Source organism: Prorops nasuta, unplaced genomic scaffold (assembly GCF_024137725.1).
Source record: "Prorops nasuta isolate Cenicafe-Biocafe unplaced genomic scaffold, Cenicafe_Pnas_1.2 PNAS00001, whole genome shotgun sequence".
Classification (NCBI taxonomy): Eukaryota; Metazoa; Arthropoda; class Insecta; order Hymenoptera; family Bethylidae; genus Prorops; species Prorops nasuta.
Window position 1 is genome coordinate 3,737,509 of NW_027116798.1, and position 144,179 is coordinate 3,881,687.

The following is a 144,179-nucleotide window of genomic DNA, read 5'->3' on the forward strand; positions in this document are numbered from 1 at the left end:
AAAAAAACAAAAAAAAAATATCGTTCATTTCACAACCTCAAAATTCTATTTCTCCTTCTCCTTCTCTTTGACTGCGTTCCACTTCTCGGATAGGAGGCTAATACGTTTTGATAAAGAGTAGACTAATATGTATGTATTGATAAAGAAGAAAGAAAGGTATCAGATTAACTACAAAATACGTGTCTAATCAGTAAGTTCATATTTCATTGGAAGATCGTTTTGCATCTGAGCGACTAGTGACGAAAAATCTTGAGATCATTTTAACGCTAGCAACGACAGTGACAATGTTCTGTGATACACCTAAAAAACGAGACATTTTTTAGAATAATCCTGATTTTGATGCCTTGATTGAAGACCTTGTGGGGATAATAAGTGAAATAGAGGAACAAATAGAGGAAGAGGACGAAGATTTGTTGAGGAATCCGGAGGATAATCCTGAATTTAGCGCCTTGGTTAAAGAACTTGTGGAAATAATGGGTAAAATGGAGGAAGAAGTGCAAGAGGACGAAGATTTGTTGGGTGACGATCCTGATTTGATAGTACTAGTTGAAAAACTAGTGGAGCTCAGAAATCGAATACAAGAAGGGCTACAGCAAGCGGAGCAAGAGCAGGTGGAATAAGAGGAAGAAGAAGAAGAAGAAGAGCATGAGGAGGAGGAGGAGGAGGAGGAGGAGGAAAACGAAGGAGAAGCAGCGAAAGCCTAAAAATCTTTTTGTGATTTTTGTAAGTATATTTGCTTTGTTAAAATAGTTATTACAATATCAAAAAAAAAAAAAAAAAAAAAAAAAAAAAATAACAAAATGTTTTTCAAATATGTCCCAGGTGAAAAATATGGCCACACAAACGGAGTCCATTGCTACAAGAACTGAGGCTACGCAAATGGAGCCTCAGATAGATCTCACACCACATTACTGGTGTACAAATTGTACAAAATATGGTCACCTACGCATCAATTGTTCACTACCAGAGTGGTGTAGCATTTGTCATAAATATATACATCATGCAATTGAATGTAAAAAAAATTGCTAAAAAAAGCATTGTAAATAAAACCTTTTTAATACTTCAATAAATTATAATTAAAAAAAAAAAAAAAAAGATTCCCTTTTTTCTAACTTACGAAAAAAAAAAAAAAAAAAAAAAAAAATATGGGGGAGCGATCACTGGATCGCTCTCTACGAGTATTCTCTCTCTCTCTCTCTCTTTCTCCAAAGCGTCTACACTATTCGCCTTAAAAGAAGTCGGTCGCGCGGGCACCCAGGAGCGTAAAGACTCGGTTGGGCACCCCCCAACTCTCATCCCAGGAGCGTCAAGATTCGCTTGGGCACCGCTCTTTAAGGAATTTAAGGTAAAAGGGGGAGGCCACATTTGTACCCCCCCACCAAAGGAGTCAGAGGGGGGATACACGCGACAACTATCGGTAGTTAGCGATACCGACAATCATCGATGGAATCTCTCTCTCTCTCTCTCTCTCTTTCTCTCTTTCTCTGCGTCCACTGCTTAACGTAAGAGGGGGGGGGGGGGAGCCCACGTGTGTACCCTACGAGTTTAACGTCGGGGGAGGAGGATGCGCATGCGCACAATCGCTCGAGGAGAGGGGGCAATTCCCCTACTTCCCTTGCCCCCGCGGGACCCCGACCCCCTCGTCACCCGGTCATAGAATCCCCTTAGCTACTCTACTCACCCACACACACAGGTGGTGGTGAGGAGTGCGGGAACATGCGGTATCAATTGCCAGAGCATAGCGTTTTGCCAGGAGCGGACCACCACGGAGGCAATGTTCACGGCCCGTCCAGCCATAGCGCAAGCCTATGGGATTACGGAGGGCACCGGGACACATTCCAACGGGCTAACTACGCCCCTGCACAACCCACTATGCATTGGCCGGTATCCAGTCGTGACGTACGTGCAGGCTGGCCTATAGCACACGCCTCACGTACGCGAACCGACCCATGGATGGCTGAGTGCCGCGTCACGCGCTCACCAGTACGCACGGACACATCAGCACAGTCCCATGGTCGCGTTCCGACTCCTGCTATGGCAGTCTGCGCACGACATTCGCGCAGCCTGCTTGACGCGCGTAACCAGCGTTCAAGCCAGACTCGATGTTCTATTTCCCCTCCTCGTGGGGACTTATAGACACTGTCATTGTTTTAGGACTCCCCGAGGCCGGTTCTCCTTATCTCAGGTTGCCTGGGTTGTTTGGCCTGGCCCTGCCTTACTTCTCAGGATAACCTGGACATCGTTTACTGGAGCGCCGGTCTTTTCATCCGGGCCTCTGCCTGTCAACGGGGTCTATCCTTGACGTTAGCTATAATCCACTCGTGAGCCTATCTCACGAGTCGGTAACGTAGGGATTAATAATATCCACTGTTCGGTAGCTTTTATGTTCTTTATTCGGTATCTCGTATACGTAACGGGGAACTTCGTTACACAACAAATGCTTAAAAAATTCATATCTCGCGAACGGAGTATCGTAAAGAGCTCTGCGAAGGCTTATTTTTCTTGTCTCGGCGTATCGCATCCGATTATGTGATAAAATTGCATGACCATATTTTTTGGTGCAGGATGAAAATATGCACCAAGACGAGCCCAACGAGACTAATCTTGTCCCAATCCGACTTCTAGAAGCTGAGAAATCCATTAGTTAAGCTATCAATTGTTTAACCAACAAATACTTTAAAAATTCATATCTCGCGAACGGAGTATTGTAAAGAGCTCTGCGAAGCCTTATTTTTCTTGTCTCGGCGCATTGCATCCGAATATGCGATAAAATTGCATGACCATATTTTTTGGTTGCAGGATGAAAATATGCACCAAGACGAGCCCAACGAGACTAATCTTGTCCCAATCCGACTTCTAGAAGCTGAGAAATCCATTAGTTAAGCTATCAATTGTTTAACCAACAAATACTTTAAAAATTCATATCTCGCGAACGGAGCATCGTATAGAGTTCTGCGAGGGTTTATTTTTCTTGTCTCGACGTATCGCATCCGATTATGCGATAAAATTGCATGACCATATTTTTTGGTGCAGGATGATAATATGCACCAAGATGAGTCCAACGAGACCACTCTCGTCTTTATCGGATTTCTAGAAGGCGAGGAACTTGTTAATTAAGCTACAATTGCTTAACTAAAAAGTATTTAAAAAACTTATATCTGGTCCATTTTGGAGAGGTCTGGGGTGTCTCTTTTCAGCCTAACTTGCATAAGAAAATGTATATGCTTCTGGATTCTTTGGTTTCTGAGATCCTTAGAAATTTACAAACATATTAGAAATCCTGTATTTAGTAGACCTAAACTGTGTATTACGTATATTACATTTAGTGAGATGTAAACACGAAAGAATGCTCTCTATGTATAAAATGTTTAGCTTGAACCTAAACATTGCAAATTCGTTAAAGTGTCTTATCCATATACACGTTTTTTGGCCCTAATTCATCTTCCCTATAGTTGTATGAATATATTTAAGTTTAAAGTTGTACACAATAGTAGTTATGAGTACGTCCTATTATCTACCTATACTGACTAATAGTGTTTATTATTTACGCGTATATATGCGTATTTGCGTATATATGGATATATAAATGTAGAAGTTTTTACTAAATGACAGTTATGGGTACGTCCTCATACACAGTGGGAAATTGAATCGTGTGTGCTTTTAACTATAGTGTAGTATATCATTTTCCATGTTAAATTACAGAGTGAATCTAGCCGGACCACACACGATTCAATTTCCCACTGTGTATCTACCCATATTTATGTATAGTATATAGTATATACGAGTATATATATATATATACATATAAGGTGGAAAGAAGAAAGAAGACGATTTCAGAAGGAAACCTAAATCCAGAAATACCGTTTCCCGCCAAACCACTCCAACCCTGTCCCTCCCCTTCCTCAATAATCTGATTCCCATAGGAGCGGACGCAAGGGAACCAATTAATACACAAAGACACAAGAATCTCTTTTGATTTGCTATATATTGTTACAGGTTTTTCTCTTTACACACATATTTCTTAATTCCTAAACTTAACCTACGCCAGCCCGTGCCGCTCCCACACCTTTTAGAACCTACACCGTCTCTACCTGTCACGACACGCTCCAAGCAAATCTAGACGCAGAACGTTGTTCCCTACTAAATTCCCCCCCCCCCTACCTCCTCCAACGGGAACCTCATAGGATTGGATGGAATAGGATAACTCAATTACGCCAAATTAACTTTAACCTCTATATATATTGTTACATTAGTTTTAGATCCTTAACCTATCACTACAATTATAATTTTCCTTAAATCCTAAAATCCGTGAATGCCGAGGACCTCCTCGTCCGTCAGCTCCGGTTCGTCATTGGACCACCTGTCCTCCACCTGAGGATTCGGCCGCAACCAGCGAGAGTCCTGCAGCCACCGAACCCCCAGGAAATCGAAGTCCTCACGCAGGGACCACTCCTCCCCCAGCCGGTCCAGGAACCAATCGTTGGCAGCCCGGGAGGACCGCCTCTCCTCCCTTATCCACTGGATCTCCTCCAGATCGAGGACCACCACTAAAGGAAAAAGGGGGGATAAATAATAACTCCCTCAATAACACCCATCCCACCTAATAGTCACGTTACTTACCGGAACGGGTATGCACCGATACCCCTCCTGCAAACCTTCTTCCTCCAAAGCTCAGTAGACTGGGGAATCTTCCTCGGGCCATTGCTCTCTTATTCTTTTTCCTTTTCTTTCTCCTGTCCTCTTATCTTCCCCGACTTCGGCCAACACTATTTCTTTCGTGACGGTTAATCAGAGTGCAATATCGTTCCCTACCAAAAACCTCGCTTTTATACCAAATTTCCCACTCCGCTCGCGATTGCAACATCAACTTGTGACGCACGAGATTCACTGCACTACACAACCGATATCACCATGACTACCATTATAAATATATTATTTATAATGATGCTAAGCCTTACGCAGATCTCCTGGACCCACGCATACAACATCACTCACCTGAAACACAACCCCGGCATCTTCTTTGAAAAAATCGCAACCCTACAGTACTATCCTGTGCTATGAAAGGTAGCCACAACCATTGACGTCGCCAATTTGACCAGTCAAGCCCCTAATCTCGGAAAATTCTATGACACGCTCTTCTATGTGTGCAAGGGCAACATCTCTTGCATCAACGATAGTAAACTTGAAGAGATCGGACGAAAAATTGTTGACACCGAACGTTTTGCTTCAATCCTTCGCCGAGGCGTACATCCTACGGACCTTAATCGGAACCGTAGAAGCGCTCCCCTGGGATTCGTAGGAGGACTCTCTAAAACCCTTTTTGGTACCTTGACCGAAGAAGATGGCGAATACTACACCAGCGAAATATTAAAGCTACAAGAGAAAGGAGCACACACCGCTCATCTATTGGAAAAACAGACACATGTGGTAGTAGACATGCTAGGCCGGTTCTGGCCCCCCCCACTCCTGTCCACTCGGCTGAGCCTGGTTGCGAGGTAGTGGGGGGAGCCAAGAAGTGCTAAGCGGTGGTGGTGGGGGAAATCGGAGGCTCCACGTGAGCTCGCAGCAAGTATGGGCGAGAGGGTTGCGAGGGTGCGGGAGGATACTTGCAGCATTTTGACATCACACCCCCACTCCTCTGACGTCAGGTCTCAGTTAGTAAAAGCAATTTCCTAGATGGTAAAACAGATTCTCCCTGCGTTTTTTTTTTGCTCGCGTAACCTTGAATCTTTGCAGCATGCTACTACCCCGTTGAACCCCCTTTACCCTAAATGTAGCTGAGTATGTTACTTTTTTCCATAGCTCAGCAATTTTTGAACTAATATATAATAGCATGCACAAACACACAATTGATTCAAAGCATACTTGGTGCAATGTACTGTTCCGTTTTCTCGGTTAAATAAATCCGAGGATAGGGGCCAGGGGACGCGTCAGTTTAACACAAATTTTTCGAAAGATCGTAATCAAAACGATGGTTCCTACATTCGTGGACTTTCAAGGGTTTCGATTGAAAGATAATTCTTTTATAGTGAAAGAGTTTGCAGTTTTGCGCGATAAAAAAGTGTTTCACATTTTATTTTCACCACCATTTCCATATTCTTGGTTAAATGAGGCAGAGATAAAACAAGCAAAGTAAGTGAAATTGTTTAATTAAAACAGAAGCTTTTTACTGTAATATTTTTATTTTTACTTCTAGCTGGTTATATTATAACCATCACGGCTTAAATTGGACAGATGGCTATTCACCGTATTATAGGTATAAAGATGTTATAAGGAAATATGTGATAAATGAAGAAGAACAACAAGAGATATTCGTGAAAGGACTAGAAAAAAGGAATTGGCTTAGTGGTATCTCTGATTATACAATAAGTAATGCAGATGAATGCGAGTGGGGAGATTTCAAATTGAAAGACAGCAAAGACAAGTTGGATCTTTCTATGTGCATGAATCATGAAGGTTTATGTGCATTGAAAAATGTTTATTTTATGAAATGTATGTATGAAAGAGAAATTTACAATAAATAAGAAACAAAATAAAATTACGTTTCAGTTATTTAAGCAGATTCCTACAACAGTCTTTTTGAAACGATTTTTAACACGTGTTTAAATTGAAGAATAAGCATATCGAGTTTCTACAGTAATTCTATTTTAAAACTAATTTTTACATACACACACATACACGCACACACACACACATACTAATTGATGACTAAGTATATTAAATTTCATCTCAATATGTGAATTATAAAAAGATGTATCATGGATGAAATGTTTCACTCATTCCACTATAATCGGACTCGAATCAATCTTCCTCTTCTCCCATTTTTCGCATCAATTTTACATTCTCAAAATGTATACCGAACTTCGAAAAAAGTTTAGCTTAATTAAAACTGAGCACGAGTACTCTACATGGGTACGTGAATGTCGTGACCGTATCCAGGAGCTGAGGAACGATAATCGGAATGCATCAGTGGGTACACGACAGAAACATTTTGCTGAAATCGCGAACATCAAGTGCCTTCTGCTTCGTGCATCAAAGGATAAAAGCTCCATTAAATTTGGTTCTGGTTCTCATAATGCGGGAGAACTTATCTGGGAGGAGCTCGAATCAGCGTTTAATAGCCGAATATGTAGTGGTATGGTGATAAATAGTAGTTACATAGAACCACGCAGCTTTCTATTAGATGCAGAAGAAATTGTGTACACCCGTGTAAACCAAGTATTTGATAGTGTAAATAGTGTTAAGATAAACTGTGTATTTAATGGACAATTTGTTTCTAAGGACATTAGTGATGATAAGCATGTATGTACAAAGAATAGCGTATTGTATAAAACTGATAATTTTAAGGAATGGTATAGGCTAAATATTGTAGAGATTTTACTAAAAGAGTTGAGTGAGTTTCAAGAACGTGATAGTGGTTGGGCTCTGGAGAAAATTCTGAGTTTAATAGTTAATATTAATCATTACAATCCACTACATGCTGGATGCAGAATTGAGCTTCCAGCCGCTATTTTACATAAAAAAGCTGTGATAAACATAGACAATGAAGATAGCGCATGTTTCGCATGGGCTGTGACAGTGGCACTATTTCCAGCAATTCCACCTGCCAAATCCTACCGAATATCCTCCTATCCACATTATCGGTCTGTTTTAGATGTAGGAAGTATAACGTTTCCGACCACTCTAAAACAAATTCCGAAATTTGAGGTGGATAATGACATTTCAGTTAATGTCTTTACCATGGAGGAGGTAGAGGAGGAACATGATTGTAAAGCCAAAGTGAACATTGTACCGCTTCAGATAACAAAGATGAAACGTTCTAGGCATGTTAACCTCCTCCTCATCACGGATGACCAGGGAACTCCACACTTTCTTTGTATAAGAAATCTTCCAAGGTTGATAAGCAGCCAAATAAGTAAAAGAGAACACAGTGCTCATATTTGTGATCGGTAAGTAAGAATTATACTAGAGATATTAATATTTTATAAAAAAATACTAATAATATCAATAATTCATTTCAGCTGTTTAGACTATTTCCGTACTGCAGATAAGCTACAGTCGCATGAGAGGGATTGTGTGCAGCTTAATGACAACCTGCACGTAATTCTACCAAGGAAAGCTGAAGACTGCTGGGTATCTTTTAAAAACCAGAAGAACAGTGAAAGAGTGCCGTTTGTCGTCTATGCAGACTTTGAATGTTTACTAGAGAAAATTAACAATAGTAGTAATAGTAGTAAAAATAGTTACGATTATCAGAAACATGTACCTTTTAGTGTAGGGTATTATTTAAAAAGTGCTCGCAATGCGTCACTCTCATGTTATAATTCACATCGAGGTGCTAATTGCATCGAATGGTTCGTATGCGAGCTCGAGAGCATTGCACGCATCGTCAGCGAAAAATTGAAGACTGTAATACCGATGAATACTCTTAGTGATGTTGAAATTTCGCGGCACTACAGTGAACCTAATTGTCACATTTGTGAAAAACCGTTTCTTCCAAATCAAGTGCGTATTCGCGATCATGATCACCTAACTGGTAGATATAGAGGACCGGCTCATAATAATTGCAACTTAAACTTTAAAGACTCGCATGTTATTCCCGTAATATTCCATAATTTATCCGGCTATGATTCACATTTTATTTTTGAGGCGATCGTGAATACGCTTGAGGGATCGGTAAATTTGCTGCCTGTAAATAAGGAAAAATACACTTCATTTAGTAAATATCTGCGAAAGTATAATATACAGCTAAGATTCATCGATTCGTTCAAATTTATGGCATCCAGTTTGGATAAATTGAGTTCATATCTGAATAGATCTCAGCTGAAAAATTTAGAGTCACAATTTTCGGAATTAAGTATTGAACAGTTCAGCCTGCTTACGAGAAAAGGTATTTTTCCTTACGATTATGTGGATAACATTACTCGCTTGGAAGAAACGGTTTTACCTGCACGAGAGTTGTTCTACAATAGACTGTCCGATAGCGATATCACGGAAGAAGCATATAATCATGCCAAAGAGGTATGGGCCAAATTCTCTGTGACAACACTCGGGGAGTACAGCGATCTTTATTTAAAGACCGATGTCCTATTGTTGGCCGATGTTTTCGAGAGTTTTCGCGATAGCTGCATGAAAAATTATAGTTTAGATCCTGCTCACTATTATACGCTTCCAGGCTTCACTTGGGACGCGATGCTCAAGCATACGGGAATCCGTCTGGAACTCTTCACCGATGTGGACATGTTGCTTTTTATTGAACGCGGTATACGCGGTGGTTTGAGCCAGTGCTCCCACCGCTATGAGAGGGCCAACAATCAGTACATGCGAAACTACGATCCGGCGGAACCGTCGAAATACTTGATGTATTACGACGTTAATAATCTATATGGATGGGCAATGTGTCAACCGTTGCCAACCCACGGTTTCCAATGGATCGATGACGCTGCCAATCTCGACATCCTTAATGTGTCCGAGGATTCGTCCGAAGGCTATATTTTGGAGGTGAACTTGGAATATCCACGCGAGCTTCACGACAAACACTCCGATCTACCATTCTGCCCGGTGCGTGAGAAGCCGCCAGGTTCACACCAGGAGAAACTGCTCGCAACCGTCGACGATAAGACGCGTTATGTGATACACTACCGTGCTCTACAGCAGTGTATACGTAACGGTATCGTCTTAAAACGCATTTATCGCGGTTTAAAGTTCCGGCAGTCCACCTGGCTGAAGGCGTATATCGAATTAAATACACGCTTGCGGACAGCCTCGAAAAACGATTTCGAGAAGAATCTCTTCAAGCTAATGAACAATGCAGTATTTGGTAAGACTATGGAAAATGTTAGGAATAGAGTTGACGTGAGGCTCGTAACCAAGTGGGAGGGAAGATACGGGGCGGAAGCGTTGATTTCCAAACCGAATTTTCACAGTCGTGCGATATTTAAAGAGAATTTGGTCGCTATTCAATTGTCGAAATTATCCGCGAAGTTTGATAAGCCCGTGTACGTAGGCATGAGCATTTTAGATATTTCAAAGACCTGTCTGTATGAATTCCATTACGATTATATGCTTCCTACATTCGGCAGTAAATGTAAAGCGATGTATACCGACACGGACAGTCTAGTGTACAGTATCGAGTGTGACGATGTTTACTCGGTCATGAAACGTGATCTGGTCAAATTCGACACCAGCGATTACCCTCCTGATAATCGGTACGGCTTACCTCGAGTCAATAAAAAAGTGCCTGGGTTAATGAAGGATGAGAACAATGGAAAGATCATGACCGAGTTCGTTGGACTGAGAGCGAAAATGTATACCTTTAAGGTGCAGGACTGTACGAAAATTACCAAAAAGGCTAAGGGGGTCAAAGGTTATGTTATCGATAGAAACATAACTTTTGACGACTACAAGGATTGTTTGGATAATTTCACCGTACAGTCCCGTAACCAAAATTTAATTCGTTCGAAATTGCACAAGGTGTTTTCCACTACTCAGCGAAAAATTGCTCTCAGTCCGTATGACGATAAACGTCACATAACACCCGGTTCTGTAGCGACTCTACCTTGGGGACATTATAGGTTAAAAGAGTAGATTTTAATAGCTGTATTTATTGTATTATATTATATTACATAAATTATTATTATTATTATTACAAAACATTATTCTTATTTATCCACGAATTATGCGTTTTATCCATTCCTAACCATTTTACAAATACCTTATTCCCTTTCTTACGCAATATCTTCTCTACCAAGTATACATCAGGATTAGCTGTTTTTAAAAGTTCATATTCATAAAATCCACCATGTATGTCTGTACCACGAGAATCTCTAAGTAGATACGTGGCAGGATTTGTCCTTTGCACTTTTGTAATTTGAAATATTTCAGTAGTCCAGTTCGGTGTGTAACCTTTAGCAAACGCATTTTTGTATTTACTGATTCGCACGAAATCACCAGCCTTGAACTTGGTACGTCCAACGATCTTAATGTTGCTATATACAGTAGCAAGCAGATGCTCAGCATGCTCAGGTTTCACGTCAACGGGTCGCATTCGTATAGTACGATGTCTTCGCGCGTTATAATCATCTACCAGCTGTTGCAGTATATTTCGCCATTTGTCACTACCGTCCAGTGTAAAACGTTTCCACATTTCGGTTTTTAAGGTTCGATTCCAACGCTCGACTATTGACGCTTTTAACGTGCTGTACGTGGAGTAATGATTTATTCCACGTTTTTTCATGAGCAGTTGAAACTCGTTGTTGTAAAATTCTTTACCATTATCAGTTTGCAAATTTTTGGGACATCTTCCACTCTTTAAAATTTTTCCCATAGCTGTGGTCACTTCCTTACCACTTTTTGTCTTAAGCGCTACTGCCCAACCATACTTCGATAAGGTATCAATCACTGTCAGAATATAGTGATGACCAGTATCAACATAATAACGCATATCAACAAGGTCAGCCTGCCAGAGATCATCGAAACCACGTATTATGACTTTTCGTCGTGGAAAATTTCTTCTCGCAGGGACATGTAACTCTTGCACCAGTTGTTTCTTTTCTTCACTCACGATTTTCCCTGATTCGCTTTTTACAACCTTTCCCCCATGCACATATAATTTCTGTTTCTTTTTTTCACTCATGATTCTTTTTCTTTCGAAAGCAATCGATTATCATGAGTATAAAATGTATGATGCATCCTAAACATTCACTTTTTGGATCCATCATTAATCTTGCTGTTTATTTGCAAAAGTTTTGCCTCAATCTCCTGTATTTTTTTATTTATTCTTTCTTCAATTTTCTCCTCCAATTTAGCTAAACTGTGTTGCAAGAACTTTATATTCACAGCACATGTATTATTATCAGAATCAATAGTTAAATTTACTATTTTTTTATTATTCAAATCCAGTGCTCTTTTAGTCACATTTATTGTACCAATATTAAATTCTTTCCTTACGTTAAAACCACTACCAAATTTGTTAATTGACATATTGACGTGTAGTACGCAACTGAAGAAAATGTTTATAAACTGTACCCTTTTATAGAATAAGATCCTCTTCACGCAACTCTTCTATTATTGACTGTATTTCATTATGGTGGTTTGTATGACCTGCGGTGGTTGATGCAATTAAAAGTCGCAATCGATCAACTAATTCATTAGGATCGTTCCAATGTATATAGTTTACAGACTCATCAGTAACACGCATAAATCCACTACCAGCTATCACTCGTTGTGATGGTACTTTATTGTAAATTAGTGGTTGAATAATTTTCTTATACTTTGGACCCTTATTCCCTTGAACCTGTTGGTAACTATCATTTGCTCTTTTATATGATTTAGTTTGTTCAAGGATTTGCTTATATATGATCTTGTCATCAATGGTGTAGAGCTTTCTATCAGGCTCTTTCATGAAGATTAATTCAAAAAGCCCTCTCGTACCAATATAGCGCTTTTTATCAATTAAAATATCACCTTCATGACTAATATCAAATGTACATCTTCCCATCACATATTGGTTCCTTTCATCTAATGTAACTCCAAAACCGTGATCGATTTCATCTTTATTACCGAAAAGGAGCAAATGCATATAATGACGTGCAATAGGTGGAAATGATCTCCAATCTATGGAATGATTTATTTGTTTTTTGAGCAATCCTAAGGTTTCCTGTCTTGATGTTGAATGTGATGATGATGTAGACTCTTGTCCTGGCTCTGAATGTAATGATGCAGATTCTTGTCCAGGCTCTGAATGTAATGATGTAGATTCTGGCATTGATTTCATTGGTAATATTGATTTATCAAAAGTAGATTTTTCATCATTATCATCATAGATCATCAATGATTTATTTGTAAGAGTACCGTCATTGTTATGCAATTTCTTTTTTTTCTTGATAATATACTCATTGGGGGTTGAAGTATGATAACGTTTCCGCTTCTTGTCATGATTTAGATCAATGTTTAAGTCATAAGATTCTTCATTGCTATTATCTGTTTGCATAACTAGTTTTTTCAGTGGATCAACTATTGGTTTAAAAGTTTCATTCAATCTACTTTCCACCATTGATCTTTCCGATTTCAGTGCGCGATGTTTTTCACGAATCACCTCACTCGTTTCAGCAATCTTCTTAAGTAGTGACTTTTCATCCATTTTTTTATAAACTTTTAATTGTTTAAGCAGTCAATGTGCTAGTTCAATCGATCTTTAAAGCTGTTCAATCAACTAGTTTAGCAGTTCGACCGACAGGTTCAGCGATTCAACCGACCGGTTTAGCTGTTCGACCGACCGGTTCAACGGTCCACCTGACCGGTTTAGCGGTTCAACCGATCTGTTTAGCGGTTCAACTGACCTGTTTAGCGGTTCAACCGACCTGTTTAGCGGTCCAATCGAGCTGTTCAGCGGTTCGATTGACCGGTTTAGCGGTTCGACCGACCGGTTCAGCGGTTCAATCGAGCTGTTTAGCGGTTCAACCGACCTGTTTAGCGGTTCAATTGAGCTGTTCAGCGGTTCAACCGACCTGTTTAGCGGTTCAATCGAGCTGTTCAGCGGTTCGACCGACCGGTTCAGCGGTTCAATCGAGCTGTTTAGCGGTTCAACCGACCTGTTTAGCGGTTTAACCGACCGGTTCAGCGGTTCAACCGACCTGTTCAGCGGTTCAACCGACCTGTTCAGCTGTTCGACCGACCGGTTCAGCGGTTCAAATGACCGGTTCAAATGACCGGTTCAGCGGTTCACCTGACCGGTTCAGCGGTTCGACCGACCGGTTCAGCGGTTCAACCGACCTGTTCAGCTGTTCGATCGACCGGTTCAGCGGTTCAAATGACCGGTTCAGCGGTTCACCTGACCGGTTCAGCGGTTCGACCGACCGGTTCAGCGGTTCGTCTGACCGGTTCAGCGGTTCGACCGACCGGTTCAGCGGTTCAAATGACCGGTTCAGCGGTTCGACCAACCGGTTCAGCTGTTCAATCGACCAGTTCAGCGGTTTAATCGATCGGTTTAGCGGTTCGACCAACCTGTTTAGCGATTCAATTAACCCGTTTATCTCTATAACTGATTTGCTTAATAATGTATTTACACTGTTCAATGCTCTACGTTAGACTAACACTTTTCAGCACTGATATGATGCTTTATGCTATTCGATGGTTGCATATTCATCGAAACCCTTCCGATATCGACCATTTTGCATACCACTGTCCTTATCAATTACTAAAAATCCATAATCTTCCTGCCAACACTTTGAACACAATTCGCAAAATTTTTCAAATGTCATATCAGTGTTTACATGATCTTTGTAAACATGCTTCAAGTTAGTCCCATCCTGCTTAAAAATGATTATCATATTTGCATTGTCACGAATCAGATGTTTTGGGATCTTGGCATAGGTCTGACAAAGATAGAAGCAATCGATGCTCGAGTGCCGACCCATTGAAAAGTAGTCTCTTATATTGTCCTGCTTATCGCTTGCCACATCATCAAATATAAAGATTGAATTTGGTAATGCATCTGTCACACTTATAACCTCACTATTATTTGAAAATTGATGATAACCAATTTCCTCCATATCTGTCAATAGCTGTTCCAAGTAACGGTACTTCGGTTGCTGTAACGATTTCGAGTAAACGTACAGGTTGTCAAATCTTACACCGTGAGGACTCTCAATAAGACTTAGCAATACGTTTGTTTTCCCACAATTTGAGGGTCCGCAAACTATACAGCGTATAGTTGACGGTAGCAAAGTTCCATGACGTTTCATATCACTAACGGTGGCAGTGTGATAATCGGTATTAGAGATATTGATACTTAATGGCTGCTTTACGAAATGCATTCTCGAACGACTGTGAGGTTAAATCTTAATTGCACGAGCTATTTATAGGCATGAAATCAGAGAATTGAATCAGTTTTCATTATGCCTGCATTTGTGTTGGATGTTACAAGTTTGGAGGAGTTAAGCAGTGATGAATTGGAATACGTACCGAAAATTGTACTTTTAAAGTACTTTTCACACAGTATTGACAGATATTGGAATAAATTACCCAAGCATATTCGTGCAGATCCTGAGGTTCAAAAATATCGCTATTGTTTACAACATTTCAATCTACCTAATACTACTCATGCGGATGGACTACCACCGTTGATAAAAGATTGTTATACATGTCGTGCGTTGGATGTGGATCATTTCTCAATAAAACAATAAACAAACTACCGATTGAGCTTCATTTACCGGGATACAATTACTGTGGACCAGGAACTCGACTTCAAGAACGATTAGCACGCGGTGATCGAGGTGTGAACCAGCTGGACGAAGCCTGTCTGGAACACGATATCGCATATTCGCAATACAAAGACCTATCGCAGCGTCATCAAGCTGATAAAGTGCTCGCAAAACGTGCACGTAGACGTATCACAGCTGGTGACGCAACCTTGGGTGAGCGTGCTGCAGCAACAGCTGTCTGGGCGTCTATGAACGCAAAGCGTAAACTTGGTTTAGGATTACAAACAGATATGGTGAGGAAAGCAGCAGTGAGAAAAACTGGAAATAGTGCTGTAAAAAAACGTAAAATTCGAGTGCCTAAAAAACGGGGCGGCTTGTTGCCTCTGCTCCCACTGCTAGGTGCGGTTGGAGCACTAGCAGGTGGAGCATCAGGTATAGCGAAAGCTGTAAACGATGCCAAAGCTGCGAAAAAACAGTTGGAAGAAATGCAGCGTCACAATCGTATGATAGAAGCAACTGCAAGAGACGGACGGGGGCTGTATCTCGCACCGTACAAACGAAGCGGAGGAGGCGTAGCAAAAAAATCAATGTCAAAGAAGCGAACAAAAAAGTAACTGTACACGGTCTACCAAGATCTGGTGCTACAAGTAATATTCAATTATCTCACGTATGTCATGATATGCCAAATTTCCGTGGAGTCTTTATGCGTACAAGTCTACCACGAAACGGTCCATGGTCTAATGAATGTGCAATCGTTAACCTTGACGATTCTAATGGTCCAGGCACTCACTGGGTTGCCTACGTTAAATGCAATAATCTTGTAAAATATTTCGATTCTTTCGGTAATCTGAAACCACCGACTGAACTTGTTCGGTACTTCGGTCCGCTTAGTACAATTTATTACAATCATGACCAATATCAGTCGTATGATACGAGCATTTGTGGTCAGTTGTGTGTTAAATTTCTAAGAGAACAGACAAAATGTCTTTAACATTTACGCTATCAGGACACGGTCATGTGTTGGAATCAAATTTTTTCCCTCCGATTAATCTAGACGACGGTCACTATGAACTGGGGCTCGTAGATTTTCAAAGTTTCTACTCGATCGCCAATGTAGATGAGACGAATAATAATTTTTACTTTGGTAAAAATAAACTAATAACCATACCTACAGGCTGTTATGAGTTGAGTGCGATAAATGAATACTTGCGTATGCGGATGGAGTTACCTTATGATGATAATGTTATTATTCTGCGCGCCAACAATAACACACTGAAAAGTGAAATAATGTGTAAATATTCTATTGATTTTACAAAAATTAATAATATTGGTTCTCTGCTAGGATTTTCGTCAGACCGCGTAATCCTACCAAACACTTGGGCTGAATCAGACGAGCCTGTGAACATTTTAAAAGTAAATATTCTACGTATCGAATGTAACATTACCGCTGGTGCATATACGAACGGTAGACCACGACATGTCATCCACGAATTTTTCCCAAGCGTTCCACCAGGCTATAAAATCTCGGAAACACCGAAGAACGTCATTTACTTGCCAGTCATTGCAAGGGTAATCGATCGTCTCACATTACGTATTCTCGATCAAGACAATCGTCCTGTAAATTTTGGAAAGGAGGAAATCACCATACGATTACACATTAGAAGATGTTGATTTATAAGAATACCGACGATTATAAACCAACATTACTCGATGAACCAATCAGTCAATTAGCTGCATCAGAGCTGAATACATCAGTTCAGAGTGAAATAGGGAAAAACGTGATCGGTGACAAAAAAGTTTTGACAAGAAAAAATATAAATTTTTTACACTCATTGGGTCTGACTGTGAAGAAAAGAAATAATGGATCCATTGAACGTTACCGCACAGCCTGCGTACGACAACCGCATCACTAAATTGGAAATACATGCTTACAATCCGTATGCGAATGCATCATTGGGAAATAGCGATGAAATTCGTATCCCAATACAACAGCAAGATTTGATTCTTTTGCCCAGTGGTAGTTACCTCTACATAGAGGGGAAGCTGATTGAAGGTACTCGTGCTGCTACTACACCTTTGACGGATAAAGTTATGCTCGACGCTAATTCCATGGCATTTCTGTTTGATGAAATTCGTTATGAATTGAACGGTATTGAGATTGATCGGTGCAAAAACGTTGGTATCACCACCAGTATGAAGAATCTCGTATCTTTAAGCAGTGAAGAGAGTATGAGTCTACGTCATTCTGGCTGGTTCGTTGCCACTCAAGAGCGTGAAAATGTTGCTGAAACATTCAGCTTTTGCGTACCCCTGCATATGCTGTTGGGATTCTGCGAAGATTACAAACGTGTCGTTATCAATGCACGCCATGAGCTCGTTCTGATACGAGCGCGTAATGATATAAATTCAATATTTTCTTCGAATCAGTTTACCGATTCTGGGATTGAACTGCATCGAGTGCAATGGAGAATGCCTCACGTAACTTTAAATGAATTTACCAAACTACAATTTCTACGCATTATCGAGCAGAATAAAAATCTCACCATGGCTTTTCGTTCCTGGGAGCTCTACGAATATCCCCTTTTACCACAAACACAGCGACATACATGGGCTGTTAAAGCAGCTACACAATTGGAGAAGCCTCGATACGTGATACTGGCGTTTAGAAAGAATAAGAAGAACGATCAATATTCGAATGTACTTAAATTTAGCGATTGCGATGTACGTGATGTTAAAGTCTATTTAAATTCTGAATTTTATCCGTACGATCGTCTCGATACTGATTTCACGAAATCTCGCTACTCCGTACTCTATGATATGTATGTAAAATTTTTCCACTCATATTATGCTGGTGAAAAACTGTCGAAACCAATGCTCGATTACCTAAACTTCTTGCAATACGGTCCGCTCTTTGTAATTGATTGTTCACATCAGAACGAGTCAGTGAAAACCGGCACGGTCGATGTTAAGATTGAAATCGAGTGTTGGAAAAATATTCCGAGTAATACTACAGCCTATTGTTTAATTATACATGATAAAATTATAGACTATAATCCGCTTACGAATATTGTTAGAAATGTAAGTTAGATATGTAAGGTTAGAAAAAAAAAATAAAGCACTTTTTAATAAATATATATAAAGCATTTTATTCACTCATTTATTATGCAAAACACTTATTGTTTAATCTTAAATTCTAAATTATTATAATTCCCGCCTAAGTATTTCATGATTAAAATATTTTGTGATGCTGCATTTATCAGCTCCGTAAACTGATCCTGCGATTCGAGTAAGGCAACCATCCGGGCAGGGAGATAAAACCAATCCTCCGTTGATAGTTTCGCTATTATCCTCATTCCATATTTAGTCTTTATTTTCATCATTTCAATTATTTCATATTCTTTATTTTCCTCGAGACTGTTTAATTTAACAAATGTCTTCTCAGGGATGAAAGCGAATGCATTAACTCCAGTTAAAAATGCCATTTTATGTAGACCCTATATTAGAGAAAACTATTATTATTATTATTATTGAAAAATTAAAACAATATTTGAATAATATATTCCTACCTTTCTTTAGCAATTGAGACTGAGGTATAAACTGATCTGAGTTTTCTTACTGGTTGTGGTTGATGCACTAACTAAAGTACTGATCGGAAGATTCTTGCTGGTTGTGCGGTCGATGCACTAGCTAAAGTTTGAACAGATTGAAGCTGGTTCAGTATTATTCGAATCCATTTATATAGAAAAAATTGTTGATGGAGGGGGTAAAATTCATTGATGGAAGGGGTAAATAATTTTTTGTTGAAAACGTGTGCAGATTTTTAACATGTCATTAACACTGATTAGTAAGATGATATACTGCTGATTAATCAAATTATGATTCTATTAAAAGAATATGCATGAATCATTCAAGCATATTTTGATGATCTTCAATGTGTTAGCGATCAACATATTTGTAAAGATCTATCATCTGGATAAAATATATATTAAAATTTCGTAAAAAAATATGATCTCGCTGAAGATCTCAATTTCACCCCCCACACGTATGACATATCGTTTTACGGTAAGGTCCAGCGTGGAGCGTCTAAGAGGTACTTAATTTTCATCACGTGCTGATATTTAATACGACAAAGATATTTGTATATCTGAAGCACGCTTCTCTCTCGCTGAAATTTGATGCATCAAAAGTATTTGTACATCCAAAACATACATCGTTCATACAAATCTTTCTAATATGTATTATATTTAAGAATTAAACGACCTAGGCTTATTAATAAAATCATTCTTCTATTAAAAGCATGCGTATGATTGTATATCTGAAGCATCAAAAGTATTTGCACATCCGAAACATACATCGTTCATACAAATCTTTCTAATATATATCATATTTAAGAATTAAACGACATAGGCTTATTAATAAAATTATTCTTCTTCTTTTATTAAAAGCATGTGTATGTGTTATACCTTAAACGTTTCTGCCTTGAAACTCTATTACGTTGATTCTCACGATGATTTTGGTTTCATCGCTTAGCAAGATGATGATATGTGTTTGCTTATCTAAAGTAGGGTGTAATTCCATCAAACGAAATAAAATATGAATGATAAGTACACACACCTCCAACGTTTCTGTTGAAAGGGTGTCTTTTATTAAGGTAGTTGGTGGTGGAAATGTTTTAAATACTTGAGTAGCTCTAAACAGTTCATTAGATTTTTGTTTCATCCTCTGTTTTAACAGTTTAAAGTAAAGGAGACATTTTGAAGAAAAACTATTTCAATGGTTAATATTAAAGTTATATACAATTGTAGTGACAATATATTAAATGAAATTGAAAGGGATATGAACTTATTATTTGAATTACTATTTCAAATTAATACAAATATGCAACGTTGTGAGGAAATTATAAGTGATGATTGTAGCGAGGAATATATTGATGTTATTGAAATAATCGACGGTGAGAACGAGACAATGATTGAAGATGAAGTAACTGAAGTATTGACCGCAGATGATTCTGATGATGTTAATACTGTAATTCAAATAATTGACAGTGATAATAGTGATGATATTGAGCACAATTTTTCGATTTTTGCAAATAATAAAGTTACTGGAATAATCAACAGAGAGAATGACATGATAATTGAAGATGAAGTAAACGAAGTATTCAATGTAGATGATTCTAATGATGCTAATACTGTAATTGAAATAATTGACAGTGATAATAGTGATAATAGTGATGATTGTAGCGAGGAATGTATTGATGTTATTGAAATGATCAACGGTGAGAACGAGACAATGGTTGAAGATAAAGTAACTGAAGTATTGACCGCAGATGATTTTGATGATGCTAATACTGTAATTCAAATAATTAACAGTGATAATAGTGATGATATTGAGGACAATTTTTCGATTTATGAAAATAATAAAGTTACTGGAATAATCGACAGCGAGAATGACATGATAATTGAAGATGAAGTAAACGAAGTATTCAATGTAGATGATTCTGATGATGCTGATACTGTAATTGAAATAATTGACAGTGATAATAGTGATGATATTGAGGACAATTTCTCGATTTTTGAAAATAATAAAGTTACTGGAATAATCGACAGCGAGAATGTCATGATAACTGAAGATGAAGTAAACGAATAGGTGTATATTTATAGCATTCTAGCCTTTACGTAGTAATATTGAATGCATATGATGATTGTATGTACTTTTCAGTTAACACTGACATCTGTCAAGAACGCTTTAAAAAGGTCTTATAGCAGGAATTACTATCTCATAGTTACGAAGTTTCGAATTAAAAATATCATTTTAAAATAGAGTAGTCTTTTTAAAAAAAGCATGTTATATGTGTGAACCAGCAGCTTTATTACCGTGGCTTCAAGCACTGAAAGGAGAAGATTGGGTCAAGAAAAACGAGATGTAATTGTTGAACTATTATCTTCTGAAAATATATAACTTAAAAAAATGTAACATTGTACATTTATATTATCAACATTTTAATCAATGTATATTTCAATAATACCATTTTATAATTAACTGTTATTACAATAAAAACATATATAATAAGGTTTATTTTTGTTTTGTTGATTTATAAAATTGTGTTTGTGCATGCTATTATATATTAGTTCAAAAATTGCTGAGCTATGGAAAAAAGTAACATACTCAGCTACATTTAGGGTAAAGGGGGTTCAACGGGGTAGTAGCATGCTGCAAAGATTCAAGGTTACGCGAGCAAAAAAAAAACGCAGGGAGAATCTGTTTTACCATCTAGGAAATTGCTTTTACTAACTGAGACCTGACGTCAGAGGAGTGGGGGTGTGATGTCAAAATGCTGCAAGTATCCTCCCGCACCCCCGCAACCCTCTCGCCCATACTTGCTGCGAGCTCACGTGGAGCCTCCGATTTCCCCCACCACCACCGCTTAGCACTTCTTGGCTCCCCCCACTACCTCGCAACCAGGCTCAGCCGAGTGGACAGGAGTGGGGGGGGCCAGAACCGGCCTAGCATGTCTACTTGTGGTACAATCGGAATTCTCCGCCCTGCACCTTTCTATCACTAACTTAAACAACCATACCCAAGAGCTTCAAGAACAAACCAAGGCTTTGGCCGACGCTATCGCTCTCACCGATGATGCCCTTGAACAGGAAAAACACGCAAGGGTACATCGAGATTACATCCGACAAATGGAAATGTATGCCGATCAAACAGGACCAGTATTCTATTCCTTGTGGATGCTGTTCTTTTCGCTCGTCGTGGAATTTTGCACCCCATGATACTCACGCCTACACGGCTACAACAGGCCTTGCAGGAAGCCACCTTTAGGACCGGATTTTCCTGGCCTTTCGACGAAGAGGAAGTACTCATGGAAGACATTCAAGAACTCTCTCACTTACACGTTAATTATTACAAGGGACAATTGGTGGTCGTGATCGAAATCCCTTTACTCAACCACGAAAAATACCATCTGTATAAAACTTATCCTTACCCAACCCACCATAATCGTCCCGATAACCAAACTATCACCACCTTTATTCAACCCGCCCATCCCTATCTAGCAGTCTCCTCTTCCCAACGCTTCTACACCCCCATCCCTTCCGAGTCCCTATCCCATTGCCTTCATCACCTGAAAACATACTACTGCGCTCCTGGCGCAACTCTTCATAAGATCGCGTATAATCAAGAATGCGAGTTATCCATCCTCCAGCACCATGACACTACCCAATGGACTGGTTGCGACATCAGGGTTGCCTCTTTCACCGGTCCCTTCTGGACCCCTTTGGTTCAACCCCGAACCTGGCTATACTCTCTCCCAAAACCGGAACAAATCACCCTCATCTGCCAAGGAAACGTACGGGGAACTGAAACCATCCTTGGAGATGGAATTATCCAATTAGAAGCAGGATGCTTCGCGGACACTACATCTTTTTTTTTTTTTTTTTTTTTTCCGACGCTTTGCGTGGTAGGGGGAAACTTCTTAAAGCCTTACGGCTTGTTAAGTACCTCTGGCGGCCGATGTTTTGGCCAGAGGTTATGTGGGATTCTAACCCACCAAAACCCCCTACCTGCCCCCCTACCCGGTACCAAGCATAGCTTATAACATCAGGTAGGAGGGTATACGCTCTACTCTACGACCGTATGCGGTCATCCCCAGACAAACAAAAACCCCAGACTCTACCCCACCCCAGAGGAGAGAGCAGCAGACTCCTCAGCTCGGACTCTACTGTCCTTGGAGGTGAGGACCCTAACCGAGAAGCTGGAAAATGCATTCCAAGCTCTCGGCGTACTCGTAACATGGGACACAAGGGTCTCCACCTCCAACGAGGGCACACCTAAAGCATCACAGAGTTCTGCTCTTTCGCATTCCCACAGGGGACACCACAACAGCGTGTGCTCCGCCGTATCCGCGACCGGATTCGGGGAGCACCAGCAGTCGGGAGTCGCCCTGCGGCCCACCCTCGCGCGATGACTCATGAAACTACCATGCCCCAGGAGCATCTGGGAAACATGGTAGTTCAAGCTTCTACAATTAGCAGCCAGCCAGGACCGGATGTCCGGGATGAGGTGGTGGGTCCACCTACCCCGACCATCCGAGTCCCATGCTGCCTGCCATCTCTCTACTAAATTAGCCCTCGCCAATCTCCGCGCTTCGGCCACGCCAGCCGAGGAGCCACCCGCACGCGACGCACCGTACACCTCCCTGCGCTCCAAAGCTAAAAGATGGGCCGGTGGTATGCCCGAGATTACTAATAGCGCACAGGACGAAGCCGTACGACACGCGCGGGAAACCCTCAGCGCCATGACCCTCTGCGCGGAGATTAGGGACCTCGCAATGGTTGGGCGAGAGGCAGCCTCAGCCCAGCAAGGCGCCCCGTAAAGAAGAATGCTGTGCACTAAGTTCGTGTACAACATCCTTCCCGAGACCCCCGACCCACCCACGTTCGGCAATAAGCTACTCAACGCCCACCCAGCCTTTTTGGCTTTTCCCACCATGCAATCAATGTGAAACTTGAAGGAAAGACGACGATCCAACCACACACCGAGGTATTTCGCCCGCGGGGAGACGGAAACCGTCTCGCCCCCGACCGAAAACCGCGGAGCCCGATCAGACCGCCTCCTAGAGAAGAAAACAGCCTCCGATTTGGAGACGTTCACCTCCAGGTTCCTCCCCTCAAGCCACAGAACGATACGCGACAAAGCCCTGTTAGCCTTCAACTGCAAGGACCCGACGCTTCCCGCAGACACACACAATGCCGTATCGTCCGCGTAACAAGTCAACGTGCAGCCCTCCGGGAGACTCAACCGCAGCAGACCGTCGAAACAAATGTTCCACAGGAGAGGTCCTAAGACCGATCCCTGCGGAACACCCGCCCCAACGCGCCACTGCCGTCCAGCGCACTCAATGACCCGGTCCCCCAGGTAACTGCGGACTATATCCACAATCACCCCCGGGACCGCGCCATTGGCGACCAGGGCCTCCAAGATGGCCGCATGCGACACAGAATTGAACGCGTTCTTAATGTCGAGAAGGATTACGGCCACGCGTTTGCTCCGGTACACAGACCCCCGAAGGGTGATCCGAATAAAATTCTGGACAGCCGATACGGCATCCATGGTACTTCTACCAGGACGGAACCCGTATTGACCGTCCGCGAGAGGTGCGACCCCCTCATAAACCTCCGTAAGACGAGCGACAACTACCCTCTCGAACAACTTCCCCACCACCGGTAGGAGAGATATGGGTCTGAAGCCCCCGATCCCTTTCGGGATTAGGACAACCCTCGCCCTCCTCCAGATAGCGGGAAAGTCGCCGCGTTCCAGGCAGCGGTTGAACAACCGGGCAAAATCAGCGGGGCAGCTCATTGCTGCAACCTTAACCACTTCCGGGAGAATGCCATCGACACCAGGGGCCCCCTTTGCAGGGGACCTCCCGGCAGCCATGACAATCTCTGCTTCCGTGATGAGATCAGACTCCAAGATCGGCCTGGTGTTACCGCGAACCACGAATGGAACGCCCCCAGGCCTCACTTGCGACGTCGAGAAAAGACTCTCAATCGCAACCACCGTCTCAGACTCCGTCAGACTAGCAGATGTCTGTCTCTTCAATCTCTTGTAGGCCACCCAGAAGGGGCGACCCCAAGGATCTGCGGACACTACATCTACTCAGCTACGATCACTGCAAACCCTGATGGTGTCCGATGTTACTCACTTCGAAGCCCTAGAGCCGATGCCTCTCCCTGAACTTCTACCCGAAGGTCACATACCAGCTTTACAAAAATTAATAAAAATACAGCCTATTAAGAGTAAACCATTGGAGGACTGGAATCTATCCAAAAACAACGTAGCCCTCAAGGACATAGCCCGAGAAGCAAAGGAACTACAGAAACAAGATTCCACTACCCTTAGAGCATCCATCATCTCATATGCTTCATCCGGATCTCTTTTTATCTTCATTATATTAATCGCTGCGGCCCTGTGGTTTAAACGAAATCCGACACCTGCGCATACCAGCCCGACGTCAACCACCTCTATAAGAGTTCAAAGCACTCCAACGATAGCAGCCGAAAGCATGCCAATGCTTCCGGTACGCACCGTCAGCATGCCATTTCAACAACCTATTCGACATGTGCAGAGTATGCCGTAACTGGAACCAATAGCGATGCCACGGGACTCGCTACCCTTTAGTTAATAAGTACCGAATTCCTTTAGAAACTGTCAGCAGTTGGCCTGACCCATACTTCTCATCCTGGAAACATTGACCTCCACAGGACAATGTTTCATCTAAGGGGGGAGGTGTAACGTAGGGGTCAGCCACCTCGCCGAACCAAAGTAGATCGCACGCGTTCGTGTGCAATACCGGTAGTATTGCACATTGCTGACACCCGGAATTTTTTTCCGGAAATGCGTCAAACCTTGGGCGTCGGCCGTGGATGTGGAGACTTTTTGGTCGTCATGTGTCGAAAGATCATGGCGCTACTGACGACACATGACCTATTAAGCCTCCTACATATATGCGAGTTCCGCGACCCCCAAGTCGAGTCTTATTCTGTGCAAGCTTAGCCGCTGCCGCATCATCCGCGTTCCAAGGTCGTAACTCTAGTGTTCGTTCCACGGGAGCAGAGTACTCCACCGTATTTTAACCAAATCTCTTGCCCAGTCGCCGTGTACTGGTTGTTAAGTCTAGTATAATTCAATCCGAAACAAGTCGTGTAGAAATTGTCGCGAGTGTTCATCTTTCAGTCGTGCCTAACACGTACCGTTCTGAAAGATACCAACAACTACTACGAACTGATCATAATTAATTAAGTGCGAGTAATCCACAACCATAGGAGAGTCTAGTCTCTCCAATAGTTGTGACGACTAGTAAATAATCCTGCGAATGCTGATACAGCATATTTAGTGTTTACTGTAAGTACGTTTGTAATATCCGAAAATACATAGCATTGTGTCAAATCTACTGTTCCAACGTGTGTTTATACACGCTATCATTCACCCCGAATCCTGCCAATTCATTACATTCTTACCGCTCGGAGTGTAATACTTTAGTTCATTGTACTGTGTGTCGCTAAGCCCAATCGGCGTTTCTACTGACCCAGACTGTAGTGTCGAGTCAGCGCGAAACACGACCGATAGGCGGCCACGACTACCCAGTACGTAACAGACGGATAAAGTTATGCTCGACGCTAATTCCATGGCATTTCTGTTCGATGAAATTCGTTATGAATTGAACGATATTGAGATTGATCGGTGCAAAAACGTTGATATCACTACCAGTATGAAGAATCTCATATCTTTCAGCAGTGAAGAGAGTATGAGTCTACGTCATTCTGGCTGGTTCGTTGCCACTCAAGAGCATGAAAATGTTGCTGACACATTCAGCTTTTGCGTTCCCCTGCATATGCTGTTGGGATTCTGCGAAGATTACAAACGTGTCGTTATCAATGCACGCCATGAGCTCGTTCTGATACGAGCGCGTAATGATATAAATTCAATATTTTCTTCGAATCAGTTTACCGATTCTGGGATTGAACTGCACCGAGTGCAATGGAGAATGCCTCACGTAACTTTAAATGAATTTACCAAACTACAATTTCTACGCATTATCGAGCAGAATAAAAATCTCACCATGGCTTTTCGTTCCTGGGAGCTCTACGAATATCCCCTTTTACCTCAAACACAGCGACATACATGGGCTGTGAAAGCGACTACACAATTAGAGAAGCCTCGATACGTGATACTGGCGTTTAGAAAAAATAAGAAGAACGATCAATACTCGAATGTACTTAAATTTAGCGATTGCGATGTACGTGATGTTAAAGTCTATTTAAATTCTGAATTTTATCCGTACGATCGTCTCGACACTGATTTCACGAAATCTCGCTACTCCGTACTCTATGATATGTATGTAAAGTTTTTCCATTCATATTATGCTGGAGAAAAACTGTGGAAACCAATGCTCGATTACCTAAACTTCTTGCAATACGGTCCGCTCTTTGTAATTGATTGTTCACATCAGAACGAGTCAGTGAAAACCGGCACGGTTGATGTTAAGATTGAAATCGAGTGTTGGAAAAATATTCCGAGTAATACTACAGCCTATTGTTTAATTATACATGATAAAATTGTAGACTATAATCCGCTTACGAATATTGTTAGAAATGTAAGTTAGATATGTAAGGTTAGAAAAAAATAAAGTACTTTTTAATAAATATATATAAAGCATTTTATTCACTCATTTATTATACGAAACACTTATTGTTTAATCTTAAATTCTAAATTATTATAATTCTCGCCTAAGTATTACATGATTAAAATATTTTGTGATGCCGCATTTATCAGCTACGTAAACTGATCCTGCGATTCGAGTAAGGCAATCATCCGGACAGGGAGATAAAACCAATCCTTCGTTGATAGTTTCGCTATTATCCTCATTCCATATTTAGTCTTTATTTTCATAATTTCAATTATGTCATATTCTTTATTTTCCTCGAGACTGTTTAATTTAACAAATGTCTTCTCAGGAATGAAAGCGAATGCATTAACTCCAGTTAAAAATGCCATTTTATCTAGACACTGTATTACACAAAACTATTATTATTATTATTATTATTATTGAAAAAATTAAAACAATATTTGAATAATATATTCCTACCTTTCTTTAGCAGTTTTTTCAAAGTAATCAGTTGAAACTGAGGTATAAACTGATCTGAGTATTCTTACTGATCTGAAGATTCTTGCTGGTTGTGTGGTCGATGCACTAACTAAAGTTTGAACAGATTGAAGCTGGTTCACTATTGTTCGAATCTATTTATATAGGAAAAATTGTTGATGGAGGGGGTAAAATTCATTGATGGAAGGGGTAAAAATTTTTCTGTTGAAAACGTGTGCAGATTTTTTAACATGTCATTAATACTGATTAGCAAGATGATATACTGCTGATTAATCGATTTATGACTCTATTAAAAGAATATGCATGAATCATTCAAGCACATTTTCATTTTTAAGATTATTTTGGATAATGAAGATGACAATGAAGATGAAGTATTACCTAATTGTTAGTTTAATTACAGACCATAGTGGGAGGAACTTATTAAAAATATGGAGCTTCATATTTAATTTCTGTTTCATTATCATATATGTTTCAAAACTATTGTGGCTGAGCTACGCATACTTTATTTTAGGTGCTAGGTATTATACCTCTTCGATATCCCTTGGACATTAGTTTCTTGAAATTTGGTACGTACAAACTATTTACACTTTTATCAGTAAAAAAGATATCCTTCATATTGCTAATGAAATGCTGGTTATTGTAATATACATTGTTGCATAGTTCGCTACAAATATGGTGAAATTGTTCTCAAAATAGAGCGTAGTACAGGATTTGCTTGGCAGCTACATATATTGAAAATATTATTGCAATAATTTTTTATAAAGGGCATAAAAAGTAAAGGGGGTTCAGCGGGGTAGTAGCATGCTGCAAAGATTCAAGATGAAGTATTAATTTTGGATGAGTGATTGAAATGACTAGCTTTTATCTTATTAGTGTGCTTAGAATTTTTAATTGGTGAGTATAATTAAAAATTTGCTTAACGCTTTTTGCATCAAGAGATACGGTAGTGTATTGACGGCAAGGCTACATTTGGGGTAAAGCGGGTTCAGCGGGGTCAGTAACATGTTGCAGAGATTCAAGGTTATGCGAGCGAAAAAATCACCCCAAAGAGAATCTGTTTTACCATCTAGGAAACTGCTCTTACCGACTGGGACCTGACGTCAGACGAGTGGGGGTGTGACGTCAAAAGGCTGCAAGTATCCTCCCGCACCCCCGAAACCCTCTCGCCTCTACCTGCTGCGAGCTCACGTGGAGCCTCCGATTTCCCCCACCACCACCGCTTAGCACTTCTTGGCTCCCCCCACTACCTCGCAACCAGACTCATCCGAGTGGACAGGAGTGGGGGGGGGGGGGCTAGAATCGGCATAGTATGTCTACTCACCACTTCTTGATTTTGTCTGCAAACGGACGGAGTGGGTGCCAAGGATCCGTCCCATCGGGGTCTGGCTCTTCACTCTCGATGTGCACCTCTCGGTCACTGCTGACGTTGGAGCATCGATCTACTTCCTCGATGTCGTCTTCCTCAGTCAAGTCCACGAATTCTACGTCGGGGTTCGGATTCTTCTTTTGAGGTTCCTCAGTGGCCTCTGCCTCGCTCGTACAGCGGGGTTTCGTATGTGGTCGCCTCAATGGAATCTCTGGGTCGTCATCTGGCAGCCCAAATTCCCCTCCCCTGAACATGTTGGTTACCAACAATGCTTAGGTATCCTGTCTTATCTATCGGCTAATTATCGCCCAAGTTGGGGATGTTCGCCCACCAATAACGGGAAAAGCGGGGAGTTTGTATAGACTTTTAGGACGCCCGTTGTTCCGTCTCCGGGGAGTGGTCAGCTGGAATATAGGATTTTATATAAGACAAGTGGGCTCTGGATTTCTTACCAGTGGCGATATCCTCCAATTCGTATACTAACGGGGAAACGACTCTAATCACCCGTAGAGGTCCCGAGAATTTGGGCGTTAGTTTCGCAGAGAAATTGCTCGACGCGGACGACAAAACATGTGTTCGCGATAAAACTAAGTCCCCCAACTGGAACTGATCATCGCGGCGCTTATGATTATAGTGTTTGGATTGGCGAGTAAAAGTTTGATCTAATTTCTGCAGAACCCATTCACGAATCGCCTGCAACTTTCGCATACGTTCGCTCCACGAAGTCTCTCCCTCAATCCGAGAAAACTCAATTCCCTCGATCGGAGACCCACTCCCTCCCGCGGAAGGGTCTCCTCCATCCTGCTGCCCAACGTCCAAATTGGGGAAAAAGGTCCCATCACGCCAAATACCTTCGGTTGGGGACAGTTCTCTCCCAAAATTAAGAAAAGCAGGGCTAAGTCCCAAAGTTTAGTGTCGAGCAGTATTAAAAGCAAAGCGGAAATCTGCTAGGTGGTTATCCCACTCCTTATGATTTTCTTTAAGGAAAGCGACGATCATGGTTTTAATAACTCGATTTACCATCTCGACTGGATTAGCTTGTGGGTGGTATGGCGGTGTGGTGGCATGGTAGATCCTGAAGTCCCTACACAATTCGTTTATGACCCTATTCACAAACTCCGTACCGTTGTCAGTGAGCAACACTTTTGGGGTACCCCACCGGGAAACAATTAGTTCGTGGAAGGCATCTCGTATCTTCGGCCCTGTGGCTCGGCGTAGCGCACATATTTCTATCCATTTAGTGAAATAATCTTGCATGACCAAGACGTAAACGTGACCTTGTTTACTAGGAGGGAATGGTCCCATTATATCGGCGGCCACGAGTTCCCAGGGGCGCTCCACGACTCGCCTTCCCATTACTCCGGCCTGGGCAGTTGTTTCCACCTTCGTTCTTTGACAAATCTCACACCTTGACACGTAATGGTGGACATCCCTATACATCAGGGGCCAATAATAGCGTAAGCCGACACGACGGTAGGTCTTCTCAATCCCAAGATGTCCCGCTTGAGTCGTCTTATGGCACTCGTCCAAGGTCCGAGTCTGCCATTTCTTGGGTATTACTAATTTCCATGCATCCAGATCAGGGAGTTCTGGCTCGCAGTCTCGGGATGGCCGGTTCACATATAGTCTCCCTTGTACATAACGCCAGTCCTTAAATTTCTTAGGTTCCTTCTTTACAGCAGTGCCTTTGTTGGTGTACCAGTCATCGGTAAGGTCAACAAAATCATATTTCGCATCTTCGACCGACCCCTCCTCGGGTTCCACTGCGTAAATCGTCCCAAAATCTAGGGGAGACGGATTTGGATCTTCCTCGCCATTCCCTTCGTACATTCTTGATAAGGCGTCAGGGACATGGTGTAGCGCGCCCTTACGGTGGAGAATCTTATAGTCATATTCGAGTAATTCCAGTCCCCAACGGGCCAAACGACCAGTGGGGTTCTTGACATTATGGAGTCACAATAAACTGCTGTGGTCTGTAATGATGGTAAATTTAGCTCCTTCCAAATATGCTCGGAACTTTCGGATCGCCCACACAACCGCGAGACATTCGAGTTCGGTAGTGGTGTAATTTCTTTCTGCACTTGTCAATGTACGACTCGCATATGCTATCACCCGATCGTTATTTTCGATATCTTGCGTAAGGACAGCACCCAGTCCCACTGTACTCGCATCAGTTTGCAGGACGAAAGGAGCTTCAAAGTCCGGACAAGCTAGAGTTGGTGCTGTCACCAGGTGACCACATAACACTCGGAACACCTCGTCCTGCTCTTCGCCCCACTGCCACACTTGGTTCTTTCTAAGTAATCTATCGATTGGTTCACTTTTCGTTGCAAAATTCGAGATAAATTTTCGGTACCAAGACACCATACCCATAAAACGCCTTGTTTAATGTTCTTCGGGGAAGGGTATTCTAGAATTGGCGACACTTTATCTGGGTCCATTCGGAATCCATACTTGTCAACTAGAAACCCTAAATATTTTACCTCCGATTTACAAAATTCACTTTTGTCGGGATTGATGCGCAGCCCCGCTTCCACCACTCGGTCAAACACTCGCCTCAGCCATACTAGGTGCTCAGGAAAAGACTCGGTGACCACTATTATGTCATCCAGATATGCAAATGCGTGGGGTTCCATTTTTGGTCCGATTAGCTTGTCCAATAACTTCTGGAAAGTCGCCGGTGCTCCCGTCAACCCGAAGGGCATCCGTTTAAAATGAAACAATCCTCGGCCTGGCACTGTAAAGGCGGTTATCTCACGACTTGTTTCCTCCATGGGTATTTGAAAATAAGCTTGGCTTAGATCAATTGCCGAGATATACTTGGCTGCCCTTAGTTTTTCCAAAATACTATGCATATAGGGTAGTGGATATGCATCCTTTTTTGAGACTGCATTCACCCGACGATAGTCAAGGCAAAATCTATACGGTCCGTCTGATTTTCGTACCATCACAATCGGAGATGACCATTCACTGTGAGAGGGTTCTATTATACCTTCCTTCAATAATCTATCCACTTCCTCGTAAATAGCTTTTTGGACGATATGGGAGACTGGGTAATAACGCTGTTTGATCGCGGATGCATCGCCTACGTTTATCTTATGGGAGGTTAAGATAGTCACCCCAGGAGTTAATAGTAGCCTTGGTCGCTCCCTGGCCAAAAACTGGCATAATTCCACCTGTTCCGGAGAGGATAGTTCGCTAAGGCCAAGACATGCGGAGTATTTCTCCCGACCATTGGGGACGGCTTCCACACCCGCGAATTCGGGGATTCTGCAGTCGCCCATTTATGGGGAAATACCTCTCCCCTTCCTGGCTTCTCGCCCCAATCGGGGACTTCTTCCCTGAGTGTCATTCCAGCCTCAACTACTTTACCTTCCTTCCGGATCCTCGGGGACGTCGAACTAGAATTGTCTTGTCCGTCTCCCTCGAAACAGAAGACACGAATGGGTTGCGATTCGAACCACCAAACTTTCTTGGAAAAGTTGATCACTATTCCAAAAGCGTGCAACGTGTCCAGTCCCAATATACAAGGGACTCTTAGTAAGGGGAAGAGTCGCGCTCTCACTTCAAGAGTTACATAACCGATCGTCAGGGGCATCCTGACCTCTCCCTCCACAGCACTCACAAAACCATCCGCAGTAACCACCGTGCTCGGCTGCCCAGTCAAAATGGGCAATTCTAATCCGAGGAGCAACTCCCATCCAGACGCTCCCAAAAATGTCCGCGTTGCCCCACTATCCACTAATACGGGCAGTGGAACCTCGTGGACGAATGGAGCCAGATACAACAAAGGACTCCCATGTTTAACCACTAAAATTGATTCAGGTACAGTAGGGTTTTTTAAGATAAATCCGTCTAGTTGGTCGGCCGTTGCAAGAGTCAACGGCCCATCTTTACGTTTCCCTGGGCGCATTCGCATTTCACGCTTGTGATCCCGTCTCTACCGCACCTATAGCAAAAGATCTTTCGAACAGTAGATGGGCAATCCCGCCATGGGTGTCCAGTCTGCCTACTATTCCAGCATATATATTGTGGACGCTTCCCCCCTGAATTGGCTAGTGTCGCATCGTCCACCGCTAGTTGTACAGCTGTTGGGGCCTCTCCCAGATGAACCTTCCCGGGATCTTCCTCATGAGGTGACTCGAATATCTCACTCATCATGGCGGTGGCTCGCCGGGGGGCACGGGTACACCTCGCGCCGACTGGGCAAGCCAATTCGGGATACATTGCTCGCTCAGGTGGGGGTGGAGCGCAATAAGTCTGGACTGCCCTCACGGCTTCCTCCACTCGATACGCTCTATTTTCTAATGCGTCGAACGACTGAATTGAGTCAATATCAATGGCCAGTTGGAGACACGGTAACATATTCTTGTATGCTATCCACACCCACTCCTTCTCTGGCCATGGAGGAGACAGTCGGCCCAGCATACTGCGTATGCACACTAAGTAATCCGCGACTAGTTCTCCCTCACCCTGAGTCGCTTAGAAATTTCTTGCCTGAGGTTAAATTGAATGTTCGGACCTCCAAAACGTAACCGGAAGGCTTGCTCAAATATCGGCCAACTTTCCCAACGCGATCTTAATCCACGATACTACTGCAGAGCTATCCCGTTTAAGGCGTAACGCACGTAATCCAGCATCATGGAATCGGTCACGTTTAGGGGGACTCGGACATCGACCAAGCGGAGGAGAAAGGCCTCTGGATCCTCGCCAACCCGCCCCGAGAAACTGATCTTTAGTCGGCTGAACATTGAACAGATAGAGGAGACCTGGTTGGCTAGGTTCTCCCTAGGGTAACTCGCAACACCGTAATGTACGGGTGGTGGCAATGCGTGAGTAGAGTACGCCAAGTATGGGTCTTAGAGCCTCCGCACACAGTTTCCGTAACAACGTTACGTTACAGTAAGTTAAGCTTAAACTTAAACTTAAGGTTGGCGCACACAAAACGTTATTACGTTAAGTTGACAGTTAGTTATGGAAGAAGCAGGAGTATAAGGTAAGGTATACTATGTTCTTCTATATGATTTAGATTATATTTTAAATGATGTTATTGCACTACATCATTAATTTCTTATTATTTTTATTTAATAAATGTACGTATCAATATTTAAAATGAATATAATAGTAAAAAATCAAATAATACATAACCTAATAATTACAATAAAGAAAATAGGCAAAAATGTATGAAAATTATATATATTTATGGTTTCAATTATTTTTATAGGGGAATTGAAATATCTATATTCGTAATGCTTATTTTAATTAACTAAGCTTTTTCTCCATTTTTTGTTATAGTTTTGACAGTGGAATATATAAATACTCTCTCTCAACCAACATCTGTACCTGAAAGCTACAATATTTTTCGTCCATTTTCATTAACACTTGAAAAGGTAAAATTAAATCATTGTTCGGGAGTCCAATGTCATCAACAACGCTCAATCTACAAATCATCTATTCCGTTTTCGATTGTCTCCGATAGATGGTACGCGGGCTTCTTCCCTTCAACCAATCTGCCAATAGCCAGTGATGCACTGTCATGTGACATGGCTGAGGGAGCGGGGAGGGGGATTGAGAGGAGGGATGGGGAGGAACGACTGGGACCGGGCACACTCTCTCTCCTGGTTTCCATCAGGGTAAAACTGATAACGCCACTATTATCAACATTATTCTAAGGTGTTAGATCAGCATCAAAACAACCATTGTATAAAATAAAATAGCGTGAAACATATATATATCGTGAATAATTGTAGTGAATATCAGTTCTTTGTAAGTCAAATTGTTATTTAACCACCAAGTTCGTAGATTAATCAACACAAACGTTGGATTGTTAAGGGTTTCCCACCACGTTCGTGGGTTTTCTTCCCTCATTTCAAGGCCAGTAAAACAGGGTTTTTCCTTCGACCCAGTTCGTTGAAGGCTTTCCCTAGAAACAAGTAGCAATTACAATAAATAACGATTTCGAGGCAATAAAATTCGATATGATAATTTAATTCCTTTCACATCCAATTCATCTGATTTCCGGAATTTAAGAAACCTGTCTCATCCTCTCCTCAGAGGAACATTAACCGAAAATACATGGTCCTTCGAGCCGGATTTCGGATGGGTTTGATAGTGAATTTTGGATTGAAAAGTGAACGGGCTTGTTAATTGCAAACACAACATTCATTCATTATTTTATTTTACTTATTTGTAAAACTTATATGATAATTTTCATTGTGTTCAACATTTATTATTAAGTAATTGTAAAACATTTAGTTTAAGAACTAAGAGGCAGGGCTTTGGTTGAAAAGGGCTTAAGCCGATAGGCTTGAACAAGTCGGTTCGCGTGAGCGGCAGCATAACAAAGCGGGTAAGCGCAGTGTTTACATTTTCCACTCTTGCTGGGACAGCGCCTTTGATCGCATTCTACTGAAGCGCTCAGTATTTCGATTCCGCGAATACATTGAATTGACTATTACGTTTGTCGACATGGCCCCAACGGCAACTAAAAGACTCATTATTCAGCAACGCGACCGAGCAAGCAACATAAGGCGTATTCTGCCAACATTCCAATTGATCGAAAGAAATCGGTTAAACGCATCGATAATCAAAGACAGACTTAAAAAACTGCAAGGTTATTGGGCGGAATTCAGTAAATGGCACGAAGAGATCATCATTCGCGATGACGCGATTGACGATCCTTATATCACGGAATCGCTTTTCGTCGATACCGAGGCCATTCGCGATAACTGTAACGATGAGCTAATGCAAGCTCTTAACAATTTAAATGCAAACGACGAAACGTCTTCGTTGACCAGGAGAAGCACCGATAGCGATAATTCTCAAACGCTTTGCAGCAACTTACATTTACCGAAGATTGATCTGCCGAATTTCACGGGTCGATATGAGGATTGGGAAGCGTTCGAGAACCGATTCGTGTCCTTGATTCATGACAAGGCGCAATTACCCAACGTAATAAAATTGCAATATCTAATGGGATGTTTGCGAGGCTCAGCTGCTGATTTTGTTAAAGACGTGGCAGTTACCGACGCCAATTATTTATCTACATGGACTGCCTTAAAAGACCGATTTTCGAACCTTAGACTACAAGTATATCACTTGACACTGTCATTGGTTAAGACTGCGCCGCTAAAACGGGAATCGGCATTAGGACTTCGAACTCTGGTCGACGATATTACTCATAGAATTAGGATGCTCAAAAATTTAGGCAGACCTGTAGACGCGTGGGATGATCTGCTCGTGGTGATCATCAGCGAACGTCTTGACTCGGTCACTAGAAAAGCGTGGGAGACATACCTAAGCACCCGCGGAATGCAAGCAGGCGCTGACATGAACATTGCCTCTTCGCGAAAGAAACCTCCTACATTCAAAGAACTAGTTGATTTTCTAGAAGGTACCATTCAGGCGTTGCTCTCGGTCGAATCAGAGCCTGCGACAGAAAAACCGGCTGTCCCAAGCAAACAAACGAATCTCAGCAAAAATAAGAGTTCAGTCAAATTTCACCATGCAGGAGTGAAACCTAAAGCGAAGGGGTGGAATGCCGGTAGTAAAAGTGCGGCGTTGTTAAAGTGTCCGATATGCTCGGCCGAACATTATGTTGGGAGATGCGACAAATTTACGTCATTGCAAAGCAAGGATCGACACGACCAAGTCCGCCAATTGGGACTTTGTTTCAACTGTCTAGGACAACATCAAGTCCGTAATTGTAGTTCTAAACGGCATTGCAAAACATGTCAGGTCAACCATCACACGTTGTTGCATCGCGACAATTCACACTATAGGCAAGAAACCAATGTCACCGCCGTAGTTCCTCCTAGCGAGCAGGCTAGTGAAAAATCCGAATGACAAAAGGTCACCGCGGTTACCGTCAATGTCTGCCTCGGATTCGGCATCTCACTATTACCGATGGTGCGAGTAATGTTGGTAAATGTAACCGGTTAACAAGTTCAAGCCAGAGCGCTTCTTGACCAAGGATCAGAGTCTTCGATCATTTCGGAATCATTGGTTCAATCATTAGGACTCTGCCGACGGCGAGTCAATATTCCTATAGTTGGGGTGGGTGCTTCAAAGGTGGTCACCGTTCACCACAGTGTTACATTTCGTTTGAAATCCACAATCGAAAAGGATTTCGAAGCCGATTTCAATGCCTTGGTCTTGAGTCGACCGTCTGGTCATCTTCCTTCCACTGATATACCCATTTCGAATTTGCCTTCGTTCGCAAATCTTCAATGGGCCGACGGTACATTTTATATATCAGGGGGAGTGGACCTTATTCTCGGGGTTGATGCTTATGCATTAATAATTAGACACGGATTAAAGCACCTTGATGGTCTTCAAGTGATTGCACAGAACACTGCTTTTGGCTGGACCTTTTCGAGTCGTTTTCAAACTGCCAATTCCAATCGTCAAGAGTGTGGTTACCGGACTCTCCAAATTTCGGTGCTTAATAGTGCAGAGGATCATCTTTCGGAAATACTAAAACAATTTTGGTTGGTAGAAGAGGTTCCGATGCTGCAAGATAAGCTCAGTCCTGAGAATTCTTGGTGTGAAAAATTCTATGAAACCACTCATTCCGGGAAAAGTGACGGTCGATATATCGTAAGACTGCCGCTCAGATCAGAGCCTCCGCACTGTGCCGATAGTACTCGACGTTTGGCTTACAATTCATTCTTGGCATTGATGCGTAGATTCGAACGTAATCCTGAGCTCGAAGCTCAATATCGCCATTTCATGAGAGAATATGAGGAATTAGGTCACATGCGTCTCGTTCCTAAAAATGAGAGATCTTTTACAAACGCATGGTACGTACCTCATCATCCAGTTATGCATCAAGGAGTTGCCAGCTCAAAATTACGGGTCGTTTTTGACGCTTCAAGGCGAACAGCTGATAATCATTCGTTGAACGATTTTCTCCTTCCCGGACCGTCATTGCAAACGGACCTTCCTCTTATTTCGATGGGTTGGCGACAGTACCGCTACGCGTTTACTGCTGACATGGTTAAAATGTATCGACAAATCGTAGTTGATCCTACTGATCAGGATTTCCAACGAATTCTGTGGTCTTCTACACCAGGAGAGCCTCCTGTCGACTATCGGCTAACAACCGTCACCTACGGTACATCTGCAGCTCCATATTTAGCCATTAAAACTTTAATGCAATTAGCTAAGGATGAGGGGCATAATTTTCCATCGGGAGCACATTGTTTATTGCATCAAACCTATGTCGATGATATTTTCTCAGGGGCTGAACATCTTAACGATGCAAGGCATATAAAAGATCAGCTAATTTCAATACTTAGTACGGCATGTATAACTCTGGATAAATGGGCTGCTAATGATCCCCATATTTTAAATAATAATTTGAAGTCCGTTTCTAGTCAAAATGAGAAAACGATTCGACTCGATCAGACAGTTAAAACTCTAGGTCTCCTATGGAAACCTGACATAGACGCATTCGCATTTAATATACAAAAAACTGCATTCGAAAACAATTGTGACGAGACGCTCGCTTTGGCGCTGCCCCATGCACGATACCGCGTGGTGGGGAGAGCTGTGGCGTACGTGCCGATACCGCGGCCTATACTATAGCGTGCGCCAAGTATAGAGTCCTCGTCATGCCCCTCCTTAACTTCCCAAAACGGCCGCTCCGCAGCGCCGATTCCGTTTTCGGCGGCTCAACTGGGTATATAAGACCGAGCTCCGACCCAGTTGAGCATTCCGTATCCAGGAGCTCTCCGGATACATCCAACCCGATCCTACGCAGGAGTTCTCCGCGTATACCTATCCTTTGCTCAGGAGTTCTCCGAGCACTTCCTGGCGCAGAAGTTCTCCGCGTCCTCCGCACCGTTCCCTCCGACTATGCCCATGACTAACGGCCGAGTCCAGGAGTTCTCCGGACCAACGGCCATTTCTTTCAGGCTTTAATAACCTTTTTTTTATTTGCAGCTCCCCCGTTGACCGCCATATTGGCGTCCGCCATATTGGCTCCCCGGGCCCTCCCGTAAGGCCACCTACCGCCGCGCCGCCTACCGGTCCGTTTCCGAAAGCCCCGCCGAGTGGCTACCGAGCGAAGCGCCGCCAGCGGGCGATAATTGTACTTGCGACATAGCGACCGACACATATGCGTACACACCTGCAGCGGCAATACACGAACAACACAAACATAAATAGGTTAAGGTTATTATGTACAAAAACATTGTAAATACTCTTGTTTCTTTTATTTATCCTAAATAAACAGTTATTGTTATCTACATTAAACTCGTCCATATTTATTTTGATCCTTCTCAGTCAAGCGAACCGAACGGTTTTTGCGACGACTAAACTCGTCAACAAAACACGTTACACAATGAATCGACCAAACGCGGAATTTTGTCATGCATCGCTCGTTTATTTGATCCACTTGGTTGGCTAGCTCCAGTCATCATTACAGCAAAAATATTATTGCAAGATCTATGGATCCTCAAAACAGATTGGGATGCACCTCTTCCAGAGGATGTTTTGAAAAAATGGAATACCTATCGTCACACCGTTTCTGGATTAACCGAAATTTCCATTAATCGTTGGTTAGGTCCAGTTACATCGGCCAAATGCGAATTGCATGGATTCGCCGATGCGTCTATGAGGGCATATGCAGCGGCCATTTATCTCCGAGTTCAAAATAATAATGGTAAATGGAGTACTACTCTTATTGTCGCAAAATCTAAGGTGGCCCCAGTCAAAACAGTCACCATATAAAATTGGAACTGTGTGGGGCAGTGTTGCTCGTTAAGTTGTTTAAATATTTAATGAGAGTCGAATTATTCAGGAATTTTCCCATCATAGCATGGTCCGACATTCGAGATGCGTTAGCGTGGATCCGCAAACATCCTTCACACTGGAAGGTGTTTGTAGCCAATAGGGTTTCGTACATTCAAACTGAACTTCCTTCTGCAACTTGGAAGTATGTTCCAACAAATGACAATCCTGCTGATTTGGCAACGAGAAGTTTGGATTCGGGAAAATTGAAAGATTCCAAACTATGGTGGTATGGGCCTCAATGGTTATTACATTCAGAAGAATATTGGCCTCTACAGCCAATGGTGACCAAACCTGTGGAACCAGTTACCAAGGTTTTAACTTCCATTTTAGTAGGTCGTGAAGATTCTTTGTTAACACGATATTCATCGTTGTCAAAATTATTAAGAGTCACGGCATATTGCTTAAGATACGCAAGGAATTGCAAATGTCAAAAATCTAAGTCTAACCCGCAGCACGGTTTTCTAACCACTCAAGAGTTGGAGTTTTCTCGCATTGCAATCATTCGTTTAGCTCAATCTACTGCTTTCAATTCTGAGTTGATATGTTTGAAAGCAAGTCGGCCAATATCAAAGAGCAGCGCTTTATTCAACTTACGACCGTTTCTTGACGAACACGGCGTAATTAGAGTTGGTGGTCGGCTCACTCATTCTGCTCTGCTTTTCCTGGGAAGCATCCACCAATCCTACCAAAAGCCTCAAATCTGAGCAACCTTTACATCCAATATGCTCACATTCTAGCTCTTCACGCTGGACCCACACTTACGCTTGGAATACTTTTGCATAAGGTTTGGATAATCGGAGCCATGGGGTCAGTAAAGCGCAATGTTCGCGCTTGTATACGATGCTTTCGATCACGCCCGCGTACGTGTACTCAACAAATGGGTAATCTGCCGGCCGCTCGCGTTACACCATCTCGACCATTTAGCATTTCAGGCCTGGATTATGCAGGTCCTTTCAAATTGCGCTGCGCAAGAGGTAGAGGACAACGATCATACAAGGGGTATATTGCCCTTTTTGTGTGCTTTTCAACCAAAGCCGTGCATCTAGAAGCGGTAGGCGACCTTACAACCCAGTCGTTCCTCGCCGCATTCCGACGTTTTGCGAGTCGTCGAGGAATTTGTCATCAAATACACAGCGACAACGGTACCAACTTCTAAGCAGCAGATCGGGAGCTCCAATTGATGTTTAAAAGGTCATCCGATTTTTATACCAACGTCGCGAAGGATTTAGCTGGTCAAGGAGTGGAATGGCACTTTATCCCACCCCATTCTCCTCACTTTGGAGGCCTGTGGGAAGCCGGCGTCAAGGCTACTAAACACCACTTAGTCAGGGTGATCGGAGAATACGCGCTTACATTCGAAGAGTTCGCAACACTACTTGCCGAAATAGAAGCCTGTTTGAATTCGAGGCCATTGTGTCCTCTGACAGGAGACATGGAAGATTAGCATGCACTAACTCCATCACATCTCCTCATAGGAGGACCTTCCAGCCTCATTCCTGACGCTCCAATTGGAGACATACCGGACAATCGCTTAAACCGATACCAGCTCTTGTCAAAGATTCAACAAACATTCTGGAGGAGATGGTCAAAAGAGTATCTGCACCATCTTCAGGAGCGGTCAAAATGGCGTGGAGCCAACGAAAACTACGCTGTTGGTCAACTCGTCATTGTGCAAGACGATCGGTATCCACCTTCAAAATGGCCATTGGGACGTATCATTGACGTCCACCCAGGGGATGATGGCCTCGTTAGAGTGGCCACTGTTAAAACTGAGTCAACCATCCTAAAACGTCCGATCGTGCGACTCAGTCCACTTCCCATGAACGACAATGAATCAAGCAAATAGGTCACGGCGGGCGGAGGTCTTTCAACCAAAGAGTCGAACTTTCATCGGTTTCCAAGAACGATGAAGGCGGGCCGGATGTTCGGGAGTCCAATGTCATCAACAACGCTCAATCTACAAATCATCTATTCCGTTTTCGATCGTCTCCGATAGATGGTACGCGGGCTTCTTCCCTTCAACCAATCTGCCAATAGCCAGTGATGCACTGTCATGTGACATGGCTGAGGGAGCGGGGAGGGGGATTGAGAGGAGGGATGGGGAGGAACGACTGGGACCGGGCACACTCTCTCTCCTGGTTTCCATCAGGGTAAAACTGATAACGCCACTATTATCAACATTATTCTAAGGTGTTAGATCAGCATCAAAACAACCATTGTATAAAATAAAATAGCGTGAAACATATATATATCGTGAATAATTGTAGTGAATATCAGTTCTTTGTAAGTAAAATTGTTATTTAACCACCAAGTTCGTGGATTAATCAACACAAACGTTGGATTGTTAAGGGTTTCCCACCACGTTCGTGGGTTTTCTTCCCTCATTTCAAGGTCAGTAAAACAGGGTTTTTCCTTCGACCCAGTTCGTTGAAGGCTTTCCCTAGAAACAAGTAGCAATTACAATAAATAACGATTTCGAGGCAATAAAATTCGATATGATAATTTAATTCCTTTCACATCCAATTCATCTGATTTCCGGAATTTAAGAAACCTGTCTCATTCTCTCCTCAGAGGAACATTAACCGAAAATACAATCATTAATACTATCTCCTCTTATAATTGTATTTATTATTAAACAATTTAATAATATATGTGTGTTTTGTATTATATTCCATACAGATCAGTGAATTGTGATAAAAATGAAATATCGTAAGGATTATAAAAAATATTTGTCATCATTATTACTTATAATAATAGGAATATTGAGTTTAAAAAAGAGAGGGAATAATAAAAGGTGCATAAACAGAAGGTGGCACATAAGGCATATTAATAAGAAACGAAAAGAACAAGGTGAATATTACAATTTATTCAAAGAAATTAAAGATTCAAGAGATGATTGTACGTTTTTTGAGTACACGAGAATGTCTTTGAAGCATTTCAAAAAATTAAGTAACTTGATGAGACCATATCTTATCAAAAGAAACCATCGTGCTTTAAATCCTGAACAAAGATTGGTTATTGCTTTAAGGTAAATATGACAAATCTACTAAAATGAAATGATTTTGTGACAAAAACATACATAAAAATTATAATTTTCTAAATTAAATTGTAGATATCTGGTTTCTGGCAATTCAACAAGCTCTATCTCTTTTTCCTTCCGAGTAGGACAATCTACTGTGAGAAATTTAATAAATGAAGTATGCTCTAAAATTCCAAATACGATTTGCCCATTGTATGTTTCCGCTCCATCTGAAGTAGATTGGAAGTTGATTGCTGAAGGGTTCTGGAATACATGGCAGATGCCTAACTGTTTTGGAGCTGTGGATGGGAAACACGTTAGGATTAGATGCCCACGAAATTCAGGAAGTTGTTTTTTTAATTATAAGAAATATTTCAGCGTAGTACTGATGGCAATTTGCGACCACCTCTATAAATTTAAATTGGTTGATGTAGGAGCTTATGGAGGTCATAGTGATGGAGGAATATTCGATTCATCATTAATAGGACAATGTTTAAAAAATGAAGAATTGAATTTACCAAAAGGTGACTGTTTATTACCAAATTCTGATATAGTTATGCCAGGATTTTTCCTAGGAGATGCAGCTTTTCCTCTTACTCCAAGACTTTTAAAACCATATGGCGGTACAAATTTAACGGAAGGTCAAAAAATTTTCAACTATAGGCACTCCAGGGCAAGACGTACAATTGAAACTGCATTTGGTATTTTAGCTAATCGGTGGCAAATACTGCATAAAACAATTTGTATGTTGCCAAAGACAATTGATAATATAATAATGACTACAATTTGTTTGCATAATTTTATTATGACCGAGGAACAGAAAGATGATATTAAAAGATATAGCAAACAATTAGATATGAATATTTCTAATTGGTTACCAGCTACTACTAATTTTGACAGAAATATACCTAATCAAAGTGCAACGCAATTAGCAATAAGTCAGAGGGATATTTTATGCCAATATTTGAATTCAAAATCTGGAGAAGTGTCTTATCAATATGACTATATAAGAAGAGGGAGTCATCGTTAATAATTAATACTGTAAACTGAATTTTTATAAAAGTTCTTAATCTTTTTTGTCAATTTCTTGTCAAGTTAATATTGCCAAATATATTTCAGTCTGGATGTAGCCTGTATTATATTATATGATTATTCCCAATAATAAAGCAAAGGTTTATATGAATTATGCATAAAGATTTATTCTATTGATACAAATGCATAAACAAAAATATATATTCGCACATTACCTAAAAAAAGAAATCATAAAACAATACTTATTTTTAAAGTATCCATACATCACAATGTTATATGTTACGCAAAATTATTTAAGATTAGGTGATTTTGCAAATACTAATTAGATGTAATATATCTCTTAAAAAAAAATAAATTATTTTCAGTTTTGACAAAAAACATAGCAACACGATAAACTTTATATATAGTACAATAATATAAAAATAACCCAAAACAGTAAGTATCTAATATCACAGTTTCATATGTATTAAAAAATAATTTTAATTAATATTCCAGTGGTACAGTAAGGGCATGAAATATCTTGTTACACCTTATAGTACGTTCGGGCTCTTCCATTTTTTTCAAAGATATTGCTATGAAATCTGCAAAAGCTTCTTCAGGACATTTCAAGTGGTCTTTCACTTCTATTGTTTCCTGATTTTGCAATTGATTGCAAATATTCATTGCTGCTTGTGTTAATTCTTTTAAAGGATCCTCTCTTTTAAACTTTTTTTTCCCGAATTTTTTATTACATCATTTTCACAGTCGCTTAAGCTTTGCTCCAAATTACCTTCGGATTTTTTCGATTTTGTACATTCTGTTTGGTGTGGTGAACTATTTGGTAATGGTTCTCTTTCATTAGTGTTAACCTCAGCGGTAGTATCGAAAGATCTTTTATTCGGTTTAATATTTGTTATTGATCTATAAGAAAAATAGAAAAAGACAAATAAAAGTTTATACAATACATGTTCGAGATAATTGAGAAGTAGAATTAATATAGAGACTAATATGTATCAACAATTTAATGTAAAAAATAAAAGAAGTATTGTTTATCAATAACCCGTTTTTCAATAAATTGGCAATTAGTTGATTCCATATACTAATTATTTAAAAATTAGGTTAAAATATAAAAAATTAATTATTACCGTCTTCTTTGTATATAATTATCTAAGAATGATAATTGAGATAATAAAATGCTGTTTTTTGTACTATTTGATACGGCATTACTTCCACTTTTTAATTGACCGTCCCTTTTCAATTGTACATATTTTTCCCTTAAATTTGTTATTTTCCTTTTGCAATAATCGGCTGAGTAATGATTTCCTGTAAAATATTTTATACACTAAATACCCTGTAATACTATATTTAAAATTTAAGTAAGTAATATTTTAGTTACGATACACATTTAATAATGATTTACCAGGTTTTTTACTATTCATAAACTCTGCAATTTCTTCCCATGCATCACATTTCATCCTAACGTCTTTGAAGTCCTTATGCTGTTTGTTATACAGAAAATTTCTTTTACGGTAAAGTTCTATTAGCATCTCATCTCCCTCTTTCTCTGGAATATTTATTACATTATCTGGACTAGGGTCATCTATGTCATTCCAGTACGTGCAATAACTATCATGATCCATTATTCTTGTATTTTATTTGTATCTGTTATAACAATTAAATATATTAACAACATTGTTTTATGAAATGTTTTCTTTGCTCAATAAACACGAGATATGCATGAATAATGAATAATTAGATATATTAAATAGAACATACAAATATTATTAAGTTGTTTAATAATAAATACAATTATAAGAGGAGATAGTATTAATGATTTAATTTTACCTTTTCAAGTGTTAATGAAAATGGACGAAAAATATTGTAGCTTCCAGGTACAGATGTTGGTTGAGAGAGAGTATTTATATATTCCACTGTCAAAACTATAACAAAAAATGGAGAAAAAGCTTAGTTAATTAAAATAAGCATTACGAATATAGATATTTCAATTCCCCTATAAAAATAATTGAAACCATAAATATATATAATTTTCATACATTTTTGCCTATTTTCTTTATTGTAATTATTAGGTTATGTATTATTTGATTTTTTACTATTATATTCATTTTAAATATTGATACGTACATTTATTAAATAAAAATAATAAGAAATTAATGATGTAGTGCAATAACATCATTTAAAATATAATCTAAATCATATAGAAGAACATAGTATACCTTACCTTATATTCCTGCTTCTTCCATAACTAACTGTCAACTTAACGTAATAACGTTTTGTGTGCGCCAACCTTAAGTTTAAGTTTAAGCTTAACTTACTGTAACGTAACGTTGTTACGGAAACTGTGTGCGAAGGCTCTAATGAGCCAAAAGCGGAGGTTAATGGTGGAGGGAGTTCCTCCCGATCGCGGGTTACCGGGGATGGGACTGTTTACCCATTACTCGCCTCCCGGCACCACCCGATTCCGCGCTTAACGAACATCGGGGACCAATAAACGTGGTGGTTTCCGTTGTCGCGGCCCCCCCAATCGTCCCTCGGACCGACTCGCCGGCATAAGAAGCCGGCACGATTGTAATCGGTACATGCCGCGCTCTTGCCAGTGTCTCCCCTACGGTGCTTTGGTTCGCCCGTTCAAGGGATATCGACGTGGGGAATCGCTCACCCACATTCCCCCGATTGTCCGGGGAGGTACTATCTAGTTGGTCAATTCGCGCTCCCCCCGCGACCTGCCTAATTGGAAATATTTCGGCCAACCGCTCAATCAGGGTGGAAACCTGCTCCTCCAGACGTATATTCCTTGTCCTTTCTGTTCCTCCCCTCATGTAGCTCCCGTGGCTAGGTCCTTCCATTCGCCTATCGCAGGGGGGACTTCGCTCTATGAACCGCGGAATTTTGCGTACCGCTCCATCATTCCTTGAGGCCGCACTCCACGGCTGCCTCGTGTCCGCCCGTTCTATTCGCGTCCCCTCCGCTATTTCGCCACCTTCAGTAACGTTAGGGGTTTCCCTCGAATCCTCCCCGCGATCGAGACTCTCCACTCAGCTCGGACCGGGGCTGGATTCTTTCGTACTCAAAAAGGCGTATAAACGCTGCCTCAACGTTGGCAGTATACCGCTAGCTGGGAGACCCAGTGTCGCCAACTGCGCAGTGACATCGTCCACATTGAGCTTATGGACCCATGCGAGGGGATCATCCTTGTCCTGTTCTCCTACACTCATCCCAGCTAGACTTTGATCTTATACCGCGGAACCGTTCTAGATATGGCTTTCTCGAATCTGGGGATAGCTTCCCGAAGTGCCGCGGTAATAACCGGACGCACGTCGTCGGGGTAGATTCCACCCAAATTAGCGACACCCGAGGACTATCGTCCTGTCGGGGATAATTTTCGGGAATTAAAAGGTGTCCTGAGATATGCGAATTCAGAATCTCCCCGTTCGGATCGCTCTCTTGAACTCCCGTCTCTGATGAAGACGCCTCGTCTGTACGGGGAGGATCTTTGCCCAATAACTCCCGGAGGGGATCACCACCAACCGGGGATAGACAACCTTAACTCCCAGCTCACGAGTTTCTTATTACTCCCGAGGTAGAGGTGCCCCGCTACTTTATCAATTGGGAAAATAACACCAATACTAGTATCGCGATAAGGCACTCACACTCGGGGAAAACTGGGGATATTGTCGCGCTTACTATCCTGAACGCTTTCCTGACTATATTTATAATCTCAGACCACCCCAACGATTCGCGACCGAACACCCCCCCTTCTCTTTACTAGGGAAGGTCAATCACTTGGGTGAGACTCGCGTGGAGGAAAATCGCACGCCACTCGCACTTAATCAACTAGTGGATGGTAGTCCACTTACCTTCACCGTCCTACCAATAATCACTCGGATAGCGCTGCTTTTCTTTCCGCTGGTCCCTTAGTCCTATCATGGCCTCTATCGGATCGTCTAGTCCGTGCCCCTCGAGGACTCGCACTTTTCGTCTTAATCACTTCTTCCACAACCGTCACGCGTGATCACTATTTAATTGTCAATCGTAACAAAATTCGACCGTTCGACTCGAGGTCTATGCTCGCACTACCTTCTGCCGGTTAGTAGAGTACGCCGGGTGGGGATAAAGAGCCAATCGCGACTCTTAAAACTATAAACAAGGCTTGGGACTACTTTCGGTGTTGCTCCGCGCTTTGTTATTGTCACCGAATTAAGTCTACTAGGAAAGTCAACCAAATCAAAACATTGACAGTCCTTTAGCCCGTTGAATAGTTTCTTTGCCCATCTCCCATAATTGGGGAAATAAGTTTTTCAACGTAAACAACGTTGCCGTTACTTAGCCGGTTAATTTTGGACTCTACTACATACTATTACCTTTTTTTTTTAAATCCGTGGCTACAAACGAACAAATATAATATCAAACATAGAGACAAGGACAATTCAATCACTCTTTCTGACAGTACATAAACCACGTTCGTCCTTTTCCTCTTGGTAACAACAACCAAAACATGACCAACAGGTCTATAATTCTCAACCAACCTGCACCAATTTCCACCCATCGGGCCCCACGTTGGGCGCCAATTTATAACGAGCAATGTCTTGCCATATTTCTACGGGCAGGATATCTTCGTATAAAACCTGAGAGCTTCCTAGTTAAACCTAAAATGTCCCGGAGTCGGGGAAACACACTATATCAAAATTTGTCGGGCGCCAGGCTCGATGTTGGAGCCCAGGTTCTCATAGTCTCCTCCCAAGATCGTCCTTACTGCGGTTAGTCAGTCCCCGAAGGTAGGAGAGGGGCAGGATTAGGACAGGTGTAAAGCAATGTCAGGTTGGCTTCTCTTTCCAAGAGTTACTCACAAATAAATCACACATGCATTGTTCTGGGGTAATTTGCTGAGGCATTTATTCACTCGCGTGAATTTTACATTACTTTCGGTATAGCCCCATATGACCCCCCTTTTCTCTACTCTCCAAAAATCTCACATACACACTCATACCATTCCACACAAACGTATTTATTCTCGCTCACTCTCACACTCATACTATTTCTACCCGAGGAGCGGGGAAGAGAGAACTCCTGGCGGACTTTACCAGGCAATCGCTTCCCGTGTCGTAGAATCGGCCGGATGACGGGGATAAATGACCATTCCCAATTAGATAGCCACGTCCCGAAGGAGGCTCCATACAAGGCTTAAGATCCTGACTCAAAGGGGAGGCACGCCATGGGCACTCATCCTCCGACTGCGCCTTCCGAAGGAGCCCCGCGAATAGATACTCGGCCAAGGCCCATTCAAGGGACGCCCGACACCTCACGAACCATTCGTTGGCCGCGCAAGCCCGAGTCCCGTCCTACGACCGATCGGATACCCATCGCAAACGTGAGCGGGATATCTAACGAAATATCTCTTCGCTCTTACAGGAGTCAGCGCCTTAGTCTTGTAGATTATTTTACTATGCCAACCGACGGCCATTTTTTTTCCATAACCCCCAACCTCCATAAAATAAATAGTGTGATAGGGGAATTAGTCATCGCGAGCCGGAAAATACACCCTACAATCTTTGCCTTACGGTGGGAAGATGCCTGGGGAGAAACGTCCTACAGGAGGCCCAAGGCCCTGACGAGAGGGGAAAACGACTCCCTCCGAGAATCTCACCACTGGTGGAAGATACAGGGTCCCCGACAACCTCCCACAGGGCGCCTCCCCCCTCCTAGGCCAATCACACCCACTAACCACCACACGAGAAGGACATGAAAAGACGGTCTAACCTGAATTCCGAAGACTCTATCTCGACGGCGAGTCGCCCCCTTCACAGGTCCGGCCCGGCACCTTGTCTCTCAACGCTCTCGTCTGTCCCTCGGAGTGTCTTCCCTTCGTCTTCCAGTTCTCTACTTTTCTCCTCCTTATTCCTTGGTCCGGTGCGGCTGTCCCCTTTTGTTTCCGTGCTCTCGTTCACTCGCACACGCACCTCTCATCTCGCTCCTTCCTCTTCGAAGTTCTTCGAACGACTCCCTTCTTCCCAGAAAATCTCTCTTCATCACCTCTCCAGTTCCTCTCCTCTCCGAATCCTCTCCTCGCACTTTTTCCTCAGAATAAAGTCACTTGATTGGCCGTAATCAGGCCGCGGGAGCGATTGTGCTACGCATCTGGTCGCCTATTCCCCAGGAAATAGTCCCATTTCGCGTAATTATCTATGCGCGGGTCTCTATTTAGCGGTACTGGGGAGCCTTGGCTGTGAGGGAGGACACTGGAAGGAGGACATCTCCTTCTTTCTTCCGACTTCTTCTCTCCGTCTCTTCTCACCTCCAAAGTCCATAGCGGGCCACTCCAGGGACGACTCGCTCCAATGTTTCTCCTAAATCTCAACTCCCTCCTCCTCTCCCCTCGGGATACTCTCTCATTCATCCATTCAATAGAACTTATATCTAGACAACAAATAATCTGGCACATACATGCTGACTCGATACAAACTTAAAGCAGGGACTAATACAATAAGTTGATATGATACAAAATAGCTTAGGAGTACGCTCCTGAGCGGGTGGATGATATGAGCAGGAAGGAGAAGCACAGCATTTACTTTTCCTACAGGGGTGGATAACCTAAAAACACCCGATTATAATGGGGATCTCAAAAATCCACGTTATAATATATAATTATATATATATATATATATATATATGTTTCTGTTACCAAATTCAGTTAATAATTCTTGTGTTTATAATATATAATATATAATGAAAATAAATTTAACCCTCGGTGCGCACACTGGGTTATAATGACCCGTGGTTTGGTTTTTCTCTCATTTTAGGTAATTATAAAGGTAAGTAATGCCATAAAAGTACTGTAAATTATTAGTTCAATATCTTAATTATAATCACGTATGGTGTTTTTAACCGCTGCAACGTCAATACCCAAGTGCCATTAAATGAGAAAAAATTACTTTTTTGTCCTGGGTCTAGTTGACCTAGTGTGCGCTGTACGCTTGTTTTGAGTGGCTTTTGTTATTCGTTCCTATGGGTACTTTTAATTCATTAGCAGTATATTCATGTAAGCAAAATAAAATAGCACCAAAATTTGGTTTATCGTTTTACTAAATAAATTTTTCTAAGTAATTATGTAGGTTACTCGAATTTTGAGAAATCGAACAATTGCACAACAGTTAGTAGAAGATGACAATCCCTCCGATGTGGATGACAATTTATCTGAGTTTGAAGATGGTAGTGACCTTGACTACGGATCAAATTATTCTTCGGATGAGCAAGTTGAAGAAAATGATTTGGAATCAGAACTTGAAAATGTAGTTTTGTCTTCTATAGTGCTTGAGGCACGAGAACGAAGAGAATCTGCGGGGAGACCTAACAGCATAGCTTGTGGAAAAAATGGTTATGTATGGAGGTTGAAAAAACCTCAACGAGTGTCAGATCGACTCAATCCGGGTGTAGCTCCTGTGATTGTTTCTGGCCCAATCAACAACGCTGCAAACGCTACCACTATAGAGGAGTTTTGGGAAATTCTTTTCTCTCCTGACATTATAGAAGATATTGTCAAATTTACAAATATTCAAATCGAATTTTCAATTGTTAATTTCATTGCAAAAGAATCCATAGAACAATCGTATCACCATCCAACTTATGTGGCAGAAATACGAGCTTATATTGCAGTTACGTATTACTCAGGGTTATGGAAGCAACCTAAAGTTCGTGATTTCGATTTGTGGTCAGTGGAAAATGGAACGTCCTTTTATCGGTGCGTTTTCCCACTACGTCGTTGGAACTTTTTAACAGAAAATTTAAGATTTGACGATCGAGCAACTCGAGATTCAGCCGACAAATTTGCCCCAGTAAGAGGAATTTTTGAGAAATTCATCAATAACTGCAAAAATAATTATAAACCATCTACTTATTGCACGGTTGATGAGCAGCTACTTGGCTTTCGTGACCGCTGTGCTTTTAGAACTTATATAAAGAATAAGCCAGATAAATGCGGTCTTCTTTTGATAACGCTCAATGATGCCAGAACTGCTTATTTGATAAATGCCATTCCGAGATTGGGAATAGGGACCGTAAGAATTGAACGTGACGAACTTGTGCCTCAAGTTCTTTTACGTCAGGTTACGGAGCCAATTCATGGCTCAAACAGAAGTGTGACTTGTGATAATTTATATACGGCGATCCCATTATTCGAGCAGATGAAAGAGGAACCTTATAAACTGACTATGACTAGAACAATTCGAAAAAATAAACGAGAGATTCCAATGGAAATGAAAGTTGCTAGAAAAGAACTTCCAAGCACAAAATTCTGTTTTTCCAATTCCGGCATAACTCTGCTGTCTTTCACCCCGAAAAAAAATAAAGTTGTGCTGCTGGCATCCTCGTTTATGAACTCGGAAGAGATTATAGACGGAAAATCAAAAATTGTCCTACACTACAATAACACCAAAGGAGGGACAGACACCTTTGATGCGCTATGCAAAAATTATACAGTAGTTAGACGAAGCAATCGCTGGCCTTTGAGAATTTTTTGGGCCATGCTAGATCAAGCAATGGTAAATGCAAGAATTCTTCTGAAATGCAAGAACAGCATAACTGGGGACGAAACTAAAGTTCCTGCAATAATTTGCATGAAGAAGATAATCTGGCATCTTGTGAAACCTTGGATTACAGTGCGCCAAAAAATTCCAAACCTGCGAATTTCTTTAAAAATCGCTATCGAAACGATGCTGAAAATGCACCATGAAACATTTCGCAATAATCAGGACGCTGGACTTTTAGCTAAAAGAACTAGATGCCGAATATGTCCGACAAAATTTGACAAAAAAACGTGCTATCAGTGCATCTCTTGTTTACGGCCGATGTGCTTGGATCACCGATCAAAACTTTGCTCAACTTGCGCTTGCGTGGAGTAAAATTTCATTAAAATTTATTATTCTTAAAATTTTTGTATATTTATTATATAACATAGTACCCCTTTTTCCATAATGAATGTTTTCTTCGTTTTTGTTCTAATACAAATTCGTCCAAAAGAGTATTTTGTAATATTATAAAACTGCCACATTAATATGTTGAAAAAAATATATTTTTTGAAACCAAACAAAGTCTTATTATTTTTACGTTGAAGAATATCTTTTCATCTATAGAATCCAAATGTTTGAGCTTTTAAAATTCAAATTTGAAATAACTACACAATATTTAAGTAAGAAAGCCGTTGCTCTGCCATGCTCGTATTTTGAACAGTCTGCAAATAATTTATTATAATTTTGTCTAACAAGAACTATATAATGTAATAAAGAAAGGTTCAGGGTAAATACAGAAATTAATTTTTTTATTCTTGCATGCATGGTATACGAAAAACCGTCACTCAAAGCTGTTGGGTCAAATTGACCCAGTGTGTGCAGTACAGTATTTTCGGGATGTGTGCGTACCCAGGGTTAAATTTATAATAATATAGTAATCAGTTTAAATTTAATATATTATAATATTCACTGGCAGTACTATTAGTACTATCATATCTATAAGATGCTAGACATAAAATGTATAAATTTCAGTATCTGTAGTACTGGCAGTGAATTTTGAAACACGGCACATGATAACCTAAAAATTCAACTATCATAAGTAAGCTTAGAGGCGACTAGTATAAGTCGACTTAAAGTCAGCTATCACAAGTCGTCTTAAAGTCAACTTTCATAAGTCGGCTTACAGTCAGACATTGTTGACTTATAGTCGACTTAAAGTCAACTTATAGATGACATTCAGTCAGCTTCATCAGCTAGTCAACTTTTCAAACGTCGGCATATAGTCAAAGTAGTGTGGCTATAGGGATTCTGGGACCGGGTGGCGAGGGGGTCGGGGTTTCGCGGGGGAAGGGGAGGTAGGGGAAATACCCCCACTTCTTAGCGGAGGGGGATTGCCCCCACTCCAGGGTGGTGGGGGAAGCCCAGTGGTGGGGGAAAATTAATCACGTGACACTCCAATTGTTTAGCCTTTAACAATAAGGTTTATTTATATCGTTAGATCGCTTGGTACTGATAACGTGGTATAATTTTATAAGAAGTTTGCGAATCTAAATTCCATTTTATAAATTGTGTAGTACATCGCGCGCCTATCTGCCTATTTTGTTATTTCATCCATTGGTATGCCTAATTTCAAATGAAAAATTCCAGCCGGTGTTCGCAACGGGTCCGCCAAACGTCCCAGCCCTTTACGCGAGAGATATAAGAGAGAGAGAGAGAGAGAGAGAGAGAGAGAGAGAGAGAGAGAGAGAGAGAACACATATTGTAAAATTAATTTATTATTAAAGGAATTCAGGGAACGTATAAATACACGTAGATTTTGGTGAAACAGCCTTGCGGCATAAAAAACACACTTTATTATTTAAAATATATATATTTTTTACAATCTTCATTTTTTTTTTTTTTTTTTTCTGATAATCTGCAGCGAGATAGCTGGGCTCTGCGTTTTGATTAGTTCTTCCATCTAAAATCAAAATGGTCCACTTTGCCTCGTCGAAGTAAGGTCTACCTCAGGCTCCATTTGCGCGCAGCTTGTGTTCCCGTGACGAAAGTCTCCGATTGCGTAGCCAATATTTCTCACCTTAGACATAATTGAAATCATGTTGTTACTTTTCGCATAGTAATAGCTCTATTTTTTAACAAAGCAAGTATACTTACAATAATTCAGCACGCGATTTTTAGGTTTACGCCGCCTCTTCATCTCCTTTCTCTTCTTGCTCCTCTTCCTCCTCTTGCTCCATTTGTTCCTCCATTTCATTAGTTATCTCCATAAGTTCCTCAACTAAGGTGGCAAAATCTGGGTCATCCCCAATGTCCCGCACCACCTCCACATTCTCCCACAAATCATTTTCTTGCTTTTTCGGTATGTCACACAACATTGTTCTTTACACTACCGTCGCTAGCGTTAAAATAATCTCAAGATTTTTCGTCACTAGTCGCTCAGATGCAAAACGATCTTCCAATGAAATATGAACTGACCGATTACGTACGTATTTTTTAGTTAATCTGATGCCTTTCTTTCCTCTTTATCAATACATATTAGTCTTCTCTTTATCAAAACGTATTAGCTTCCTTTCCGAGAAGTGGAACGCAGTCAAAGAGAATGTCAATAGAGACCTACTAGCATCCTCGTATATTTTTATTTGTACCTCTAAAAGCAAATTCTAATTTGTTAGGTTGATAAAAAAAAAGGAAGTATAAGTTTTTATTTTGAAAGTTTTATTTATACAATAAATAAATACTGGGAAAAAATGTTGACATCATTTTTGATTGGTTATTCTAAGTAAATAGCGGCAGATGGTAGTGACAGTAGCAGTAGGAGCGGTATCATCTTCGAGAAAAAAGTAAGGAAAAATATTTATTATACTACTTATCCTAGCACTCGATGCCAAAAAAATTTTTTTTTTTTTCATCGATTCTTACCGATTGTGGGTGGTCTCCGTAGATGAATCGGACAGTAGCTGGAGAACGTCTGCATCCTCGTCGAACCGTATTACGTTTTCTGGATATAGTTCTTGTTCCATATCAATACCCTCCCACTCCATTTCACTACTAAAATCTGATAGACGATCATCATTATCGTCATTATTCCCATCGGACTGTGGGGATTGTTGCCGCTGAAGCTTCTTCCTCAACATTCTCTCAATTGCGGTCAACACGTTGTTATCCTCGTCTTCAATTTCACCCCAATCTCCTTCCAAATCTAATTCTTCTTCTTCTTCCTCCACTGATTCTTCCATATTTAGAATGTTATCAATATTTTGTTCAGTAAATAATCTGTACAATTTAATTACACCCATTTTTTTTTTTTTTTTTTTGTAGGAACTATCACGTTAAGCAAACTCGGTAGACTGAGAATGGGAGAGATGTAAGCTCAATACGAAATATATTAACAATACATATTATTATTTTCTCTATCAATACGTATTAGCTTTCGCCACCTCACAATAGCTATCAACACGTTATTATCCTCCTCTTCCATCTCACTACTATCTTCCACTACCTCGTCCATACTTTGGATGATCTCAATATTTTAACTAGCATCCTGATACGACGAACGTTAATAATATTGTTTTATCATTTTTCGCGTGATTTCAAGGGTGAGGAGCAGGGAGATGGGGGTTACGAGTTGAACGATCGTTGGAGTTTTTAATTAAAACTTATATATTTTTAAAATAATAATAATAATATTATACACATAATAATATTGCTCCTAAACTGTAGCAGCAGCACCAGCACCAGCAGCAGAATCTGCGATTAAAAAATTGAAAATGATTTATTATTAGTCTTAAATTTTAATTTCGTGAAGTACTTAATGTTAGAAGAGTTTAAACTTTTCTTACCGATTCGTGATGGTGACTGTTAAATGCAATCACGACCCCTATGCTCACGTAGACCACATATTGCACAGCTTACAATACGTGGTATAGGTTGATGATCGGTATCACCAGCAGCAGCAGCAGCACCAGCAGCAGCACCAGCACTAGCAGCATCAGGCTGCAGCGGTGCATTTAAAGGTCTACGAAGTGGTTGATGCTGCTGCAGAAGTCTCCATCTATTTGCTACAACTAACTGCGGTGTTGGCTGTTGTACAATCCTAAATGGCTTTACGATTGCTACAGGCTTTCCTGTTTGTTGATAATCCAATAATGTCATTTTTTTGTCTGGCAAACTGATTTTTTTTTTGTTTGAATCCATTTCGTCTACTGTCAGAAACACTACTGAAGTCGAGATTGCTCTCCAGTACGAATAATCCTTATCTATCTCTACTCTAGATTGAGTTACATCTCTTAATCAAAACGTATTAGATTTCTTTCCGTTTACTCCTGATGAAATAGGAAGGAGAATATTTACAATAATATTTTTTCAATAATATTTTATTTAACCTCTACTTTTTCTCTCGTTTTTTTTTTTAAATATTATACACAAAATTTAATAGTAAAAGAAATAGAAATGTGGTCGTTCCTCTTCTCCTTCCCTCTTAGTCTGCTTTGACTTAATATCCTCCTCCTCTACTTTTTTCTCCTCTTCCTCTTCTTCCTTCTTCGTTTGCTTTGACTCAATATCTTTTTCCTCCTCCTCCTCTTCCTTCTTCGTCTCCTTTGACTCAATATCTTTTTCCTCAGCCTGTTTCTTTTCGTCTTTCTTCACTTTATTAAAAAAAAAAAAAAAAAAAAAACAAACAATAATTATGAAAAAATGTAAAAAATAAATACTTACAGTTTTTATGCAAATAAAGATGCAGTTTCCGTTCATACTCTTCGAAGTAACGATTGAAAAAATCGTTAATTCGATTGACGTATTCCTCTGTCAATTCTCTGGGAAGAGTGGGTGAAAGAGGAACAATATCCTCTTGAATCATGATTAATTTACACTTTTCACAGCTAATTTTTTTTCCCTGTGTGCAGCACCGACGACGGTATAAGATTGAATGAAGATTTGAGGACTTGTGTTCTCCTCTTTATTTCTCTAAATAGTTTTCAAAGAATCACATATTTGCTTTTATCCACTTGGCAAAAACTGACACCTCCTCGTAAGGACAGTGGATACGTTCATTGTCCAAGTTCGTCTCTCGAACGTGTAAATTACACGGTGTTTTTTCAAAATCATATAATTTAATTAAATCCTTAAACTTAGGACAACCATACACTTCTAAATTGATATTTTCCACATTCATCCTATTCAATATATTTTTTTGATTATTCCCTCCCTTGTAGGCTACTACGGGATTCTCGCAGGTTAAGCAATCTCCAATAAAATCTTCTACATCCTCCTGCTCGTATTTCTCGAATCCCGTATCACTGTATTTTATACCATGCACCATATTGAGCAAATACCACACAGTTTTTTTGTCTTTCTCACTAAGGTTGTTAATAGTGTCACGCAAACGAAAAGATGCGTAAGAAATTTGGTCACTTATTAAATCAATTATAGCTATATCTTTATATTTAAGTTCTTTTTTATAAACTAAGAAACCTTCTATATCCATTATGTGAGTTATTCTATGCATCGTTGCGCTCGCGCTATTCTCGACGAAGAAAAGAACTGAAATGAAGCATCCAAAGAAATATCTTCGTCGAGAGAAAGACTTTATCGTTTCTTTAAAATATAAAGTTACATTTGATAAGGAGTCCATTCTTTCTTAATTACAATGGGAAAAAGTCTTAGAAATTATCCCCTCCAAAAAAAAAAAAAAAAACATTGAATTTTAATACGTTTAGCATATTTTATCCCCTGATGGAGGGGGAAAAGAAATTTCTTAAATGCGATAAAAAAAAGATCGTTCAGTATTGCATCGAGCGACTGACGACGATAATGACACCGACATTCGTTGATTTTCAAGGTTTTGTATTGACCGACAAAAGTTTTATAGTTAAAGAGTTTGCGGTGTTGCGTGATAATGAAGTGTATCACACTGTATTTTCACCACCATTTCAAGAAGCTTGGTTGAGCGATCTCGAGAGAGAACAGAATGAGTAAGTATTTTTTTTTTTTTTTTTTTTAAACGATAAAAAATATAATGTTTTTTTCTTTTTAAAGTTGGCTTTATTTTAATCGCCATGGATTCAATTGGACCGACGGTCATTCACCTTATTACAAGTATAAAGATGTAATAAGAAAGTATGTAACGTCATACGAGGAGGAGGAGGAGGAGGATTGGATTTTCGTGAAAGGACGGGAGAAATATGATTGGTTGAGAAAAATTTGCAACTTAGAAAATATATACAATGCGAAGGAGTGTGAGTGGGGTAAATTTAGTCTTGGATGGAGTAAAAATTTCGAACCACCGTTACCCAAGTGTATGAATCATTATGGTATATGTTCACTGCAAAATGTCTACTTTATGAAATCTGTATATGATCAATATATAAAGGAATAAAAGACTTCTGAAAAAAAAACAATGGATATCAATGTCAGTATGCATTTCGGACGAAACAATGGGATGTGTAGATAACCCTACTTTCATTCTCTATTCGATATATATATATAAGCGTTACTCTTCGCGAGAGACGCATTCGCAATTATTAATTTATTGTTGTTGTTCACCGTATGACAGAGTCATTTCTTTAAGAAACACACAAAATGTCGACTGAATTGCAAAGAAAGTTTTTTACAATCAATAGCGCGAACGAATACGATGCGTGGGTACTGGAATGTCGCGAGTATATTCGACGATTGAGCAACGCGGATCGAGCTTTGCCCGTTGGAACGTGTCAAAAGAATTTCGCCGAAATCACGTCTATAAAGTGTCTATTGCTACGAGCACAGAGAGAACTGAATCATATTAAATCAGGCGCTGGTTGTAGCAATGACGTTCAAGAACTTATCTGGGAGGAGCTTGATTCGGCGTTTCGAAGTCGAATATGCAGCGGTATGGTAGTTAACAGTAATTATATAGAGCCTAAGGATTTTTTAGTAGACGCGGAAGTATTATTGCGTGTGCGTATAGATAAGGTATTTGTTAGTGCAAATAGTGTTAAAGTTAATTGTGTATTTAACGGACAATAGTAGAGTAGCTAGGATGGTTCTATGACCGCGTGGCGAGGGGGTCGGGGTCCCGCGGCGGTAGGGGAAGTAGGGGAATTGCCCCCTCTCCTCGTGTGGTTGTGCGCATGCGGTTGTGCGCATTATCGCGTTCCCCCGACGTTAAACTCGTAGGGTACACAAGTGGCCTCCCCCCTCTTACGGTAAGCAGTGAACGCAGAGAAGGAGAGAAAGAGAAAGAGAAAGAGAAAGAGAAGGAGAAATAGAATTTTGAGGTTATCAAAAAAAGATTTTGAAAATGAGAAGAATAGAGAAGACGATATAAATTATGCCCTGAAGAAACTTATACTACCGCCAGTGCTTGATGACCTGCTGTAAACATAACACGTAGTGGAATAATTATGAGTAGTTTCCGAGAAGTGGAACGCAGAATATTATTTTGTAAAGTGGATGGATGGAAAGGTATTGAAGAAACACAAATTTAAGTAAAAATATATTTATTGGTTTTATTTACAATTTTTAAAAGTTTTTCATACATTCGATAGTATGATGAATGTATTGTTTACAAATGGAACACCACTCTGGAAGTGTACAATTAATTTTTAGGTGACCATACTTTTCACAATTAGTACACCAATAATGTGGTGTTAAATCCATTTCAGGTTCCATTTGTGTAGCCTCTGTTTTTGCGAAAATAGGTTCCGTCTGCGTGCTACTATTTTTCACCTAGGACATATTTGAAAACTTTTTTTAATATTGTAATAACTACTTTACAAATCAAGTATACTTACAAAAATCACCTCCTCCTCCTCCTCCTCCTCCTCCTTCTCTAAATCAATAGCTGCTAAAAAATAAAAGGAAAAAAAATTAAAAATTTTTTTTTTTTTTTTTCGTATGTGTGTTGTAAGATTATTTCATGATTCTATGTATGGGTGGGTTTTCTTCTTTTAAAAATTAATAAAATAAGTACTTACAATGCATATTTCGCTGAAGCATCGCTTCATATTCTCGAAAATAGCGTTCATGAGAATCGTTAATTCTCCTAATATAATCCTGCATAGATTCTGCTGCAGTTTCCTCCTCTTCTGCACGATTTATCGTCACAGAACACTTTTCACTTTCCATTTTTAATATTTTGCTCTTTCAACGTGTACTGCTGTAGGTTCGAGGACTGAATGAATCTTCTGAAGAAATCCCGTCGAGAGAGAGAGAGAGAGAGAGTCTTTATCGTTTGTTTTCAATATGAAATTACATTAGAAGTCCATTCTTTCTTTCTTAAAGGATACACTATACCCTCCCCGTATATAGAGATATCCATAGATATTTTTCCCTATTGTGTTATACTGTGATAAACCTACAGGTCAATCACAATGGAAATTTATCGCAAGTAAGAAAAAAAAAAAAAATTACCCCTTCCATTATTTCTTTCTTAATTAAGAAGGATACACTATACCCTCTGAATAATCCCCGTATAGTGATATCCATAGATATTTTTTCCTATTGTGTTATACTGTGATAAACCTATAGGTCAATCACAATGGAAATTCATCGCAAGTAAGAAAGAAAAAAAAAAAAAAAATTACCCCTTCCAAACATTGCATACGCTTAATATATGATAATATCGTTCATATAAAAAGTCAGTCTGTTAAACGAGAGCTGCATAGTCGTACCACGCGTGCTTGAACTATTAAGAAAAAATAAGTTTGTGTGTGTTTGAACGCATTAAAAATAAACTTGATTCTTACATAAATAAAAAAAGGTAAGGATTTTGTGCGAAACAGTGCCTCAAGTTGGCTCCGAACCTGTGGTCAGAAAGGAAGGCCTTATTCTAAAATAAAGTATTCAAAGCCAGGTTATGTGGTAAAAGAGTTTTTATTTAATAAATAAATATATACAAAAGTTTACAATATTTTTACAAAAGAACCGCTAAGTTAAAAATGATCGTCTTCCTAGGGAATTTGTCGTCGTCAAATTCTAGGGAATTTCGGTAGACGAAGTTTCCCAAGAACCCCAGAGACTAGAATTCCCCAGAAAGGAGCGCGGACTTATAAGCTCCCGGACTGGACAATTTCCCTAGGGTATTCCCTAGTAAAATCCCCAGCCCCGGGAGGAAGCGAATTTGGAGAAGTGGTTTTAGGGAAGGGGAAGTCCCCTTGCCCTTCGGCCGCCTTCTCCAAGAGCTCTAGTGGCTCCGAGCCACCCCACCCCTAGGGTGAATTCTACCCCTCCCACTACCCGACTCGTCGAGAGCCCTGGACTTGGGGGTCGGAACACTGGGTCCGAGGTAGTCCTCGGAGGCAGTGTGGAGGGGAAGGAGAGGGTTGAATTTCTCCCGGGCAGTCCCCGGAGAAATCTCCCTTAAGGAGGGAGGAATGTGCCGCAGAGGGGTAGTCCCCTCTTGGTAGGCAGTGGGTGGTGGGTGATACTTACCAAAGTATGCTCCCAATGAGTTCGCCAGTGGAGGCGCTCTTTGTTGCCCGTGGAGGCGCTGCCGATGAGGCGTCAAAAGCTGCTGAGGTGCCGTTGAGGCGAAAAAGGCTGCTTCGTTGCTGCGGTTGCTGCTGCTTACACAGCTGTCGAGCAATGCGAGGGTGCAATGGGTCCTTATCAAGGACCCATCTATATAATTCCGCGGCACGAAACTTGCCAGCGAGAGAGCTGCTCGTGGCGCTGGCCACCTAGTGGCCAGGCGCGCAAGCTGTGCCGCGGCCGCGACGCGCCAGGGCCAGTAGACGCGCAAGCGCGCCGCGGTGAGAGATAGAGTGAGATAGAGGTAGCGGCTATACGCTGTTGGTATAGCCGTCCCCTGTGAACGCAATAGATATAGGGAGATATCGCAGAAAATGTGGAATCTACTTCTCAGCATTTTTGCTCCTCCCGATCTCGAACAAACTCCCCCCGTTGACGCGATGGCGTCAAGAAGGAAGAATAAAATTAACTGAGTTTAACGATTTTATTTACAAAAATAAAATAAAAATAAAATATACAAAACAGATAGGGACGAGACGACTATTTTTTGGGCTTCATTTGAAGCTTTGCGGAGTGAAGCTCCAAAGCGGGGGACCACCGTAGGGTGATCTTGCCCTGTGGGGCCCAGGCCTTCCATCGGCGTAACTTAAGGGCCGTATAAAGGGGCACCTCTATGGTTTGCCCGAATGCGCGTACTGTGATTTTTTGCGCATTGCGCTCAAGCTCCCTGGCACTGGGATCATCCAGGGTTTTCCCAGCCCAGTTCACTGAGGCAATGCGCTTCTGTGAGGCCATAACGGGCCTCTGCCGTCTGACCCGCGGTTTGGATGGTGGTGGTGGTGCCGGCTCCTCATTCGGCCCCGCCGGGAGGACATGGCTGAACAGCCGCCGAAATTCACTTTCCTCCCGGGGGGCATGTAATTCTAGGACGTCGTCCCCCTCGTCCTCATATCCTACGCCCAGTAGGTGGGCCCATGGATAATCCGCCATGCTCAAATATCGCTGCACCAAAAAAGGCAAATGATGAGTACGAAGACTCAGTAAGTATTGTTGGAGTTTTGGAAGAAAAGACATGGCGGAAATCATAGGTGTTCCGAAGGTTTGGAACAGGAAACAGGACGACCTGAAGAGTCCCAGGACGCCCGAGAGGGGAGGTGGTAACCTGAAGAGTCCCAGGAAACCGGGAAAGAGAATAGACCACCTGAAGAGTCCCAGGAAGCCCAGAAGGAGAAAGTTAAGCGACCTGAAGAGTCCCAGGAAGCTTGAAAAGGAAAGATGACAACCTGAAGAGTCCCAGGATGCCGGAAAGCAGGGTAAAGATAGACCCTGATACGACCCAAAGCGAGGGTTAAGAAGGGAGTTTACAGAGTTGCGAGAGACTCCGTTGAATCTCTTTTCTCGCGGTTTTAACTATCGCTACGCGAGCTACCCCGTCTACTCCAGGAACTAGTTTGAGAATCCGCCCCAAGGTCCACATGCGCGGGGGATTGTTAGGTACTTTAACAAGAACTAGATCTCCTTCACCAAATTCCGAGTTAGAATTTTGCCATTTCGGCCTATGCTGCAGAGTATGTAAGTATTCGGAAGACCATTTCTTCCAAAATGTCTCGGTGATTCGATTCACGGTTTGCCAACGGTTTAATGATGATTCGCGTAAATCCAAGGTGGAAAGTTCAGGGGGGGAATTTAACGCCCGTCCTGACAAGAAATGCCCCGGAGTGAGTACGTCCAAAGACTCTGGATCATCATGTAACCGCGATATAGGTCGTGAATTTAGGCAGGCCTCAATCTTAGTCAGTAGTGTGGTCATTTCCTCGAAATTAGGCACGAAAACTCCGAGGGAGCGCTTCAGGTGGTGTTTCATACTTTTTACAGCACTTTCCCAAAGACCGCCCCAGTGGGGAGTAGCGACAGGAATGAATTTCCACTCGATTTCACGGATGGACTCGGTGGGTTGAGCGCGGGCGGCTTCTAAGGCACATCGGTAGGCGCGTTTTAGTTCCGCGTCCGCTCCTTGAAAATTAAGGCCGTTGTCTGAGTACATAACGGCGGGTTTTCCACGACGAGAAATGAATCGAGACAGCGCGGCGAGGAAGGCCTCGGTATCCAATCGAGAAACGAGTTCCAAGTGAACAGCACGGGTAGATAGACATACGAACACTGCCACGTAACATTTCATGGATTTTGCGTTACGACCGTGATGCAATTTAACCAAGAAAGGCCCAGCATAGTCTACTCCGGTGTGTTCAAAAGTGAAGCTTCGCGAAACCCTAGCGGCAGGGAGTGATCCCATAAGCTGGTTACCGAGTTTAGCGCGTTCGCGAACACACGTGACGCATTTGTGAACGCATGATTTTACTAGATTTCGCGCATTCACGACCCAAAACTTTTGTCGCAACGTGGACAAAGTTAGTTGGAGCCCCCCGTGAAGTGTATCTAGGTGCGTTTGCCTAATGAGTATGGCCGTTAAGTGGCAATCCGGAAGAATAATGGGGTGTTTCATGTGTTCAGAAATTTCGGCATTCCGAAGCCGCCCCCCTATTCTTAAAATTCCTTGTGAATCAATGACCGGATGTAAGGAAAGAAGCTTTGACCGCGACGGTAAACGTAACCCATGACTCAAGGCTGAGATTTCGCTCGCGAAGTGTGTTCGTTGAACAACCTTTACCAAGGCTTCAATCGAACTGCGAATTTCCGTTGCAGACAGGAGGGAGTCCTCCCATTGGTCGTTTTTTCTGGTCCGCTGGACAAATCGAAGAACATAGGCCATAACTCGGACCAGTTTAGACCAAGACGAAAACTTATCAAAAAACCAACACTCAGTTGTGTCGAATTGAGCGGTTAACGCTACCTTCCGACTTTCTTCCGTGGTTTCAAAGACCTGAACGGGATTTGCGGTGTGCTCACGGAGAAAAGCAGGCCCATGCCACCAAAGTGAGTCCTCTGATAACTGTTGAGCACTGGTTCCTCTTGAGCACAAGTCTGCAGGATTCAACTTAGTGGGTACATGATGCCAACTGGCTTCCGATAAATGTGTTTGGATATATGAAACGCGATTAGCCACAAACGTCTTCCAATGCACAGGTTGCTTTGCTATCCAGGCTAAAGCGACTTGCGAATCCGAATAGCAACGAATCGCATTACCACGCCCGACCAAGCTTCCCTTGACGTGAACCAATAACTTGACTAGAAGGGCAGCTGCGACCAACTCCAGACGAGGGATTGAAGTGGTCTTGATCGGAGCGACCTTTGTTTTGGACATCACTAAATGTACCGAGAGGTTACCGTCCTCATCAGTGAGGCGTTCATAAACGACTGCGCCGTACGCAAGTTCTGAGGCGTCACAAAATCCAATTAATTCGCGTTTTCCAGTAGTCAGTGATTGTCCGGTCCACCGTGGAATCCGTAAAGTCTGTAAGTCTCGGAGATGCTCATAGCACTTGAGCCATTTTGACTGAATAGGCTCAGGAATTTCTTCATCCCAAGAGAGTTTAAGCAACCAGGTGGATTGCATTAACTGCTTTAGAGTGATGACTATTGGAGAAATCCATCCCAATGGATCGAAGATCTTAGCATTCTCTGATAAGAGGATGCGTTTGGTTAGTACACCAATGTGTGAAGGAGAAACACGGAAGCGGAAGCTATCATCCCCGTGATCCCAATATATGCCCAAGACTTTACTTGATCCAGCAGGATCCTCAAAGAAAGAATGCAGCTCGGTAGGTTCAAGCGGGGAAGACCCCGGTTGATTGAATGCCCATTTGCTTAAGGAGAAGCCCCCTTTTGCCAGTAGAGCGATGAGTTGTTCCCTGACCGAACTAAGTTGCTGTAAGTCATGGGCCCCAAAAAGTATATCGTCTACATAAGTAGAATTTAATAGCACATCCTGCGCGAGAGGGAAGTTAGCTCCGTCCGTGTAAGCTAATTCGCGCAAAACTCGCGAGGATAGGAAAGGTGCCGGTCCAGTACCGTAGGTCACCGTGTTGAGTTCGAAGGCCTGAAGCTCACCGGAATCAGACTTCCATAAAATGTTCTGATACTTGCGGTCCTCAAAACGCACAAGAATCTGTCTGAACATTTTAACAATGTCAGTGACGCCTACATATCGAAAGGAACGCCAATTCATTAGGATTCGCGTGATGTCCTGTTGGAGTTTGGGTCCAATGAATAGCGTATCATTAAGCGAGACGCCAGTAGAGGTTTTAGAAGATGCGTTGAATACAACGCGAATCTTTGTTTTCTGGTTCTCGGTCTTAAAAACGGCATGATGAGGCAGAAAGACGCGAAAATCAGAGTTCAAAGGAACAGGAGACATATGTCCTAACACTTGATACTCCTGTAAGAAGTGAGAATAACTTTCAGCTTGTTCTGGAGAGGTTTCCAATCGCCGAAGTATTCGTTTTAAGGTTTTCTCTGCTACCCGAGAGGAAGAACCTAAACTGTGCTTCTCGATGTCAGATCGAAAAGGTAAAGCAACGACAAAACGACCTGAAGAGGTGCGTGATACCGTATTCACAAAATGTTGTTCACAGAGGGAGTCCTCTGTGGACATGGGCTTGACTTCCGGAACTTCTTCCAGTTCCCAGAAGTCGCGAAGAGTTTTTTCTACCTCAAAGCAATGATGCACCGTGACACTATGAGAGCGACCAGCCTTGGGTACGACCCCCGAAACGATCCACCCGAAAATAGTCCGCTGAGCAAGCAACGTATGATCAGGAGAATGCATGTACGGGCCTTCCATCAATGCTGCAAGATAGTCTGCACCAATGAGCACATCAATTGGAGCCCTGGTTGAAGCGAAGTTATCAGCCAGATCAATTTCGCTAAGTGCTGGAAAGGACGACGGAGAATAAGTCGGAGGCATATACTGAGTAATCCTTGGTAAGATCAATGCAGTTACGTCCAACGAGACACCGTGTCGTGATAGAGAATGAAGAGTAATCTGTACCTCTGCTCGAACGTTTTGAGCCGAATTCAGAGAGACGCCATGAATGGTCGCGTTGACACGTTTTCGTGATACCCGTAGTTGTTGAGCTAGATTTTCCGAAATAAAGGAAGTTTCGGAGCCCGTGTCAACTAAACCGCGGACTATAATACGAGAACCGTCATGAGCGTCGATTCTGGCAGAAAAGGTGGCCAAAAGCACTGATCGGGTGTCGGAAACACTAAGATGTGTTGTAGTATTCGAGCTAGAGGGTTCTGGCTCGGGAAAGGAGTTGACCGCGGGGGTAGACCCCCGTGCCTTGCTCCCCCCGGTGACAGATTTGTCAAAATGTAACAAAGTATGATGCATTTTACTACATTTCCTGCATCGTGACGAAGAAGAGCAATTGGAGCAACTATGCCCGGGCCTCAAACAGTTGATGCAAAGATTCTGTGAAAATGCGAACTTTGAACGGGCCTGAGGGGTCAATGCAAGGTAGTCCTTGCACTGATACAAGAAATGGTTACTACCACAGTGAGCGCAACCGGTACTATTCACGCTAGTAGCGTGTGACTTCAAGGATCTCCCCGATTCCTTTTTGGAAGTTTTAGGTTTGTTACCTAATGATTGCAAAGAGTTAATGTGACGCGTTAGAAACTCCGAAAATTGAAGAAAGGTGGGATAATCCTTGCTGCTTCCCAGATACATCTCCCAGGCCAAGCGGAGGGTGTCATCCAGTTTGTTCTTCAGTGAATGAACAATGATGGGATCCCAATGATCGACGCCGTAACCCATAGTTTTGAGGGCGTTGAGCGCAACCGTGACCGAGTCCCTAACTTCCTTGAGAACTTTAAAATTGTCACCCCGAAGCGTGGGGACTTGCGAGATCTGGTCCAAGAACGTATCCGTGATCATTCGTCTGTCAGTATACCTAGCTACTAGAGTGTCCCATGCTATCTCATAGTTCTCGGAGGTGATCGCTAAAGATTTAATAACCGTAGCCGCTTCACCTTGCAAGCAAGATTTTAGATAGTGGAACTTGTCTCGTCCGGAGACATATGCCTTTTCATGAACAATGGAACTGAATGTTTCATAAAAGTTGTTCCATTCTAAACAATCCCCGGAAAACTTCGGCAAATCGATAATTGGAAGCCTAATGTGGTTTATTTCGCCTGAAGGCGCCGTGGGACCTGATGCTGGCATCACCTGATTGGAGCGAAGTTCATCTAAATGTCCTAGGATGTATTCTTCCGCGTCACTATGGGCATCAAGGGCCGCTTCATACCAGCTTTCGGTTACGTAATCCATTTTAGCTAATTCAGCCGGTTTAGTATGAGTAGTGATCTTAACGTGAGTTTTATGCAACACCTTAAGCCACTTCTCGACGGCCGCAAGCCTATCCTCCAAGAAAGGGAGGGTGAAGTTGCGTACTCCACGTTTCTTAATGTTAACGACCAACCGAACGAATTCATCCCGAATCATGGGCACGTAATTGATCGCTTCTAGTAATTCCCCTGAGCTAGGCGTAGTCATCTTGAATCTCTATTCCAGAACAAACCACAATCTTAACCCAGTCAGAATCTCCAACTTAAAAACACTGATGCACTTCGAACGTTTTTTGCCGGAAATCCGGCTCGAAGGACCAAAAATTTGTGCGAAACAGTGCCTCAAGTTGGCTCCGAACCTGTGGTCAGAAAGGAAGGCCTTATTCTAAAATAAAGTATTCAAAGCCAGGTTATGTGGTAAAAGAGTTTTTATTTAATAAATAAATATATACAAAAGTTTACAATATTTTTACAAAAGAACCGCTAAGTTAAAAATGATCGTCTTCCTAGGGAATTTGTCGTCGTCAAATTCTAGGGAATTTCGGTAGACGAAGTTTCCCAAGAACCCCAGAGACTAGAATTCCCCAGAAAGGAGCGCGGACTTATAAGCTCCCGGACTGGACAATTTCCCTAGGGTATTCCCTAGTAAAATCCCCAGCCCCGGGAGGAAGCGAATTTGGAGAAGTGGTTTTAGGGAAGGGGAAGTCCCCTTGCCCTTCGGCCGCCTTCTCCAAGAGCTCTAGTGGCTCCGAGCCACCCCACCCCTAGGGTGAATTCTACCCCTCCCACTACCCGACTCGTCGAGAGCCCTGGACTTGGGGGTCGGAACACTGGGTCCGAGGTAGTCCTCGGAGGCAGTGTGGAGGGGAAGGAGAGGGTTGAATTTCTCCCGGGCAGTCCCCGGAGAAATCTCCCTTAAGGAGGGAGGAATGTGCCGCAGAGGGGTAGTCCCCTCTTGGTAGGCAGTGGGTGGTGGGTGATACTTACCAAAGTATGCTCCCAATGAGTTCGCCAGTGGAGGCGCTCTTTGTTGCCCGTGGAGGCGCTGCCGATGAGGCGTCAAAAGCTGCTGAGGTGCCGTTGAGGCGAAAAAGGCTGCTTCGTTGCTGCGGTTGCTGCTGCTTACACAGCTGTCGAGCAATGCGAGGGTGCGATGGGTCCTTATCAAGGACCCATCTATATAATTCCGCGGCACGAAACTTGCCAGCGAGAGAGCTGCTCGTGGCGCTGGCCACCTAGTGGCCAGGCGCGCAAGCTGTGCCGCGGCCGCGACGCGCCAGGGCCAGTAGACGCGCAAGCGCGCCGCGGTGAGAGATAGAGTGAGATAGAGGTAGCGGCTATACGCTGTTGGTATAGCCGTCCCCTTGAACGCAATAGATATAGGGAGATATCGCAGAAAATGTGGAATCTACTTCTCAGCATTTTTGCTCCTCCCGATCTCGAACAGATTTTCTTTTTCATTCGATTAGTAAATGCATTATTTAATTGATTTTTTTTTACTCTAATGAGACTAATTTTTTCATAGAGATAAAAATGAACTTCAATATGATCAATGAATTGGGAAGCGTCATTCCAAAAAATTTTGTGAAATTAAATAGCTTGACGGAAAATCAAGAGTACGATATTTCCGAAGTGGACAAAATTATGACAAAATATGGAATGAAAATCATTGTAAAGCTGTCAACAACCGATTGGGTATTCTTGCCAGGGAGAATGGCAAAATTGGCGGAAGATACGGAGCAGTTGCAGCACCTACAAAAGGCTGCAGCATCCAATAATTTAATAATGTTATATAAAGGAGGAAAATATCACAACGTGGAATTTAAGTCTAAAGTTTGATAGGTATTTTGTATCAAAAAATAATGAATAAATTTGTTGTTTATTATATATTTATTTAATAAAAATTGTTTTCTTATTTTTTTTAACTTACATTTCTAACAATATTCGTAAGAGGATTATATTGTACAATTTTATCGTGTATGATTAAACAATAGGCTGTAGTATTATCCGGAATGATTTCCATACACTCGATCTCGAGTTTAACGTCGACCGTGCCGGTTTTTATGGACTCGTTCTGATGCGAGCAGTCGATGACGAAGAGCGGCCCGTACGTCAAAAAGTCCGTATAGTCGAGCATGGGTCTCCCGAGTTTCTCACCAGCGTAATAGGAGGTGAAAAACTTTACATACATGTCGTAGAGGACGGAGTAGCGGGATTTCGTGAAATCAGTGTCGAGACGATCGTACGGATAGGATTCGGAATTCAGATAGAGTTTGACATCGAGGACTTTGCAATGATTAAATCTCAGCACATCCTCGTGCTGATTACTCTTCTTGTTCGTTCTGAACGCCAGAATGACGTATCGCGGCTTCTCCAATTGCGTGGACGCTTTCACGGACCACGTGTGTCGCTGCGACTTAGGCAGAAGGGGATACTCGTAAAGTTCCCAGGCGCGAAAAGCGAGTGACAGACTCTTGTCCTGCTCGACGATACCGAGAAATTGGAGTTTCGTAATTTCGTTCAGGGTCACATGGGGTATTCTCCATTGCACTCGTAGCAGCTTGATCGACGAATCGGTGATTTTCACCGCCGAGTAAATGGCGTTTGTATCGTCGCGCGCGCGAATGAGAACGAGCTCGTGACGCGCGTTAACGACGACTCGCCGATAATCCTCGCAGAATCCCAGCAGCATTTTCAGGGGCACGCAAAAGCTGAAATTCTTAACAGCCGCCTCCTTTTTGAGCCGGTCTCTGGCCGTAGCGACGAACCATCCGGAATGACGTAGACTGGCGCTCTCCTCGGTGCTCAGGGAAACGAGATTCTTCAGAGTGCTGGTAATACCGACGTTTCTGCATCGGTCGATCTCGATACCGTTCAATTCATAACGAATCTCGTCGAAGAGGAAAGCCGCGGAATTGCAGTCGAGCGTAACTGTATCATCGTTGGTGGCGCTCGCGTCACGCGTACCCTCCACCAGCTGGCCCTCGACGTAGAGATAACTCTCGCACGGCAGGAGTATCAAATCTTGCTGCTGTATGGGAATGCGAATCTCGTCGCTGTTCGCCAACGAGGCGTTCGCATACGGATTGTAGGCATGCATCTCCATTTTCGTGATGCGATTGTCGTAGGTCAGCGGTGCGGTGACGTTCAAGGGATCTGCCATTGTTCCACTATGTACTACCTTCGCCCAATCTCTTCACGGTGAATCCCAATGATTGTAAAAATTCGATATTTCTTCTCGTTAGCAGGAAGCTCCTCTTGTCGCGATTTTCACTCCGAGCCGGTGTATTCGACTCTACGTAGGACGAACGACTAGCGAACGTTTCATCCAGTTTCACCGCTTTATAATCCTCGCTACTACTTTTGTAAATTAACATTTCTTAATGTGTAATCTTATGGTAATTTCTTCACGTCCAAAGTCTACGAGACGATCGTCCTGATCGAGGATACGTAACGTGAGACGGTCGATTACTCTGACGATGACCGGTAGATAAATGACGGTTTTCGGTGCCTCCGAGATTTTATAGCCCGGTGGTACGCTGGGAAAGAACTCGTGAATAATGTGTCGTGGTCTACCGTTGGTGTACGCACCACCCGCAATGTTGCACTCGATGCGTAGAATATTTGTTTTCACAATGTCCACGGTATCGTCGGATTCAGCCTGGACGTTCGGCTCGATCACGCGATTCGACGAGAAGCCCAGTAGCGAGCCAATGTTATTCGGTTTTCCAAAGTCAATCGAATATTTACAGAATATTTCACTCTTCAGTGTATTGTTATTCGCTCGTAGAAGAATGACGCTGTCAATGTTGTCTTTAATTTCATGTCTCGCAGAAATTTCAGACTGGAAAAATTCATTTATGGCACTCAACTCGTAACAGCCTCTGGGTATCGTCAGTACCTTATCGTTATCGTAGTAAAACTTATTATTCGTCTCGTCCACATTGGCTATCGAGTTGAACGTTTGCATGTCCACGAGACCGATCTCGTAGCGATCGTCTTGCAGATTGATGGGGGGGAAGAAATCTGAATTTAATACTGATTTACGATCCGATAATGTCACGGTGAAAGACATTTTTGTTTCAAAGTATCTGTTCTCGCAGGAATTTCACGCACAACTGACCGCAATTGCTTTTATCGTACGATTGATATCGATCATGATTGTAGTAGATTGTAACGTTAGGGCCAAAGTAACGCACACATTCTTTCGGCGGTTTCAAATTTCCGAAGGAATCAAAGTATAGGACGATGTCGTTACGCTTGACGTAGGCTACCCAGTGGGTACCAGGACCGCATTGATCGTCGAGATTCACGATCGCGCACTCGTTGCACCGCGGCCCGTCTAGCGGTAGAGATGTGCGCATAAAGACTCCACGGAAGTATGGTATGCGTCGGCAGATGCGTGTCAATTGTACGTTACTAGTAGGACCTGAATCCGGGAAAGCATCGCCACGACGAAATTTTCCCTCATTCATTTTCTTCCTCGACCGTTTTTTTTGTTGTTTTTTTTTTCCACGGATACCCTCTCCGACGACTCGCTTGTACGGTTTCAGATAAAGACCTCGGCCTCTCTCGCGCGACGCTTCCATCGCGCGATTGTGACGTTGCATTTCCCGCAATCGTTCTCTCTCAGCTTTTGCACGGTTTACAGCACTCGCTATACCCGATGCTCCACCTGCCAATGCTCCGACTGCACCTAGTAGTGGAAGTATAGGTATTATACCACCCCGTTTCCTCGGCATTCGAATTCTTCTCTTCCTCGTAATACCAATTTTTTTCTTGTTGTTGTTCTTTTTTTTAGCCGCTACTGCTTTCTTCATCGCAACAATATTATTATGTAATCCCAAGCCAAGTTTACGCTTAGCATTCATCGATGCCCATACGGCTGCGGCGACCGTGCGTTCACCCAAGGTCGCGTCTCTTGCGTTAATACGTTCACGCGCTCTCCTCGCTAGCACTTTATCGGCCTGATGACGCTCCGGTAGATCCTCGTTGTGCCAATATGTTAAGTCGTGATCGAGGCAGGCCTCGTCCAGCGGATTTATACCACGATCGCCGCGCTCCAATCTTTCGCGAAGTCGAGTGCCGGGTCCGCAATAATTGTAACCGGGCACGTGCAGCTCAAATGGCAATTTTTTCAAGACTTTATTGAAGAACGATCCAGACATTTAGAGCAACTGCTTCTCTTGCTGACAAACGTAACAGTCTTTTATCCGTCTCGGTGGTCCGTCGTGGTGAGTGGTATCAGGTAGATTGTAGTGTTGCAAACAATATTGATATTGCTGCACATCCGAGTCCGCGCGAATGTGCTGAGGTAATCTTTCCCACACACTCGCGATACTGTCTGGAAAGTACTCGAGCAATACGATCTTCGGTATGTGTTCGAGCTGATGATTCGTCAAGTTATGCAGAGAATCGACGACGACTAGCATGAACGCCATCGTAATGGCAACTGACCGAATAGTTCCGTAATTCGCGAAATATAAATGAACGATACGACTGTTCCCGAAGGTTAATAGCGAGGATGCATTTCGTGAAGCACGTGCCGACTATTCGCGTGACAAATTTGGATGCTCACAATGCTACCGCGCAAATAAAAAAAAAACGTCACGGATCGCTATTACCATCTACGATACGCTGCATAGTTTGCGGTCCGTCGAATTGTGGTAAGACAAACGTGCTGCTGAGCCTCATAGAGAGTCCGCACGGTGTGAGATTCGAGAACCTGTACGTCTACTCGAAATCGCTGCAGCAACCGAAGTATCGATATCTGGAGCAGCTTCTGCAGGAAACGGAGGAAATTGGTTACTTTCAATTTTCCAACAATTGCGAGGTTGTGAACGTCGCGGATGCAAAGCCGAATTCCATTTTCATATTCGACGATGTGGCCAACGACAAGCAGGACAATATAAGGGACTACTTTTGCATGGGTAGACATTCCAACATCGATTGTTTCTACCTCTGTCAGACTTATGCGAAAATACCGAAGCATCTGATACGAGATAACGCAAACTTGCTAATAATATTTAAGCAGGATGGAACTAATCTGAAGCATATTTTCAACGATCACGTCAACAGTGATATGTCGTATGAGAAATTTCTCACATTGTGTTCGACCTGTTGGAGTCGCGATTACGGTTTCCTAGTAATAGACAAGGATAGCTCTCTGAGGAACGGTCGTTATCGCAAAGGTTTCAACGAGTACGCCACGATCGAGTGAACGGTCTTGTCAGGCCGGTAAGGTTTCGACCTTGCCGGTAAGGTTTCGGCCTTGTGAATGTCGATAATCATGCCGGTAAGGTTTCACGATCACGGCCTTGAGTGTCAGTTTGATACTGGAGCGCAGGCTGTTCGGATCACCGTGTCAGGTCGGTTAAAACCCGTGTCGGTTCGGGGAGAATACAGCATCGCAACAGGTCGGTTAAAAACCGTTCAATTCGGGGGAAAGCTGTTTTATACAGCATCGCGATGGATGAAAAATCGCTTCTGAAGAGGATCGCCAAGACGAGCGAGGTCATTCGCGACAAGCATCGTGCCTTGAAATCGGAGAAGGCGATAATGGAGAGCAGTTTGAATGAGACATTCAAGCCGATAGTCGAACAATTGAAGAAACTCGTTTCGCAAACGGAGGATAACACAAATAATAATAATAGTTCGTTTGTCAAATACAACGATAAATTGAAGAGGGGAGCCTATTTCACATCGACACCGCATAAACGAGCAAAGAATCTTAGTAGTAGTAATATTAGTGAAACTATTACGAATCCATTGGATTTCATGACCGACGACGACGACGAGTCTTCTATAACCGATCAACCGTCGCCCGATTCAAAAAAAAGTTTGCTAGAAAAATTAAATGTTGATGAAAAACAGGAACCAGGCTTGTTTCAACATGTCTTTCAACATATTCAATTACATCCGATCCCTGGCAAGTATATTAAATAACTTGATTGATCGTGCTTTTGGACCTCGTTATGAAGATGATCAACTGACGCTTGGTAAATGTAAATTTGAAATAAGTCATGAGGGAGATATTATTCTCGATAAGACGTTATACACCGGTACAATGGGTACTTATGAACTAATTTTCATGAGAGAACCCAATCGAGCCATTATAAAACCCGACGATTTGGAACAATACAAGAGTATTCTCAATCAAACTAAAGCGCATAAACTGTTAAACGATAGTCTAAAACAAATCAAAGGTAATAGAGGTGCTAAATATACAGAAATTATGAAACCATTGCTATTGGGAAAACCTATTTTACCGCCTTATCGGTTACCATCAACATCACGCGCAAGAAAATCGTCAACTTCTGACGCGTCAACATCGGGCGCAAGTAAACCGTCGGGCGCAAGTAAACCGTCGGGCGCAAGTAAACCGTCGAGCGCAAGTAAACCGTCATCAGCATCATCGAAAAAAAAGGGTAAAGGTCTTATGCGTGTCACCGAGGGACCAATCAACTACGTACATTGGAACGATCCGAATGAATTGATCGAACGTTTGAGACTTTTGATCGCGTCGGTGGCTGCCGGTAATACGAGTCATCACAACGAGATACAGTCGATAATCGAGGAGTTGCGCGACGAGGATCTCATCGTATAAAGAAAGTTGCACGTTACACTCTTACCTCAGTGTAATATCAACGTCTTTCGGTAGTACGAGGTAAAAAAAAAAAATGTCTGACTCCTGCTGCTGTGAAATTTTCATTTGTTTAACATACATCGTAGACTGTATACTCTCGACATTACGAGCCATCAAAAAGAGGAATAATAACGAGGAACAGGAGACTGATTTTTGAAATGTCGATAAATAAATTTGGAATTGGACTGGATGGTGAGAGTAGGAAACACGAACCAAATTTAGAACATTTACTGCATGAATTCAAACAATATCTGACAATGACATTGAATAAACATAATGAACAATTTGAGAAAAAGATGGACCAAATTTTTCAAACAATTTGTGAAAAATTGGATGATAAAGTGAGTAAAAGAGATCTGGAAAGAGCAATACTTAGCAACACTTTTCATTAGGAATTTCTAAGAATCTGTCTATTTTTTTGAAAAAAAAAAAAAAATGAGCAAAGAAAAGATACAGTTGGTGGAGGAGCTCCATGCACCGGCGAGGATAAATTTTCCACGCAGAAGAGTCATCGTGCGCGGCTTCGACGATCTCTGGCAGGCCGATCTTGTTGATATGCGCAATTACGTCGATGCAGGTTACCAGTACATTCTCACTGTAATCGATACCCTCTCAAAATACGCTTGGTCGGTGGCATTGAAGACCAAGAGCGGCGGAGAAGTGACGACGGCAATGACGAGAATCCTACTTAAGGACGGCAGATGTCCGAAAAATTTACAGACCGACAACGGCAAGGAGTTTTACAACAGTGACTTTCGGGCGTTGATGAAGAAACGCGGGATAAATCACTACTCGACCTACAGCGTGATGAAAGCGTCGATAGTCGAGCGCTGGAATCGTACGTTGAAGACGGAAATGTGGAAACGATTTACGTTGAACGGTAATTACAAGTGGCGCGCTATGCTGCAAGAGTTGGTGAACGCGTACAATGCGCGAAAGCATCGTACCACGGGAATGCGTCCCGTGGATGTGAAACCCGAGCATGCAGATAAGCTACTCAAGACAGTATACAGCCACATCAAGGTCGCAGGTCGTGCCAAGTTCAAAGTCGGTGATTTCGTACGAATCAGTAAATACAAGCAGATGTTCGCCAAAGGCTACACGCCTAATTGGACTACCGAAATATTCGAGGTGGCGAAAGTGCAGAGGACCAATCCCGCTACGTATCTCCTCAAGGATTCCAGGGGTACGGAACTGTTGGGTGGATTTTACGAATACGAGCTTTCGAAAACCATCAATCCCGATGTGTATCTGGTGGAGAGAGTATTGCGTAGAAAGGGCGATAAAGTGTTCGTTAAGTGGCTGGGATTCGACAGGACGCACAATTCCTGGATAAATAAGAGCAATGTTTTATAATAACTTTTATTAAGATGTATCAAAATATAGAATAAATAAATAAATAAATAAACAAATTATTTTAGACTATAATGTCCCCAGGGTAGAGTCGCCGCGGTGCCGGGTGTAACGAAACGCTTGTCGTCGTACGGACTGAGGGCGACCTTTCTCTGACTGATCAAAAAAACCTGGTGCAGCCTCGATCGAATCAAATTTTGACTGCGAGACTGTACGGTGAAATTATCCAAGCAATCCTTGTAGTCGTCAAATGTTATATTTCTATCGATAACGTAACCTTTGACACCTTTGGCTTTTTTGGTAATTCTCGCACAGTCCTGCACCTTGAAAGTATACATTTTTGCCCTCAGTCCTACGAACTCGGTCATGACACGACCATTGTTCTCGTCCTTCATCAGACCGGGTATCTTTTTGTTGACGCGTGGCAAGTCATACCGATTATCGTCAGGATAATCGCTGGTGTCGAATCGCGCGAGATCGCGTTTCATGACCGAGTAAACGTCGTCGCACTCGACACTGTATATCAGACTGTCCGTGTCGGTATACATCGCTCTACATTTACCGCCGAATGTAGGAAGTATATAGTCATAGTGAAATTCATACAAGCAAATTTTTGAAATATCTAAAATACTCATTCCCACGTAAATGGGTTTATCAAATTTCGCGGACAATTTCGACAATTGAATCGCGACCAAATTCTCGTTGAAAATCGCGAGACTGTGAAAATTCGGTTTGGAAATCAGGCTTTCCGCCCCGTATCTTCCCTCCCACTTGGTTGCGAGCCTCACGTCAACTCTATTCCTCACGTTCTCCATTGTTTTACCGAAAACCGCGTTGTTCATCAACTTGAAGAGATTCCTCTCAAATTCGTTGGTGGACGCGGTGCGCAAACGCGTGTTCAGCTCGATGTAATCGCGTAGCCAGGTGGACTGCTGAAACTTTAAACCGCGATGTATACGCTTCAGTACGAGTCCATTACGCATACATTGTTGCAGAGCGCGATAATGTATTACGTAACGGGTCTTATCGTTTAAAGTGGCCAGCAGCTTCTCCTGGCTCGCGCCCGGCGGCTTCTCGCGCACCATGCAGAACGGTAGGTCCGCGTGTTTGTCGTGAAGCTCGCGCGGATACTCCAAATCGACCTCCAAAATATAACCCTCGGGATGATCCGTGGGTATAGCGGAGACATCGAGATTGGCAGCGTCCTCGATCCATTGGAATCCATGGGTGGGCAGCGGCTGACACATTGCCCACCCATACAGATTGTTTACGTCGTAATACATGAGATATTTCGACGGTTCCGCCGGATCGTAGTCCCGCATATACCGATTGTTGGCCCTCTCGTAACGATGGTAGCACTGACTCAAACCACCGCGTATACCGCGCTCCACGAACAGCAACATATCCACGTCCGTGAAAAGCTCCAGCCTGATTCCCGTATGCTTCAACATCGCGTCCCAGGTGAAGCCCGGTAGCGTATAATAATGGGCTGGATCCAACTCATAATTTAGCATGCAACTATCGCGAAAACTTTCGAAAACATCGGCCAACAATAGGACATCGGTCTTCAGGTACAGGTCACTGTACTCCCCAAGTGTGCGCATGTGGAATTTGGTCCATACCTCTACGGCATGATTGTATGCTTCCTCGCTGATATCGCTGTCGGTCAGTCTGTTGTGAAACGACTGGCGCGGTGGTAAAGCCGTCTCTTCCAATCTAGCCGCGCTATCTATATAGTGGTAAGGAAAAATACCTTTCCTCGTAAGCAAATTCAACTGTTCGACGCTCAATTCCGAAAATTGTGACCTCAAATTTGTCAGCTGAGATTCCGCCAAGTACGAGCTCAATTTGTCCAAACTGGAGGCCATGAATTTGAACGAATCGATAAATCTCAGCCGTATATTATAATTTCGCAGATATTTGGTGAATGAAATGTATTTTTCCTTATGCACAGGCAGCAGATATACCGATCCCTCGTACAAATTAGCGATCGTCTCGAAAATGAAATGTGAATCATAGCCGGAAAAATTGTGGAAAATGACTGGAATGACATGCGAATCTTTGAAATTTAAATTACAATTATTGTGAGCCGGTCCTCTGTATCTGCCGGTCAGATGATCGTGATCGCGAATTCGTAGTTGATTCGGAAGAAACGGCTTTTTGCATATATGACAATTGGGGTCATTATAGTGACGCGATCGTTCGGTAAGACTAAGATCACGCATGGGTACGATAGTGTCCAGTTTCTCGCTCGCGATGCGCGCAATCACTTCGAGCTCACGTACGAACCATTCGATGCAATCGGCACCCCGATGAGCGTCGTATCTCGAGAGTGACGCATCGCGAGCACTTTTTAAATAATAGCCTACACTTATAGGTTCATGCTTCTGATAAATATCACTATAGTAGTGGTAGCTAGGGGGTTCCTGTGACACGGTGGTGAGGGGAGTGCGGGTGTGCGGGGGGAAGTGTCTTGGGTTTTCCTGTGACACGGTGGTGAGGGGAGTGCGGGTGTGCGGGGGAAGTGTCTTGGGTTCCTGTGACATGGTGGTGAGGGGGGTGCGGGTTTGCGGGGGGAAGTGTCTTCTTAAGAGCTAGGGTTTATTGGGTGATGAGGAGGGTGCGGGTGTGCGGAGGAAATGCTTTGGCTATGGGGAGTGAGAGAGAGAGAGAGAGAGATCCCTCTCACCCTCTCTTTCTCTCTTAGAGTCTCTCACCCCTCTCCCATCAGCCTAGGGCCCGGATGGTTAATTATCCTACGGGTCCACTAGTTCTCTAAGGCTTACCCCCTCTCCCATGTCACTAGGGTCCGGATGGTTAGTTATCCTACGGGTCCACTAGTTCCCTAAGGGTTACCCCTCTCCCATCACCCTAGGGCCCGGATGGTTAGTTATCCTGACAGTTACCCAGAGAACTTTTTTTTGTATTTTAGTTGGTGGAGGAAAAAGTTTCTTTTTTCTCCACTAGGTAGCGATCACGAAAATTACTGGGGCAGCTACACCGCTAGGGGTCCTAAGCATCTTACGGACTGCCATTTTTGATTTCTTAGTCCTGCCCTCGGAGGGTCTTTTCTCCCTCCACATACTTATCCTAGACCTTCCCACTATTTTCCTACTATGGACCCGCCATTTAACTTGATTTCACATTTAACCATTTTTCTTCCCTCTCAACCTACCTCTACACCATTGAAGGGTCTTTTTCCCTCCACATACCCATTCTATTCCCTCCTACTATTTTCCTCCTTGGGTCCTTCTTTTAATTTCACATTATACCTTTCTTGAACCTTGGATACAGATTCCTTTTTTCTTATACAAGCTGTCGATAAATATAAAGTGAAAAAATATGCAGTATCAAATGGTTATTAATTTAGCGTATAGACAGAATTCTCAAGTAATTCCTATAATTACAAGAATAATAGGTGAAATCATGTCAAATTTATTTCCTTTTTTCTTTTTTCTGTTTTTTTTGTTTTTTACAGATTAAATTAAGGGAAATAGGAGTAGAGGAAAAGAAAGAGTCTTTTAAATAAAATTTATCATATAATTAAAAACGAACATGAAACTTATATAAAAACTAATACAAATGAAACTTATATAAAAGCTAATACAAATTAAACTTATATAAAAAACTAATACAAATTAAACTAATATTTAGCCCATTCAGCTAATAACAGACTCTGAAACATACAAAAAAGTTATTAATATCAAGTAAATTGCGAACTTAATTTTTATTATTTACCTTCTATTTGTTTTCGCACCCACTTTGCGAAAACATCCACCTCCTGGTAGACACAGTGGATTGGTTTTCCTGATCTGCCACTGAATTTTAATTTATGCAGTTCGCATGGGAGGTTGAAAGTTGTAAAATGTTGCCTTAAATTGTCATACTTGGGGCACTTGTAATATTCCAAATTAATGCATTCAATGCCCATTAAATTTAGAATATCACGTTCTATAGTGCCCCCTTTGTATGCAACTACTGGATACATATAGTCTCGTTGCACAATTCTTATGAAGTCATATATTTCACTTTGTATATACTTTTCAAAACCCATATTTCCATATTCTATGCCATGTACATTTTTATACACATAGTTAGCACTTTTTTGATCTTTAATACTTAAATCATGAAATGTGTTATTCACTTTAAACGAGGCGTAATATGTGTAATCAGTTTTTACATCTTTTATGGCTACTTCTTTATATACTATTTTCTTGTTCACCATAAATCCATCAATATCTATTATATGGGTGATACTGTTTAAACTGAACATTTTCTAACTTGAGCGAAAAAATAAAGTAGTATTCAATATTCTAAAGCTAGAACTGAACTGAAGACTACCCTACACGCTCCTCAAGATCTTTTAAATGCTGTAAGGGATGTGAAAAATTTGGTCTGTGGTGGGAGGTGACTAACCAGACACTTTTAGAAACACCATTGGTCCAAAGAGAGAATAGTTAAGGATAGTGGGAGAATTGAAATACTTGGTTTGAAGAGAAGGGGAAAACTTTAGAGAAACAAAAAAAGAATATATTTAAAATAACGGCAAAGTGTAATAAATTTAGTATTAAAAACGCTAACATGATGATCCCAACGTTCGTCGATTTTCAAGGATTCCATTTAATAGATAAGACATTTATAGTTAAAGAATTTGCAGTTTTACAAGAACTAAAAGTTCATCATATTTTATTTTCACCCCCCTTTCCACATACTTGGTTAAGTGAAGAGGAGAGAAAGAAAACAGAGTAAGTATATTTTATAAAAAACAACGAATTATTATTTTCAATGAATAAGGAATTTCTTTTTCAGTTCAATCTTTTTCAATCATCATGGCTTAAATTGGATGGATGGTTTTTCACCATATTATAAATATAAAGATATTATAAAAAAATATGTATATGAGGATACGGTTTTTGTAAAAGGGGTGGAAAAGTTAAATTGGTTAAAGAGTATTTGTGATTTAGAAATTAGTAATGTAGATGAATATGTGTGGGGAAATTATAATTTAGAAGATGGTTTATATAATTCACAACTTCCTATTTGCATGAATCATGAAGGTATATGCGCACTGAGAAATGTATATTATATGAAATATATGTATGAATCAAAAATCTAGAATATATGTATATTTTAAACTTGAATGCATTCTTTTTACTTCAACGCGAAACCTGATCCGTAAAGTATTTATGTTACTGAAGTGTCTCGGAGACTGATTATTTGAAGGGTTCTCCATCTAAGATTTTTCATTAGTTTCACGCTGATCATTTAAACGGAAAGAAGTACGATGTCGCTTCTAAATAGAGTTTTAAATAGCCAGGATGAATATCGTGAGTGGGTACGTGATTGTCGCGATTACATTAAAAAATTGAGAGTTGCTAGCCGCAATGCACCTATAGGGGCAAGGCAGAAAATATTTACGGAAATTGCTCAGATACAGTGTCGATTAATCAGAGCAGCAAGAGAAAAAAGTTATTCTTCAAATCACGCTCTTAAGAATCCCGATTTAAGAACTCAGCATGATTATCGCGAGTGGGTTTGCAAGTGTCGTGATTATATTCGAGATTTGAGAGAATCCAACCGGAATGCAACTCCAGATGCTATACAGAAAAATCTTGCAGAAATAAAATGTATTCGAAAGTTACTTCTCCATGCGGCGAAAAATAAAAATTCAATTGGAGCGGACATTAATGCGGAAAAGCTTATTTGGAAAGATCTTGATTCATCATTTAAAAGTCGAATGTGTAGTGGTATGATAGTAAACACTAATTATATCGAACCACATGAATTTCTATTGGCAGCATCAGAAATGCTGCAATCCTACATGAACAAAGTATTCAGTAAAGTAAGCGCTGTTAAGATAAATATGGTATTCAACGGACAATTTATTTGCAAGGAAATTAGTGATATCAAACATATTTCCACAAAAAATGTGATTTTATTCAAGACTGATACTTTTAGTGATTGGTATAAAACAAACGTCATAGATAAAATTTTAACAAAATTAGGTGAATTTCAAGAGCGTGATAGTGGGTGGGCTTTGGAAAAAATATTAAATTTAATTGTGAATATTAATCACTATAATCCACTACATGCAGGCTGTGGAATCGACCTTCCAAAATATATTAAGAACAAACATGCAGTGATAAACATACAGAGTGATGATAATACATGTTTTGCATGGGCTGTAACGGCTGCACTCTATCCAACTATTTCAACTAAAAACCCACAACGACAATCTTCATACCCCCATTTTAAATCTGTTTTCAACGTCAGAAGTATAACATTTCCAACCACATTAAGGCAGATACCTAAATTTGAAGAAGATAATGATGTGTCGATTAATGTTTTCACCATGGTGGATGAGCAGGAAGGGCAGGAGAATAAAATTATTGCACCTCTTCAACTCACAAAATGTGAGAAATCGAGACATGCGAATCTTCTTCTTCTCGAACATCAAGGTGCAGCACATTTTTTATGTATCACGAATCTTTCTCGCTTGTTAAAGAAACAACTGACTCGAAAAAAACAATCTCATCTTATTTGTAATCGGTATGTTATACTGTTTATATTTTAATATAATTTTATTTAATGTTTATATACTAATATGATTTTTCTCTTAGATGTTTACACTATTTCTTCAATGAGGATAAACTTCAATCTCATAAACGTGATTGCAGTCAGCTCAATATAAACGTCCGTATACTGCTACCTGAAGAGGACCGTTGGGTGTCCTTTAAAAATGACAAGAACAATGAGAGGACCCCATTCGTCGTATATGCAGACATTGAATGTTTATTAGAGAAAGTGAATGAAACGAGCGGTAATAGTAGTATTTATCAAAAACATTTACCCTTTAGTGTAGGATATTATTTTAAAAGCGTTCGTGATTCATCGCTCTCAACCTATAAATCATATCGTGGACTCGAGTGTATAGAATGGTTTGTGCGAGAACTCGATAAAATTGCTAGCATAGCGAGCGAAAAACTAAAGACTGTAGTGCCGATGAGAACGCTAAGTATTAGCGAAAATTTTCGTCATAACAATGATCCCGACTGTCATATATGTAAAAAGCCATTTCTTCCAAATCAAATACGTGTTCGCGATCATGATCATTTAACAGGTAAATATAGAGGACCCTCTCACAACAATTGTAATTTAAACTATAAAGATTCGCACGTTATTCCAGTAATTTTTCATAATTTATCTAATTACGATGCACATTTCATCTTCAATGCGATCGCAAACATGTATGAGGGTTCAGTATACCTGCTACCTGTACATAAGGAAAAGTATATTTCATTTACAAAATACATACGGAAATATAATATTCAGCTCAGATTTATTGATTCATTTAAATTTCTTGCATCAAGTTTAGACAAATTGAGCTCATACTTGGAGAGATCTCAATTGCAAAACTTAGAGTCAGAATTTTCGAATTTAAATACGGAACAATTTAATCTACTAACAAGAAAAGGTATTTTTCCTTATGATTACGTAGATAATCTGAATCGTCTGGAAGAAAATGCTTTACCGCCTCGCAAGTTATTCTATAACAAATTAACTAACAGTGATATTAGTGAAGAGGCATATAATCATGCTAAGGAGGTATGGATCAATTTTCAAATACAAACACTTGGGGAGTACAGCGATCTCTATTTAAAAACTGACGTATTATTACTGACAGACGTTTTTGAAAATTTTCGCGATAGCTGCATGGAAAATTATAATTTGGATCCTGCACATTATTTTACACTCCCAGGCTTCACTTGGGATGCAATGCTTAAATATACTAGAATAAAATTGGAACTTTTCACTGATGTTGAAATGTTGCTTTTCGTAGAACGCGGAATACGTGGTGGTTTGAGTCAGTGCTCTCACCGCTATGAAAAAGCAAACAATCGGTATATGAATGATTATGACTCAACAAAACCAAGCAAATATTTAATGTACTATGATGTAAATAATCTATACGGATGGGCAATGTGTCAAGCTCTACCTACTCATGGATTTCGCTGGATTGAAGATACTAACAACTTTGATATCTCTAGCATACCTATAGATTCATCTGAGGGTTTTATTTTAGAGGTAGACTTGGAGTATCCAAGCGTACTTCATGATAATCACTCTGACTTGCCATTTTGTCCGGTACGTGAGGCTCCGCCCGGAGCACGACAGAAGAAGCTACTTGCAACTGTCGAAAATAAGGAGCGTTATGTTATACATTATCGGGCTTTACAACAATGTATTCGTCATGGAATGGTACTGAAACGTATCCATCGCGGATTAAGATTCCAGCAATCTGCCTGGCTAAACAAATATATAGACTTAAACACACGTTTGCGAGCTGCATCTAAAAATGAGTTTGAGAAAAATCTTTTCAAACTAATGAACAATGCAGTGTTCGGTAAGACGATGGAAAATGTAAGAAATAGAGTTGATGTGAGGCTAGTTAGTAAGTGGGAAGGAAGATATGGAGCAGAAGCATTGATATCCCAACCAAATTTTCACAGTAGCGCCATATTCAACGAAAATTTGGTTGCGATAGAATTAAAAAAATTAACGGCGAAATTTGATAAACCTATATATGTAGGTATGAGTATTCTAGATATTTCAAAAACACGTTTATACGAATTCCATTATGAATATATGCTTCCAACGTTTGGTAGTAAATGTAGAGCATTGTATACCGATACAGATAGTTTGATATACAGTATCGAATGCGATGACATTTACACGATCATGAGAGAAAATCTTTCAAGATTCGATACTAGTGATTATTCGCCTAATAACCAGTATAATTTACCTCTAGTAAATAAAAAAGTGCCTGGTTTGATGAAAGATGAGAATAACGGGAGAATTATGACTGAGTTTATTGGGCTGAGATCGAAAATGTATACATTTAAAATACAAGATAAAATTTTTAAAAAAGCTAAGGGCGTTAAGAGTTGCGTTATCGCTAGAAAAATAACGTTTGAAGATTATAGAGACTGCTTACAAAATTTTACTGTTCATATCCATAATCAAAATTTAATTCGTTCAAAATTGCATAATGTTTATTCAATTGTACAGCAAAAAATTTCTCTCAGTCCACATGATGATAAGCGCTATATTGTACAAGGTACTGTATCAACTCTACCATGGGGTCATTATAGGATAAATGAAATAGAATTAAGTGAAGTAGATTTAAATGAAGATTAAATAATTGCTTCTTTATTAATAAATTGTATGTTACAAAATATTGTTTTTATTTATCCATGAATTATGTGTATTATTGAATCCTAACCACTTTACAAAGACTTTGTCCCCCTTCTTACGTAATACCTTCTCAACTAGATATACATTAGGATTAGCAGTTTTTAAAAGTTCATGTTCGTAGAATCCACCATATATATCTGTACCACTAGAATCCCTTAGTAAATATGTAACAGGATTTGTTTTCTGCACTTTTATAATTTCAAATATTTCAGTTGTCCAATTTGGTGTGTAGCCTTTTGCAAATACATTCTTATATTTACTGATTCGTACAAAATCACCGACTTTGAACTTGGCACGACCAACGATCTTTATATTACTGAATACTGTTGCTAAGAGCTTATTAGCATGTTCAGGTTTCACATCGGCTGGACGCATTCCTATAGTACGATGTTTTCTTGAATTGTATTTGTCAACCAGTTGTTGTAGCATAGCTCTCCACTTGTAATTTCCATTCAACGTAAATCCTTTCCACATTTCTGTCTTCAACGTTCGATTCCAACGCTCGACTATGGTTGCTTTCAATACACTGTATGTTGAGTAATGATTTATTCCATGCTTTTTCATAAGCGATTGGAAATCACTATTATAAAATTCCTTGCCATCGTCGGTCTGTAGATTTTTCGGACATCTCCCACTCTTCAGGATTTTCAGCAATGCAGCTGTCACTTCCTTGCCTGACTTGGTTTTCAGGGCTATTGCCCAGCCATATTTCGACAATGCATCAATAACTGTGAGAATGTAGTGGTAGCCTGCGTCTGCATAGTTTCTCATGTCTACCAGGTCTGCTTGCCAGAGGTCATCGAAGCCTCGTATTATTACCCGTCTACGTAAAAAGTTCCGTCTGGCAGGCACATGCAACTCTTCTACCAATTGCTTCTTCTCCTCACTACTCATAATTATTCCACTACGTGTTATGTTTACAGCAGGTCATCAAGCACTGGCGGTAGTATAAGTTTCTTCAAGGCATAATTTATATCGTCTTCTCTATTCTTCTCATTTGCAAAATCTTTTTTTGCCAGCTGATTAGAGAAATATTCTACAACAATTTTCAATCCAACAATCATATCATTTCGTAATTCCTTGTCTTTTCGATCCAATTTATAATCATTATGATCGACTTTATCAACCAATTTATCGATTCTTATACCAATTTCATCAATTTCATCGATTTTTTTCATTAGAGTTGTAAATTTTTCCTCAAGAATGTTACATTTTAGGTAATAGTGAGTTAGCTTCTCACTGTATTCAAACAATTCTCTCATTAAGCTATCACGTACAGTCATCGAATTACGTAACAGAGCAGCCATATTCACCGCACTTGTCTCATCCGTAACATCACATTCTAAGTTTGAAATTATTTTCTTCTTGGCATTAAATGCATTCTTTTGTTTATCAAACTTTAACGTATCATTATCAATTTTGTGGAAATAATTTCTCACTTTACCGGTATTGAAACCAGCTCCAAATTTATTTATTGTCATAGTGAAGTAGTACGTGGAACTGAGAAAATCTTGAAACTGCAATCTCTTTTATATAGAATAACGCTTTTTTCTCTTATTTAGATCCTGCCAATTTGTAACTATTATGATCGATTTTATCATTCAATTTTTCGATTCTTTCATCAATTTCGTCGATACGTTTTTTCAACAGATTTGTCATTTTTTCCTCAAGAATTTCACATTTTAATGCATATTCATTCAGCTTCACACTATATTCATTCATTTCTTTTGTAAAGCTATCACGCAGTGGTGTCAAATTACTCATCAGAACACTGATATTCACCGCACTTGTCTCATCAGTAACATCAGATCCCAAGTTTGAAATTATTTTCTTCTTGGCATTAAATGCATTCTTATATTTATCAAACTTTAACGTATCATCATTAATTTTGTGAAAATAATTTCTCACTTTACCAGTATTGAAACCAGCTCCAAATTTATTTATTGTCATAGTGAAGTAGTACGTTGAACTGAGAAAATCTTGAAACTGCAATCTCTTTTATAAGATGATACCTTCTTCATGGAGCTCCTCAATTATTGACTGTATCTCATTATGGTGATTCGTATGACCAGCAGCAGATGATGCAATTAATAGTTTTAATCGCTCGACCAGTTCGTTTGGATCGTTCCAATGTACATAGCTCACGGGATTATTATTAACACGCATATATCCCTTGCCTTGTACAAGTTTTGTCTTCGGTGGAAATAATTCACTAATTATTTTCTTCCATTTATGTCCCTTATTCCCACGAAGCTTTCCTGTACTAATGTTATCTGCTCTGTGCACATTAGTTTGAGAAAGAATACTTTTATATGTGTCTAAATCATCTTTAGTATAATCTTCAGGTTCTTTCATGAAGATCAATTCAAATAGACCTTTCGTGCCAGGATAATACTCCTTATCGATAATAATAAAATTACTGTAATCATCAACATTAAAAGCACATTTCGCAAGCCACATTTTATTCGTCACTTTATCTAACTTAACTCCAAAATTACTGTCAATTTTATCCTTAGCATTATTCGTCAACAATTCTATATATTTGGATGCAATTGAACCAGACTTTATCGTACTTCGATTAGCATCTTTTAAATCCTCGATGGATGTATGCACAGGTAATTCTATTTGTCTCGCTAAATCTTGCGTGCCATATTCATTATTCTTCTTCACCTTCTCCTCCTCCTCCTCCCCCTCCCCCTCCTCCTCCTCCTCCTCTTCATCATCTTCCAGAGAAAGGTACTGTGTTTCGTGCGACTGTGGATATTCCTGCTCATCATCCGATGAATGACCTTGAACGTTAATTCTGGAGCTGCGTATGAAATCTTTCCGCTGTGGAGTCGATGTGAGATAAGACTTTCTTCGTTTCATCGGAATTATGAAAGATTCCTCGTGTGAGAGAGATCTCTTTATAGGTTCCATTTTCATCTCATGTTTCGGTGCAACGAAAATTGCTTGATTATTTTCGGTGAGCTTCTTTAATGGTTCAACTATTGGTTTAAAAGTTTCATTTAAACTGTCTTCCATCATTACTCTGTCTGATTTGAGTGCGCGATATTTTTGACGAATTACTTCACTTGCCTCAGCAATCTTCTTTAGAAGCTTTTTCTCCTTCATTTTGTAAAGCTATTCTCTATTCAATATATAGACTTGTTCAACGTTCAAGGTTAAACTAACATTTTTGACCATTAACATCACTCTTTAATCACAGCATATTTATTGAAACCCTGTCGATATCGTCCATTTTGCATTGCACTGTCTTTATCAATTACTAAAAATCCATAATCACGCTTCCAACAATTTGAACACAATTCATAAAATTTTTCAAACGCCATATCTGTATTTACATGTTCGTTATATATATGTTTTAGGTTAGTTCCATCTTGTTTAAAAATAATTAAAAAATTTGCATTATCACGTATTAGATGTTTTGGTATCCTTGCATAAGTCTGACAAAGATAAAAGCAATCAATCTTAGAATGTCTACCCATGGAGAAGTAGTCTCTTATATTGTCTTGCTTATCGGTTGCAACATCATCAAATATGAAAATTGAATTTGGTAGTGCTTCAGCTACTTTTATAACCTCACTATTATTAGAAAATTGGAAATAACTAATTTCTTCATTGTCCGATAATAGTCGCTCCAAGTATCGATATTTTGGTTGCTGCAACGATTTTGAATAAACGTATAGGTTTTCAAATCTCACACCCTGAGGGCTTTCTATAAGGCTCAGCAATACATTTGTTTTTCCACAATTTGAAGGGCCACAAACTATACAGCGTATGGTTGATGGGAGTAGAGGTCCGTGACGTCTCATGCATTTATCGGTTGTTCGGTAATCTATATTAGAAACACGAATACCGAGCGGCTGCTTTACGAAGTCCATGACTGAAAACTCTGTGGTCATACAACCTATTTATAGGAATGAAATGAATTGTTTGATCAGTTCTCATCATGCCGTTATTAGTGTTAGATGTGTCAAGTTTGGAGGTATTAACCGCTGAGCAGTTTGAATACATACCGAAAATTTTACTTTTAAAGTACTTTCCGCGTAGTATTCAAGAGGTTTGGAATAAATTGCCTGAACATATTCGTGCAGATCCTGAAGTACAACAATATCGCTGGTGTTTTAAACATCATAATCTACCTAATACAGATCACATTGATGGACCGCTCCCTTCAATAAAAGATTGCTGGGCTTGTCAGCAAACTCTGTGTGAGAAACAGAAAGAAAGTTCCACATGGTAAGCTACGGTTGTGGAACTTTTTTCAATAAAATACTGAATAAATTACCGTTCGAAGTACACATACCTGGCTACAATTATTGCGGACCAGGTACTCGACTTCGAGAACGGTTAGCACGTGGTGATCCTGGTATAAATCCTCTAGACGAAGCCTGTCGTGAACACGATATCGCATATTCAATATATAAGGATCTGCCACCACGTCACCAGGCTGATAAAGTTCTTGCACAGCGTGCACGAAAACGTATCACTGCTAGTGACTCATCTTTACGTGAACGAGCAGCTGCAGCAGCAGTCTGGGCATCCATGAATGTAAAACGAAAACTTGGCTTAGGCCTACAAGTGCATGGAAGAAGCATGAAGAAAAGAAAAATTCGTGTACCGAAGAAACGAGGAGGTTTATTGAGGAAAAAGCAATTTACTCAAAAAAAAAAAACGGGGGGGTTTATTACCTCTGCTCCCACTGTTGAGTGCAGTGGGCACATTAGCTGGGGGCGCAGCAGGTATAACAAAAGCTGTAAACGATGCGAAAGCATCCAAGAGACAATTGGAAGAGATACAGCGTCACAATCGTGTAATAGAAGGCAGGCGTGGACATGGTTTATACCTAACCCCTTACGGACGAAGGGGAGAGGGTTTGAAAAGGAGGAAAAAAACTTCGCAAAAAAAAAAAAATAAGCAACCTCCCGAAATCTGGAGCTACTAGTAATATTCAATTATTACATGCATGTCAGGATATACCACATTTTCGAGGAGTTTTTATGCGCACATCTCTACCGCAAACCGTACTATGCAATGAGTGTGCAATCGTGAATCTTGATGAAGATAAAGGTTCTGGTACACATTGGGTTGCCTACGTTAAACGTAATAATTACGTAAAGTATTTCGACTCCTTTGGAAATTTGAAACCTCCAATTGAACTTTTAGATTATTTTGGTCCTTCTGCTATAATCTACTACAACCACGATCAATATCAATCGTATGATACAAGCATATGCGGTCAGTTGTGTGTCAAGTTTCTACGTGAACAATGTCTTTAACGGTTACGCTGTCTGACCGCGAGTCCATATTAGAGGCAGATTTTTTCCCACCGATCAATCTTCGGGAGGAGCAATATGAACTTGGTCTCGTAGACTTTCAGAGCTTCAATTCAATCGCTAATGTTGATGAGTCGAACAATAAGTTTTACTACGATACTGAAGATCTGACTATACCTACAGGTTGTTATGAATTGAGTGCTATAAATGATCTTTTGCGTACATTGATGCATGAGGCGGATAATGAAGATGTCATTATTCTACGTGCTAATAATAATACGTTGAAAAGTGAAATAAAGTGTAAATATCTGATCGATTTTACAAAACCTAATAATATAGGCTCTTTATTGGGTTTTTCGTCAGATCGAATTATTCAGCCGAACACTCTAGCCGAATCAGACCAGCCCGTAAACATTATAAGGGTGAATATTTTACGAATTGAATGTAATATTACTGCTGGTGCATATACAAACGGCAAACCTCAACATGTTATACATGAATTTTTTCCAAGCGTGCCACCAGGCTATAAAATCTCGGAAACACCGAAAAACGTCATTTACTTGCCAGTCATTGTGAAAGTAATTGACCGTCTTACTTTGCACATTCTCGATCAGGAAAACCGTCTAGTAAATTTCGGTGGGGAAGAAATTACAATTCGATTACACATTAGAAAATGCTAATTTACAAGAATACTTATAAATCACCGATACCAGATGAGCCTATCATCAGTCCAACAGTTGCTGCAGGAGCAGATACATTGGGTGGGGATTACGTTAGAAGACCGCTAACAAGAAAAAATATAACCTTTCTTCAATCACTGGGTTTCAAGGTCAGAAATAAAAATGGACCTGTTGGACGTAACCGCACAACCTGTGTACGACAATCGCATTACTAAAATGGAAATACATGCTTACAATCCGTATGCAAATGCATCATTGGGAAATAGTGACGAAATTCGAATTCCAATACAACAGCAAGATTTAATTCTTCTACCATGTGAGAGTTACCTATACATAGAGGGAAAATTAATCGAGGGCACTCGTGCTCAGGGTGCAACAGTTCAAGATACAGTGGGACTTGACTGCAATTCCATGGCATTCTTGTTCGATGAAATTCGCTATGAATTGAATGGTATTGAGATTGACCGCAGTAAGAATGTGGGTATTACTAGTTCCATGAAGAATCTCATTTCTCTGACTGGGGAGGAGAGTACGAGTCTACACCATTCAGGATGGTTTCTATCAGATTATAAGCCTACGAAATATTTTAATTTTTGCGTACCACTGAAAATGCTGTTGGGTTTTTGTGAAGACTATAGAAGAGTCATAATAAATGCACGTCATGAGCTCGTTCTCATTCGAGCGCGTAATGATACGAATTCGATATATTCTTCAACGAAAATCACCGACTCCAAAATTGATGTTCAAAAAGTGCAATGGAGAATTCCTCATATATCATTGAATGAATACACAAAACTTCAATTTCTACGTATTATCGACCAAAACAAAAGCCTCACCATGGCTTTTCGATCCTGGGAACTCTACGAATACCCGCTTCTACCAGAAACACAGAGGCATACGTGGGCTGTAAAAGCTGCAACACAATTGGAGAAGCCTCGATACGTTATTCTAGCATTTAGAACAAATAAGAAGAATACGCAGCATATGAAGGTGCTTGACTTCGATGATAGTTTTGTTCGTGATATTAAAGTCTATCTTAATTCTGAATTTTATCCGTATGATCGACTTGATACTGATACTGAAAAATCACGATTTTCTGTACTATATGATATGTATGTTAAATTTATCCAATCCTATTATGCTGGAGAAAAACCGTCGAAACCAATGCTTGATTACAACAATTTCTTAGAATATGGCCCTCTCTTTGTCATTGATTGTTCGCATCAAAACGAATCTATTAAATCTGGCACAGTTGACGTTAAAATAGAGATCGATTGTTCTAAAAATATTGCAAGTAATACTACTGCGTATTGTTTAATTATACATGATAAAATTGTTGAATATAACCCGCTTACAAGTATTGTTAGAAATGTAAGTTAATCGTTAATAGTTAGTAATGTAAGTTAATCGCTAATAGTTAGAAATGTATGTTAATCGCTAATAGACTATAGTTAAGCTTATCATTATAATGAAGGAAAAAAATAATAAATAAGATATAATAATCATTTATTTGTGTTTAAATTATTCCTTACAAATGTTTTCTAAATTAATCTTTTGAAATTTGACTAACAATTGCAAATGTCATATTATTGTAATTTCCACCATGATACGTGAATGTTAATATTTGATTTGAAGCTGCATCTTGAAAATTCTTGAATTGTTCTGGTTTTTCCAGTAATGCCATCATCCTCGCAGGCAAGAAGAACCATTCCTTCGTAAGCAGCTTTGCTATTATTCTCTCCCCATATTTGGTTTTAATTTTCGATAATTCAGTTATTCGGTATGACCCCCCAATCTCCAAAGTATTCAGTTTTATAAAAGTTTTTGGTTCTACAGTTGCGAGTTCATTAATCTTAGTTAAATCCATTTCTATAATAATAAAATAATATTAAGAATAGAGAATAACGTAAAAAAGAAAAAATAATTCTTACCTTCTAAAGATTATCTACGACAATTACGTGACAATAAAAAAATATTCTATCTGCAACGTGAAACTGGTACTTTGCACTGCTTGAAGCTTCAATACTGCTATTACACCACAATAAAATATTATGACTGCAGCGTTACAGACTTGAACTTTCGACTGCTTCACGCTTCTAATCGAGACTGAATGAAATTTCCTAATTGCTAGCGTGGGTGACTTTGAATAATATCCTAGGAGGGAATAAGATATACACACTTGGAAATTGAGAGTAGGGGAAGTGTTGCAGGCAAACGAAACTTGGGTGGCTTTGAATAATATCGTAGGAAGGGATAAGATATACACGCTTATTGGAAATTGAGAGTGGAGGGACTGTTGCAGGCGAACGACATTTTTAATGGGTTACTCACTCATGATTGTAGATTTCAAAGAGAATTCATTATTTTAAACCTGTTGATACATGTATTCTTTAGATCAAGTAGTTGTTAATTAAAATAAATAAATCCATTTAATTATATACACGTTCCTTATATAAAGTGACATCAGTCTAGAATATAAACTTTTCATTGTTTAAAAGCAAGTCGTGAGATACACGTTCTTCAGATCAAATAACCGTCATCTAAAACAAATATATTTAATTCAAACGTGTCATAACACGTACTAGATGGTGCAGATAGTCACGTTCCTCAGATAAAGTAATGACAGTTTAAAATATAAACTTTTCATTATTTAGAAACGAGTCGTGAAATATACGTCCATTATTACTTGGGTTGGGAATACTAGCATCTTAAGGACATATCCTGAGTGCAGCTTAAAATTTACGAGCGCATCAATTGCTTTTCGACAATCTTACGTCACACTGTGACTCTGTTTAGCACGTGGGATCATTTGTCTGCTCTGCTTGTGAGAAAAGTCTTGAGAAAAAAATAGCTAGAGGCTGAATGATTTGTCTGGTCTGCTTGAGGGAGGAAAAGTCACGAAAAAATAGCTAGAGGCTGGTTTAGAGGGTAAAATATGGTCAGAAAGTATCGAGCGCATCAATGGCTTCTTGACAATCTTACTTCACAACTGTGACTCTGTTTAGCACGTGGGCTCATTTATCTGACCTGTTTGTGAGAAAAGTCTCGAAAAAAAATAGCTAGAGACTGGTTGAGAGGGTAAAATATGGGCAGAAGGTATCGGGTCAGTTTTAGAGAGCCCTGGGAAAGCTCATAGGAGGAACATTGGGTGGTCCCTAGAATTTCACTCCCCATTGTTTCGCAAAAGGAAAAATAATGTCTGTTAACTATGTGACATGTAGAGCATGCTTATAGGAAGATGTAATGAATAATCTATTCATTTATAATATGCTTACAGTAATTTTTATTCAATATTCAAAAGATTTAACATATAATACTTTTATTCAATATATATATATATATATATATATATATATATATATATATATAACTAAAAAGAGTTTTAACATATAATATTTTAAAATATCAAGCTATTCTTCTGCCCTTGCTACCTCCATCGTTGTCTCCTCCTCATCCTCCTCCTCCTCCTCCTGCTCCTCCTCCTCTTCCTGCGGAATTATCCCTGCCTCTATCTCAATCATTCTGATACCTCTCATCAACAGTTGTATACAGCGTGTTACTGTAAAAAATCATCAGATTTTAGAAAAATGTATGATGCAATCTCATTCATAATAACTTACTATTTTCATACTCCATTCCATGCGTCTCGATTGTTTCTTCATTTACCGCTTGTGATAAATTTTGCATAATTTCATCTATTATTCTTGTAATTATATGAATTACTGGAGAATTCTGTCTATATGCTAAATTAATAATCACTTGATACTGCATATTTTTTCACTTTATATTTATCGACAGCTTGTATAAGAAAAAAGGAATCTGTACCCAAGGTTCAAGAAAGGTATAATGTGAAATTAAAAGAAGGACCCAAGGAGGAAAATAGTAGGAGGGAATAGAATGGGTATGTGGAGGGAAAAAGACCCTTCAATGGTGTAGAGGTAGGTTGAGAGGGAAGAAAAATGGTTAAATGTGAAATCAAGTTAAATGGCGGGTCCATAGTAGGAAAATAGTGGGAAGGTCTAGGATAAGTATGTGGAGGGAGAAAAGACCCTCCGAGGGCAGGACTAAGAAATCAAAAATGGCAGTCCGTAAGATGCTTAGGACCCCTAGCGGTGTAGCTGCCCCAGTAATTTTCGTGATCGCCACCTAGTGGAGAAAAAAGAAACTTTTTCCTCCACCAACTAAAATACAAAAAAAAGTTCTCTGGGTAACTGTCAGGATAACTAACCATCCGGGCCCTAGGGTGATGGGAGAGGGGTAACCCTTAGGGAACTAGTGGACCCGTAGGATAACTAACCATCCGGACCCTAGTGACATGGGAGAGGGGGTAAGCCTTAGAGAACTAGTGGACCCGTAGGATAATTAACCATCCGGGCCCTAGGCTGATGGGAGAGGGGTGAGAGGCTCTAAGAGAGAAAGAGAGGGTGAGAGGGATCTCTCTCTCTCTCTCTCACTCCCCATAGCCAAAGCATTTCCTCCGCACACCCGCACCCTCCTCATCACCCCAATAAACCCTAGCTCTTAAGAAGACACTTCCCCCCGCACACCCGCACCCCCCTCACCACCATGTCACAGGAACCCAAGACACTTCCCCCGCACACCCGCACTCCCCTCACCACCGTGTCACAGGAAAACCCAAGACACTTCCCCCCGCACACCCGCACTCCCCTCACCACCGTGTCACAGGAACCCCCTAGCTACCACTACTCACTATTGTTCGATTGTTCAACTTTCGATAAAATGCACTCGAGATCCGCGTATACGACGAATGGCACTCGTTCCCCATTTTTGATGTTCTTGAAGGAAACCCAGCGATCCTCGGACTCTCTCGGTAACATCAATCGGAGATTATCGTTGAGCCGCGAGCAATCCTGCTCATGCGACTCCAGCCTCTCCACTGTGCGAAAGTAGTGAAGACATCTAAAAAAATAAAAAAAAAATAAAACATATGCAGTTATATTTGTATCATTATTAATACATACCGATCGCATATATAATGTGCAATTTTGTTCTTGGTGAATTGGCTTCGTACCAATCTCGAGAGGTTCCTTATGGACATGAAATGTCCTGCTCCCTGTTCATCGTTGACGAGAAGAAGATTGGCATGCCTCGATCTCTTCTTCTTCGTCACCTGAAGAGGTACGATTTTTGCATCGATATCATTCTCCAAGGTAAAGATGTTGACCGACACGTCATTATCCGTCTCGAATTTCGGGATCTGTTTTAGCGTAGTCGGAAAGGTTAGGCTACCGACGTCTAAAACCGTCCGAAAATGTGGATAAGAGGACGTACGATTTGGATGAGCCGTAGGTTTTGCCGGATAGAGTGCCGCCGTCACGGACCACGCGAAACATGCATTATCACTGGTTTCTAAATTTATCAGAGCTTTCCTACTCGTGATAGCTGATGGCAGATTAATTTTACAACCCGCGTGCAACGGGTTAAAACGATTAATGTTAACTATTAAATAATGAATTTTGTGCAAAGCCCATCCACTATCACGCTCTTGAAATTCACTTAATTTTTGTATAATAAAGTCTAAAATGTTTTTCCTATACCAATCACTAAAATTATCAGTCTTGTACAATGTAGCATTAGTCGTACTAATGTTTTTATCATCACTCTGGTCCTTAGAGATGAATTGTCCGTTAAATACACAATTAACCTTAACACTATTTGCACTAACAAATACCTTATCTATACGCGTACGCACTAATACTTCCGCGTCTACTAAAAAATCCTTAGGCTCTATATAATTACTATTAACTACCATGCCGCTGCATATTCGACTTCGAAACGCCGAATCAAGCTCCTCCCAGGTAAGTCCTTGTACGTCATTGCTACAACCAGCCCCTGATTTAATATAATTCAATTCCCTCTGCGCTCGTAGCAACAGACACTTTATACACGCGATTTCGGCAAAATTCTTCTGACGCGTTCCAACGGGTAAAGCTCGATCCGCGTTGCTCAATCGTCGAATATGCTCGCGACATTCCAGTACCCACGCATCGTACTCATTCGCACTATTAATTGTAAAAAATTTTCTTCGCAATTCAGTCGACATTTTGTGTGTTTCTTAAAGAAATGACTCTGTCATACGGTGAACAACAACAATAAATTGATAATTGCGAATGCGTCTCTCGCGAAGAGTAACGCTTATATATATCGAATAGAGAATGGAAGTAGGGGTATCTACACATCCCATTGTTTCGTCCGAGATGCATACTGACATTGATATACATTGTTTTTTTTTTTCAGAAGTCTTTTATTCCTTTATATATTGATCATATACAGATTTCATAAAGTAAACATTTTGCAGTGAACATATACCATAATGATTCATACACTTGGGTAACGGTGGTTCGAAATTTTTACTCCATCCAAGGCTAAATTTACCCCACTCACACTCCTTCGCATTGTATATATTTTCTAAGTTGCAAATTTTTCTCAACCAATCATATTTCTCCCGTCCTTTCACGAAAATCCAATCCTCTCCCTCGTACGACGTTACATACTTTCTTATTACATCTTTATGCTTGTAATAAGGTGAATGACCGTCGGTCCAATTGAATCCATGTCGATTAAAATAAAGCCAACTTTAAAAAAGAAAAAATTATATATAAAACATTACATTTTAAAAAAAAAAAATACTTACTCATTCTGTTCTCTCTCGAGATCGCTCAACCAAGCTTCTTGAAATGGTGGTGAAAATACATTGTGATACACTTCATTATCACGCAACACCGCAAATTCTTTAACTATAAAACTCTTGTCGGTCAATACAAAACCTTGAAAATCAACGAATGTCGGTGTCATTATCGTCGTCGTCGTCGTCAATCGCTCGATGCAAGAATGAACGATCTTTTTTTTGTCGCATTTAAGAAAATTTTTTTCCCCCTCCAACAGGGGAACAAATAACGTATTAAAATTTAATGTTTTTAAAAGGAGGGGATAATTTCTAAGAAAATTTTTTCCCCATTGTTACCTATAGTTTCTTCACAGTATAATACAATAGGAAAAAAAATATCTTCTAGAGATTAAGAAAGAAAGGACTTCTTATCAAATGTAACTTTATATTTTAAAGAAACGATAAAATCTTTCTCTCTACGGAGATATTTCTTCGAATGTTTCATTTCAGTTTTTTTCTTCATCGAGAATAGCACGAGCGCAACAATGTATAGAATAACTCACATAATGGATGTAGAAGGTTTCTTAGTTTATAAAAAAGAACTTAAATATAAAGATATAGCTATAATTGATTTAAAAAGTAACTAAATTTCTTACGCATCGTTTCGTTTGCATGACAGTATGAAAAATCTTAGTGAGAAAGACAAAAAAACTGTGTGGTATTTGCTCAATATGGTTCATGGTATAAAATATAGTGATACGGGATTCGAGAAATACGAGCAGGAGGATGTGGAAGATTTTATTAGAGGTTGCCTAACGTGCGAGAATCCCGTAGTAGCCTACAAGGGAGGGAACATTGAAAAAAATCTATTGAATAGGATGAATGTGGATAATATTAATTTAGAAGTGTATGGTTGTCCTAAGTTTAAGGATTTAATTAAATTATATGATTTTGAAAAAACTCCGTGCAATTTACACGTTCGAGAGAAGAACTTGGACAATGAACGTATCCACTGTCCTTACGAGGAGGTGTCAGTTTTTGCCAAGTGGATAAAAGCAAATATGTGATTCTTTAAAAACTATTTAGAGAAATAAAGAGGAGAACACAAGTCCTCAATTCTTCATTCAATCTTATACCGTTGTCGGTGCTGCACACAGGAAAAAAAAAAAATGAGCTGCGAAAAGTGTAAATTAATCATGATTCAAGAGGATATTGTTCCTCTTTCACCCACTCTTCCCAGAGAATTGACAGAGGAATACGTCAATCGAATTAACGATTTTTTCAATCGTTACTTCGAAGAGTATGAACGGAAACTGCATCTTTATTTGCATAAAAACTGTAAGTATTTATTTTTTACATTTTTTTCATAATTATTGTTTGTTTCTTTGTTTTTTTTTTTTTTTTTTTTTAATAAAGTGAAGAAAGACGAAGAGAAACAGGCTGAGGAAAAAGATATTGAGTTAAAGGAGACGAAGAAGGAAGAGGAGGAGGAAAAAGATATTGAGTCAAAGCAGACGAAGAAGGAAGAGGAGAAAAAAGTAGAGGAGGAAGAATGTAAGTATTTATTTTATCTTTTTTTACCTTTTCATAATTATTATTACCTGTTTGTATTTTTAAAATAAAGTGAAGAAAGACGAAGAGAAAGAGACTAGGGAAGATATTGAGTCAAAGGATATGAAGAAGGAAGAAGAAGAAGAGGAGAAAAAAATGGAGGAGGAGGAGGAGAAAGATATTGAGTCAAAGCAAACGAAGAAGGAAGAGGAGAAAAAAGTAGTGGAGAAGGAGGAGGAAAAAGATATTGCTTCAAAGCAGACTAAGAGAGAAGAAGAAGAGGAACCACCACATTTCTTTTTCTTTTACTATTAAATTATTTTATCTAACAAATTGAAAAAATATCATTGTAAATTAACCTCTACTATTTCTTTTATCAAATAAATTGAAAAATATTATTGTAAATATACCTTTTACTAATTCATCTGGAGTTAACGGAAAGAAACCTAATACGTATTGAGAAATGGATATAAACTTCTCTCCGCATTGATAATGAGATGTAAACTTCATCCGAAGTGGAGAGAGAAAGCTAATATGTATTGATAAAGATATGTAAACTTCATCTGGAATACGTAGAGGAGAGCACTCTTCACTTCAGTCTTCAGTGAGACATCATGAGTTCCACACGACCAATAAGCTTACCTGACAAGAAACTAACATTAAAAGATTTAGAAAAAAAATATTGCAAACCAGTGGCAATAGTAAGGCCATTTCGGCATAATGAAGAACAGCAGCAGCAGCAGCAGCAGCAGTCAGTTCTAAGAGGGTATCGCTTGATACTTGAACAGCAGCAGCACCAGCAGCCACTGCGGCGACCACATTCGCTGCCCGTAGCCCTGCAGATGCCGCCCGCAGCGGACCAACCTGCAGCGGAGCAACCTGCAGGGGAGCAACCTGCAGTCTCGCGTAGGAGGCAATTGTTATTACGGTTACGTAATATGCAGCCTATGTGAGCTTGTGGGTTGTATGACAGACAGTCACCACCACCAAATCGGTAAGAGTTAATAAAAGTCAAAGACTAATAAAATATAAAAAAAAAAAAAAATGGCTTAATAGCGAAGGAATCTCGCATTCACTTTTTCTCTCGCAGCGATTTATTAAATCGTAGTACTACTTTTGTTCGACAAAGAGTGCTTTTAATGTAGTATAGAAGCTACTTAAATAATTTTTTTTTAATTATAGATGCTGTTGCTGTTGCTGTTGCTGTTTTTATTGGAATTCTACAGGACGTACAATTCCTGGTTTATTTATATATTTTTATAAGTAAATTTGTATTTCAATAAAGAGGGTTTTTTATGCCGAAAGGCTTTTTCCCTTACATTGGTGTTTCTTCAATTACCTCTCCACCTTGAATTACGCGAAAAAATGATTAAACAATATTATTATTATTATTATTATTAACGTTCGTCGTATCAGGTCTCTATTGAAATTCTCTTTGACTGCGTTCCGCTTCTCAGATAGGAGGCTAATACGTTTTGATAAAGAGTAGACTAATATGTATGTATTGATAAAGAAGAAAGAAAGGTATCAGATTAACTACAAAATACGTGTGTAATCAGTAAGTTCATATTTCATTGGAAGATCGTTTTGCATCTGAGCGACTAGTGACGAAAAATCTTGAGATCATTTTAACGCTAGCAACGACAGTGACAATGTTCTGTGATACACCTAAAAAACGAGACATTTTTGAGGATAATCCTGATTTTGATGCCTTGATTGAAGACCTTGTGGGGATAATAAGTGAAATAGAGGAACAAATAGAGGAAGAGGACGAAGATTTGTTGAGGAATCCGGAGGATAATCCTGAATTTAGCGCCTTGGTTAAAGAACTTGTGGAAATAATGGGTAAAATGGAGGAAGAAGTGCAAGAGGACGAAGATTTGTTGGGTGACGATCCTGATTTGATAGTACTAGTTGAAAAACTAGTGGAGCTCAGAAATCGAATACAAGAAGGGCTACAGCAAGCGGAGCAAGAGCAGGTGGAATAAGAGGAAGAAGAAGAAGAAGAAGAGCATGAGGAGGAGGAGGAGGAGGAGGAGGAGGAAAACGAAGGAGAAGCAGCGAAAGCCTAAAAATCGCATTGTGATTTTTGTAAGTATATTTGCTTTGTTAAAATAGTTATTACAATATCAAAAAAAAAAAAAAAAAAAGAAAAAATAACAAAATGTTTTTCAAATATGTCCCAGGTGAAAAATATGGCCACACAAACGGAGTCCATTGCTACAAGAACTGAGGCTACGCAAATGGAGCCTCATATAGATCTCACACCACATTACTGGTGTACAAATTGTACAAAATATGGTCACCTACGCATCAATTGTTCACTACCAGAGTGGTGTAGCATTTGTCATAAATATATACATCATGCAATTGAATGTAAAAAAAAATTCTAAAAAAAGCATTGTAAATAAAACCTTTTTAATACTTCAATAAATTATAATTAAAAAAAAAAAAAAAAGATTCCCTTTTTTCTAACTTACGAAAAAAAAAAAAATATGGGGGAGCGATCACTGGATCGCTCTCTACGAGTATTCTCTCTCTCTCTCTTTCTCCAAAGCGTCTACACTATTCGCCTTAAAAGAAGTCGGTCGCGCGGGCACCCAGGAGCGTAAAGACTCGGTTGGGCACCCCCCCAACTCTCATCCCAGGAGCGTCAAGATTCGTTTGGGCACCGCTCTTTAAGGAATTTAAGGTAAAAGGGGGAGGCCACATTTGTACCCCCCCACCAAAGGAGTCAGAGGGGGGATACACGCGACAACTATCGGTAGTTAGCGATACCGACAATCATCGATGGAATCTCTCTCTCTCTCTCTCTTTCTCTCTTTCTCTACGTCCACTGCTTAACGTAAGAGGGGGGGTCACGTGTGTACCCTACGAGTTTAACGTCGGGGGAGGAGGATGCGCATGCGCACAACCGCTCGAGGAGAGGGGGCAATTCCCCTACTTCCCCTACCCCCGCGGGACCCCGACCCCCTCGCCACGCGGTCATAGAACCATCCTAGCTACTCTACTGACAATTCATCTCCAAGGACAATAGTGATGAAAAAAAAACATCAGTACGACTAACGCAACATTGTATAAAACTGATAATTTTAGTGATTGGTATAGGAAAAATATTTTAGACGTTATTATGAAAAAATTAAGCAAATTTTAAGAGAGTGATAGTGGATGGGCTTTACAAAAAATCCATTATTTATTAGTTAACATTAATCGTTTTAACCCGTTGCACGCGGGTTGTAGAATTACTCTGCCACCTGCTATCGCAAGTAGGAAATCTCTGATAAATTTGGAAACCAGTGATAATACATGTTTCGCGTGGTCCGTGACGGTGGCACTCTATCCGGCAAAACCTACGGCCCATCCAAATCGTACGTCCTCTTATCCACATTTTCGGACTGTTTTAGACGTCGGTAGCATAACCTTTCCGACTACGCTAAAACAGATCCCGAAATTCGAGACGGATAATGACGTGTCGGTCAACATCTTTACCTTGGAGAATGATATCGATGCAAAAATCGTACCTCTTCAGGTGACGAAGAAGAAGAGATCGAGGCATGCCAATCTTCTTCTCGTCAACGATGAATAGGGAGCTGCACATTTCATGTGCATAAGGAATCTGTCGAGATTGGTGCGAAGTCAATTCACCAAGAGCAAAATTGCACATTATATATGCGATCGGTATGTATTAATAATAATACAAATAAAACTGCATATGATACAAATATAACTGCATATGATTTATTTTTAGATGTCTCCACTACTTTTGCACAGTGGAGAAGCTGGAGTCGCATGAGCAGGATTGCGCGCGGCTCAAAGATAATCTTCGATTGATGCTACCGAGAGAGTCCGAGGATCGCTGGGTTTCCTTCAAGAACATCAAAAATGGGGAGCAAGTGGCATTCGTCGTATACGCGGATCTCGAGTGCATATTATCAAAAGTTGAACAATCGAACAGTAGTAGTAGTAGTATTTATCAGAAACATGAACCTATAAGTGTAGGCTATTATTTGAAAAGTGCTCGCGATGCGTCACTCTCGAGATACGATGCTCATCGGGGTGTCGACTGCATCGAATGGTTCGTATGCGAGCTCGAGGTCATTGCGCCTATCGCGAGCGAAAAACTGGGCACTATCGTACCCATGCGTGATCTTAGTCTTACTGAACGATCGCGTCACTATAATGACCCCAATTGTCATATATGCAAAAAGCCGTTTCTTCCGAATCAACTTCGAATTCGCGATCACGATCATCTGACCGGCAGATACAGAGGACCGTCTCACAATAATTGTAATTTAAATTTCAAAGATTCGCATGTCATTCCAGTCATTTTCCACAATTTTTCCGGCTATGATTCGCATTTTATTCTAGAGACTATCGCTAATTTGTACGAGGGATCGGTATATCTGCTGCCTGTACATAAGGAAAAATACATTTCATTCACCAAATATTTGCGAAATTATAATATACGGTTGAGATTTATAGATTCGTTCAAATTTATGGCCTCCAGTCTGGAAAAATTGAGCTCGTACTTGACGGAATCTCAGCTGACAAATTTGAGGTCACAATTTTCGGACTTGAGCGTCGAGCAGTTCAACTTGCTTACGAGGAAAGGTATTTTTCCTTACGACTATATAGATAGTGCGGCTCGATTGGAAGAGACGGCTTCACCACCGCGCCAGCCGTTTCGCAACAGACTGACCGACAGCGATATCAGCGAGGAAGCATACAGTCATGCCGTAGAGGTATGGACCAAATTCCAGATGCGCACACTTGGGGAGTACAGTGACCTGTACTTGAAGACCGATGTCCTATTGTTGACCGACGTTATCGAAAGTTTTCGCGATAGTTGCATGCTAAATTATAACTTGGATCCAGCCCATTATTATACGCTTCCGGGCTTCACCTGGGACGCGATGTCGAAGCATACGGGAATCAGGCTGGAGCTTTTCACGGACGTGGATATGTTGCTGTTCGTGGAGCGCGGTATACGCGGTGGTTTGAGTCAGTGCTCCCATCGCTACGAGAGGGCCAACAATCGGTACATGCGGGACTACGATCCGGCGGAACCGTCGAAGTATCTCATGTATTACGACGTAAACAATCTGTATGGGTGGGCAATGTGTCAGCCGCTTCCCACCCATGGATTCCGATGGATCGAGGACGCTGCCAATCTCGATGTCTCCGCTATACCCTCGGATCATCCCGAGGGTTATATTTTGGAGGTCGATTTGGAGTATCCGCGCGAGCTTCACGACAAACACGTGGACCTACCGTTCTGCATGGTGCGCGAGAAACCGCCGGGCGCGAGCCAGGAGAAGCTGCTGGCCACTTTAAACGATAAGACGCGTTACGTAATACATTATCGCGCACTGCAACAATGTATGTGTAATGGACTCGTACTGAAGCGTATACATCGCGGTTTGAAGTTTCAGCAGTCCACCTGGCTACGCGATTACATCGAGCTGAACACGCGTTTGCGCACCGTGTCCACTAACGAATTTGAGAGGAATCTCTTCAAGTTGATGAACAACGCGGTTTTCGGTAAAACAATGGAGAACGGGAGGAATAGAGTTGACGTGAGGCTCGCAACCAAGTGGGAGGGAAGATATGGGGCGGAAACCCTGATTTCCAAACCGAATTTTCACAGTCTCGCGATTTTCAATGAGAATTTGGTCGCGATTCAATTGTCGAAATTGTCCGCGAAATTTGATAAACCCATTTACGTGGGAATGAGTGTTTTAGATATTTCAAAAATTTGCTTGTATGAATTTCACTATGACTATATGCTTCCTACATCCGGCAGGGAATGTAGAGCGATGTATACCGACACGGACAGTTTGATATACAGTGTCGAGTGCGACGACGTTTACTCGTACATGAAACGCGATCTCGCGCGATTCGACACCAGCGATTATCCTGACGATAATCAGTATGACTTGTCACGCGTCAACAAAAAGATATCTGGTCTGATGAAGGACGAGAACAATGGTCGTATCATGACCGAGTTCGTAGGACTGAGGGCAAAATGTATACTTTCAAGGTGCAGGACTGCACGAGAATTGTTGAAAAAGCCAAGGGTGTCAAAGGTTACGTTATCGATAGAAATATAACATTTGACGACTACAAGGATTGTTTGGATAATTTCACCGTACAGTCTCGCAATCAAAATTTGATTCTATCGAAGCTGCACCAAATTTTCTCGATCAGTCAGAGAAAGGTAGCCCTCACTCCATACGACGACAAGCGTTTCGTTACACCCGGCATCGCGGCGACTCTACCCTGGGGACATTATAGTCTAAAAGAATAATTTATTTATTTATTTATTTTAAGAATACATATATTTTTTGTCATGATACATCTTAATAAAAGTTCTTATAAAACATTGTTCTTATTTATCCAGGAATTGTGCGTCCTGTCGAATCCCAGCCATTTAACGAACACTTTATCGCCCTTTCTACGCAATACTCTCTCCACCAGATACACATCGGGATTGATAGTTTTCGACAGCTCGTATTCGTAAAATCCACCCAACAGTTCCGTAGCCCTGGAATCCTTGAGGAGATACGTAACGGGATTGGTCCTCTGCACTATCGCCACCTCGAATATTTCGGTCATCCAATTTGACGTGTAGCCTTCGGCGAACATCTGCTTGTATTTACTAATTCGTACGAAATCGCCGATTTTGAACTTGGCACGACCTGCGACCTTGATGTGACTGTATACTGTCTTGAGTAGCTTATCTGCATGCTCGGGTTTCACATCCACGGGACGCATTTCCGTGGTACGATGCTTTCGCGCATTGTACGCATCCACCAACTCTTGCAGCATAGCGCGCCACTTGTAATTGTCGTTCAGCGTAAATCGTTTCCACATTTCCGTCTTCAACGTACGATTCCAGCGCTCGACTATCGACGTTTTCATCACGCTGTAAGTCGAGTAGTGATTTATTCCGCGTTTCTTTATCAACGCCTGAAAGTCACTGTTGTAAAACTCCTTGCCGTTGTCGGTCTGTAAATTTTTCGGACATCTGCCGTTCTTTAGGATTCCCGTCATTGCCGTCGTCACTTCTCTGCCGCTCTTGGTCTTTAATGCCACCGACCAAGCGTATTTCGAGAGGGTATCGATTACAGTGAGAATGTACTGGTGACCCGCATCGACGTAATTGCGCATATCAACAAGATCGGCCTGCCAGAGATCGTTGAAGCCGCGCACGATGACTCTTCTGCGTGGAAAATTTATCCTCACCGGTGCATGGAGCTCCTCCACGAACTGTATCTTTTCTTTGCTCATTTTTTTCAAAAATGGACAGATTGTTAGAATTTATAATTATTGATAAGTGTTTCACGTATCAGATCTTGCTTACTCACTTTATCATCCAATTTTCCACAAATTGTTTGCAAAATTTGGTTCATCTTTTTCTCAAATTGTTCATTAAGTTTATTCAATGTCATTGTCAAATATTGTTTAAATTCAAGCAGTAAATATTCTAAATTTGGTTCGTGAAAGTGTTTCCTACTCTCACCATCCAGTCCAATTCCAAATTTATTTATCGATATTTCGAAATAAATGCACTGCTGTCACTTTTCTTTTTTCAAAATTCAGTCTCTTGTTCCTCGTTATTATTATTATTCCTCTTTTTGATGGCTCGTAATGCCGAGAGTATACAGTCTACGATGTATGTTAAGCAAATGCAAATTTCACAACAATCATCAGACATTTAATTTTTTTTTTTTTTACCTCGTGCTACCGAAAGACGTTGATATTACACTGAAGTAAGAATGTAACGTGCAACTTTCTTTATACGATAAGATCCTCGTCGCGCAACTCCTCGATTATCGACTGTATCTCGTTGTGATGACTCGTATTACCGGCAGCCACCGATGCGATCAAAAGTCTCAAACGTTCGATCAATTCATGCGGATCGTTCCAATGTACGTAGTTGATTGGTCCCTCGGTGACACGCATAAGACCTTTACCCCCTTTTTTTTTATGATGTTGACGATTTTCTTGCTGGTGCGTCAGACGTTGACGATTTTCTTGCGCCTGATGTTGATGGTAACCGATCAGGCGGTAACATTGGTTTTCCCAATAGCAATGGTTTCATAATTTCTGTATATTTTACACCTTTATTACCCTTGGTTTGTTATAAAGTATCGTTTAACAGTTTATGCGCCTTAGTTTGATTGTGAATACTCTTGTATTGTTCCAAATCTTCGGGTTTTATAATAGCTCGATTGGGTTCTCTCATGAAAACTAGTTCATAAGTACCTACTGTACCGGTGTATAGCGTCTTATCGAGAATAATATCTCCTTCATGACTAATATCAAATTTACATCTAACAAGCGTCAGTTGTTCATTTTTATAACGAGGTCCAAAAGCACGATCAATCAAGTTTTCCTTATCGGTCAGAAGTAATTTAATATACTTGCCAGGGATCGGATGTATTCGATTATGTTGAAAGGCATATTGTAACAAGCGTGGTTCCTCGTTTTCATCAATATTTAATTTTTCTAGCAAACTTTTTTTCGAATCGGGCGACGTTTGACCGGTTATAGAAGACTCGTCGTCGGTCATGAAATCGAATGAGTAGAGTAGCTAGGATGGTTCTGGGACCGCGAGGCGAGGGGGTCGGGGTCCCGCGGGGGCAAGGGAAGTAGGGGAATTGCCCCCTCTCCTCGTGCGCGGTTGTGCGCATGCGCATCGTCCTCCCCCGACGTTAAACTCGTAGGGTACACACGTGACCTCCCCCCCTCTAATGTTAAGCAGTGGACGCCTGAGAGAGAGAGAGAGAGAGAGAGAGAGAGAGAGAGAGAGAGAGATTCCAGCAGAATAAACTCGTAGGGTACACACGTGGTCCCCCTTACGTTTATCCGTACAAGAGAGAGAGCCCCCCATCCCCCTTACGTTAAGCCATACAAGAGAGAGTAGTGCGATGATGCGACCTCCCCCCTCTTACGTTAAGCAGTGTACGTCTAAGAGAGAGAGAGAGAGAGAGAGAGATTCCATCTTTGTTCCTCTGTAGCTGATTCTTTGCAATATTTCTAGTACGGGATACAGTGGATTGGTGGAGAGGTAATGTAATAGAAAAAAAAAACATAAATTTAAGGGAAAAAGCCTTTCGGCATAAAAAACCCTCTTTATTGAAATACATATGAAATATATATATATATAGGTACCGCAATAAAAACAGCAACAGCATCTATAATTAAAAAGAAAAATTATTTATATTTATTATTAATATTTATTATTATTATTTTTTTGTATTAACTCTTACCGATTTGGTGGGGACTGCCTGTCACACACACACAACCTAGCAGCTCACATAGGCTACATATTAGGTAAACGTAATATTAATTACAGCCTACGCGAGACTGCAGGTTGCTCCGCTGCAGACTGCTCCGCTGCAGGTTGCTCCGCTGCAGACTGCTCCGCTGCAGGCTGCTCCGCTGCATGCAGCATCCGCAGGGCTATGGGCAGCGAATGTGGCCGCCGCAGTGGCTGCTGCTGTTCGGGTATCGTGCGATACCCTCTTCGCACTGACTGCTGCTGCTGCCTCACAATTGGCCTCACTATTGCCACTGGTTTGGAGGAATGTTTTAGATCCTCCAGCGTCACTTTCTTGTCCGGTAAACTAACTTTCCTTGTGGAACTCATGATGGTTCACTGAAGACTGATTTGAAGAATGCTCTCCTCTACGTGTTCAAATTTTCTCTCTCTCTCTCTCTCTCTCTCTCTCTCTCTCTCTATACTCCAGATGAAGTTTATACATCTTTAACAATACATATTAGCCTTCTCTCCACTTCAGATCAAGTTTACATATTAGCCTTCTCTCCACTTCAGATCAAGTTTACATCTCATTGTCAATGCGGAGAGAAGTTTATATTCAATTATCAATACGTATTAGGTTTCGCGATCGACTTCTTTTAAGGCGAATAGTCCATCGTCGTAGATACTTATCATCCGCTCTGTAATAAGAGCGGAGCCTACGTGACCTTACCTAAAGAGAAGTGGTTGGGACGTATTTGAAACACTTGAAAAGATTTAGGAGCAGTGTTCAAGGGTTCTATTGGTGTGAAAATGGCTCTCAAGGCAATATAACTGGAAAATGGTTGCTGGCTTGCGAGTACCGTTATTTTTTTAAAAAAAAAAAAAAAACCTTATGGATAAAGAATTTTTAAAATGTAAATATTTTTCTTAATAAAAATTTTATAGGTATTTGAGCGATATAATTCCCATTTTGTTATTATTCAATAAAAAGGGAAATTGTTATGGATTGATGGAGAGGTAATTAAATAAAAAAAAAAAAAAAATTGAAGGGAAAAAGCCTTTCGGCATAAAAAACCCTCTTTATTGAAATACATTATTGACTGATGATATATATGTATTTGCTTGCTTCCACCGTGACGAAGTAAGTTGTACCTCAGGCTCGTAACTTGTGTTCCCCCGTGACGAAAGTCTCAGATTGCGCAGCCTCCAAAATTTCTCTCTTCAAAAACATATTTGAATTAATGTTGTTCTTCGTTTTCCTCCTCCTCATCTTCCTCCTCCTGCTCTTGCTCCGCTTGCTCTAGCCCTTCTTGTATTCGATTTCTGAGCTCCACTAGTTTTTCAACAATTACTATCAAATCTTCTTCCTCTTGCACTGCTTCCTCCATTTCACCCATTATCTCCACAAGTTCTTCAACCAAGGCGCTAAATTCAGGAATATCCTCCGGATTCCTCAACAAATCTTCGTCCTCTTCCTCTATTTGTTCCTCTATTTCACTTATTATCCCCACAAGCACTTCAATCAAGGCATCAAAATCAGGATTATCCTTAAAAATGTCTCGTTTTTTAGATGTAGCACGGAACATTGTCACTGTCGTTGCTAGCGTTAAAATGATCTCAAGATTTTTCGTCACAAGTCGCTCAGATGCAAAACGATCTCCCAATGAAATATGAACTGACCGATTACGCACGTACATTTTAGTTAGTCAGATACCTTTCTTTATCAATACATATTAGTTAACTCTTTATCAAAACATATTAGCCTCCTATCCGAGAAGCGGAACGCAGTCAAAGAGAATTTCAATAGAGACCTGATACGACGAACGTTAATAATAATAATAATAATAGAAGGAGAAGGAGAAATAGAATTTTGAGGTTGTGAAATGAACGATATTTTTTTGTTTTTTTAATTAAAATTTATAAATATATTTTTAATAACATACATAAAAAAAAGTTATAATTGAATTTAATAATAAAATATTATAAAAATGAAGTGGTAGTGAGAGTAGCAGTAGTAGGAGCGGTATCATCTACGAGAAAAAAAAATTAGGAAAAATTATACTACTTATCCAAGCACTTGATAGTTTTTTTTTTTTTCATCGATTCTTACCGATTGTTGGAGGTTTCCGTAAATGAATTCGACAGTAGCTGGAGAACGTCATTATCCTCGTCGAACCGTATTATATTTTCTGGAGAAATTTATTGCTCCCAAATTTCTGGCTCCCACTCTATTTCACTACTATAATCTAATAGATTAGCCTCATCATCATCATCATCATCATCATCATCAATATTTGATGTTGATTTTTGCCGCTGAAGCTTCTTCCTCAACATTCTGACAATCGCGGTCAACGCGTTGTTATTCACTTCACCCCAATCTCCTTCCAAATCTACTTCTTCTTCTTCCTCCACAAATTCATCCATATTCTGAATGTTTTCAATATTTTGTTCAATATTTTGTTCAGTAGTTAATCTGTACAATTTAATTGCACCCATTTTTTTTTCTTGTTGAAACTATCACGTCAAGCAAACTCGGTAGACTGAGAATGGTAGAGATGTAAGCTCAATACGAAATGTATAATTATTATTATTTTCTCTATCAATACGTATTAGATTTCTCCACTTCACAATAGCTATTAACAGCCTCCTCCTCTTCTACTACCTCGTCCATACTTTGGATGATAACGTTTTTCACGTGAATTCAAGGTTGAGGAGCAGGGGTTTGCTAGTTGAACAATCGTTGTAGTTTTTTAAATAAAATTAATATATATTTTTAATAATATTTCTACAATAATTTTTAAACTATTCTATAAAAATTTAATAATAAAAGAAAAAGAAATTTGGTGATTCATCTTCCTTCTTAGTCTGCTTTGACACATTATCTTTTTCCTCCTCCTCTATTTTTTTCTCCTCTTCCTTCTTCATCTCCTTTGACTCAATATCTTCCCCGGTCTGTTTCTCTTCGTCTTTCTTCACTTTAATTTAAAAATACAAACAGGTAATAATTATGAAAAGGTAAAAAAGATAAAGTTAATACTTACATTCTTCCTCCTCTATTTTTTTCTCCTCTTTATCTTCTTCTTCCTTCTTCGTCTGCTTCGACTCAATATCTTTTTCCTCCTCCTCCTCTATTTTTTTCTCCTCTTTATCTTCTTCCTTCTTCGTCTCCTTTGACTCAATATCTTTTTCCTCAGTCTCTTCGTCTTTCTTCACTTTATTTTTTTCTTCTTCCTTCTTCATCTCCTTTGACTCAATATCTTCCCCGGTCTCTTCGTCTTTCTTCACTTTCATTTAAAAATACAAACAGGTAATAATTATGAAAAGGTAAAAAAGATAAAGTTAATACTTACATTCTTCCTCCTCCTCTATTTTTTTCTCCTCTTTATCTTCTTCTTCTTCCTTCTTCGACTCAATATCTTTTTCCTCCTCCTCTATTTTTTTCTCCTCTTTATCTTCTTCCTTCTTCGTCTCCTTTGACTCAATATCTTTTTCCTCAGTCTCTTCGTCTTTCTTCACTTTATTTTTTGAAGAAAAAAAAATACAAACAAATAATAAATATAAAAATATTAAATAAATACTTACAGTTTTTATGCAAATAATGGTGCAGTTTCCGTTCATACTCTTCGAAGTAACGATTGAAGAAATCGTTAATTCGATTGACGTATTCCTCTGTCAATTCTCTGGGAAGAGTGGGTGAAAGAGGAATAATATCCTCTTGAATCATGATTAATTTACACTTTTCGCAGCTCATTTTTTCTTACTGTCACCGACGATGTTGTAACATTGAATGAGGCTGCGAGGACTTGTTTTCCCCTCTTTATTCCTCCGATGAATTTTAAAGAGTCACATTTTTGATTGTATCCACTTGGCAAAAACTGACACCTCCTCGTACGGGCAGTGGATACGTTCATTGTTCAAGTTCTTCTCTCGAACGTGTAAATTGCACGGTGTTTTTTCAAAATCATATAATTCAATTAAATCCTTAAACTTAGGGCAACCATACACTTCTAAATTAATATTATCCACATTCATCCTATTCAATAGATTTTTTTCAATGTTCCCTCCCTTGTAGGCTACTACGGGATTCTCGCACGTTAGGCAACCTCTAATAAAATCTTCCACATCCTCCTGCTCGTATTTCTCGAATCCCGTATCACTGTATTTTATACCATGCACCATATTTAGCAAAAACCACACAGTTTTTTTGTCTTTTTCACTAAGGTTTTTCATACTGTCACGCAAACGAAAAGATGCGTAAGAAATTTGATTACTTTTTAAATCAATTATAGCTATATCTTTATATTTAAGTTCTTTTTTATAAACTAAGAAGCCTTCTATATCCATTATGTGAGTTATTCTATGCATTGTTGCGCTATTCTCGACGAAGATAAAAACTGAAATGAAGCATCTCCGAAGAAATATCTCCGTAGAGAGAGAAAGATTTTTTAAAAATATAAAGTTACATTCGATAAGGAGTCCATTGTTTCTTAATCTCTGGAAGATATTTTTTTTTTTCCGAAGAAACTAACAATGGGAAAAAAATACATTCGATAAGGAGTCTTAATCTCTGGAAGATATTTTTTTCCGAAGAAACTAACAATGGGAAAAAAATTCTTAGAAAATATCCCCTCCTAAAAAAAAAACATTAAACTTTCTTAAATGTAACAAAAAAAAAAAAGATCGTTCAGTATTGCATCGAGCGACTGACGATAATGACACCGACATTCGTTGATTTTCAAGGTTTTGTATTGACCGACAAGAGTTTTATAGTTAAAGAATTTGCGGTGTTGCGTGATAATAAAGTGTATCACAATGTATTTTCACCACCATTTCAAGAAGCTCGGTTGAGCGATCTCGAGAGAGAACAGAATGAGTAAGTATTTTTTTTTTTAAATGTAATGTTTTGTATATAATTTTTTTTCTTTTTTAAAGTTGGCTTTATTTTAATCGACATGGATTCAATTGGACCGACGGTCATTCACCTTATTACAAGCATAAAGATGTAATAAGAAAGTATGTAACGTCGTACGATGAAGATTGGATTTTCGTGAAAGGACGGGAGAAATATGATTGGTTGAGAAAAATTTGCAACTTAGAAAATATATACAATGCGAAGGAGTGTGAGTGGGGTAAATTTTGTCTTGGATGGAGTAAAAATTTCGAACCACCGTTACCCAAGTGTATGAATCATTATGGTATATGTTCACTGCAAAATGTCTACTATATGAAATCTGTATATGATCAATATATAAAGGAATAAAAGACTTCTGAAAAAAAAAAAAAAAAAAAAAAAAACAATGTATATCAATGTCAGTATGCATCTCAGACGAAACAATGGGATGTGTAGATACCCCTACTTCCATTCTCTATTCGATATATATAAGCGTTACTCTTCGCGAGAGACGCATTCGCAATTATTAATTTAAGAAAAACACCAAAATGTTGACGGAATTGCGAAGAAAATTTTTTACAATTAATAGTGCGAATGAGTACGATGCGTGGGTACTGGAATGTCGCGAGCATATTCGACGATTGAGCAACGCGGATCGAGCTTTACCCGTTGGAACGCGTCAAAAGAATTTCGCCGAAATCGCGTGTATAAAGTGTCTGTTGCTACGAGCGCAGAGGGAATTGAATTATATTAAATCGGGTGCTGGTTGTAGCAATGACGTACAAGGACTTACCTGGGAGGAGCTTGATTCGGCGTTTCGAAGTCGAATATGCAGCGGCATGGTAGTTAATAGTAATTATGTAGAGCCTAAGGATTTTTTAGTAGACGCGGAAGTATTAGTGCGTACGCGTATAGATAAGGTATTTGTTAGTGCAAATAGTGTTAAGGTTAATTGTGTATTTAACGGACAATTCATCTCTAAGGACCAGAGTGATGATAAAAACATTAGTACGACTAATGCTACATTGTACAAGACTGATAATTTTAGTGATTGGTATAGGAAAAACATTTTAGACGTTATTATGAAAAAATTAAGTGAATTTCAAGAGCGTGATAGTGGATGGACTTTGCACAAAATTCATTATTTAATAGTTAACATTAATCGTTTTAACCCGTTGCACGCGGGTTGTAAAATTAATCTGCCATCCGCTATCACGAGTAGGAAAGCTCTGATAAATTTAGAAACCAGTGATAATGCATGTTTCGCGTGGTCCGTGACGGCGGCACTCTATCCAGCGAAACCTACGGCTCATCCAAATCGTACGTCCTCTTATCCACATTTTCGGACGGTTTTAGACGTCGGTAGCCTAACCTTTCCGACTACGCTAAAACAGATCCCGAAATTCGAGGTGGATAACGACGTGTCGGTGAACATCTTCACCTTGGAGAATGAAGAGCAAAATAGCGACGCAAAAATTGTGCCTCTTCAGGTGACGAAGAAGAAGAGATCGAGGCATGCTAATCTTCTTCTTCTCGTCAACGATGAACAGGGAGCTGCACATTTTATGTGCATAAGGAATCTCTCGAGACTGGTGCGAAGCCAATTCACCAAGAGAGAAAATGCTCATTATGTATGCGATCGGTATGTATTAATAATGATACAAATATAACTGCATATGTTTTATTTTTTTGTATAACTGCATATGTTTTATTTATTTTTTTTTTTTTTTAGATGTCTCCACTACTTCCGCACAGTGGAGAGGCTCGAGTCGCACGAGCAGGATTGCGCGCAGCTCAACGATAACCTCCGCTTGATGTTGCCGAGCAAAGCCGAGGATCGCTGGGTTTCCTTCAAGAACATCAAAAATGGGGAACGAGTACCATTCGTCGTATACGCGGATCTGGAGTGCATATTATCAAAAGTTGAACAATCGAACAGTAGTGATATTTATCAGAAGCATGAACCTATTAGTGTAGGCTATTATTTAAAAAGTGCTCGCGATGCGTCACTCTCGAAATACGATGCTCATCGGGGTGCCGACTGCATCGAATGGTTCGTACGCGAGCTCGAGGTCATTGCGCGCATCGCGAGCGAGAAACTGGGGACTGTCGTGCCCATGCATAATCTTAGTATTAGCGAACGATCGCGTCACTATAATGACCCCAATTGTCATATATGCAAAAAGCCGTTTCTTCCGAATCAACTACGAATTCGCGATCACGATCATCTGACCGGCAGATACAGAGGACCGGCTCACAATAATTGTAATTTAAATTTCAAAGATTCGCATGTCATTCCAGTAATTTTCCACAATTTTTCCGGCTATGATTCACATTTCATTTTCGAGACGATCGCTAATTTGTACGAGGGATCGGTATATCTGCTGCCTGTGCATAAGGAAAAATACATTTCATTCACCAAATATCTGCGAAATTATAATATACGGCTGAGATTTATCGATTCGTTCAAATTCATGGCCTCCAGTTTGAACAAATTGAGCTCGTACTTGGCGGAATCTCAGCTGACAAATTTGAGGTCACAATTTTCGGAATTGAGCGTCGAGCACTTCGACTTGCTTACGAGGAAAGGTATTTTTCCTTACGACTATGTAGATAGTGCGGCTAGATTGGAAGAGACGGCTTTACCACCGCGGCACTCGTTTCACAACAGACTGTCCGACAGCGATATCAGCGAGGAAGCATACAATCATGCCGTAGAGGTATGGACCAAATTCCACATGCGCACACTTGGGGAGTACAGTGACCTGTACCTGAAGACCGATGTCCTATTGTTGACCGATGTTTTCGAAAGTTTTCGCGATAGTTGCATGCTAAATTATGAGTTGGATCCAGCCCATTATTATACGCTACCGGGCTTCACCTGGGACGCAATGTTGAAGCATACGGGAATCAGGCTGGAGCTTTTCACGGACGTGGATATGTCGCTGTTCGTGGAGCGCGGTATACGCGGTGGTTTGAGTCAGTGCTCCCATCGTTACGAGAGGGCCAACAATCGGTACATGCGGGACTACGATCCGGCGGAACCGTCGAAATATCTCATGTATTACGACGTAAACAATCTGTATGGGTGGGCAATGTGTCAGCCGCTGCCCACCCATGGATTCCAATGGATCGAGGACGCTGCCAATCTCGATGTCTCCGCTATACCCTCGGATCATTCCGAGGGTTATATTTTGGAGGTCGATTTGGAGTATCCGCGCGAGCTTCACGACAAACACGCGGACCTACCGTTCTGCATGGTGCGCGAGAAGCCGCCGGGCGCGAGCCAGGAGAAGCTGCTGGCCACTTTAAACGATAAGACCCGTTACGTAATACATTATCGCGCTCTGCAACAATGTATGCGTAATGGACTCTTACTGAAGCGTATACATCGCGGTTTAAAGTTTCAGCAGTCCACCTGGCTTCGCGATTACATCGAGCTGAACACGCGTTTGCGCACCGCGTCCACCAATGAATTTGAGAAGAATCTCTTCAAGCTGATGAACAACGCGGTTTTCGGTAAAACAATGGAGAACGTGAGGAATAGAGTTGACGTGAGGCTCGCAACCAAGTGGGAGGGAAGATACGGGGCGGAAAGCCTGATTTCCAAACCGAATTTTCACAGTCTCGCGATTTTCAACGAGAATTTGGTCGCGATTCAATTATCGAAATTATCCGCGAAATTTGATAAACCCATTTACGTGGGAATGAGTATTTTAGATATTTCAAAAATTTGCTTGTATGAATTTCACTATGACTATATGCTTCCTACATTCGGCGGTAAATGTAGAGCGATGTATACCGACACGGACAGTCTGATATACAGTGTCGAGTGCGACGACGTTTACTCGGTCATGAAACGCGATCTCGCGCGATTCGACACCAGCGATTATCCTGACGATAATCGGTATGACTTGCCACGCGTCAACAAAAAGATACCCGGTCTGATGAAGGACGAGAACAATGGTCGTATCATGACCGAGTTCGTAGGACTGAGGGCAAAAATGTATACTTTCAAGGTGCAGGACTGTGCGAGAATTACCAAAAAAGCCAAAGGTGTCAAAGGTTACGTTATCGATAGAAATATAACATTTGACGACTACAAGGATTGTTTGAACAATTTCACCGTACAGTCTCGCAGTCAAAATTTAATAAGATCGAAGCTGCACCGAGTTTTCTCGATCAGTCAGCGGAAGGTCGCCCTCAGTCCGTACGACGACAAGCGTTTCGTTACACCCGACACCGCGGCGACTCTACCCTGGGGACATTATAGTCTAAAATTATAATTTATTTATTGTTTTTATTTATTCGCTTTATTTAGTTATTTATGTATTTATTCTATATTTTGATACATCTTAATAAAAGTTTTTATAAAACATTGCTCTTATTTATCCAGGAATTGTGCGTACTGTCGAATCCCAGCCACTTAACGAACACTTTTTCACCCTTTCTGCGCAATACTCTCTCCACCAGATACACATCGGGATTGATGGTTTTCGAAAGCTCGTATTCGTAAAATCCACCCAACAGTTGCGTGCCCCTGGAATCCTTGAGGAGATACGTAGCGGGATTGGTACTCTGCACTTTCGCCACCTCGAATATTTCGGTCGTCCAATTTGGCGTGTAGCCTTTGGCGAACATCTGCTTGTATTTACTGATTCGTACGAAATCGCCGACTTTGAACTTGGCACGACCTGCGACCTTGATGTGACTGTATACTGTCTTGAGTAGCTTATCTGCATGCTCGGGTTTCACATCCACGGGACGCATTCCCGTGGTACGATGCTTTCGCGCATTGTACGCATCCACCAACTCTTGCAGCATAGCGCGCCACTTGTAATTGCCGTTCAGCGTAAATCGTTTCCACATTTCCGTCTTCAACGTACGATTCCAGCGCTCGACTATCGACGCTTTCATCACGCTGTAGGTCGAGTAGTGATTTATCCCGCGTTTCCTCATCAACGCCCGAAAGTCACTGTTGTAAAACTCCTTGCCGTTGTCGGTCTGTAAATTTTTCGGACATCTACCGCCGTTCTTCAGTAGGATTCTCGTCATTGCCGTCGTCACTTCTCCGCCGCTCTTGGTCTTCAATGCCACCGCCCAAGCGTATTTCGAGAGGGTATCGATTACAGTGAGAATGTACTGGTGACCCGCATCGACGTAATTGCGCATATCAACAAGATCGGCCTGCCAGAGATCGTCGAAGCCGCGCACGATGACTCTTCTGCGTGGAAAATTTATCCTCGCCGGTGCGTGGAGCTCCTCCACCAACTGTATCTTTTCTTTGCTCATTTTTTTTTTTTTTTTTTTTTTCGAAATTCCTAATGAAAAGTGTTGCTAAGTATTGCTCTTTCCAGATCTCTTTTACTCACTTTATCATCCAATTTTTCGCAAATTGTTTGAAAAATTTGGTTCATCTTTTTCTCAAATTGTTCATTATGTGTATTCAATGCCATTGTCAGATATTGCTTGAATTCAAGCAGTAAATGCTCTAAATTGGGTTCGTGTTTCCTACTCTCACCATCCAGTCCAATTCCAAATTTATTTATCGACATTTCAAATGCACTACTTTGTATTTCAAAAATCAGTCTCTTTTTCCTCGCTATTATTCCTCTTTTTGATGGCTCGTAATGTCGAGAGTAAACATTCTACGATGTATGTTAAACAAATGCAAATTTCACAACAGCAGGAATCAGACATTTAATTTTTTTTTTTTTACCTCGTACTACCGAAAGACGTTGATATTACACTGAGGTAAGAGTGTAACTTGCAACTTTCTTTATACGATGAGATCCTCCTCGCGCAACTCCTCGATTATCGACTGTATCTCGTTGTGATGACTCGTATTACCGGCAGCCACCGACGCGATCAAAAGTCTCAAACGTTCGATCAATTCATTCGGATCGTTCCAATGTACGTAGTTGATTGGTCCTTCGGTGACACGCATTAGTCCTTTACCCCTTTTTTTCGATGCTGTTGATGCTGCGCCTGACGGTTTACTTGCGCCCGACGGTTTACTTGCGCTAGACGGTTTACTTGCGCCCGATGTTGACGCGTCAGAAGTTGACGATTTTCTTGCGCGTGATGTTGATGGTAACCGATAAGGCGGTAAAATAGGTTTTCCCAATAGCAATGGTTTCATAATTTCTGTATATTTTGCACCTCTATTACCTTTGATTTGTTTTAGACTATCGTTTAACAGTTTATGCGCTTTAGTTTGATTGAGAATACTCTTGTATCGTTCCAAATCGTCGGGTTCTATAATGGCTCGATTGGGTTCTCTCATGAAAATTAGTTCATAAGTACCTCTTGTACCGGTGTATAACTTCTTATCGAGAATAATATCTCCCTCATGACTTATTTCAAATTTACATTTACCAAGCGTCAGTTGATCATCTTCATAACGAGGTCCAAAAGCATGATCAATCAAGTTCTCCCTATCAGTCAGAAGTAATTTAATATACTTGCCAGGGATCGGATGTAATTTAATATGTTGAAAGACATGTTGAAACAAGCCTGGTTCCTGTTTTTCATCAACATTTAATTTTTCTAGCAAACTTTTTTTTGAATCGGGCGATGGTTGATCGGTTATAGAAGACTCGTCGTCGTCGTCGGTCATGAAATCCAATGGATTCGTAATAGTTTCACTAATATTACTACTACTAAGATTCTTTGCTCGTTTATGCGGTGTCGATGTGAAGTAGGCTCCCCTCTTCAATTTATCGTTGTATTTGACAAATGAACTATTTGTGTTATCCTCCGTTTGCGAAACGAGTTTCTTCAATGGTTCGACTATCGGCTTGAATGTCTCATTCAAACTGCTCTCCATTATCGCCTTCTCTGATTTCAAGGCACGATGCTTGTCGCGAATGACCTCGCTCGTCTTGGCGATCCTCTTCAGAAGCGATTTTTCATCCATCGCGATGCTGTATAAAACAGCTATCCCCCGAAATGAACGGTTTTTAACCGACCTGTTGCGATGCTGTATACAACAGCTTTCCCCGAACCGACACGGGTTTTAACCGACCTGACGATCCGAACAGCCTGCGCTCCAGTATCAAACTGACACTCAAGGCCGTGATCGTGAAACCTTACCGGCCTGTTCACTCGATCGTGGCGTACTCGTTGAAACCTTTGCGATAACGGCCGTTCCTCAGAGTGCTATCCTTGTCTATTACCAAGAAACCGTAATCGCGACTCCAACAGGTCGAACACAATGTGAGAAATTTCTCATACGACTTATCACTGTTGACATGATCGTTGAAAATATGCTTCAGATTAGTTCCATCCTGCTTAAATATTATTAGCAAGTTTGCGTTATCTCGTATCAGATGCTTCGGTATTTTCGCATAAGTCTGACAGAGGTAGAAACAATCGATGTTGGAATGTCTACCCATGCAAAAGTAGTCCCTTATATTGTCCTGCTTGTCGTTGGCCACATCGTCGAATATGAAAATGGAATTCGGCTTTGCATCCGCGACATTCACAACCTCGCAATTGTTGGAAAATTGAAAGTAACCAATTTCCTCCGTTTCCTGCAGAAGCTGCTCCAGATATCGATACTTCGGTTGCTGCAGCGATTTCGAGTAGACGTACAGGTTCTCAAATCTCACACCGTGCGGACTCTCTATGAGGCTCAGCAGCACGTTTGTCTTACCGCAATTTGACGGACCGCAAACTATGCAGCGTATCGTAGATGGTAATAGCGATCCGTGACGTTTTTTTATTTGCGTGGTAGCATCGTGAGCATCCAAATTTGTCACGCGAATAGTCGGCACGTGCTTCACGAAATGCATCCTCGCTATTAACTTTCTGACATAGCTGTATCGTTCATTTATATTTCGCGAATTACGGAACTATTCGGTCAGTTGCCATTACGATGGCGTTCATGCTAATCGTCGTCGATTCTCTGCAGAACTTGACGAATCATCAGCTCGAACACATACCGAAGATCGTATTGCTCGAGTACTTTCCAGATAGTATCGCGAGTGTGTGGGAAAGATTACCTTGGCACATTCGCGCGGACTCGGATGTGCTGCAATATCAATATTGCTTGCAACACTACAATCTACCTAATACTACTCACCACGACGGACCACCGAGACTGATCAAAGACTGTCACGATTGTCATCAAGAGGAGAGAGAGAAGCAGTTGCTTTAAATGTCTGGATCGTTCTTCAATAAAGTCTTAAAAAAATTGCCATTTGAGCTGCACGTGCCCGATTACAAATATTGCGGGCCCGGCACTCGACTTCGCGAAAGATTGGAGCGCGGCGATCGTGGTATAAATCCGCTGGACGAGGCCTGCCTCGATCACGACTTAGCATATTTGCACAACGAGAATCTACCGGAGCGTCATCAGGCCGATAAAGTGCTAGCGAGGAGAGATCGTAAACGTATTACCGCAAGAGACGCGACCTTGGGTGAACGCGCGGCCGCCACAGCCGTATGGGCATCGATGAATGCTAAGCGTAAACTTGGCTTGGGATTACATAATAATATTGTAGGGATGAAGAAAGCAGTAGCGGCTAAAAAAAAGAACAACAAGAAAAAAATTGGTACTACTACGAGGAAGAGAAAAATTCGAGTACCGAGGAAACGGAGCGGTATAATACCTATACTCCCACTGCTAGGTGCAGTCGGAGCACTGGCAGGTGGAGCATTGGGTATAGCGACGGCTGTAAACCGTGCAAAAGCTGAGAGAGAACGATTGCAGGAAATGCAACGTCACAATCGCGCGATGGAAGCGTCGGCGAAGCGCGAGAGAGGCCGAGGTCTTTATCTGAAACCGTACAAGCGAGTCGTCGGAGAGGGGAACCGTGGAGGTATAAAAAAAACGACAAAAAAACCGGTCGGAGAAGAGGAGCGGGAAGAAAATGAATGAGGGGAAATTTCGTCGCAATGTAGAAGCTCTCCTTCCGGATTCTGGTGCTACTAGCAACATACAATTGGCACAAATCTGCCGACGCATACCACATTTCCGTGGAGTCTTTATGCGCACATCTCTGCCTCTCGACGGGCCGCGGTGCAACGAGTGCGCGATTGTGATTCTCGACTATCAATGCGGCCCTGGTACCCACTGGGTAGCCTACGTCAAGCGTAACGACATCGTCGTATATTTCGATTCATTTGGAAATTTGAAACCGCCGAAAGATTGTGTGCGTTACTTTGGTCCTAACGTTACAATCTACTACAATCATGATCGATATCAATCGTACGATAAAAGCAATTGCGGTTAGTTGTGCGTGAAATTCCTGCGAGAACAGATACTTTGAAAAAAAAAAAAATGTCTTTCACCGTGACATTATCGGATCGTAAATCAGTATTAAATTCAGATTTCTTTCCCCCAATCAATCTGCAAGACGATCGCTACGAGATCGGTCTCGTGGACATGCAAACGTACAACTCGATAGCCAATGTGGACGAGACGAATAATAAGTTTTACTACGATAACGATAAGGTACTGACGATACCCAGAGGCTTTACGAATTGAGTGCGATAAATGAGTATTTGCAGTATCAAATTTCTGCGAGACACGAAATTAAAGACGACATTAACAGCGTTATTCTTCTACGAGCGAACAATAATACACTGAAGAGTGAAATATTGTGTAAATATTCGATTGACTTTGGAAAACCGAATAACATTGGCTCACTACTGGGCTTCTCGTCGAATCGCGTGATCGAACCGAACGCCCAGGCTGAATCCGACGAAACCGTGAACATTGTGAAAACAAATATTCTACGCATCGAGTGCAACATTGCGGGTGGTGCGTACACCAACGGTAGACCACGACACATTATTCACAAGTTCTTTCCCAGCGTACCACCGGGTTATAAAATCTCGGAGGTACCGAAAACCGTCATTTATCTACCGGTCCTCTTCAGAGTAATCGACCGTCTCACGTTACGTATCCTCGATCAGGACGATCGTCTCGTAGATTTTGGACGTGAAGAAATTACCATAAGATTGCACATTAAGAAAAATGTTAATTTACAAAAGTAACGAGGATTATAAAGCGGTGAAACTGGATGAAACGTTCGCTAGTCGTTCGTCCTGCGTGGAGTTGAATACACCGGTTCATCGGAGTGAAAGCAGGAATCGCGATAAGAGGAGCTTCTTGCTAACGAGAAGAAATATAGAATTTTTACAATCATTGGGATTCACCGTGAAGAGATTGAGCGAAAGTACATAGTGGAACAATGGCAAATCCCTTGAACGTCACCGCACCGCTGACCTACGACAATCGCATCACCAAAATGGAGATGCATGCCTACAATCCGTATGCGAACGCCTCGTTGGCGAACAGCGACGAGATTCGCATTCCCATACAGCAGCAAAATTTGATACTCGTGCCGTGCGAGAGTTATCTCTACGTCGAGGGACAGCTGGTGGAGGGCACGCGTGACGCGAGCGCCAACAACGAGGATATAGTTACGCTCGACTGCAATTCCGCGGCCTTTCTCTTCGACGAGATTCGTTACGAATTGAACGGTATCGAGATCGACCGATGCAGAAACGTCGGTATTACCAGCACTCTGAAGAATCTCGTGTCCCTGAGCACCGAGGAGAGCGCCAGTCTACGTCATTCCGGATGGTTCGTCGCTACGGCCAAAGACCGGCTGAAAAAGGATGCGGCTGTTAAGAATTTCAGCTTTTGCGTGCCCCTAAAAATGCTGCTGGGATTCTGCGAGGATTATCGGCGAGTCGTCGTTAACGCGCGTCACGAGCTCGTTCTCATTTGCGCGCGTGACGATACAAACGCCATTTACTCATCGGTGAAAATCACCGATTCGTCGATCAAGCTGCTACGAGTGCAATGGAGAATACCCCATGTGACCCTGAACGAAATTACGAAACTCCAATTTCTCAGTATCGTCGAGCAGGACAAGAGTCTGTCACTCGCTTTTCGCGCCTGGGAACTTTACGAGTATCCGCTTTTGCCCAAGTCGCAGCGACACACGTGGTCCGTGAAAGCGTCCACGCAATTGGAGAAGCCGCGATACGTCATTCTGGCGTTCAGAACGAATAAAAAGAGTAGTCAGCACGAGGATGTGCTGAAATTCAATCATTGCAAAGTCCTCGATGTCAAACTTTATCTGAATTCCGAATCTTATCCGTACAATCGTCTCGACACTGATTTCACGAAATCCCGCTACTCCGTCCTCTACGACATGTATGTAAAGTTTTTCACCTCCTATTACGCTGGTGAGAAACTCGCGAGACCCATGCTCGACTATACGGACTTTTTGACGTACGGGCCGCTCTTCGTCATCGACTGCTCGCATCAGAACGAGTCCATAAAAACCGGCACGGTCGACGTCAAACTCGAGATCGAGTGTATGGAAATCATTCCGGATAATACTACAGCCTATTGTCTAATTATACACGATAAAATTGTACAATATAATCCTCTTACGAATATTGTTAGAAATGTAAGTTAAAAATAAGAAAACAATTTTTATTAAATAAATATATAATAAACAACAAATTTATTCATTATTTTTTTTTGATACAAAATACCTATCAAACTTTAGACTTAAATTCCACGTTGTGATATTTTCCTCCTTTATATAACATTATTAAATTATTGGCTGCTGCAGCCTTTTGTAGCTGCTGCACTGCTCCGTATCTTCCGCCAATTTTGCCATTCTCCCTGGCAAGAATACCCAATCGGCTGTTGACAGCTTTACAATGATTTTAATTCCATATTTTGTCATAATTTTGTCCACTTCGGAAATATCGTACTCTTGATTTTCCGTCAAGCTATTTAATTTCACAAAATTTTTTGGAATGACGCTTCCCAATTCATTGATTTTATTGAAATTCATTTTTATTTCTATGAAAAAAAATGATTAGTCTCATTAAAGTTAAAAACTCAATTAAATAATGCATGTACTAATCGAATGAAAAAAAAAATATCCTTACCTTTTTTTTATGTAACAAACAAGTTTCTTTTTAATGAGTTTAATCACACACTTATTTTTTTTCTTAATACGTCAAGCATCCGTGGTACTGCTATGCAGCTCTCGTTTAACAAGCTGACTTTTTATACGAACGATATTATCGTATATTAAGCGTATTTAATTTCAATGTTTGGAAGAGGTAATTTTTTTTTTTTTTACTTGCGGTGAATTTCTATTGTGATTGACTTATCACAGTATAACTCAATAGAAAAAAAACGATATTATCGTATTTCTTGGAAAGAGTAATTTTCTAAGATTTTCTTACTTGCGATGAATTTCCATTGTGATTGTAACCTATAGGTTAAAGACAATAGGAAAAAAAATATCTCTATACGGAGATTATTCGAAGGGTATGGTTCTTCTTATTTTGATTAAGAAAGAATTAACTCCTTATCACATGTAACTTTATATTTTAAAAACCGATAAAGACTTTCTCTCGACGGGATATCCTCGGTGGAGCAGCATTCAGTCCTCAAACCTTCAACAGTACACATTGAAAAATCATAGAAAATTAATCGATCGTTGAAATTGATGGATTTAGTACTTCGTTGTTTTTTGTCTGGAGCATTTAAGTTTGCTTTATTTAAATTTTCGTTACTTTCCTGATTTACTTGGTGCATTGTGAGGATAAAATCTAAGGAAGGAGGAGGATGAAAATTCATCTGTACCTACTACTTCTTTTTCATCGATGAAAGACGTGCTGAATTTTTGTAAGTATACTTGCTTTGTTAAAAAATAGAGCTATTACTATGCGAAAAGTAACAACATGATTTCAATTATGTCTAAGGTGAGAAATATTGGCTACGCAATCGGAGACTTTCGTCACGGGAACACAAGCTGCGCGCAAATGGAGCCTGAGGTAGACCTTACTTCGACGAGGCAAAGTGGACCATTTTGATTTTAGATGGAAGAACTAATCAAAACGCAGAGCCCAGCTATCTCGCTGCAGATTATCAGAAAAAAAAAAAAAAAAAAATGAAGATTGTAAAAAATATATATATTTTAAATAATAAAGTGTGTTTTTTATGCCGCAAGGCTGTTTCACCAAAATCTACGTGTATTTATACGTTCCCTGAATTCCTTTAATAATAAATTAATTTTACAATATGTGTTCTCTCTCTCTCTCTCTCTCTCTCTCTTATATCTCTCGCGTAAAGGGCTGGGACGTTTGGCGGACCCTTTGCGAACACCGGCTGGAATTTTTCATTTGAAATTAGGCATACCAATGGATGAAATAACAAAATAGGCAGATAGGCGCGCGATGTACTACACAATTTATAAAATGGAATTTAGATTCGCAAACTTCTTATAAAATTATACCACGTTATCAGTACCAAGAGATCTAACGATATAAATAAACCTTTTTGTTAAAGGCTAAACAATTGGTGTGTCACGTGATTAATTTTCCCCCACCACCGGGCTTCCCCCATCACTCTGGAGTGGGGGCAATCCCCCTCCGCTAAGAAGTGGGGGTATTTCCCCTACCTCCCCTTCCCCCGCGAAACCCCGACCCCCTCGCCGCCCGGTCCTAGAATCCCTATAGCTACACTACTAGTCAACTATAAGCCGACTATTTGCTGTTAGGGTATGTACAATGACCGCCACTAATGGCCTGCAAGATTTTTTTGATGCGTTTAGGAACCATACTTCCCCATGGATTTTTCCCCGCCTGGACTGAGTGACTGGAAAGAGTATAGGATGTGTATGATAGGCTATCCTTGTTTAAATGCCTTAAAGAGAAAGAGAGAGCCTTATACCGCGTTCAACCTGGTTTCTCCAGGCCTTCGTTTCTTATTTTCCTATCTCGGACGTAGCCATTGCTCTTCTCTCTTTAACTCATAGATTTCTATCTGCGTCTTTGTCTAAAATAATTCTACGCCACTGGGTGATTTTTTGGTGAGTCTATACCACTGGACCTATCTGTGAGTCTTGTGAGAGTGTGAAAAGTGCAGAAATGTCAGTTTGGCAGCGCGGATTTTTAATCAAACGAGTGTTAGTATAAATTGTTAAAGAGTTTTAATTTGTTGGAAAATGTTAACCAGTTATAGTGAAGTTATAAAATTTTTAATGACTTTTCTGGATTATCGAAAAAAACAGGTATACAAATTTTTTATACTTCTAAAAACTTACATTACGTATTAAGGATATATATTAAGTTAATTCTTGTCAAAATTAACTTAATATATAAATGTATGAAACAAATAGATTCATGAATTTAAATAAGAAATACATAATAAAAAATATTATTATAATTTTTTAAATAATATGCAGATCCTAGTGTATTTATTATCATGTATAGTTAATTGGTAAAATTACTGCTAATTATAATGTCTCTTTTTCCTAGGCGTAAAGGTTCTATGGAAGGTCCTACCAGGAGTAAAGTGCATACGTCATAATGATTTCAACCAGAGGAATTAAGCAACGCTAAGGAATGGAACACAGTTTCAGATCACGCAGCATGCTCTCCACATCTATAATAAGCCAACCTGTTTTCTTAGATAAGTAATGTTACTGATAACCATATATAAAATGTATTCAAACATGATCCTTTGTGGTTTCCCTTATGTTTCGCAGGTCAAATGTTCTAATAAGGCTGATGAGCTGCATCCAATTGGTGAATAAAAATGAGGCCAGGCTATGTGTCAATTCTGCTGGTTCAAATTGGGAATATCCATGCAGAAGCCAAATGGAAATATTAAAAAAAGATTTGTTATTCAGGTAATATTTAAGAATGATCTAAATGCATCAATATGGCTATTACTGGTAGTCATTTTTCAAACTTGTTTGTATCTAAACTTATTTTCTTTGCTGTTTTAGGTCCAGTAAATATTAATAGATTTGGCTGTCAGTATTTGGTCTCAATAACTGTCCTGCATTATAAATGGAGACTAGTAAAGCTGATGAACTGCAACCAAGTGGCGAATAAAAATGAGGCCAGGCTATTTGTAATGCTGCTGCTTCGAATCTGGAATCTCCATGCAGAAACGAAATTGGAAAGATTAAGAAAAGATTTGTTATTCAGGTATTATTTAACAATGATCTAAATGCATCAATATGGCTATTACTGGTAGTCATTTCTCAAACTTGTTTATATCTAAACTTATTTTCTTTGCTCTTTTAGGTCCAGTAAATATTAATAGATTTGGCTGTCAGTATTTGGTCTCCATAACTGTCCTGCATTATAAATGGAGATGAAAGAAAATCTTATATATAGAAAGTAGGGTACAGGATAATGAATTAATCTTTCAAAATATTTTTCTTTTCTTTATTTAGATTACGTTTATATATTATATTGTGAATTATAAAAGATTTATTCCAATGGATTCAAGAGCAATAAACCTTTTTCTGACGATTTTAATTAGCTTCTTACTTTTTCTCCTTTTTATGTTTAAACGTCGTCATTTGTCATGAATCCCACAGATAAATCTATATTTTTACTTTCCTATGGGTAATTCTACTTTGCATATGTATTTGCATCCATGCTCAAAATAATTATAATCATAGTAAATGAATGTATTTATTGTGTTCGGGAAGTAAAGCTTTGCAGATTATGGTAAAATGTATTAGTTTATTGAAATATTATTAATTGATAAATGAAATTATTGCTATTTTATAAGGTATTAACTATATGTGGTTTTAATAAAATAAAATGCATTTTATATAAAGATTATTTCAATTTTATTTATTATAAATAATCGTAGTTTATTAGTATATATTATTAAATTGTTTTTACAAATAATATTAATTAAAAGAGACTATCCATTCAGGGAATATCAATCATTTATTTCAAATTGAAAAGTGTAAGAGAAAGAGGATAAGTTTACTTAAATTTGTAAATGAAATAAAAATTAAAATGAATATAAAAATTTTTCATTAATTTAATACTGTTAATATATAACTTTCTATTTCGCGTCGTTTTCATCGCTTTGTTTATCAATATTTTTGCTGGAATCGTGTATTTTTCTTCTTCCTTTGAATGCAAGTGCTCTATCGTTCAGAAAAAAGAGGGGCGGATGTAAACATTGCGCTATTGTTATGATTGCTGCACATAGGAGATTCACAAGTTATTTCGATTTCGTGCGGCTAACATCGCGAATCCTTTTTTTAAATTATGGCTCCCAATATTAGTGAGGTTCAGCGAAGGAGAATAATAGGCCATTACGAAAATGGCAAAAAACCTCGAGAAATTGCAGCTTTTTTGGATGTCAGTGAGCAGTGCGTAAGGCACTGGATCAAAAAGCATCGAGTTGGTGGTGATCATGCTTTGGTGGACCACAGGAGGAGAAATGCTCACCCAGTTTCCACCACTGCCCAGCAGGATGAGGATCTGGTTAATTACGTAAGGGAAAATCCATTTGGTACAGTAGACGACGCAATAGACATGACCGATTTTCCTAGATCTAATACGACCGCAAGACGCAGACTGAACGCGACGGGTATTTGTTGCTATCGTCCGGCAAGAAAAATTACATTGACTAATTCGCACCGCGAACAAAGAATTGGCTTCGCGCTACAATGTCAGACGACCACTGTTGAGGACTGGGCTACAACAATTTTTACCGACGAGAAAGTTTTCAGGTCTAATGTAGACACCAGGTACCATGTGTGGCGTCCGAAGGATACACGTTTTGATTCACAATATGTGGTTCAAAATGATAAATCTGGAAGAATCACATGTGGTGTCTGGGGATGGGTTTCGGGTCATGTTATGGGTGAATTGGTGGAAATTCCACCACGCATGTCTTCTGCAGACTACACTGCAATTTTGGAAGATGTTTTACTTCCAAGTGTTCGAGCAGTGTATTCTGCAGAAGACATGCCCATAATTCGGCTCGTGCAGGATAATTCCGGCGTGCACACTTCCCAGGAAACTCGTGCATGGTTCGAAGCTCATCCTGAAATCGAATTGGTCCAATGGCCCGCGAAAAGTCCAGACCTCAACATAATCGAAAACGTTTGGGCGCGAATGACCAATCTTTGGGTTGCACCGCGTAACCGGTCGAGAGCAGCAATACTAGATAACGCACAGACAGTTTGGGAAAACTTACGCGACGAACCGCAATTTTTGACGAACTTAGTAGAATCAATGCCACAAAGACTAGACCAAGTACTGCAACGAAACGGTTACTGGACAGATTACTAACAGACCATACAATAACACGACAATTAGACACTTACTAGACAAGGCACACGGGCGAACGAAAATTTGAGCGCGTCTACGTCATTACCAAATGGAATTTCCTGATCGTAATTAACTAGATCTTGCCTGGAAATGGAACTTCGGATGGTAAGTTGTTGTACTTTTCTGGAGCAGCTCCACAAATCTGATCATCCAGGTTTTAACAATGGGTTTGTTTTTTTGCCCTGCACTGCTGCATTAGTTCAATGAGTTAGAGTGAGAAAACAAATATGTTTATCTTATTTCAATTAATTGCACTAGTTCAATAGTGCAGGGGAAAAAACAGACCTAATGCTATAAGCATACTGAGAGGAATTCCTGTATATGATGTGTATGATGGTTATTCAATGAATGAATTCACTGCCCATTTTAAACAATGGCAAATGGATCTTAATTTTAAATTTGATAACGAAGCATATGCAATATATAGAAATTTAGAAGTTTTAATGAAACTGGTTTCAGGGGATGAAGCTATTTTATGGGAGCCTGCTAAGTATACAGAAGCTTGATTGAACTTTTGGCGCAAAACTTATTTACTCTGTACTCTGTTGCAAACTTCATGAACTTTCTAATCATGCTAAGAAAGTAGCAGAGAAATGACAGGCAAGCAGCTGCTAGCAGATATCGTTTCCCTTACACTGATGAAAAGCAATATTTACCTCAGGTCATAGAAAAGATACAAAACATGAATGAGAATGAGCGGTTTTGCAGCTCATTTGATAAAGTTAGCAAACAACTTCAAGAATCCCTTCTACTATAGTATGGCACTCCATTAATGAGCCGTCACTCATTACGGCAAGGTGGTGCTACTTCGATACATTGTGAAATGCAAGGCAAAGCAAAATTAAAGATTCTTTTGCAATCACTGCCAATGAGATATGAATTTAGAATATATAAAATAATAGATACTGTCAAGGAAAATAACATATATGAATCATGTTGGTAAGTAATTTAATTTGATTTTTTATACTGACAGTTAACAGATATTTAAGAAACTTGTATTAACTACTATATAGTATTTGCAAGACCCAAGGAATTTGGTGCATTAAACGAGGACAAATGGGAATTGTTCTTACTTATTTGGCATAGAGAGAGCAAGATAATGGATTTGTTACTTATATCGCTGATCCATTCTTGAAACGTTATGCTGATAATGGCGAATTGGAATGCCATTAATTACTCGAGAATTTAGGATCCTGTGTGTTGGCTATTGAAAGACTTACATTGTTAGGTTGGTGAATATTATACTTATAATTAGTATAACAAATGACGCAAATGAAGTATATTTTGTATTGATTTATAAAACTTATTTAATTGCAGGTAAATATTGTAAATATCATCAATAGTATGAAAACGGAGAGATCAAGGATGCAGCGAGTTTGTTGGTCAACCTTTGGTTTCTAATTTAACACCTACATAGTAAGATATTTATATATAACTGATGTTGTTGAACAATTTGTATATCGAATACGAATACTAATAAGCTTTACGTTTCGTTTTCCTAGTTTCTTGCCGATTTTCTTTTGATTGACGAAATATCATTAATCGAGGCAGAAGACGTTCTTCTTTCGTCCAACGATAGTTTTCAGCTTTACGCTGCATATTGCTATATGGTAATCATTGAAATAAAATTCGAGGAGAAGACAGATATTTTTAGATTAATGGCAACTAGAAATTTGGCGCAAGCATTAAACCTGGAAGGATATCAAGAACAGTATAAATTCATTCCTGAGTATGTTCAAATAGATATATTTGTTTTTTAACATGACTCCATTCGCGAGCCTTAATAAATTTATAAACACTGTTAACTGTACTTATAAAAGGAATATATCATGTGCCTTCGCGTATAAAGTATATATACCTATTGCAATACATCTTTTATAATTCACAATATAATATATAAACGTAATCTAAATAAAGAAAACAAAAATATTTTGAAAGATTAATTCATTATCCTGTACCCTACTTTCTATATATAAGATTTTCTTTCATCTCCATTTATAATCTAGGACAGTTATTCAAAGCAAATACTAACAGCCAAATCTATTAATATTTACTGGACCTACAACAGCAAAGAAAATAAGTTTAGATATAAACAAGTTTGAGAAATGACTACCAGTAATAGCCATATTGATGCATTTAGATCATTGTTAAATAATACCTGAATAACAAATCTTTTCTTAATCTTTCCAATTTCGTTTCTGCATGGAGATTCCAGATTCGAAGCAGCAGCATTACAAATAGCCTGGCCTCATTTTTATTCGCCACTTGGTTGCAGTTCATCAGCATTACTAGTCACCATTTATAATGCAGGACAGTTATCGAGACCAAATACTGACAGCCAAATCTATTAATATTTACTGGACCTAAAACAGCAAAGAAAATAAGTTTAGATATAAAGAAGTTTGAGAAATAACTACCAGTAATAGCCATATTGATGCATTTAGATCATTCTTAAATATTACCTGAATAACAAATCTTTTTTTAATATTTCCATTTGGTTTCTGCATGGAGATTCCCAATTTGAACCAGCAGAATTGACACATAGCCTGGCCTCATTTTTATTCACCAATTGGATGCAGCTCATCAGCCTTATTAGAACATTTGACCTGCGAAACATAAGGGAAACCACAAAGGATCATGTTTGAATACATTTTATATATGGTTATCAGTAATATTACTTATCTAAGAAAACCGGTTGGCTTATTATAGATGTGGAGAGCATGCTGCGTGATCTGAAACTGTGTTCCATTCCTTAACGTTGCTTAATTCCTCTGGTTGAAATCATTATGACGTATGCACTTTACTCCTGGTAGGACCTTCCATAGAACCTTTACGCCTAGGAAAAAGAGACATTATAATTAGCAGTAATTTTACCAATTAACTATACAGGATAATAAATACACTAAGATCTGCATATTATTTAAAAAATTATAATAATATTTTTTATGATGTATTTCTTATTTAAATTCATGAATCTATTTGTTTCATACATTTATATATTAAGTTAATTTTGACAAGAATTAACTTAATATATATCCTTAATACGTAATGTAAGTTTTTAGAAGTATAAAAAATTTGTATACCTGTTTTTTTCGATAATCCAGAAAAGTCATTAAAAATTTTATAACTTCACTATAACTGGTTAACATTTTCCAACAAATTAAAACTCTTTAACAATTTATACTAACACTCGTTTGATTAAAAATCCGCGCTGCCAAACTGACATTTCTGCACTTTTCACACTCTCACAAGACTCACAGATAGGTCCAGTGGTATAGACTCACCAAAAAATCACCCAGTGGCGTAGAATTATTTTAGACAAAGACGCAGATAGAAATCTATGAGTTAGAGAGAGAAGAGCAATGGCGACGTCCGAGATAGGAAAATAAGAAACGAAGGCCTGGAGAAACCAGGTTGAACGCGGTATAAGGCTCTCTCTTTCTCTTTAAGGCATTTAAACAAGGATAGCCTATCATACACATCCTATACTCTTTCCAGTCACTCAGTCCAGGCGGGGAAAAATCCATGGGGAAGTATGGTTCCTAAACGCATCAAAAAAATCTTGCAGGCCATTAGTGGCGGTCATTGTACAGCTACAGATAGGGGTATAGCGTAAATATGAGGAAAGCTTCGTAGTAAGTTTTGATGCTGGAGTGAGGGAACACGTTAGCATGAGCCGCGAGCGGGGCGGGAGGCTAGCTTCCTTCCCCTAAAAATTTTTGGTTTTCGTCCACCTCAAAAACGCCGGACAATGGTAAGGCTCTATTTCTCAACCGATTTCAATGTTTTTGGGCTTGTTGGAATCGTTAGGTCTGTCACCTCATCATAAAGAAGCCCGATTTTTCGATTTGTTTTGCGTTTAAATATTATTAATGCGAATTTTTAAACAATTTTATTTTTTTTACGTTTTTTGGAAAATACGGCTTTATTTATGACAAAGGGCGAGTCCTAACGATTCCAACAAGCCCAAAAACATTGAAATCGGTTGAAAAATAGCGCTGGACAATTCTCACTCGTTTTTCGTTCCGTAATGTTGGCTACAGACGGGATCTTTCACGCCTACTTTATCGACAGTTCAAGTCAATAAACAATTAGTTTAATAAAATTCAAATGCGAAGCAAATTGCAAAAACGGGCATCTTTATGACAAGGTGCCAATTCTAAGGAGTCAATCGAGCTTAAAAAAATCAAATCGGGTGAAGAATAACGCTGTACCACTGTCCCACGTTCTTGAAGTGGAAATAACCAAAAGTAACCTCTCTTCAAGAACGCGGCACAATGGTACAGCGTTATTTTTCAACTAATTTGAGTGTTTTTAAGTTCGTTTGACTCGTTAGGACTGGCACATTGTCCAACAAACGCCTGATTGTTCAATTTGCTTCGCATTTGAATTTTATTAACCTAATTGTTTATTGACTTCAATTGTCGATAAAGTAGGCGTGAGGGATCCCGTTAAGGACCGACTATGAATACGGCCGTAAGAGTTAATCCCACTACTGAATTGCTCCGTTACAACGGCCCTATAAATCCCGGTTAATCTATTTTTTTCCCAACAACTACATCACTGCGACTGGTTAGAACGTCGTTACCCAGATCCAAATCGCACCCCATTGCGGCATTGCCCTGTAAGGACGTTTACGTTCGTGATCCGATCCACATCACGATCCAACATAACCGCAGGAATGCAACGTCGAAAAAAAAAATTACTGGATGGATCAGAGGCTTCCGCGTGAGGTCGATCCGATCCGATCAGGAGATTCAGAGGGTTGGTGATCAGACAGATTTGGCTACCGCATTGGGGTATTACTGACGTACCAACAGCGAACGACATTGACGTAATTGAAGTGACAATAACTATTATTCAAAATAATTTTAATTTAAAAATATATAAAAAAGATAAGCTGATATTATAGAAAGCAATTATATTTAAAATGACATAAGCTTAAGGCATATTTTTGAAAATTCTTTGATATGGATATTGTACAAAGTGATAGAATTAATTGATTTTTTTCTTTAGATTTATGAAATAGAATAATGAATAGAAGTTGACAATATAGCATAGGTATATTAATGATATAGAATAAGAAATATCTGAAAATATTTGTTTCTTCAATTACTATTTATATGTAACACATATCAGATCCATGTAAAAGTGTAGATTTTACTTGTTATAATAACTTAATTGTTTACAGGGTGATTCTCTAACGGCGGGACATAGGAGATTGGTGTTAGTTGATTATAGCACCCGGAATGATGAAATCCAAGAACCCTGATTAGTCAATATCGTATAGCGCCAACTTAAAATAGGCCATTACCAATAGTTTGATACAAAAAATGAGACCTATCCGCCATTTTGGTGTAAAAGTGTTTACACACTTTTCGTAAATAGAAGCAGAAGGAAATGAATGAGCTGTCAAAAGTAGTGATGATTCGGATTAACTTGTTTTAAGTGTAACTTTAGCAAATAAAAGTGATGATTATAATAAAAAGAGGAGATAGGGAAGAACTTGGTTTTCATAAAATTTGTTATTTAATGTATTAACCATGACTGACTCAATGAGTTCAGTCAAAGCCTTACATTACAGCGTTTCCATCTTCTTTAATAATCAAGTGTATTTTTGTAACAACAAACTCAAAGCTCTTGTTATACCAGTGGACACAATGACCTATCAGATGTTATCCATTTCCGACAAAGAAAAACATATTTAAGTTCTCATTGAGTCAGTCATGGTAATACATTAAATAAAATTTTTTATGAAAACCAAGTTCTTCCCTATCTCCTCCTTTTATTACAATCATCACTTTTATTTGCTAAAGTTACACTTATCACAAATTAATCGGAATCACTACTTTTTACAGCTCATTCATTTCCTTCTGCTTCTATTTACGAAAAGTGTGTAAACACTTTTACACCAAAATGGCGGATGGGCCTCATTTTTTGTATCAAACTATTGGTAATGGCCTATTTTAAGTTGGCACTATACGATATTGACCAATCAGGGTTCTTGGATTTCATCATTGCGGGTACTATAATCAACTAACACCAATCTCCTATGTCCCGCCGTTAGAGAATCACCCTGTATACAGGGAGGTTCTCTAACAGCGGCATATAGGAGATTCGTGTTAGTTGACTATAGCGCTCAGGATGATGGTATCTGAGAGCGCTGATTGGTCAATATCATGTAGTGCCAACATGAAATGATCCGTTACCAATAGATGAATACGAAAAATGAGACCCATCCGCCATTTTGGAGTAGAGAAGTGTTTACATGCTAGTTGTAGAAGAAAGAGGTGTGAAATGGAAAAATGTCAAATAGTGAGGTTACTAAAATAAAAATGGAAAATAATGAATGGAAAGTTCGAATATTCTTCATTTTCATTCAAAGTATTCAATTTTTACTTTAGTAACGACAACATTTGACATTTTTCCATTTCACACCTCTTTCTTCTACAACTAGCATGTAAACACTTCTCTACTCCAAAATGGCGGATGGGTCTCATTTTTCGTATTCATCTATTGGTAACGGACCATTTCATGTTGGCACTACATGATATTGACCAATCAGCGCTCTCAGATACCATCATCCTGAGCGCTATAGTCAACTAACACGAATCTCCTATATGCCGCTGTTAGAGAACCTCCCTGTATATGTTTAACGTATGATAAAAAAATAAATTGCATTTATAATACTTGAAACGACAGTATAGACTTTGCTAATACATACTATGTGTCAAATAAAAAATTACCCACTTTATACATTTTAGTAATAATTTAAAATTTTTCATTGTTTGGAAAGCTTATAATATTTCTTTCTGAAGTCATATTTGAGCAGTGTCTCCTCTTCACAAGTGCCTTATCAAGAATAAGCATAATTAGTGGAACCAATTGTTGAAGGCATATTACACATGTAAAGGACTACGCATGGAGTAAAACCTTTTACAAAGAGGTGATATGACTATATGAGCTACCAGAAATAAGAAAATGTACTATTTATGTCTTCGTAAAAGGTTTTACCTCAGGCGTATTCCCTTTACATGTATAATATGCCCTCAACAATTGATTCCACTAATTATGCTTATTCTTGATAAGGCAATTGTGAAGAGGAGACACTGCTCAAATATGACTTCAGAAAGAAATTTTATAAGCTTTCCAAATAATAATAAATATGTAATTATTACTAAAATGTATAAAGTGGGTAATTTTTTATTTGACACATAGTATTAGCAAAGCTTATACTGTCGTTTCAAGTATTATAAATGCTATTTATTTTTTTATCATACATTAAACATATATGTAGAATTAAGTTATTATTATGACAAGTAGAATCTACACTTTTACATGGATCTGGTATCTGTTACATATAAATAGTAATTAAAAAAACAAATATTTTCAGATATCATTTATTCTATATCATTAATATACCTATGCTATATTGTCAACTTCTATTCATTATTCTATTTCATAAATCTAAAGACAAAAATCAATATTAATTCTATCACTTTGTACAATATCCATATCAAAGAATTTTCAAAAATATTCCTTAAGCTTATGTCATTTTAAATATAATTGCTTTCTAAAATATTAGCTTATCTTTTTTACATATTTTTAAATTAAAATTATTTTGGATAATAGTTATTGTTACTTCAATTACATCAATGCCGTTCGCTGTTGGTACGTCAGTAATACTCCAATGCGGTAGCCAAATCTGTCTGATCAGTCTGATCACCAACCCTCTGAATCTCCTGATCGGATCGGATCGAGGCCGATCTCACGCGGAAGCCTCTGATCCATCTAGTAATTTTTTTTCCGACGTTGCATTCCTGCGGCTAGGTTGGATCGTGATCTGGATCGGATCACGAACGTAAACGTCCTAAACGTCCATGGACGTTTATTTTCAGGGATTAGATCCAGATCTCGGATCAAACTTACCACAGTGTCGCAACTTACGAAAAAAAAACTAGATCACCCTAGACTAATCCGGATCTAGTAAGGAGGCTTTCGCGAGAGTGAATCCGGATCCAGATTTAAGTAGAGTAATTGGGGCCTATTCAGGTGTGGAAATTTTAGCTGTCATTAGTGACATTATTCTAATCAACAAAAGGTAAATATTAAATTTCCAATTTGTTTTGCTAAAGATAAAGAAAGAAGTATAATAATCATTAATAATTTTCACTTTTTATATAATATATTAACTTTCTTACGTAATTTCTCTTAATAACATTTTATTTACAGATTAAACAATGAATTATATGAATTTATGGAATATTTTATTTGAAAATAATGAGGAGGAAGATGATGTATTATTATCTTCCTCCTCATTATTTTCAAATAAAATATTCCATAAATTCATATAATTCATTGTTTAATCTGTAAATAAAATGTTATTAAGAGAAATTACGTAAGAAAGTTAATATATTATATAAAAAGTGAAAATTATTAATGATTATTATACTTCTTTCTTTATCTTTAGCAAAACAAATTGGAAATTTAATATTTAACTTTTGTTGATTAGAATAATGCCACTAATGACCGCTAAAATTTCCACACCTGATAGGCCCTAATTACTTTACTTAAATCTGGATCCGGATTCACTCTCGCGAAAGCCTCCTCACTAGATCCGGATTAGTCTAGGGTGATAAAGTATTTTTTTTTCGTAAGTTGCGACACTGCGGTAAGTCTGATCCGAGATCTAGATCTAACCCCTGAAAATAAACGTCCCATGTGTAGTACATACATAGTACTACAGTCATCGTAGACTCCAAGATGGCGGACTTGCTATTCCCACTCCAGCCGATTATTTCTGATGAAAAAGCATTGAAACAGCTGTACAGCCACTTGGAACCAGTTGGAGGTACGTAGACTCTGGAGCCAAGGTGATCATTAATAATTGCAGTATCTTAGTTTTACTTCTACTTCAATTCAACGTTGCTAACTACGGTAAAGCCAGAATATTAACATCATCAAACGAAATTCAAAACATTGTAAGTAGAAGGATTATTCTGTGATTTTACAACAAAATGGTTAAAATTACTCATTCCAATCAACAGGCATAAATTAGACAATATGGCACCAAAACAGAGAATGCGTATTGCAAATGAAAAAGCGACAAAAAATATTACACTACGTGGAAATGTACCAAAATCAATGGTAGGTTAAACTGATACAATTAGTTATTATATTCTATAAAAAAGTGGGATAATAAATAGCTTGAATTTATTTATTTCGATATAGCTTAATACAGATTAAAATTTAGTTGAATAATTTGTAAAGCTAAGTACAAGTAAATTTGCTAGCATCTTTAATATACGTTAGGTAGTTATGAATTCTATTTAATAAATTGGTGATACTTTAAAGTAGCTTATGAATTGACATAAGATGATAATTTGGAACATATCTGTATAAGAATGATTGAGTAATATTTCTTTCTGGTACTATCAATTCTTACCATATGTTTCAAGAAAATCTGTATGTTAATTAAACTTTTACAAAACTTTTTGTTTTTAATAATCTTGGGATGATGAATACCATGCACAATTATATATTTCAATTTAATTAAGATAGAATTTACAATTATCTCTTCATTTTCTGTAATAGAAATCTCAAGAAGAAGGATCGCCAGTAGGACCTTGGCTATTAGCTCTTTTCCTCTTTGTTGTGTGTGGTTCTGGTAATTGATTTATTTTAATAGTATAGATTACTTTTAATATCAAAATATTCAAATTTAAATAATATTTTCAGCTGTTTTCCAAATAATTCAGAGTATTAGAATGGCTTAAGATGAATTGTACATGGAGACGGATCATTTTTATATTGGTTGTATAAGGATGCAAACTATTTTTATCTTTATACACAATATTCTTGAGACTGAAAGATGATTGCATATACATATGTGTATATGTAAATATAAATATAAATATAAAAATATATATATGTACATGTGTGTATAGACCAATGTTCCAGATGGAAAAATAAAAATAGAAGTTTTTAAATTAAGATGGCACATTTTATTTATCTGTTTTTAATTTCGGCTAACACAGTTTATATTAATTTAAAAACAACTGATATAATATCATTGCCTAATGTATTAACATAAAATCTTCAATTAAACTTTTTCATATTATCTTATTTATGCAATGTAATATCAACAAATTTACATTTATAAAGTTTCTGAAAATGATTTCCATTTTTCAACAAACTTTGATGAATAGAATTATCTTGTGTACAAATTTTGCTTTTAATTTTATTAAAAAGGCATTCTCCGCTGTAATTACTTGGTACATTTGTATAATCTTTTCACATAAACAATATTAAGTATGTAAAAGGTTTTTTCATTTTACCTGTTATTTAGGATTGATTGTCAATTAAAAAAAGTCCAGGAAAAAGAGGAATTTTTAGAAGTAAATTTGTGTAAGATTTGTAGGTTTTATCCACATAAAAAGAAATAATTAACATTTAAAATTTTTTTGCACCATAGGATTTATTACTCACATCGATTTTACAAATAGACTACATTTACACAAGATGCATTTTAGCCAGTTAATTAAAGCAGTTTCATGATCACAGATATGTTGATACCCATGTAGACGCTGTTTCACATGGAATTGATTAGAACCAACTTAAAACTATTGAGAAAGGAAGTAATTATAAATCCAGCTCAGTGTAAATGTTTAGAACAGTTTCAAAAATATTATTACCAACTGTTTCTGTTTCATACTTTCATTACTGGACATTTACATGAACAAAAAATAAAATATGGATGACCTGAAAAAAACTTTCAAGAAAAAGAAGAAACGTGATGTTTCTTAATATTAATCAGTGATTTAAAAATTTATAAACGTTTAAACAGTAAAATTTCAAATGAGAAATATTCAAAAGCATTTGGTAGAGCCAATGAAAGAAAAATTATACGCTAGTTAAGTAATACACAAACAAGATTGTGAGAATGTGTATTAATATGCATTTGCATATTAGCAGTACAATCAATTGACAATATCTTTTCATTTTTGAGTTGACTTTTTCATATATGAATACAGCTACACATTCTCACTGTATTGTATTTTAAGTAATATTTAACTAGCATATAATAATAGTTGCAAGCAATTACAAATATGTTTTAAAACTTTAAAGTGCAAGTATATATAAATTGTCTAAATATAATATAAAATTTGTACAGTTTGATATAATTTATTCGCTTTAACTACACATTTACATTTTTGTTTTTCAATTGAATACAATAAGCTAAAGCAAGCACAAAATGAAAGCATTGATGATAATTGTATGATGTCATTATTATATATTGAGGCAATAAGTGAATTATTAGATTGTAGATAAATTGCAAGTCAAGAAACTTTAGGTAGTAGTTTAATTAAGGAAGCTGATAACAGAGATCCTTGTAAGTATTTTATACTTAATTATAGTAAAGCATAATTGTAATAGTTTAAAATCAAGTTCTACATTAATAAACAAACACTTGTTTTATATCATTATATATATTAGAATCAATTTTGTGGTTTAAATAACATTGAAATTTAATTACTATTATCTTAAAAATGAATAGATACAAATATAAACATATTCTCCCCACAGGTCAAGATAATGATATATCTGAGGTAGCTCCTGACTCAAGAGATGGAGTTATTCCAGGAAGCTGTTTACAAAAAGACCTAATATATTTCTTTATCACGATGGCAGACAAGCTAGAAAAATCGTCTGAATCAATGATAAAAAGCAGACATGCAACAGTAGAAAAAACCATAAATAAAAAGTAAATCCTTTAAAGAAATAGTTTAAAGATACACACATTCTTCAAAACAAAATTATGAATAAGCACAAAAGAAATTACAAAATGAAAATCAAGAATTTATTGAAAAACTAATATAATCTCAGGCAGAGTTTGAAGAAAAATTTGCCAATAATATGTTAGAAATACGAACAGAATTGTTAGAATAAACTATAAATTAAATATTGAGTAGACTACTCAGTGTATTAAATCCACACAGTAATTCAGTAGCTAAAGAGTATAGCTCTTCCAATTATACCAAATATTTATTAATAGCCTCCATCATTTATTATTCACTTTAATATACACTGCCGGTCAGAAATATGAGTACACCCAAGTTAAAATCAATCTAAGTTCAAAGTATTATATCTTTGGTATAAGAAACGATACGACGAATGACGATCTACTTGGGTTCGTT

The 144,179-nt window shown here is 39.8% G+C and overlaps 6 protein-coding genes across 6 annotated transcripts; all 6 read left to right on the forward strand.

Annotated features, from left to right (window-relative positions):
• Window positions 1–9,959: 9,959 nt before the first annotated feature.
• Window positions 9,960–10,587, forward strand: LOC136774791 (uncharacterized). The gene has a single exon (XM_066729269.1). It carries the CDS (start codon window positions 10,009–10,011, stop codon window positions 10,585–10,587), a length of 579 nt encoding a protein of 192 aa, XP_066585366.1. The 5' UTR covers window positions 9,960–10,008.
• A 25,120-nt stretch (window positions 10,588–35,707) lies between these two features.
• On the forward strand, window positions 35,708–37,084 carry LOC136774804 (uncharacterized). Its single transcript, XM_066729291.1, has one exon. It carries the CDS (start codon window positions 35,708–35,710, stop codon window positions 37,082–37,084), a length of 1,377 nt encoding a protein of 458 aa, XP_066585388.1.
• On the forward strand, window positions 37,081–39,111 carry LOC136774813 (uncharacterized). Its single transcript, XM_066729300.1, has 3 exons — window positions 37,081–37,147; window positions 37,191–38,663; window positions 38,741–39,111. Exons 1-3 carry the CDS (start codon window positions 37,081–37,083, stop codon window positions 39,109–39,111), a joined length of 1,911 nt encoding a protein of 636 aa, XP_066585397.1.
• Window positions 39,112–39,584: 473 nt separating this feature from the next.
• Window positions 39,585–40,819, forward strand: LOC136774822 (uncharacterized). The gene is made up of 4 exons (XM_066729310.1): window positions 39,585–39,609; window positions 39,708–39,905; window positions 39,995–40,591; window positions 40,662–40,819. The coding sequence occupies exons 1-4, from the start codon at window positions 39,585–39,587 to the stop codon at window positions 40,817–40,819; spliced, it is 978 nt and encodes a 325-aa protein (XP_066585407.1).
• Window positions 40,820–40,977: 158 nt separating this feature from the next.
• Window positions 40,978–41,882, forward strand: LOC136774829 (uncharacterized). Its single transcript, XM_066729314.1, has 3 exons — window positions 40,978–41,035; window positions 41,194–41,479; window positions 41,525–41,882. The coding sequence occupies exons 1-3, from the start codon at window positions 40,978–40,980 to the stop codon at window positions 41,880–41,882; spliced, it is 702 nt and encodes a 233-aa protein (XP_066585411.1).
• Window positions 41,883–50,998: 9,116 nt separating this feature from the next.
• Window positions 50,999–52,978, forward strand: LOC136774832 (uncharacterized). Its single transcript, XM_066729317.1, has 3 exons — window positions 50,999–51,049; window positions 51,109–51,120; window positions 51,194–52,978. The coding sequence occupies exons 1-3, from the start codon at window positions 50,999–51,001 to the stop codon at window positions 52,976–52,978; spliced, it is 1,848 nt and encodes a 615-aa protein (XP_066585414.1).
• Window positions 52,979–144,179: the final 91,201 nt, after the last annotated feature.

Excerpts from the sequence above, each read along its gene's own strand:
- LOC136774791 (XM_066729269.1), top strand. The coding sequence starts at position 10,009 with ATGAGCATTTTAGATATTTCAAAGACCTGTCTGTATGAATTCCATTAC.
- LOC136774804 (XM_066729291.1), top strand. The coding sequence starts at position 35,708 with ATGGCCCCAACGGCAACTAAAAGACTCATTATTCAGCAACGCGACCGA.
- LOC136774813 (XM_066729300.1), top strand. The coding sequence starts at position 37,081 with ATGACAAAAGGTCACCGCGGTTACCGTCAATGTCTGCCTCGGATTCGG. Across the intron at positions 37,148-37,190 it reads GCATCTCACTATTACCGATG|CCAGAGCGCTTCTTGACCAA; the intron begins GTGCGAGTAATG and ends AACAAGTTCAAG. Across the intron at positions 38,664-38,740 it reads TCAGACAGTTAAAACTCTAG|ACGCTCGCTTTGGCGCTGCC; the intron begins GTCTCCTATGGA and ends AATTGTGACGAG.
- LOC136774822 (XM_066729310.1), top strand. The coding sequence starts at position 39,585 with ATGAATCGACCAAACGCGGAATTTT. Across the intron at positions 39,610-39,707 it reads TCGACCAAACGCGGAATTTT|ATTGGGATGCACCTCTTCCA; the intron begins GTCATGCATCGC and ends TCCTCAAAACAG. Across the intron at positions 40,592-40,661 it reads GTTGATATGTTTGAAAGCAA|AGTTGGTGGTCGGCTCACTC; the intron begins GTCGGCCAATAT and ends CGGCGTAATTAG.
- LOC136774829 (XM_066729314.1), top strand. The coding sequence starts at position 40,978 with ATGCAGGTCCTTTCAAATTGCGCTGCGCAAGAGGTAGAGGACAACGAT. Across the intron at positions 41,036-41,193 it reads GGACAACGATCATACAAGGG|CAGCAGATCGGGAGCTCCAA; the intron begins GTATATTGCCCT and ends CCAACTTCTAAG. Across the intron at positions 41,480-41,524 it reads ACAGGAGACATGGAAGATTA|CCTCATTCCTGACGCTCCAA; the intron begins GCATGCACTAAC and ends AGGACCTTCCAG.
- LOC136774832 (XM_066729317.1), top strand. The coding sequence starts at position 50,999 with ATGAGAAAAAATTACTTTTTTGTCCTGGGTCTAGTTGACCTAGTGTGC.